The sequence below is a fragment of the Hyperoodon ampullatus genome, assembly GCF_949752795.1.
Source record: "Hyperoodon ampullatus genome assembly, chromosome: 11".
NCBI classification, from domain to species: Eukaryota; Metazoa; Chordata; class Mammalia; order Artiodactyla; family Ziphiidae; genus Hyperoodon; species Hyperoodon ampullatus.
Window position 1 is genome coordinate 84,837,293 of NC_136924.1, and position 140,362 is coordinate 84,977,654.

General features: G+C 36.4%; 1 protein-coding gene across 22 annotated transcripts; it reads left to right on the forward strand.

Moving 5' to 3' along the window:
* Positions 1 to 23,484: 23,484 nt before the first annotated feature.
* On the forward strand, positions 23,485 to 105,111 carry C2CD5 (C2 calcium dependent domain containing 5; the record flags this gene model as incomplete). 22 transcript variants are annotated; one of them, XM_079714260.1, is made up of 28 exons in its annotated part: positions 23,485 to 23,574; positions 33,692 to 33,778; positions 35,190 to 35,361; positions 36,640 to 36,735; positions 39,008 to 39,163; positions 40,007 to 40,205; positions 44,100 to 44,224; positions 50,142 to 50,227; positions 50,842 to 50,874; positions 57,958 to 58,066; positions 60,755 to 60,820; positions 70,070 to 70,184; positions 73,184 to 73,279; positions 76,290 to 76,481; positions 80,010 to 80,196; positions 83,290 to 83,454; positions 85,025 to 85,165; positions 87,076 to 87,139; positions 87,903 to 87,964; positions 88,175 to 88,273; positions 88,743 to 88,832; positions 89,314 to 89,401; positions 90,375 to 90,461; positions 98,896 to 98,946; positions 99,844 to 99,945; positions 101,277 to 101,467; positions 104,137 to 104,283; positions 104,980 to 105,111. In XM_079714260.1, the coding sequence occupies 28 exons, from the start codon at positions 23,485 to 23,487 to the stop codon at positions 105,109 to 105,111; spliced, it is 3,228 nt and encodes a 1,075-aa protein (XP_079570386.1). The 22 variants fall into 22 exon arrangements, with proteins under 22 accessions (XP_079570386.1, XP_079570396.1, XP_079570393.1 ...); XM_079714270.1 differs by lacking the exon at positions 99,844 to 99,945; XM_079714267.1 differs by lacking the exon at positions 60,755 to 60,820.
* Between the last annotated feature and the right edge of the window lie 35,251 nt (positions 105,112 to 140,362).

Genomic DNA, 140,362 nt, shown 5'->3' on the forward strand with positions numbered 1-140,362 from the left:
GCTCGGCCGCCAGGGCGGGCGGGGCTGGGAGCTGAGGCTCGGGTATCGGCTTTCAGTCGGAGCGCAGGGAGAGGACTGGGGCTGGCGGCAGGAAGAGAGCCTGAAGGGGTTAGTGCTAGCCCGGAGGGAGTCCGGGGAAAGGGTCTGGAGCTACCGGAGAGGCAAGAGACTTTTTTCCCTTTTGTTGCCTGGTGCGCGAGGAGAGGGCATTCCCCTCCCTCCCCTCTGCCTGAGTGAGCCAGAGCCCCCGAATCAGCGGCTCCTTTAAACCCGTCCTGTCTGAGCGAAGAACGGACGCCCTCCGGCGACCTACGCGCAGAGGCGGGGCCAGGTCCAAGGCTGAGACCCGGGAGCTGTGAGAGCAGAGACAGGGAAATCTCTCTGTGCAGCCTCCGAGGCAGCGGATTAAAGCTCCACGGTCCATTTGATGTGCCCTGCGTCTGTGGAGTGCATGAATGGACAGCGAATCATCCCAAATTGAGGAAGTGGACCTTGAGGACAAGATTTAAGACTTTCCCCCCCTTTTTTTTCCTCTTTTTACAACGAATTATCTCAAATTAAGGAGGTGGACTTAGCAAGATTTCAGACTTTTCGCCCTTTTCCTCTTTTTACAACGAATTATCCCAAATCGAGGAGGTGGACTTGGAGAGAAAGATTTTTGATTTTTCCCCCTGCTCTCTTTTTGTGAATGTGTATGTGTAATCTTCTGTGTAAGATTCTCTCTGTATAGCTTTGCTTCCACCATATCTCCCAGGGTTCTTTCGGTCCGTGTTTTTTTTCAATAATTACTTTTTAATTTTAATAACGCTACTATATTTCATACTTTATTCTATTTTACTTTACCTGCTCTTTCTTTTTTTCCTCCCTTCCCTTCCTCCCTCCCTCCCTCCGCTCCTCCTTTCCTTCTTTCTTTTTCTTTCCTCCATCCCTCGCTCCCTCCCACCCTTCTTCTTTCCACTTTCTTTTTCTTTCCTTCCTCCCTCCCTCCCTCCTGTCTTTCTTTCTTTCTTTCCTTCCTCCCTCCCTCCCTCTCTTCTTCCATTCACTCTTCCTTTTGCTTTCATTCCTCCCTCCCTCCCTCCTTTCTTTCCTTTCTTTCCATCCTTCCTCCCTCCCTCCTTTCTTTCTTTCTTCCTTCCTTCCTTCCTTACTTCCCTTCTTCCTTTCTTTCAATCTCTCTTTCTTTCTTCTACTAATTATTTCTTTCTACTTTTTCTCACTGTTATTCTGAGCCGGGTGGATGAAAGGCTCTTGGTGCTGCAGCCAGGAGTTAGTGCTGTGCCTCTGAAGTGGGAGAGCCAACTTCAGGACACGGGTCCACAAGAGACCTCCCAGCTCCACATAATATCAAGCAGCGAAAATCTCCCAGGGATCTCCATCTCAACACCAGCACCCAGCTTCAGTCAACGACCAGCAAGCTACAGTGCTGGTCACCCTATGCCAAGCAACTAGCAAGGCAGGAACACAACCCCACCCATTAGCAGAGAGGCTACCTAAAAACATAATAAGGCCACAGGCACCCCAAAACACACCACCAGACGTGGACCTGTCCACCAGAAAGACAAGATCGAGCTTCAACCACCAGAACACAGGCATTAGTCCCCCCCACCAGGAAGCCTACACAACCTACTGAAACAACCTTAGCCACGGGGGACAGACACCAAAAACAACGGGAACTACGAATCTGCAGCCTGCAAAAAGGAGACCCCAAACACAGTAACATAAGCAAAATGAGAAAGCAGAAAAACACACAGCAGGTGAAGGAGCAAGATAAAAACCTACCAGACCTAACAAATGAAGAGGTAATAGGCAGTCTACCTGAAAAAGAATTCAGAATAATGATAGTAAAGCTGATCCAAGATTCTATTTCCCAGATCCAAAATCTTGGAAATAGAATAGACAATATGCAAGAAACAGTTAACAAGGACCTAGAAGAACTAAAGATGAATCAAGCATCGATTAAAAACACAATAAATGAAATGAAAAATACTCTAGATGGGATCAATAGCAGAATAACTGAGGCAGAAGAACGGATAAGTGAGGTGGAAGATAAAATAGTGGAAATAACTGATGCAGAGAAAAATAAAGAAAAAAGAATGAAAAGAACAGAGGACAGTCTCAGAGACCTCTGGGACAACATTAAACGCACCAACATTCGAATTATAGGGGTTCCAGAAGAAGAAGAGAAAAAGAAAGGGACTGAGAAAATATTTGAAGAGATTATAGTTGAAAACTTCCCTAATATGGGAAAGGAAATAGTTAATCAAGTCCAGGAGGCACAGAGAGTCCCATACAGAATAAATCCAAGAAGAAATACGCCAAGACACATATTAATCAAACTGTCAAAAATTAAACACAAAGAAATCATATTAAAAGCAGCAAGGGAAAAACAACAAATAACACACAAGGGAATCCCCATCAGGTTAACAGCTGATCTCTCAGCAGAAACTCTACAAGCCAGAAGGGAGTGGCAGGACATAATTAAAGTGATGAAGGAGAGAAACCTGCAACCAAGATTACTCTACCCAGCAAGGATCTCATTCAGATTTGATGGAGAAATTAAAACGTTTACAGACAAGCAAAAGCTGAGAGAGTTCAGCACCACCAAACCAGCTTTACAACAAATGCTAAAGGATCTTCTCTAGGCAAGAAACACAACAGAAGGACTATACCTACAATAACGAACCCAAAGCCATTAAGGAAATGGGAATAGGAACATACATATCAATAATTACCTTAAATGTAAATGGACTAAATGCTCCCACCAAAAGACACAGAGTGGCTGAATGGATACAAAAACAAGACCCATATATATGCTGTCTACAAGAGACCCACTTCAGACCTAGAGACACATACAGATTGAAAGTAAGGGGATGGAAAAAGATATTCCATGCAAATGGAAATCAAAAGAAAGCTGGAGTAGCAATTCTTATATCAGACAAAATAGACTTTAAAATAAAGACTATTAGAAGAGACAAAGAAGGACACTACATAACGATAAAGGGATCGATCCAAGAAGAAGATATAACAATTGTAAATATTTATGCACCCAACATAGGAGCACCTCAATACATAAGGCAAATACTAACAGCCATAAAAGGGGAAATCGACAGTAACACAATCATAGTAGGGGACTTTAACACCCCACTTTCACCAATGGACAGATCATCCAAAATGAAAATAAATAAGGAAACACAAGCTTTAAATGATACATTAAACAAGATGGACTTAATTGATATTTATAGGACATTCCACCCAAAAACAACAGAATACACATTTTTCTCAAGTGCTCATGGAACATTCTCCAGGATAGATCATATCTTGGGTCACAAATCAAGCCTTGGTAAATTTAAGAAAATTGAAATTGTATCAAGTATCTTTTCCGACCACAATGCTATGAGACTAGACATCAATTACAGGAAAAGATCTGTAAAAAATACAAACACATGGAGGCTAAACAATACACTACTCAATAATGAAGTGATCACTGAAGAAATCAAAGAGGAAATTAAGAAATACTTAGAAACAAATGACAATGGAGACACGACGACCCAAAACCTATGGGACGCAGCAAAAGCAGTTCTAAGGGGGAAGTTTATAACAATACAATCCCACCTTAAGAAACAGGAAACATCTCGAGTAAACAACCTGACCCTGCACCTAAAGCAATTAGAGAAAGAAGAACAAAAAACCCCCAAAGTTAGCAGAAGGAAAGAAATCATAAAGATCAGATCAGAAATAAATGAAAAAGAAATGAAGGAAACGATAGCAAGGATCAACCAAACTAAAAGCTGGTTCTTTGAGAAGATAAACAAAATTGACAAACCATTAGCCAGACTCATCAAGAAAAGAAGGGAGAAGACTCAAATCAGTAGAATTAGAAATGAAAAAGGAGAAGTAACAACTGACACTGCAGAAATACAAAAGATCATGAGAGATTACTATAAGCAACTCTATGCCAATAAAATGGACAACCTGGAAGAAATGGACAAATTCTTAGAAATGCACAACCTACCAAGACTGACTCAGGAAGAAATAGAAAATATGAATAGACCAATCACAAGCACTGAAATTGAAACTGTGATTAAAAATCTTCCATCAAACAAAAGCCCAGGACCAGATGGCTTCACAGGCGAATTCTATCAAACATTTAGAGAAGAGCTAACACCCATCCTTCTCAAACTCTTCCAAACAATATCAGAGGAAGGAACACTCCCAAACTCATTCTACGAGGCCACCATCACCTTGATACCAAAACCAGGCAAGGATGTCACAAAGAAAGAAAACTACAGGCCAATATCACTGATGAACATAGATGCAAAAATCCTCAACAAAATACTAGCAAACAGAATCCAACAGCACATTAAAAGGATCATACACCATGATCAAGTGGGGTTTATTCCAGGAATGCAAGGATTCTTCAATATACGCAAATCAATCAATGTGATACACCATATTAACAAGTTGAAGGAGAAAAACCATATGATCATCTCAATAGATGCAGAGAAAGCTTTCGACAAAATTCAACACCCATTTATGATAAAAACCCTGCAGAAAGTAGGCATAGAGGGAACTTTCCTCAACATAATAAAGGCCATATATGACAAACCCACAGCCAACATTGTCCTCAATGGTGAAAAACTGAAACCATTTCCACTAAGATCAGGAACAAGACAAGGCTGCCCACTCTCACCACTCTTATTCAACCTAGTTTTGGAAGTTTTAGCCACAGCAATCAGAGAAGAAAAGGAAATAAAAGGAATCCAAATTGGAAAAGAAGAAGTAAAGCTGTCACTGTTTGCAGATGACATGATACTATACATAGAGAATCCTAAAGATGCTACCGAAAAACTACTAGAGCTAATCAATGAATTTGGTAAAGTAGCAGGATACAAAATTAATGCACAGAAATCTCTGGCATTCCTGTACACTAATGATGAAAAATCTGAAAATGAAATCAAGAAAACACTCCCATTTACCATTGCAACAAAAAGAATAAAATATCTAGGAATAAACCTACCTAAGGAGACAAAAGACCTGTATGCAGAAAATTATAAGACACTGATGAAAGAAATTAAAGATGATTTAAATAGATGGAGAGATATACCATGCTCCTGGATTGGAAGAATCAATATTGTGAAAATGACTCTACTACCCAAAGCAATCTACAGATTCAATGCAATCCCTATCAAACTACCACTGGCATTTTTCACAGAAGTAGAACAAAAAATTTCAAAATTTGTTTGGAAAAACAAAAGACCCCGAATAGCCAAAGCAATCTTGAGAACGAAAAACGGAGCTGGAGGAATCAGGCTGCCTGACTTCAGACTATACTACAAAGCTACAGTAATTAAGACAGTGTGGTACTGGCATAAAAACAGAAAGATAGATCAGTGGATCAGGATAGAAAGCCCAGAGATAAACCCACGCACATATGGCCAACTTATCTTTGATAAAGGAGGCAGGAATGTACAGTGGAGAAAGGACAGCCTCTTCAATAAGTGGTGCTGGGAAAACTGGACAGGGACATGTAAAAGTATGAGATTAGATCATTCCCTAACACCATACACAAAAATAAGCTCAAAATGGATTAAAGACCTAAATGTAAGGCCAGAAACTATCAAACTCTTAGAGGAAAACATAGGTAGAACACTCTATGACATAAATCACAGCAAGATCCTTTTGGACCCACCTCCTAGAGAAATGGAACTAAAAACAAAGATAAACAAATGGGACCTAATGAAACTTCAAAGCTTTTGCACAGCAAAGGAAACCATAAACAAGACCAAAAGACAACCCTCAGAATGGGAGAAAATATTTGCAAATGAAGCAACTGACAAAGGATTAATCTCCAAAATTTATAAACAGCTCATGCAGCTCAATAGCAAAAAAACAAACAACCCAATCCAAAAATGGGCAGAAGACTTAAATAGGCATTTCTCCAAAGAAGATATACAGACTGCCAACAAACACATGAAAGAATGCTCATCATCATTAATCATTAGAGAAATGCAAATCAAAACTACAATGAGATATCATCTCACACCAGTCAGAATGGCCATCATCAAGAAATCTAGAAACAATAAATGCTGGAGAGGGTGTGGAGAAAAGGGAACACTCTTGCACTGCTGGTGGGAATGTGAATTGGTCCAGCCACTATGGAGAACAGTATGGAGGTTCCTTAAAAAACTAAAAATAGAACTACCATATGACCCAGCAATCCCACTACTAGGCATATACCCTGAGAAAACCATAATTCAAAAAGAGACATGTACCAAAATGTTCATTGCAGCTCTATTCACAATAGCCCGGAGCTGGAAACAACCTAAGTGTCCATCATCGGATGAATGGATAAAGAAGATGTGGCACATATATACAATGGAATATTACTCAGCCATAAAAAGAAACGAAACTGAGCTATTTGTAGTGAGGTGGATAGACCTAGAGTCTGTCATACAGAGTGAAGTAAGTCAGAAAGAGAAAGAAAAATACCGTATGCTAACACATATATATGGAATTTAAAAAAAAAAAAAATGTCATGAAGAACCTAGGGGTAAAACGGGAATAAAGACACAGACCTACTTGAGAATGGACTTGAGGATGTGGGGAAGGGGAAGGGGAAGCTGTGACAAAGGGAAAGAGAGGCATGGACATATATACACTACCAAACGTAAGGTAGATAGATAGTGGGAAGCAGCCGCAGAGCACAGGGAGATCAGCTCGGTGCTTTGTGACCGCCTGGAGGGGTGGGATGGGGAGGGTGGGAGGGAGGGAGATGCATGAGGGAGGGGATGTGGGAACAGATGTATATGTATGACTGATTCACTTTGTTATAAAGCAGAAACTAATAAAAAATAAAAAATAAAAATAAATAAAAATAAATAAAAAAAAAATAAAAAAAAAAAAAAAAAAAAAAAAAAAAAAAAAAAAAACAAAGAGGGCTGAGATTACGTGTCAACTGAAATAAAAATACACACCACTGGATAAACAAGGTCCTACTGTATAGCACAGGGAACTATGTTCAATATCCTGTGATAAAACATAATAGAAAAGAATATGGAATATATGTATGCATATATGTATGTATATGTATATATGTATAACTGAATCACTTTGCTGTACAGCAGAAATTAACACAACATTGTAAATCAATTATACTTCAAGAAAATAAAATAAAATAAAACATAAAAATTGTGAGTTAAGCGCTTCCCTGGTGGCGCAGTGGTTGAGAGTCCGCCTGCCGATGCAGGGGACACGGGTTCGTGCCCCGGTCTGGGAAGATCCCACATGCTGTGGAGCGGCTGGGCCCGTGAGCCATGGCTGCTGAGCCTGCACGTCCGGAGCCTGTGCTCCGCAACGGGAGAGACCACAACAGTGAGAGGACCGTGTACCGCAAAAAGCAAACAAACAAACATTGTGAGTTAAGCTTTATTTGGGCAACTTACTGAAGACAATAGCCTGGGAGACAGGCTCTCAGATAGCTAAAGTGAAGCAAAGTGTTCTTTACCCAAAGTGAGGAACCTGAAAAGAGCTCAATGAGAGATGAGCAAAAGCTCTATCTATATAGGCTCTTCCTCAGCTCAAGTCAGATGTTTCTAGATTTCACAGAGTGGGTAAATTATCTATTCATGCTTTGGAATTTGTGCATTGTTTAGAAGATTAGAAATCCAAAGATTTCCCAAAGTTTCCTTTATATTATGCAGAGAACCAGAATTTTTAAGCAAAACCATTGTGACTTTTGTGACCACATAATAGAGAACAATATAAAAAAAAGTGTAAAGCACCCAAAGAGCAAGGTACCTATTTTCTCCTAGATACTGTTTCAGTGGTTTCAGTTACCATCACCATGTGATGAGCCCATAAATGTATTCTTCTCTGTGGATAGGCTACACTCTAGGCGAGAAGAGAGCTGAAATGAGCCTTTGATTCAGTTAATTATGATTGCTACTGTAAAAAGTATTTAAAAGAACTGTTAAGTTTTAGCTTGTTACTTAATGAAACATCTAAACAAAAGCATCATATTCTGACATTGACATCAATCTCTAACTTATTTATTTAATTTGACCCCAAGCAAAAATTTTCCAGGCAAGTTCCAGATGCTGTTCACCAGCTATTTTCTCCTCACATCTTCATTATTAAATCCTCATGCCTCATTATTCCAAGCCTGTAATAATTGAGGTCATTGACGAAGGTGTCCTCACTGTGCTAATCCCCACTTATTTTTTTCCCAAATTACTAATCTTCAGGGAATATCTCAAACCATCATTTCTCTTTCTGAGTCAGAAAAACAAAAAGTGGAGAAAGATATGCATGACCAGGACTCTTGGAACATTAGACTTTAACATGGGCCATGTGACAATCTCTCCTTTACCTGGAAAGAGATAGATTTGATACACTGTCATTGGAAATTCAAGGTGCCTCAAAGCTAGGATTATTTTATTCTCAATACATAACTTTTAAAAACTAAAACAAGATCTAGGGAAAGAGTATGAAGGATGTTTTTGTCTTTGTATCTTTCTCTTTGTTATGAGAATTTTTGTGTACATGTGTTGAGGAGGGGGAAATTTCCCCCTCTACCCTTTTTGCATTCTTGTGGCTGGACTAATAATAAAATTGACACAAGACTGATTAATAGGAGAAAAGGAAACAAAATTTAAATTCATGCATATGGCGGACCCATAGAAATGGGACCGAAGAAGTGACCAAAGGAGGCAGCTTTTATATTTTTTTAGACAAAGAAACAATAAATTTGTGAGGAATTGACTGGACAAAGAAACTTAGGTTTGGGGTGCCCAATTAGTGTTCTAAACAGAATTTGGGCTGGGGGTAGTAAATTAAAGACGTTGCCAGGTTTGTTTACACAGGCTTCTCAGCCCCAATTCCCTGTCTCTGGTGATAAGGGTGTCCTTTTACCTCCAGATGAAAAGAGGGCACCTTTCACATGAGCCATTTATTACCTGCTTTCAGGGAGACAGAGAGGAGGGTCAGAGTGGCCCTATTGCACTGACTGTTCTTAAATAACTTTAATTCAAAATAATCAATATGCCATTGAGGTACATTTTGGGGCGGCCTACTCTGAAACCCAATACATGTAATGCTTCAGTTAAAAGAAGCCCACCCTTCAAGGCCCTAAATATAAAAAAATAAAATGTTTTAATTTGGTGTCACTTTAGGCATCAAGGTCACTTTACAAGGAAAGAGGCAACTAGGTCATGACAATGGGTCCTGACCATAGATGGACTTTTCAAACTTTGGAGACAATTAAGGCAAGAAATTTCAGCAGCAGGTAGCTTTTGCCCTACTGGAATTCTGCCTGAGACTACCATGTTAGAGCTAATCTAACCCGCCATAGGATGGCAGGCCATCTCAGGAGACCTGAGACCTGTTGCTGACGGCCAGTGCCAAACTGCCCGTCTTGTAAGGCCACATTTCCCCCTGGCCAACCTATATGCAGCTACAAGAGTGGGCCCAGCAAAACTGACAGAGGAGCCATCCAACCAACCCCCAGAACTGGCATAAGGAATCCTTGCTGTTAAGTCACTAAGCTTTGGGGTGGTCGAAACAGATTGGAACAGTTGAGGAAGACATCATGAAACTCAACTAAAAAGAAACAACAGGCCCCAAATGGAGTCATTTATGCTAAGTCCACATCACCAAACCAAGACTTAATACCTAACCTAATTGCTATCTCAGCCCCCTAAGAATGTGACCTTTAACCAGTCAACCTGGAATTGTCTGTCAGCACTAATCGAGGTAATTTGCCCAATAGGTACTTTCCTTCCCCTTAGGAAGGTGACCCTGCCTGAAACTGCATTCTTTGTTAATAATTTTCTGTTTCTGCCCCCCTTTTTGCCTTTAATAACCTTTCCTTTTCTGTAACTCAAGGGAGCGCCTATCTATTTGCTAGGTGGATGCTGCCTGATTACGAACTGTTTAATAAAGCCAATTTGATCCTTAAATTGACTCCATTGAATTTTTATTGCTTAACAACATGTACAAAACTAAACTCAATTTTCTTGACCTTCCGAGTCCACTTTTTCTAGTAATAGTGCCTTCATTTCTATTCCATTGTGTCTTGAAACAGAGGCATGCTTTTTCCTTCATTTTCTTTATTTCCCTCTCTAATATACAGTGTGTAAGTCTCATTAATTCTTCCTTAATAATTTCCTTCTCCATTTTCCCTTCTTTTAACACTGTTACCATGTTTATGTTAATTTAATAACTAAAGCACAGCAATGATTCTTTGTTTTTGATCTTTAGCAGTTCAGTTTATCCTGAATCCTCATGGAGCTGTCATTGTAGTAAAATATTGCTCTAATTATGCTTCTTTCCTCCAAAAAATCTTTAAATGGCTTCCTTTGCTGACACAACACTGTTCTTACTCCTTCGTTTTATTGATTGAATCACCTCCCTCCCAATTCTGGTTGCCATGTGTAGTCCGGGGCATAACCTATCTTTCTTCCAAGCTATCACTTTTCTCCAAAACCCCCAATTCTGGCCCAATAACACTAGTTATTATTTCTACACTAATCCATAAGCATTCTTTCTTCAATACTTTTGCTCTTCCCTGACCATTCTCAGATTCTTTTTTAACTCCTTTAATATTTTGTCCAAACCATACGATTAACAGCCACTATATAGGCATTTATTATAGTTACATTTTTCATATGTAATAAATGTTCTAACCACACACCTAAACTGCAGACTTCTGGAGATCAAGGTGCATACCTCAGACCTTGTATAAGGATGAAGTGTTGTCAGAGTAAAGAGTGATCAGTAAAGAGTAACTGATACTGAAGGAAGCAGTCAGGTTTGGGTAGGTGGGCAGAGAAAGAGCATTTGAGAGGAACAAGAGGAACAAGAGAAAATGCACCGCTTGTTCCAGAGACTGGAAATATGATATCAAATAAAGGGTCAGTTTAATTCCTTAAGAACAACAACAAAAGCAGGGCTCAGCTGTTCTTCTTCCCCTTGCTTACTTTTCTCCAAGGCACAAGGGTGGGTCATTTTTGCCTCAGGACTTTTACACTTTTACACTTGTTGTGGAAAATATAATCACCAAAATAGAATTTTAAAATTACTTTGTTGTTTGCAAGAGCCGTGTTACAGGAAGGAAAGAGGGGGAGGATTCACGAACTGTAGGCAAATTACCACCGTACCCCAGTTCCTTAACATATAAAATGACAGGATCTATTTTATCCAACCCTCCCGCCCCCGCCATCCCCCAGAGTTTCCTTGTGGTTAGCAGGGGGGAAATGCCTCCTACACCCAGCAGGGTGGAGGAAGGGAGGGCCCTGTAGTCAAAAGTTCCTGAGAGCTCTTTAAAACGGGCGCTGTTTGCATACATTTGCAGGTTTTTTTAATTTTTAATTTAAAAAATTTTTTAAATTTTTTGGCCATGCTGCGCAGCATGAGGGATCCTAGTTCCCCAACCAGGGATCGAACCCAGGCCCCCTGCAGTGGAAGGGCAGAGTCCTAACCGCTGGGCCTCCAGGGAAGTCCCTATCTGCATATATTCGAGAGGGTCACACAGCTGGTGCAGTAAAACACTCAGGAACCACCATTTACACAAGCCCTTAACTTCTCTAACAACTGATACGAAGTGCTGTAACCATTCAACAAACTCATTTATTCAACAAATATTCTCTGAATACTAGAGAATATTTGAGATAAACACTGTTCTAGAGGAAACATGCCTCACAATAAACAATATACAAAAATCATATACACAGAAGTTTTATGAAAGAGTAGGGAAATATATATACCATGAGAATACTGATCAAAAAAAAGCTGGTCTAGCAATATTAATATAAATGAAATACACTTTCATACAAAAAATATTACTAGCAGTTCACTTGTAATGTTGAAATGATCATCAGGAAGACATCACAATTTTGTTTCTGTATCCTCTGAATAACAGCCTCAATATATATAAAGCAAAAAAGTTGACCAAACTGTAATGGAAAATAAATAAATCCACATTCTTAGTAGATTATTGTGGAGAAGCTAATTTCTTTACCATCCCTTCTCTCCCTAAATCTTTGCATTGCGTATTCCTCTCCTCTTTTCCTGATATTATCTTCTTAGAGAGCTAGTTTCAAGCTATTCTATTTAAAATAATGCCTCCCTATTATTCTTTTTTTTCATTAAATTATTCTATAATTTAGACAGTAAATATGGTCTATTTTTGCTTCTTTCCAATAGAATACATTTGATCACATTTTTTTTATACGGCAGGTTCTTAATAGTTCTCAATTTTATCCACATCAGTGTATACATGTCAATCCCAATTGCCCAATTCATCACACCACCACCCCCAGCCCCCGCTGCTTTCCCCCTTGGTGTCCATATGTTTGTTCTCTACATGTTTGCCTCAATTTCTGCCCTGCAAACCAGTTCATCTGTACCATTTTTCTAGGTTCCACATATATGCATTAATATTTGTTTGGTGATCAGATATTTGCCCCACCATGAAGGTAAATCTTTCAGATAGAAAAGTTATCTCTGGTAATAGCTCTCTCTCTGGGCCAGGCCCCCTATCTAAATTCTTTTAGACAGTTAAGAGAGAGAGAAAAGTTTTTCTTGAATCTGCTGGGTCTTGATTGCCTTCAGCTCAAAATAATCCACATATGCAGAGGGACATATTTTGGGGTGGTGTATTCTGCTTTCCTTCACTCTAAAATACAAAGAGTTAAAATAGCTATGACACTGTTATTATGCCCAAGAAACTTGATAATATTATCAAATTTCCGGTCAAAGTTAAAATTTTCCTGATTGTTTCAGAAATGTCCTTGCAGTTGATTTGTTAACATAAGGATCCAATTAAGGTTCATACACTACATTTGGTAGAATTGCTTCTTAAATCGTTTAAAGTATGTAACATTTTGTCACCTTTTTTTTTTTTTTAAACAATATGTTTGTTGGAGAAATTGTTCTATAGACTTGCCGTTAATTTCGGATTTTCCTGATTGCAGCCCCATGATGTTATTTAACATGTTCCTTTGTCCCCTGTATTTTCTGTAGAACTGGTAATTAGGTATAGAGATTTGATCAGATTCAGGTTCAGTTTCTTTTGGCAGGAATACTTCATAGGTGTTGTACACATCCTATGGTATCAAATCAGGAGACCTATAAGCCTAATTGTCTCTCCTTTTGTGATGTCAGGAGCCATTGATCACCATTGCATAAATCCAGGATTTCATTAGGGTTTGCAGTCTGGTAATATTTTTGTTGCTGTTTTTTAACTTTTTAAAATTGAAGTATAGTTGATGTAAAATACTGTATGTTACATGTGTACAATATGGTGATTCACAATTTTTAAAGTTATACTCCATTTATAGTTATTATAAAATATTGGCTATATTCCCCATGTTGTGGAATATATCCTTGTAGATTACTTTATACCGAGTAGTGTGTACCTCTTAATCCCCTACCCTTATATTGTTCTTCCTCATTTTCTTCTCCCCACTGGTAACCACCAGTTTGCTCTCTATATCTGTGAGTCTGCTTCTTTTTGGTTATATTCACTAGTTTGTTGTATTTTTTAGATTCCACATGTAAGAGATATCATACAGCATTTGTCTTTCTCTGTCTGACTTATTTCACTTAGCACAATGCCCTCCAAGTCCATCCATGTTGCTTCAAATGGCAAAATTTCATTCTTTTTATGGCTGTGTAGTTTTCCATTGTGTATGTATATATATATATATACACACACACACCACATCTTCTTTATCCATGCATCTTTTGAACACTTAGATTGCTTCCATATCTTGGCAATTGTAAATATTGTTATGAACATTGGGGTGCATGTATCTTTTCAAATTAGAGTTTTTGTTTTTTTCTGGTATATACCCAAGAGTGGAATTGCTGGGTCATATTGACAGTTCAATTTTTAGTTTTTTGAGAAAACTCCATACTGTTTTGCACAGTGGCTATACCAGTTTATTGATACATTCCCACCAACAGTGTACAAGGCTTCCCTTTCTCCACTACCTCATCTACATTTGTTATTTGTGTTCTATTTGTTGATATGCATTCTGACAGGTGTGAGGTGATATCTCATTGTGTTTCTTTTTTTAATTGAATATAGTTGATTTACAATGTTGTATTAGTTTCTGGTGTTCAGTAAAGTGATTCATATATAGTTTATATATATATATATAAACTATAATGGAAAAGAATATATACATATAAAGAATATATATATATATATATTCTTTTCCATTATAGTTTATTACAAGACACTGAATATAGTTCCCTGTGCTACACAGTGCAGACTGGTAATATTTTAATATTACTATTCCTTCTTCAATTATGAACTGGAATACATCTATATAGAGAAACTTTCCCTTATAAACTATTCCCTCAGGTTATCCTGAGGTGCAGTTCTTCTAGGAAAGGCAAGATAAATGCTTCATTCATTCTTTGTTTAGCTTCTGTCTTCAGAATAATGAGTTGGTTTCCTAGCATTCTCCAAAGGGAACAATGAGGTTTTTCATTCTATTGTTGTAAATATCACCATGACTTTTACAAATTTGAAATGTTCCAATAAAAGTATACATACATAGATGTGGTCCAAGAATAAATGTATGTATATTACATACATGTATACAACACCAATATTACTACTAACAATTTGATCACAGAAAACAGATTAAGATTTCTTTGTAGTTATTTTTGTCCTTAGGATACTTCCCAGTGGGGATACATAGATAAATTCCTATGTTGTAAAGACATTTGGAATAATTTTTTTCTATGTAATTAATCTGCCATCTTTCTACATAATTAGGTTTATTTATTTTATTTTGATTTCAATTATTTTTTAAATTTTACTTGGCTTTAAACTCACATATTTCCAAAGTCTATGCTACAAAACAAGGTACCTTTTTGAAAAGATTAACTTTTTTCCTATCTCACACACCCTGTCTTCTCTATCCCCTCATGGCTAACCATTTTTATTAGTTTTCATTTATTCTTCATTTTAAAATAATATACGTGAATACATTTCTCTATATTATTATTCCTCCCCTTCCTTAGGTAAAAGATACCTGGTGTTTTATTTTTCTTCCTAAACATGTTTGTTTTCTAAACATGCTTGTTTTTCACGCTTAGCCAGTATATCCTGGTAATTACTCCACAGTAGTATACAGATACTGTCTTTATTCATTTTATAGTTGTATACTATTTAAATATGCAAAATAACATAGTAGTTTATTCAACCTGTCTTTTCATTATGGGCATATATGTTGTTCTTAATCTTTTGCTGTTACAAAGAGTGCTATCATTTATAGCCTTGTGCATTCAACTTTCTGTGTTTTTGTTAATGTTTCTTTGGGATAGGTTTCTGGAAGTGAGAGTTTTGCGTCAACACAAATCCATTTGTACTTGTCCTGAATATCATCACATTCTCCTCCATGTCGGTTATGTAATTTTGCATTCCCACCAGCAATGTATGATAATATCTGTTTCCCCACAGCCTTGCCAACAGAGTACGTTGTCAAGCTTGTGGGTTTTTCTCCATCTGATATGCAAGAAATGGTAACTCATAATGGTATTAATTTGCATCTTTTTTTTTTATTATGAGCAGCTTTCTATATGGTCAAAGATCATGTGATTTTTTTTTTCTGTGAGCCATCTGTTTATATTTCTTAACCATTTTTCAAAAGCTCTTTTAGATGTTCTTTATACATCAGGGATAGTGCTCTTTTGTGATACAAGTTCCAACTATTATTATGTGAGGAACATGTACGATTTTTCCTTTTCCATACAGCTATTCAGTTATCCCAACATCAGTCATTAAGAAATGGAACATGGCATTGTTTTGCAGCTGAAAGGGGACAAATGTAGTTGGAATAGGTCAGTGGGAGAGTCATGAAAATAAAGCTAATAAAGTTGGTAAGGGGTAGATTATATAAAATTTTACAGTACAGATTAGAAATTTTCATTTTTATCTTGGTAGCAGTAGATAGACAGTGAGGAGAAGTATATGTCAGGGGGTATTTGAGCAAGCTTCCCTTGGCTGGGGGTGGTCGCAGTGGGTCAATTTCTTTACCCAAGTTGGAGGCAAGACAAGCCACAGAGGTTAAGTAGTAGCAAAGGTCCCAAGGTATGTAGCTGAATTTATACTTGGAATATTTATTCAAATCCCAACATATTTAGTATTAAAAGACATGTAGTTGACTTTTCTTATTCCAATATGGTTCCCATAGATATTGCTAAAATTTCAACTGGCCGCATCTGAATTGCAGTAGCTGTCTGCACGGATGGTGCCTGTAATGTGTGAAACTACTCCCTCCTGTGGGAAGCAACTCAACCTACAGCAGGTCTAGAAATCCCTTATGCAACTGTCTGGAACAGAGTGTGTAGGCATCGTATCGCAGTGGGCTGTACAGGGATACTAGCCATAGATTCGGCTCACTTCTGTTCTTCCCATCAATTGCAGTAATTACTAACTGCCCCACTTGTTAGCACGCCTCCTCTAAATAGTCCACAGTGAGTTCAGCTTGGAAGCTGAATCTTGCTCAAGACACATTTAGTAAATATATCTCTCTAGTTTTACTTTTTAAGGTACATTGTATACATTATTGGACAGCCCCTCTAACCAAACGAAAATATTGGAAGTTAACAAAGGGGTTGGGAAATTATGTATCAGTGTAATCCAGTCAATGTTACAGTCAGTGTCTTTGTGAAGATAATGGCCTATAGCAGCGGTCCTCAACCTTTTTGTCATCAGGGACTGGTTTCTTGGAAGACAGTTTTTCCACGGACAGGGGGTGGCGGGGTGGGATGGTTCAGGCTGTAATGTGAGCGATGGGGAGCGATGGGGAGCGACAGATGAAGCTTCGCTCGCTGGCCTGCCGTTCACCTCCCGCTGTGCGGCCGGGTTCCTAACAGGCCTCGGACTGGTACCGGTCTGCAGCCCGGAGGTTGGGGATGCCTGGCCTATAGGATCCTAAACACTCTCTTAGTGCCACCTAACTGACAAAGGAAAAATAATGTAAATACAGTGTTGAGTTAAAACTTTTAAGGGTCAGGTTTATAACTTGTAATGAACTGAGGTGAATTGGGATCTATTTCAGTTTGTATATACTGAAATGAAACAATTCATTCGAAAAACAATCCCCTTGAAATGGAACAATCTAGCACTAGGTGATAGGGTTAACACAGGTGGAGAATCATGGTTTGACTTGAAACAAACCCAACAAGGCAAAAATTAAATAAAAAACCTACTTCTGATTGATGCCCTTCTCTTTAAGTTCTGAACATTTTTACTTTCTTATGAAGAAAAGGGTCTCACAAGAATAAAGGGGCGTCACCTCGTCTTTGGCAAAAAATTCCCCTAAAATAGAGTGGTGCAAATATATTCGCTATTTAAAAACATCACTTTGGCTGCTTCACGGTGAATGGATCAGAGGAAAGCAAGAGTGGAAGTGGGGATACCAGTCATTCAGGTGATAAACAATGGAGGAAAGTAGATGGATTTGAGAGATGTTTAGGAGTTATAAACCATGGGAATTGGTGATTCACTGGATGTCAACGGTAAGGAAGAGGAAGAGTCAAAGGTAATTGTCAACTGTGGCTAGACTTTTCCAGATAGACCTTAAGTACACATAAATGGAAAATCTCTCAGCTTTGCAGTACAGACACTAATAAAGGGAGCTTGTCCTGGTGCTGGCACGATAAGAAAGTCAAGGCCTTTAGCCTGCTTATTACATTTGCGTGACATGGCTCACTGAGCACATTGATGGTTACTGACACAAAGCAATGGGTTCCACTTTAATAATTTAACGATCTGGAGCACATCTTACTCAATGTGGTGAGGATGCCCACCATCCACTGGGCTTGGCTTTATGAGATTCAAGGAAACCAATGGGAAGATGAGCCTACCTAGCTGCCTATTTGGCTCATTTTTATCCTTTATGCAGCTGATTTGCTGCTTTAGAAGTAAATCAATGCAAAAGGAACTGAATCGAGTTCAAGTTGTCATTTGTATTTACCCTCAATCTTAAACCAGTGAGTCTCTGGCTTGAGCACTTGACTAGGCATCTGGTTATGCTACTGTTTGAGATGGGGACCATAGTGGAGGAGAACTGGGCCTTTTATTTTGCTGCTGTTGTTGTAACTGCTGTTGCTGCAGCTGTGTGAGAGGTAAAGAAAATAAATTCCGTTTTGGATATGTTGACTTTAAGGTCGCTTTGATATTCCAAATGGAAATAGGAACTAAGCAGTTGTATATAGGGGTCCAGATCCCAGAAGAAAGTTGTGGGCTAAAGATAAAAATGTGAGAATCCTTAGCCAAACAGATAGAAATGGAAATTATGAACATGAATGAGATCACCTAGGGAGAGAGTATAGTCAGAAGAGGAGCAAGAACGGGACTCTGAGAGAAACACGCTATTTGTCAAGGACAGAGAGCGGGCTGAGAAGACAGATGTATATAGCAGAATAGGGAAGAGAAGCTTGGGAGACTGTTTCAAGGGGAACGTGATCAACTGTCAAATGTTATTGAGAGTCATGTAAAATGCAAACTGTCCACTGGATTTAGCGAGCAAAGTTTATTGATAGCCTTAAGCGAAAGCTGTTTTGGTATAGCGGTGGTAGCTAAAGCCAGATAGAAATAGTTTTAGGAGTGCCTGGGAGGTGAGGAGAGGACACCAAATATAGAAAACCCTTGAGGAGCTTAACTTTGAGGGGATGGAGAGAGATTAACAGATTTTAGGAAGCCAGGAAAGAAGAGAGAGCAAAGTAGTGATAGTATATGTGCTAAATGTTACATAAATTAAATTCCACAAACATTTGTTGATCACATGAGGGGCACAGGGCAGGGAACTGAGAATTGCAAGATGAGAGAGTAGAAAGCAGTCCTTCCCCTCAAGGTGCTCAAAGTTGAATAGGGGAGAAACAGCTAAATAATTATGTATAAGGACAGTGTAGTAACACATGCGCTAGACACAGTGGTAGCATAGTATGTTTGTTACGAAGGAGAACAGGGAAGACATTTAAAGTCACGTTTAAACTGAGTTATGAATTCTTAACTGTTTTCTCGGATGACTATGAGAAAGGTATTCCAGGCAGAGAGAAAAGCATCATTTACCGGAAAACTGCATATACAGCCTTTAAAGAATATGTGTTCTTGGAATGGCATTGTCTAGATATAAATCCTGCCTCCAAAATTACCAGCTCTGTGACTTTGGGTAATGACCATACCTTTGCCAAGCCTCCACTTCCTCATCTATAAAATGAAAGCTGATAATTCCTACCTTAGATTTTTAGGGAGGCATAAAAGCTGAGATGCACTGAATTCAGCAGCTGGTACACAGTAAATATTCAATATACATTAGTTCTTGTTATTACTGTAGGATCTAAAATGCAAAAAGTGTGGCAAGGTATGAAGCTAAAGAAGGTAATCAGGAACCAGATCATGATGGATTTGTCAGGAAATTCAGCATTGTTCCCAGCACTAATGAAAAGAAACTGGTGCAATTATTAGAAGACAAACTAAAGTCAGGCTTAATTCTACCAAAAAAAAATTTTTTTTTCAGGAAGCATCTTAATTATAATCTCCTGTTGATGAAGCCTAAAGCAACAGCTATGTACAAGTACCTCTCAGGCTACTAATTAGGAGGCTGAACTGTTAACCTCTAACTGTGCAATTTGCAATTTTTTTTTTTTTTACATTACAACATCTTGTAACACAATGCATTATTTTTCATTAAGATTGTTGCTAAACTTCAGTTTTCTAATTCTTCTCTTTATATTTTTTGGTATTTAAAAAGAAAAACTGGTAGTATGGCAATGCTTTGATTTCAGTAAAAAAGCTCTTTCACCTCTACCACCAAAACAAAACAAAACACACTAGGGTTAGCTGATCATATACTATAGCTGACCTTAAGAGTATGGTAAGGGCATTTTTAAGTGTAGAGTTAGACTCCATAAAAAAACTGCAGGTAGACCTAAGGAAATTTGCATTGGAACTGTGGTCTCTATCCTTTTGTCATAGTTTGGATGGATAAAGGTTACTCTAGTCCAAAAAGTCAGTGGTTTCTCTCTTAGATTTTTATTTTGAGGTAGTTCAACTTCTCACTTATGTAAGCAATGTTCCTTCTGTAGAAGAAAATTTTGCTTTGAAAAGATAATTCTGGGTCACTGCTGCCTCGAGTACTTAATTTAACCTGTTGAGTAATTTTTTTTTATTGAGGTAAGATTGGTATGTAACATTACATTAATTTCAGGTGTACGACATAATGATTTGATATATGTATACACCACAAAGTGATCAACACAGTAAGTCTAATTACCATCCATACAGTTGACCACTTTCGCCCATTTTGCCCACCCCCAACTGTCTTCTCCTCTGGTAACCACCAATTTTTTCTCTGTATCTTTGAGTTTAGTTTTGTTTTGTCTGTTCATTTGTTTTCTTCTTTAGATTCCACATGTAAGTGAAATCTTATGGTATTTGTCTTTCTCTGACTTATACCACTTATCATGATACCCTCAAGTTCCATCCATGTTGTCACAAATGGCAACATTTCTTTTTTTTATGGCTAAGTAGTATTCCACTGTATATACATACACCACATCTTCTCTATCCATTCACCTATCAAGGGACACTTAGGTTGCTTCCATATCTTGGCTATTTTGTAAATAATGTTGCAATTCAAGTGCATACATCTTTTCAAATTAGTGTTTTTGTGTTCAGCAAATACCAACAAGTGGAAGAGCTGGACCATATAGTAGTTTTATTTTTAATTTTTTGAGGAATCTCCATAATGTTTTCCATAGTGGCTGCACCAGTTTACACTCCCACCAACAATGTACAAGTGTTCTCTTTTCTCCACATCCTTTCCAACATTTGTTAAATTTTGTCTTTTTGATAGTAGTCATCCTAATGGGTGTGAGTTGCTATCTCATTGCAGTTTTGATTTGCATTTCCATGATAATTAGTGATGCTGAACATCTTTTCATGTGCCTGTTGGCCATCTGTATCTCTTCTCTAGAAAAATGTCTATTTAGATCCTCAGCCCATTTTAAAATCAGATTGTTTGATTTCTTGCTATTGAGTTGTTTGAATTCTTATACATTTTGGGTATGAACCCCTTATCAGATATATGATTTGTATTCCCATTCAGTAAGTTGTCTTTTAATTTTGTTGATGGTTTCCTTTGCTATGCAGAAGCTTTTAAGTTTGATGTAGTCTCACTTATTTTTGCTTTGGCTACCTTTGCTTTCGGATTCAGTCCAAAATTTCAGTGCCAAGACCAATGTCAAGGATCTTACTGCCTATGTTTTCTTCTAGGAGTTTTATGGTTTCAGGTCTTACATTCAAGTCTTTAATCCATTTTGAGTTAATTTTTGCCTATGGTATAAGATAGTAGTCTAGTTTCATTCTTTTGATGTAGCTATCCAGTTTCCCACTGTATATTCTTGGCTCCCTTGTTGTTAGTTAATTGACCATATATTTGTGGGTCTATTTCTGGGCTCCCTATTCTGTTCCACTTACCTGTGTGCCTATTTTTATGACAATATCATACTGTTCTGATACTATAGCTTTGCAGTATAGTTTGAAATCATGGACTGTGATACCTCCAGTTTTGTTCTTCTTTCTCAGGATTGCTTTGGCCATTTGTGGTCTTTTGAGGTTTCATACAAATTTTAGTATTGTTTGTTCTAGTCCTTGAAAAATGGCATTGTAATTTTTGATAGGGATTACATTGAATCTGTAGAATGCTTTGGGTAATATGGATATTTCAACAATATTAATTCTTCCAATCCAGGAGCATGGAATATTTTTCAATATTTTGTGTCTTATTTCTTTCACCAATGTCTTATAGTTTTCAGTATACAAGTCTTTCACCTTGTATTAATTTATTCCTAGGTATTTTATTCTTTTTGATACAATTATAAATGGGATTGTTTTCTTAATTTCTCCTTCTGATAGTTGGTTATTAGTTTAAAGAAAGCAACAGGTTTCTATACATTGATTTTGTATCCTGCAACTATAGTGAATTCATTTATTAGTTCTAACTATTGTTCCGTGGAGTCTTTCTTTATACAGTATTATGTCATCTGTAAATAGTGACAGTTTTACTTCTTTCCTTCCAATTTGGATGCCTTTATTTTTGAGTATTTTTAAAGTTGAAAGTATCATCCTGATATCTTCATTTGGGAATTTTCCACTCCTGACGAATCCAGTGGTATAATCTTTTTACTGGAATGGTTAATGCTGATTTTAGTATTTGATATGGCATGTATTATTGCTATTTTTGATGCGTGGTATGGAGTGATTTGTGTTACCTCTTGCGTGTGTGTGTTTCAACTTCCCTAATTTTTTTCTGATGGCCTGAGCTTATAAATTAAGCCTCATTTTAGCATGTATCCATCTATCTATCTATCTATATACACAATTGGGTCGATTCTTCAAGATGTTTAATCAAGCTTATTTCGTCCAATTAGTCGAACACAATTTCCTATGGTAGGAGGTCCTGAACTACTGCCAGCATTGTAGGTCTTATCTTTAGGTTTGCAGATGTTTAATAACCACACTGAGATGATCTAAGAGTGCAGGGCAATTTCTTTCAAGCAGTGGCTTTGGATTTCGAAATTTTTTGTTTTTGTTTTTCCCCCAAGATCTACCTTAACATCTGTCACCCAGTACACGTGTATATGACTGAATAAAGAGTGTTACTGCAGAATACTTACTCGACTATCCGAGAGGTTCCTGAAATTTTTCACTCTGTTTCAGATATAAGAAAAACTGTACCCTTTCCAGGTGGAAACCGGTTAAGCTGATTTCACGAACTACTAGTGGGTCGTTAAAGGCAGACTGAAATCGCTCCTCTAGTAGTCTCCGCTGCTGCTCCTTCTGTCCCAGCCTTTTGGAAATGCATTGCAGAAGTTACCGAGCCGCAGCTGCGGTTCGTTCCTAGAGGGTGGGCCGGTTTTCTTCCTGGGAAGCAGCAGGGTGCCAACCTACCGCCCCAGACTCGGTGGATGATGCGGGGCTCGACCCGTTTCCCTGCCTACCAGCTTCCTCGAAGTCCGTCCCGCCTCCTTCATCTGCTCTCCGCGAATTTAGTGCCTCCCGGGAGAAGTGGGCCGAGCGCCGAGCGATCGATGCCTCCTCCCCGCCCTGGGAGCCGCCATTTTGGGGGGAGGAGAAACACTCGTAGGGGCGGCTGCGGGTCAATGGGATGTTGACTAGCTTCTGCTTCTCTTGCCAGCGCTGTGGAGCCGGGGCAGAAGCCTCCACCGGGGCCGCTCCTCCGGCTGCCTCTCCGGAATGAGGCCTCAGTTCCCGCGCAGGACGGCTTCCTTTTTCTTCCGAGAGTAAGTGGCGGCCGGCGGCGCGGCACGTCCCCGCGCACCCTCCGCTGTCAGTTACCCCGCGCGCCCCAGTCCCTCCCCCGCCCCGCTGGGCTCTCGGCGCAGACTCGCTTGTTTATTTCTGCAGGAGTCCAAGGAGAGGCCGAAGCCGAGACGATGCCTGGGAAGCTGAAGGTGAAAATCGTGGCCGGGCGCCATTTGCCGGTGATGGACCGAGCTAGTGACCTGACTGATGCCTTCGTGGAGGTTGGTGCAAGGTCCTGCCCCTCCAAACACAAGGAGCGCCGAGCCCTGTGAAGGATCTTAGTCACCTCGCCCGCAGCCTCTCAGCCTATTCCCCTGTCGACCGCCCTGCTGGGTGCCGTGCGGCTGACTGCCGAGACTGCAGCCCATGTGATAGGAGCCCTGCTCGCAGGCGTCCGCGGCGCGCTGTGCCGCGCGGGGAGGCTGTTACTGCTCTGCCTGCAGGGTGACCCTGATGTCAGGACTCCTAACAGGCCACCTGCCAGTCAGGACATCCCAAGGAGTGACCACGCGGCCACTGAAACACACACACACACACACACACACCCTTCTTTGCGGGGGGGGAGGGTAGCTAGCTTTTAATGCTAGAGTGATGGAGATGATGTTTAAGAATGTAGATACGGTCCGTTATGGGCACTGGGGGAGCTGCAAGGCGATCTAGTCTTTAACATAGGATTTTCTGAATCATCAGTGTAAGTTCTAAAACACAAGTGTAACACTTTTGTTCTCTCGTATAGACTGGTAGGTCTGAGGAGCTGTTTCAGGGTAATTTAGTGCCTTGTGGTAGGAAGCCAATTAAGTGCCATGGATTTAAATTGCAAAATTGCTTTTTAAATCTAATGATTAGTTTAAAACTCATGCTAATTAGCACAGGCCCCGGAAAGTAATAATCCAGAGAAAGAAGCCAAGTAAGATTGTAATAAAAATTGTCACGATGAGCCAGAGCATTAGAACGATAACCATTTGGGCTATTAATGTTTAGAGTTGATAGATGCATGATAATATACAGCCTGATTCCATATCAATATACAATATTATTGATGTTCGTTAAAGATTCTCTGACCTAATCAGACATTGCCATTGCAATTCTCAAGCTCAACTTCATTTTTATGTGAGGAACAGTTACTGGGTGTGTTCTTGGGCCAGGTGATAGGTCATGGGGATACACAGATTGCCAAAGCCTCGTCTTTGCTTTCCGGTATCTCAGAGACTGACCCACACAGTTTAGGTTAATAATAGCTAATACGTATTGAGTCTCATTATTGCCAGGTCTGTGCTAAGTTTTTTTCAATTCTTAGTCCTTATAACAGTCCTGCTATTGTATTATTTTCCCATATTGTAATTGAAGTACCTGAAAGACACAAGTTTTTTGTTTATTTGTTTTAATATCACATGGACTTTTGTTTCCAAGCAATATATACTTGTAATCAATTAAAACATATCTGAAAGGAACCATGAAACCTGAGAACTGCTATGGGGACTTGCTGGTACATAAGAACCTAGCAAATTCAGGAAACAAGGGAAAATGTTCTGAGATAACATTTGCATCGTCAACCTCTATTGACTGTTTTTACAATTAAAAATATTTTATAACTTAAAAAAAAGCCTAGGAACAGTAAATAATTTGCCTAAGGTGCCTTAACCTTGTAAATCTCCAAAGCCTAGTGGTTTGTTAATCCACGGTGCAAATACTGACTCTCCAGACAAGATGATGTGTGTTTCTGTAGACTGTGGAAACTTAATTCTGTCTCTGAAGGTTTAGGGAGGTTTCCTAAAAAAAGTGACATTTGAACTGGGCCTTGTAGGGTACCCAGGATTTTACCAGGCAGAGGGAACATCAGAGGCACAGAGTGGCATACATGGTGTGTTAGGAAACCATCTTAGTTTGGGATGTGTCTGGAGTCAAAGCGGATGTGTGCGTAGTGGAGGTTGTGAGGGATAAGGCTGGGAAGGTAGGTTGGCGCCAGCGCCCTTTTATGTGTTTTTTGTAAATAGAGGGTAAACGGGGGAAGTTCTTCAAGCAGAAAAGAAGTAAGATCATGTTTAGATTAGGTTGTTTCTTTGTACGATGACTTGAATGGTGATGTTATCGATGGACTGGATAGATGAGAGATGAGGCAAGGAGATAAGTTAAGAAGGTGGTAAAATTACCCAGATAATATGTGCACATTTAGAATGGCAATGGGAACGGATTAAAGGGGAAAGATTTGAGGGACATTTCTTAGGTAAAATTCTCAGGCCTTGGTAACAAATGGCTTTTGCTGGTGAGGGAGGGGTTGGATTAAAGGGTGACTCATTAATTCCTTCTTTCAACAAATAGTTACTGAGTGTCTCCTCTTTGCCAGGCCCCATGCTAGTCACCGATCTAGCTGATGCATATGTGCTGGTGAACAAAATAGACTTGGTTCCTGTTTTTATGGAGTTTATATTTTGGTGGGGGAGCCAGACATTAAAAAGTAAAGAAAGAGTACATTTATTTATTTATATTTATATTTTTTATTTATTGGCTGCATTGGGTCTTCGTTGCTGCGTGTGGGCTTTCTCTAGTTGTGGCGAGCGGGGGCTATTCTTCATCGTGGTGCGCGGGCTTCTCATTGCAGTGGCTTCTTTTGTTGCGGAGCATGGGCTCTAGGGAGCGCGGGCTTCACTATCAGTAGTTGTGGCTCCTGGGCTCTATAGAGCACAGGCTCAGCAGTTATGGTGCACGGGCTTAGTTGCTCCGCAGCACCTGGGATCTTCCTGGACCAGGGATTGAACCCGTTTCCCCTGCATTGGCAGGTGGATTCTTAACCACTGCGCCACCAGGGAAGTCCCAAGAGTACATTTATAATTACAAGTTGTGATGAGTGCCATGAAAGAAAATGATAGAGAATCTCAGGAACTTTAGGTTGAATTATCAGGGGAGGCCTCCGAGGAAGTGCCAGTTAGGCAGAGACCTGTGGATGAGAAGGAGCTAGCTGCTCAGGGTGTGTTTGTATGTGTGTGTGTGTGTCTGTGTGTCTGTGTGTGTGTCTGTGTGTCTGTGTAGGGGAGGGGCCGGGCAAAAGGGGCCGGAGGATAGGAGAGTCTCAGCAGAGGGAAGATCCTGAGGGTTTGCTTTGTTTTAGGAAGTGAAGGAAGATGTGTGTGCTGGCATGTAGTAAGTGAAGGGGAGAGTGCTGTAAGGTAACGTTGGAGAGTTAATCAGGGAGCCAGTTGTGCAGGATCCTAGAGGCCATGACTGAAGGTTGGATTTTATTCTCAGTTCAGAGGGAAGCACTTGTTGAGATGAGCACTCTTGTTGCTGTTTGGAGAATGGACTGCAGAGGGGAAAGAGCTGAAGCAGGCAGCTAGTTAGGAGATTCCATTATAGTTCAAAAAAGAGGCAGTGAGGGTCAAGGTGATGGTTTTGCTAGCAGAAGTGGATGGATTCCAGATATGCTTTGAAGATAGACAGTAGAGGATTTGTTGGTAGACTGGAGTAGGGATCAGGGAAAGGGAGACTGAAAGGTGATTCCTAGCTTTCTGGAGTCACTGGGGCAATTTTCTCACTCTCCATGGGGTTGAGATAAATTGAGTGGGTTGAGAATCAGCTTCCATTTGGGCATGCTAAATTTGAGATGTCTTTGGTTCCTTTAATTGGAGTTGTCAAGGAGAAAGTTGGATTTGTGAGTATGGTGTTTTGAAGAGAGATATGAGTTAAAAATAAGCTCACACAGGCCAGTGCTTCTCAACTCTGTGAGACCCGGTCTGCCTTTATATAGCAGGTATTTTGAAATCTTCCCTTTACTATCTTGGTATGATATCTATAGCTAATATAACCTATCTATGCCCACAGTTTAAAAATATCAGTATAATGCTCTAACTGTAATATGATAGAGAAATAAAAGTATTTTTTAATGTGTTTCAATATGGAAGTGCTTGTTAATGACCGCAGAAGACATGAAGTAATCAGGTTGCGCCCATGATATTTACTGAGCCTTTGTTTATATCAGATACTATACTGGCTGTTGTAAAGCATGCTGGGGATAGAGCAGTGAGCAAAATGAAAGTTTCTGTAGTCACGGAACTTAGGTTCTAGTGGGAGGAAGGAGTTAATCAAAAAAATAGTTAAGTAAGAGATAAAATATGCTAGATGGTGAGAAGCTCCCCATGTGGAGAAAATAAAGCAGAATTCAGGATAGGAAGTACCTCACCTCCATGTAAAATCACGTGAACATGACTGCTCCTCTCACAGAGTGAGACAGGTGTGTAGTTTTGGCATCTCGGATGGGCCTTCACTGCCATTGGTTATCTGATTTCCCAAAATACACTACAGTCAACTCATGGGAAAAAAAGAGTTGTCCATTAATTTTCACAGTGGTTGCATTTCTTGACAGTTAATGTGTATTAAAACCCATCATAATATTCTATCTATAAACCTGAGTTAGGGTCTAGGTGGGTTTTTCGCCCATGTGGCTATCTGGTGTGGATATTTGAAAGTCATGACATGAGACAAGTCTTCATTGTTGGGGACTGTCTCTTGAATTGCAGGACACCTAGCATCTCTGGTCTTCCTTACCAAATACTATTATTATTCATCCCAAAAACGAAATTTTTGAAATTTAGAAATTATTCGTCCCTAAATTTGTAAAGTTTCTTTAGAAGTTGGTTCTGTCCCTTTTGCAAACCATTGACTTAAGGGAGAGAAGAGGGAGCGAGAAGATGGATGGATCCTTGAATGAACATGACATTAAGAATTTATTAGAGGTGGAGGACTAGGGGAAGGACACTGAGATTGTTAGCCAGTGGGTGGGAGAAAAATCCAGAAAGTAATGTCTCAGAAGGCAAGAGAGGAAGTTTCTAGAAAGAGGAAATCCTCAACTGTCAAATGGCACTGAGAGGTCAAGTAAGGGGACAGAAATCACTGGATTGGACAACATAAGGATGTTAAGGGTCCTGGCTTGAGGAGTGACAAGGACGGAAGCCCATACTGTAGTGATTTAGAGGGTTAAAGTACACGCGAGGGCTTCCCTGGTGTCGCAGTGGTTGAGAGTCCGCCTGCCGATGCAGGGGACACGGGTTCGTGCCCCGGTCCGGGAAGATCCCGCATGCCGTGGAGCGGCTGGGCCCGTGAGCCATGACCGCTGAGCTGCGCGTCCGGAGCCTGTGCTCCACAATGGGAAAGGCCACAACAGTGAGAGGCCCGCGTACCGCAAAAAAAAAAAAAAAAAGTACACGGGAGTAAGGAAGTAGGAGAGGCGTTAATAAGCAATTGTTACAGGAAATATGGCTGTGAAGGGAGAGGAGAAATAGTGTGATATTCGGGGGGAGTATGCAGTTTTTAGTACTTAAAAAAAAATAAGGTGGAAGATATTAGAACATATTTGTGTGCTAATAGGAATAACCCAGCAGAAAGGGAAAGATTAACGCAGGAAAAAGGGGATAATGAAGGATTACAATATAATAAAGGGATAAATTTTGTGCTATGGACTCTAAGTACTGTATAAGCTCATAGGAAAGGGACATAATGAAGCCCGAGCTGGTGATGAGAAATCTTTGTGCTGGGCTTGAAAGATGGTGCCATTTCCATAGGCAGAGAGGAAAAGGGGGCATTTTTTGGATGAAGGGGTAAACGTTAAAAGCAGAAGGAGGGAATATAGCACATGTAATTGAAGGGAGGATTCTTGTTGAATAGACGTGGGAAATAAAATTTGGCTGAGTAGAGAGGATGCGGATTACTAAGTGGTCTGAAAACGTTGGGGAGAAGTCTATACAGCAGCTGCTCTCTTAACCAGTTTCTATTAACTGCCTCATCACAGTGCCCAGGGCTCTGCATTTCTGCCATAAACACATTCTTGAATACCCCATACCGTTAGATTATACTCCAGTGTGCCTGCTTCTCCCATCAGTTGGCTGATATGCTTTACCAAGAGGCAGTTGCATTTATTCCCTAACCTATTTATGCCAACACTCTTTGTTATTGTTATTTATTTAAATCTTATACAAATCAGTGAAATAAGTGGGATAATGAAGTTGATAATGCTGTGTAAAGCATTATGGATACAGTTGCTAAAAATTGCTCTTGAATTAGATGAAGATTGTAAAAAATCTAGGATTCTCTATCCATAGTTATTTTACCAGTGATTTTAAGTTTTACCACATTTTAAAGAAACCCAGACTGGCAAACACAGATGATATGTTATGAGAGAGTGGCAAACACAGATGATATGTTTTGGTTTATGCAGAAAAGATGACACAGAACTGTCAACAGTGAACCCTTACTCGAAGAAGAGGCTTCAGTCTTACGATAAAAGATAGAGGAATGAATATTTATTTATATGTTTTATTTGAAAATGTTTACTGTTTGTATCATTTTTAATGATTATCTGATCTAACCAGATTCTTTGATTGACTAGTCAGATATTGGTCCTGATTGCGTTGGGGTTGAGGGAATTTCTACTATATATGATGTGAGGAGTTTAGGAAGCCAGTGAAGACCAGGTAGTACTTAAGGATGATTATTGTGGGAATCTCCAGGATGAACAGGATGGGATTCTGTACAAGGGGAGTATTAATCAAAATATATCCCAATATTAATGTGCATGTTACAAACTGTTCCGCTAAACTACATTATCATTTTGTGTTTATCCAGGAGCCTTTGAGGGAACAGGGAGAGGAAAAGAAATTAATATTTAATGAGCATTTTCTACCAGACATTTTGCTAAGTCTCTACATACATTATCCTGTTTAATGCTCACAGCAACTCCCCTTTTCAGGGGAGGAAGCAGCTTTAAATAACAGGTTAAATAACTTTCTCAAGGTAATTTAGCTAATGAGTGGGGAAAGAGAATGCGTTTACCTTACTAGGGAATCTTGTTAAAATCCCTGATGTTCTTTAACTAAATTGTAAGGCATTCATTTAATTGCTGAGTAATAAAATCTCCTTCGAATTAAATAAGGCCAAATGAACTCTGATTCTTCTTTTGTAGAAGGGGAATCACCACAATGTTGGCAAAATATACACTCTAGCCTTTTTCTTCTTCTAAAATCTTGTCTTTTGCTTGTTTGTTTAGTATAGTGTGGGGACTATCAGATTTTTACTATATCTAGAATGGACAGGTGACCAAAAAAAAGAAAAAAAAATCACAGTGTAGCACTACATTATAATGGGACAAAACTGAAGAGGGCTCTGAAATCATAGCTTAAGAAATGATATGCTGTTTTTGGCAGTTGAGCCAAACTCCTTAAGTACATTTGGCTTTTGAATGGTTTTGAATGCTTTTATGACTCCTAATGACATTTTACTTCAAATAAAGCAGTTTTTAGGTAAATTAAACAATAAGTATTTCTTTGATATTTTGAATATTAAAATGTAATGAAAACTAGATAAGTAAATGAGCAGATTTCTTCCCAGGTTTCTTTTTCCTTGTTTCATTTCTTTAACATTTGTGATTTAAAAGTAAAAAAAAAAAAATTATGCAAGTAATACAGTTGGCCCTTCGTATCCCTGGGTTCCACTTCCTCGGATTCAACCAACTGCAGGTAGGAAATATTTGGAGAAAAATTCCAGAAAGTTCCAGAAAGCAAAACTGGACTTTGTTGTGTGTGTTCGCTATTTACATAGTATTCACATGGTATTTACAACTATTTACATAGCATTTACATTGTGTTAGGTACTAAAGAGATGATTTAAAGTGTATGGGAGGTTGTGCATAGGTTATGTGCAGGTACTGTGCCATTTTATATGAGAAGCTTGAGCGTCCACAGATTTGGATATCTGTGGGGAGGGGGGATGGGTGGGAGGAGTCCTGGAACCAATACCCGTGGGTACTGAGGGATGACCGTACATGAATAGCTCCTGTTAGAAAAGATTCAAATACTCAGGTAAAACTTGAAAGCCCCTTACTTCTTACTTACAACACTGTACTGTGTTGTCTACACCCTTATCAGTCCCTTCTTCAGAGATAATTGCTGTCACTTCTTTGGCATGTATTCATGTACTCCTTCTCCCCTGCTTTAAAAACAAAGACAAAAACAAAAACTTTTACATATTTTTAAAAACAAATGTAATCGTACTTTTTATATTCTACTACTTGGTTTTTTCAGTTATTATGCCACTGACATCGTCCCCTGACAGTACATGTGATCAACTCCATTCTTTAGTAGGGAGCATGTGATTTATTTAGTCATTTTCTTGTTGTCACTAGGTTTTTGTATATCTTTTGGGAAGGGGCCATATGTGAAAGTATTTCAGGATAAATTCTCGGCAGTGAATCCAGAATTTTATAACTGAATCAAAACAGTTTTTGCCATTTGAATTTTATTTTAATTTTTGATGTTTTTGAATTTTAAATAATCCATTTAAAAAATAGGTAATATATGTGCATGGCTCAAAATTCAAAAGGTACAGAATGAGTCAGCCTCTCATCGCCTCTCCTTTAACCGATCTGTCTTGTTTCGTTTAGTGGCCGCTGTTAACATTTGTTGTATATCCTTCCAGAAATAATCTGTGCATATATAGGCATATATCATATGCCTTATAACATTTTGTCATTTTTTTTCCTCTACAAAGAATGCCGTACATACAGCTCTGCAGTAGAGGGATGTATGTATCTTGGACATTGTTCCATACTAGTGCACGGAGAACTGCTTCGATCTTCTGTATAGCACTGCATTGTGTGGCTTTCCCATACTTAATTTAACCAGTTCCTGACTGATGGATTTCTAGGTTATTTCCAATCTTTTGCTACTATAATGCTGCTTATATATGTCATTGTGCACCTGTGTATGAATTTAAAGGGTATAGGCATTTAAAATTTTGATAAGTGTTGTCAGACTGCACTTTGTGAAGATTGTTGTAATTTGCATTCACAGCAACAGAGTATGAGAGTGCCTCATTCACAGTGTGTTTTCAAACTTTTTGATCTTTGCCAACCTGAGGAGTAAAAATGTCGGTTTAGTTTGATTTCTCTTAGTCTGAATGAGGTTTTCCGCTCTTGATATACTTAAAAGACATCTATATTTCTATTTCTTTGAATTTCCTTTTTTTGGTTGGTTTGTTGATCTTTTTCTTATTGCTTTGTAGGAACTTGTTAGAAATTGAAGAAATTAGCTGTTTGTGACATATTTGGCAAATCCTTTTTCTCACTTTCTTATTTATCTTTGACTTTATCATATTCCTTACCATTCAGGAACTCATTATTTTTATGTAATTTCTTAAACCTTTTCAACCCTCTGACCAAACTGCCTAGGTACCAAATGGTTGGTATCATTCCTTGATAATTCAAATTGCATGATAAAATAACTAGAAAAATGTACAGAAGATAATAACTATAGGTTTGGGTATTTTGCTTTTAGAACATTTTCTGGACTGATTAAACATTAATATCTACAAGTATTATAGTACCAATAGTAGGGTTGTAGGTCAAGAAGGAAAGGAGATTTCATAGATTATCTGATTGAACCAGCATTTCCTAAGTATCTACAACATGCAAAACTCTTTACTGGGTATCGGGATAAACCTTTAATGAATTTTGAGGTTAGAAAAGATACTTAATGGTGATAACTGATAGAATTAGGGAAGAGCTTAGAGAGATCAAATTTAGGAAAGGTGAGACAATCTAGGAAGTAGTTTCTTAACTGTTTTGCTCTTAAGCTTCCTGACCGCTTCTCAAGTCCAGCCTGAGGTTTCACAATCTCCATCCTTTCTTAGAAGCAAGTCCCAGGGATTTAGCCTCCTTTCTGCCTTCTTCCTTTTCTTCTTATTTACTTTTGCATTTTGATTTAGTGTCTGCCAAGACTGGCTATGAAACAGGGTAGTCTCCCCATTCCAACCCCTTTTATTGTCCCTGAAGATAGAAACATAAAACCCTTAATGACCATAGTTTATTGCTGATCACTGTGTATGCACAGGTAAGGATTTAAAAAGTAACAAATACTGAGGAAATGAGAAAATATGAGGATATGTTACTAAGTTCTTATAAAAATGGGCTGTAGTTCTGGATTCCCTCGATGAGATGGTAAGAGTCAGCTGTCCTTTCTACCTTCTGATTATATTTTGCTGGTCCTCCACCCTTAAGACTTTCCCCTTTTGTCTGAACTCCTGTTTAGTGAAGGCCATGTGATTACTTTCTCCACATAATGGTCTGATTTTAATTTCCCTGTAGAGCCAGTGAAGCAGAACAGTGGGTGATCCCTTGTTCCAGGTGTAGTTTATAAACTTGCCTGGACCCGTCCATACTTTCTTGCCTTTTGTCTCAGGGGATAGTTGTCTTTTATCCCCTTCATGGTTAATCCTCCTATTGTTTAGCTGATGTTAAATTTTAATTTTATTCACATTTTTTATATTTTTATTTGAACTGTTCTTACTTGTTTTTAGGTAAAATTTGGTAATACCACCTTTAAAACAGATGTGTATCTCAAGTCACTCAACCCTCAGTGGAACTCAGAATGGTTTAAATTTGAGGTAAGTTTTTAAATGTCAGCATTTTTGTGTGTGTATTTTTGAGGTGACCCTTTTTTCCCAGGAATGATTGGACTACATTTTATTTCAGGTATAGTAGTTTTCCTACACCATAAAAATATTTCCTAAGAATATTGAGTTTTCAAAAAATTATGTTATAGTTCAGAAAATATCGTATATGAATAGGAGAACCCAGATTAAAAAGGTATTATATTATTATATAGTAATTTTCTCTGGATTTTAGCATATACCAAAAATCACTTAAGAATAATGTACAGATTAAACATCTTTTTGAATTTTATGTGATAAAAATACATATCATAAATATTGCCATTTTAGCCATTTTTAAGTGTACAATACAGTAACATTAATTGCATTCACATACATACAATGTTGTGCAACCATCACCACTATTTCCAAAATTTTTTCATCACTCCAAAGAGAAAATACTCATTCAGCAACGACTCCCCATACCCTCCTCTCTCCAGCCCCTCGTAACCTCTAATCTACTTTCTGACTCTGAATTTGCCTATATAAGCATTTCATATAAGTAGAATCATAAGTATTTGTCCTCTTGTGTATGGTGTCTTTCACTTAGCATAATGTTTTCAAGGTTCATCCATGTTGTGTAGCATGTATCAGAATTTCATTCCTTTTTATGGCCGAATAATAGTCCATTGTATGAATATACCCTATTTTGTTTATCCTCTATCTGTTGATGCACACTTGGGTTTGTTTCTGCCTTTTGGCTATGGTGAATAATGCTGCAGTGAACATTGGTGTACCAGTATCTGTTTGACTCCCTGTTTTCAGGTCTTTTGGGTCTATACCTAGAAGTGGAATGGCTGAGTCACATGGTAATTTCTGTGTTAAGCTTTTTAAGGACCTGCCAAACTTTTCCACAGTGGTTGCACCATCTTACATTCCTACCAGCATGTGTGAGAGTTTTGGTTTTTCCATATCCTTGTCAATACTTGTTATTTTATTTTATTTATTTTTTAAATGTAAGCCATCCTAGTAGGTCTGAAGTGGTATTCACAGTATAATTTTAATGTGCATTTTTATTATGAATGAAGTGAGTTTGATTTCCTATGGCTAAGGACCACCATCTGCATTCTTTTACTTTGAACTGTCTCATATTTAAACCACCTGAAGAAGGTATTTAGGTTTCGGAGGTTGACTTCACCAGACTTGATGACCAGTTTAATACAAAGAATGTAGATGTGAGGTGTTATCTGATTGGTTTTGATTTGTATTTCCCTAATTACTAATCTCTCTACCTTTGCTTAGAGATAAATCTATAAGATTTCTTTTCCTGGAAATAAGTAATCTTTTACATTTGGTATATGTATACATTTATGGTAATGAAGATTTTTAAATTATAAGATTTAATTTTTAAGATATACTTTTTTAGGTGGATGACGAAGATTTACAAGATGAACCTCTCCAGATCACAGTTCTTGACCATGATACATATAGCGCAAATGATGCCATTGGTAAAGTGTACATTGACATTGATCCTTTACTCTACAGTGAGGCTGCAACAGTCATCTCAGGATGGTTTCCAATTTATGATACCATTCATGGTAAGCAGTTCATTTTAAGAAAATAAGTCACAGTCTTTTAATTTATCCTTAAAGACTTTTGTGCTGTGCCTGGTATTTTTAAGATACGTATCTTCAAAAGATGTCTTCTCTTTTTAGTAGACATGTGGTAGTCTGTATTGTTGGTAGAATTGTAACTTTTCTGACCATAATTTGAAATAATGCCTGCTAAATTTGTACAATATAGTAAGCAAATGCATCATTTGAAAATCATCTAATATTGCTACTCTGTTTCTAAAACACATTTTAAAATGAATAATCTTGAAACTTTTCTGCTTAAAAATTCTTGAAAGGAAAAAAAATTCTTCAAAGGCTTTTTGTTGCCTAAAGCAAAGTTCTCAAAGTGTGGTCTGGGGACATCTGTGGGTCCATGAGATACTTTCACAGGCTCTGTGAAGTGAGATGAGAACTGTTTTCAGGATAATACTTACATGACATTTGCCATTTTTAGTCTCACTTTCTTACAAGTTGACTGGAGTTTTCAGAGGTTTTATGATGTATGATGTTACCACACATTGAATGTAGAGCAGAAATTAGAATCTAACTATTTCATTAAGCTACACACTATAGAGATTGGCAAAAATGTAATGTAATGCCACTCTTATCACTAAAATTTATTTTGTTTTTCAAAATAGTTATTTTTATAAAAAGTGTTTATTTTGACATAAATTGATTTACTGCTACTTTAAATGAAGTAATAAGTAAATATTTGTCTAAATTCTCAATTTAAATTTATAGTATGGTAAATATTGAAGGTTTTGACCCACATAGACAAAGATTCTTTGAGATCTTCAATAATTTTTGAGATTGTAGAGGGGTCCTGCAATCAAAAAGACTGAGAACCACTGGCCTAAAAATATGTCATCTCTTTAAAATGGCAGATGGACCATTATGGGCATAAGGAACTGGCAGATGCTTCTGCCTACAGTCTTGCATTTTTCTGTCTATTTTACATTTTTGACCTGGCAATTCCATTGATAGTAGTTTATTATAAGAAGATAAGATGTTTGATGAGATTTGTGTGTATTGTGACATTATTCATATTCTATATTATTTATTGATGTTTAAAATGGTAAAATAAATTGGAGAACAGGATTTACTTAAATAAATTAGAGCATCTATAGAATGAAAATAGGAAACAAAGTTAGCATTGCTGTTATGATTGATACGTTATTTTAAAATCATTAATTATTTGCCTGATTATTTAATTATACTTTATTTTCTTAAGGTAGAAACTTGTTTTTCCTTTTGAAATTTTAGGTATCCGTGGGGAAATCAATGTAGTTGTCAAAGTAGACCTCTTCAATGATTTAAATCGATTTAGGCAGTCGTCATGTGGAGTCAAATTCTTTTGCAGTAAGTAAATATATTTTATTACTCATTTGATAGGAAATTTAATAATTGTTAAATATGAGAAATCAAATTAATGTTTCAGAAGTCTAATGGAAAACCTATTATACTTTGGTCTTAATGCCAAAGAGAAAATTGTGAATTTTTCAGAAGTAATTACTGTAGCTCTGGGAACTGTTTATCTGATTTTAAAGTAAATGATATCTAATTTTTCACAAGTTCATAGAAAGTTGTTTTAGAAAAATCCAGTGGGGCATGTGTGTGCATGCGGTCATCATGACAGTGACACTGTGGCCCACAGGGAGGCTGCCTCTGGCTGTTCCCCACATCCCCGCTTCTCTAGTCTCTGTGCTAGCCTCTGCCCACAAGAGTGTGATTAGAAGGAATCACATTAATCATTGCTGGTTACAGTCACTTAACTCCAGTAGAAAGAGTAACAGGTGAAGATTTTTGGATCTTTTTCAGAATTTTTAAAGAAGAATCCATATATTAATGAGACAATATTTACATAAACCTTATGTTTAGTGATATTGGGTCTGAGGTGGAGAATTGATTGTTAAAGCACTACATAAGATTACAGTTCTGAAATAAGAATGACTGGAAACAAGATTGAAAATAAAGGTGGAATGTTTTTTCCTGCAATGCAACAAATTAATTCATCCTTAGAGAAATTAGATATGGGAATGCGAAGTGTGCATTTGTAGGTGAACTGTGCATTTGCTACAGTCCTAACTCAAAACCCAACAATTAAGGGAATAAACCCAAACGGACCTATACAGAAAGAGTCCACAATTCATTTAGGCCACATGTTGAAAGAAAATCACTGCACTGTTAAACTAGGTATGTGTCTGCATAATATAAAACATTGTGATATGACTCAGGTGATACACTGTATCTGAACAGTAGCCTATGCTACTTTGATGTCAGCGGGTTGTCAGAGGTTAGCGACAACATAGAGGGAGAGGACTTGTCACACTTTCTCAGCCAATGAAAACAAATCCCATTAATGTCTACATTTGGGAAACAAATTTGATGAGGCTACATGTGTGGCGTATTCAGACTTAATTCAAATGGGCTCTTCAAAACCAGGCCATACAGACGTGGAGCCATTTGTGGTGGATGGACGTGTATATCTTGCAGAAGTCTCAAATGGCTTTAAAAAGCAGAATTATTTAAAAAGCATAATTACTGGACACTAATTTATAGAGAAGATTGCAAGCTACTCATCTAATGTATGTTTTACTCTTGTACCAGTAGGTCAACAAAAGGTTAAAATAATTTTCACGTATTTGTCTTACTTTATAAAGGTTAATATTTTGTTGCCTATTACATTTCTTTCAAAAGTTAAAACAAATTACTTTTGTCAAATGTGTAAAAGATCTGACTATAATTAAGCTTTGAATAACTGTCCAAAAAAAGAAAAAGCCAGTGGCATTTTATGCTGGTATAGGATGCTAAAGATAGGAATGGAGCACTAGAGGCGGCACTGTGGTACTATCCACAATGACATAAGCATCTACAGGTATGGAGCCCTGCGGGTGCCATGAAATATGGGTCACAATTAAACAGATCTGGGCAGTTCATAGCCAGCCTGGCCTAATAGGGTTGAAAACTCCTATGTGGTTGAGTTAGTTTCAAGGCATGAATATAGTTTGGTATAGATGTTCTCACATTCTCCCCTTTTTAATAAATCCAGTGACGTTGTTCTATGTATTGAATGAGTCTGTTAAGTAGTATAGTGACTACTGAACCAGTTGGCCTTATAACCATGGATTATTAGAAACTACAGGCCTGTATGACTTCTCAGATTATGTCAGAAAGGTAATGGCTTGGTTTTTAAGGCTGCAGTATGTAGTGTGCAGAACTTTTTCAAAGGGCTTCCAATAACTAGAGTGTTCTGGTATTCATTATCTGCTTTCTGATTTTTTATATAGTATCAGCTAGCTCACTTTAATTTTGACTTTTTTACACTTCGTATTGAACGCTATTTAAGATGGTCTGTAGCTGTTTTCTAAATTATAAAAATACAGTTTATACCTACTATGCTTACTTGAGAAAGGCGAGAGGCCTCATGAAGGAAAATGATTATTTCTAAGAATAAAACGGAACTTAGAAGACTGTTTGATTGAAAGTATTTTTATGATTGCATTGAGGTTATCACAGTAAAAGATGTTCTTGTACTATGTATCCAAAAGGTAAGAACTTAGTTGTACATTTTTAAAAAGTTAAATTTAGCCTTGTGATAAATAGAAGCATAATAGATAATTTTTTTTAACAGCGACATCTATTCCAAAGTGCTATAGAGCTGTAATAATTCATGGATTTGTAGAAGAACTTGTGGTCAACGAAGACCCAGAATATCAATGGATTGATCGAATTCGCACACCAAGGGCATCAAATGAGGCCAGACAGAGACTCATTTCTTTAATGTCAGGTATTTAAAAAATAATAATAATAACTTCATGGCTGATTGACTTAATCCTCCAAAATTCTTCACTTCCTTTTGACATGCTACTAAAACTTTACAATGAAGACTATGAATTGTTAACTGACTGATTCCCTATCCCTGGCCCCGTCCTCCTGAACACATGTGCATTGCCATCTTATAACAAGACGAAACCTGAATCAGAAGCTTATAGTTACATCTTAACTAGGTAGTAAAAGGAAATTGTGCTCATGAAGTGGCATGGTAGAAAATGTCCTGAACAAGGAGGTAGGAAGCTGAGTCCTAGTTTTCCTCCTTGGAGTGTTTATTTGTAGTCAGAGCTTAGGTAATCTCTCTAAGGTGTTTTGTTTAAATGTTGCCTTTTCATAGTCCTTCTCTGACGACTTGTACCTCCTTTTACCCCTACTCCCCTGCCACTCTTACCCCATTACTTTTCTTTATTTTCCTTTGAAAAACTTATTTCCATCTAAAGTTTGTATTTATTATGTACGTATGTGTGAGTGTATATATACGCTCGTGCATACATACACACACACTCTCACACAGATATATCAGATAATATGTTATATTTATATTTAATAAGTACAAATGTTATATTTATAATAAATTTATGTATTTAAATAGAAATATATTTATACTTATATTAACATATTAATTATATTTAATATTTATAAATACATACAAATGTTATATTTATATTTAACATAATGTTACACTTAATATGTTAAATAATCTGATTTTCTGGACTCTTTCCTATTACCACCATGTCCAGCTTTGTATTATGCAACATGCAGATAAGAGGCTGACTGTGTTTTCTTCCTTTTTTCGTAGGTGAACTGCAGAGGAAGATTGGCTTGAAAGTACTTGAAATGAGAGGAAATGCAGTTGTCGGGTACTTACAGTGCTTTGATCTGGAAGGCGAATCTGGGTTAGTGGTACGAGCCATAGGAACAGCGTGTACACTGGATAAATTAAGTAGCCCAGCAGCATTCCTTCCTGCATGTAATTCCCCATCCAAAGAAATGAAGGAGTAAGTATGAATCAATAAATTGTTCTTATGGAGCTTTTTATCTTTTGTCTACATATTTTCATTTGATTTGAAACATTTTAGTAGAGTTGTTCAACATACATTTTTTCCTGCAGCAATTTTCTTATCAGAGATGATTATCAATATTTGGAGCTTAAAACTATTTGGATATTCCTAACATTTTATTTATACTGTCATGAAATTCAAATTAAGTAATGTAAAATTAAACTTGTTCCACATCTTCAGACACTGTATAGCTAAAGCACAAAATGAATGTTTATGCATTCTGAAGAATTTTACTTGTTGTCTGGGGAATGCTTAATACCCTATATCTGATAATCCAATTATGCCTATTATTAGCAACATAGTATAGAAAGCAGGAAAGATTGACCTGTGCAGGGGTCTCAAACTCCAGTGTCTACAGAGGCCAAGCAGTTTATATAAATAAAATAATTGGGTATAATGGAGAATACTGGGGACTGCATAAAGCAGATGTTGGCAGACTTTTTCTGTAAAAGGCCAGATAGTTAATATTTCAAGCACTGGCCATATAGTTTTTATGTTTGTTTACCAAAAAAAAAAAAGGAGTTTGCCAATCTTGATCTAAAGGAATTTAAACTCTTATATTTTTTAAAAAAAGTATTTGTGATCCAACAGAACACTTCTGTTGGCTCCATTTGGCTAATGTGTCATCATTTGTGCCTAAGGCAGAGATTCTCAACATGGTGTTGGTGGTGCTATCAACAAAGAATGCTTGAAATGAATATTTTCTGTTGTAATGCTTGGGGTGAGGGGGATGATTCTATTGGGGACCAGAAATGCTGACTGTCCCGCACAGCTAGGGACAACTCTGTACAACAAAGACTTGTTCCATACTAAATGCCAATACTACTTCCATTGAGAACCATTGCTCTAGAGATTCTTCTAGATCAAGGGTCAACAAACTTTTTTGGTAGATGACCGGAATGGAAATAGCAAGGACTCAACTCTGCAGATGTTGCATGAAAGCAGCCGTCAATAGTGTACAAATAAATGAGTGTGTCTTTGTTCCAATAAAACTTAATTATTTTCGAAACAGATGGCAGGATGGATTTGGCCTGTACTGTATATAGTGTGCTGACCTCTGTCTTTTGTCATCAGGAGGTCAGAGTTCTGTAGTCAGAAAACCCAAAATGTTTCCCAGTTCAGCAGTAGTCAAGAGAGGTTGCCTAGAAAGCAATCACAATTTTTTTTTCAAACAGTCTATGTAAAAGTGAGATTCTTTATCTCAACTTTTTCTTTTTGTTTAATTGTTCCTTTCTTCTGGCCTTTAGTTATTTGGGTTAAATTTTAGTCACAAGAGGGAGCACAGTATTACATATATTGCCTAATTTTATTTGGAAATACATTGATAAGTGAAATAATTGTTTTAAATGATTTATTGAGTGAATTTGCTTTATCTTCCATTTAAAATCTGTCTTAAAAAAGATATGAACTGCCTTCTGCTACAGGTAAAGTCAGATTGCAGGTATAACTTTTTGAGGGATTTAGGTTTTTGTTCTCTTTCCGTAGCAAATGTAAGTAAAGAGCTGGGTCCCTCTTCCTTCTGCCACCCTCCAGCTTTATCTGTACTGCCTGAAGGGGCCTGGCCTTTGCAACTGTGATGTCTGAAGTTTTCCTCTTTTCACTGAATTACTTAGTGGAAAGAAGGCTGCAGTACCTGTTGGTGCCTTCAAGTGATATATGGATGGTAGGGGAATACATTTCGCCTTCATTCAGGAAGAGCTCCATTAATGTAAATCTGAGCTTGTCTAAGTTTTCTTTTTCTAATTTTGTTGTAGCCATTTGCCTTAAATTGTCAGCTATTCACACCATGAAGAATTTAAGTGGCTTCATTAAGATTTTCTAATGGCATATTACTGCATAAGTCATGTTATTTAAAAAAAACAAACAAACCTCAGGCTGCTTTATTTCAACCAGCTTCTTTGTATTTTTGTTAATGAATCAATTTGGGCGCTAGTTTAAAATTGTTTTATGAGTCACCTGATTATAATTATTTTGGTATTTAATTTTAACATTGTTGATTCTAGACAGAGATTTGATAAGGTAGTTTGGATTATGTTCCTGCCTGAATAGATTTAATGTTAGAAATACCACTAGGGTATTCTTGTAAGGCAACCTTTCATGCAAGGAGATTGATAAGAATTAGGACTCAAAGAATACATCATGGTGATGCTCTGTCCATTGTACTTGGATTTTAATTTGATGTCATAATTTGAACATTTAGTGATGTTCATTTTATTTTACTTTTATTAATGGTGTGTTCTGCTCCATCAGTTTGTGTTTTCCTTTTAGATATTTAGTGTATTACGGAGTATAAAGCTCTTTGGTGTTTCCTAGCTGAACTATCTAGATGGTAGAAAGTGCATTTAAATATGGTTTATTGATTCTCTACTTTAAAAAAAAAGTACTTTCTAGGAGACATTAGTCATAGTTTCTCCTCTGTCCGGCACCGATTCTTAGACTGTTTAACTCCATTAGCCACTTACTTCAACAGAGAAAGAAAAAACAAAAATAAAACCTCACCCAGTTGCTTGTGTAGAAATTGCTCACCAATGAGATATTTGATTTTTACCAGTTAAACACTTAAAAAATTTAAATTAGCAACAAAAGCAGAAACATTTGTCCTATAGTAAAAACAGTGATATTTTCAGAAAGTAGATGGTGTTTAAAAGACCATTATTGTCAGTTAACGAAAACTCATGTTTGGATCTTGATAAATTGTGATTATTGGGAATGTTCACTGGGCAGCGGAAAAGGAAAAAAGGCCAGGAAAAGTTGGGCTCTCGATTACTTTTAATTTGAATTCTAAAAAAATGGGAGTATGATAGTTTTTCAGAGTGTAGTGACTTAATTCATTTCCCCTCATTGTGCATAAGGGAAGGCATTGCACAATGAAATAGTTGCTAATATGAAGTCTAGGATTCTTAATTATATAATATACCTTTTTTTCCCGTCCAGTATAACTGCTCTTTCAGCTAAATTTCTTTGTGAAAATTTTAAGTGCCGTAGATGTATGTATCTGTGTATCTGGTCTTAAGTATCCTTTACATGTGCATAGATGTGATCTATTGAAGAATATTAGTTGATATCTTACACAATTTCAATTTAGAATGTAGTTTAAATTCTGTTTAAGTTTAATAATCTATTCTGTTTGAAAGCTACACAAAAGTCATTATATTGCTTAACTAATGTTTTTTTTTTTTAAAGCGGTGTCCCTTTGCTTTGTTTTGTTCCCAGTGTAACCTGGTTTTAAGCTATATACTTGGGGTGCTGAAATATGGAATAATTGGATCTACTTATATTAATTCAATTCACTCATTTCTCTTTATGCTGTCACTTTTCATATTCTTATATAACTCTGTCTTGATATGCTAGACAGAAACAGTTCTGTTAGTTAAACTTCCTTTGTAGAAAAATATAATTATATCAGCAGTTATTCATATCTCAGTTTCAAAGTAGTATAAGAACATCATATTTGGCTTTTCATTTTTATGTGTGTTTTCTTCCTGAAATATTGTTTAGTAAGCTCTGTGGTGGTCAAAATAATAACAAACATTTTAAAGTAACTGAAAATCCAAATTTTAATCTTTTTCTTATTTATTTCCACTGGCAGTTCTGCTTGCTATTTTTCTTATTCACATTCCTAATTTATTAATCTGATTCTTTGTAACTATTTCTTAACAAATTAATATTTAGCTCTTCTTTTTTATCTCAACTTGTTTTGTGCATGCTAGGGATTAAAAAATAATTCCTCTCCCCTAACTAAAAACTCCTTTGAAATTATTTTAACATAACTTTGCTATCTCTTGTATGTATTGTTTTCTTTTCTTCCACTTTGACCACAAATTCCCTCAGGTCTCCGCTGGTTCATCCTCCAAGCCATGGATGCCGCTCGACTCACAACAGTCCAATTCACACTGCTACTGGCTCACGACTTACTCAGAACTTCTCTGTGTCTGTTCCCACTCTCATCTATACTGGTACGAGACTGCTCAGACTCCAGAGATGGGGAAGCAGGCCACGGGCAGAGTGGCTGCAGAGGGCAGGCAGGCAGGTAGCGTAGGCAGGTACCACAAGTCTTTGCTTCCTCCTTTTCTCACTCGTAGTCCAGCGGCACTGAAGAAATCCTGTTTTTAGCCGCCACAGAGGCTCTAACTACATGGAAGTGAAAGTGTTCTTCCAGCTTCCAAAGTCTCTTCCATAGATCCTCTAAGAACCCTATCTTGTATATGTATACTGTGCGTTTTTAGGAGAATCCTCCAGTATGTATTTTTGCCATTATTTCTGCATTTGGTTAGAAATAAAATTGATGATTGGACTCTAAGTGAAATAGCTACCAAAGCTTCTGATTTGCTTATTTTCTTTATATACAAAACTTGTTACAGTAGGGTCTGTTTCGTTCTGTGGAAGAGAGCTGTTGGAAAACAGGTAAGCGACTCTTCTGCATAAAATGCAATGTTTCTGTGTAGCCTATATTCATTTTCCACTCTGCTGTGTTTTTAGCTGTGGCACTCTTGATGCTATAGGATAAGGAAACATGTTTTTCTTTTCAAGATATCTGTGTGTGCAAATATAAAAAATATTGTGAATATTTACACACACCATTTGCAGTCATCATTTTTTCTTTCGTAACTTAAAAAAGCATTGTCTGTTTGAAAATATTTTTATTTATGTATTTATTCTTTTTGTTTATTTCTTCTTTTAATGTTTTTTTACCCCCTTAGTCTGCCATTTCATGCTTTTTTGCTTTTTTACTTGGCTTATTAACTGTTTCAAGGCAGATAATTACTTATCTGGAGAATGATGAATGGTTAAACAGCAATTGGATGTCTTTGGCCTCACACCCAGCTCCACACTTAAGAAATGACTGCTGGCCCTGCCCCAATACTTTCCTGGTGTTTAGATCATGCTGCCTCCGTCAAGTCCTTTGGCACATGATTACTTAATATTTCTCCACCTTCTTCTGGCAGGATTCCCTTCAATGAAGATCCCAATCCCAATACTCACTCATCAGGACCCTCAACCCCTCTGAAAAACCAAACTTATTCCTTTTCACCTTCCAAGTCCTACAGTCGACAGTCCTCTTCTTCTGATACAGATTTGAGTTTGACACCCAAAACTGGTAAGGCACTTCCACTCACTTTTTCTCTTTTTTCTTTTTTTTCCAAATTTGTTTATGTTCCTTATTAGCTTTCCATCCAAGCCTTTCTTCCTGTTTTTGGCATTTAAGTTAAAAGATAATATGAATACTGATCATTTTCAGTTACTACAATTAAAATGTGAAAATTTTGTGTAGTTCAGAAGTTATCTTGTTCAGAGAGTGACATTTTGTTGATTTAATCATAGCGTAGATAAGAAGGCCAGGATTTATTTTTGCATGTAGTCATTTTCCATTTCATGCTCAAATTAAGAGGAATAACATTGTAAAGCATTTGAATAGAAAGTAACACTAGTAGCTTGCAATCCAATTCCTCATGCAGTATAAGCATTTTTGAATTCATTGTTTCTATTTTGGAATTTATTCTAAGATTTTATTAAGAAAAAAATCTTATCGCTGATATGGTTATTTTGGAGTACATATATCTATTTATTAGCTTATTATTTAAAATATTTGGTTTTGCTAATCTTACTCTCTAGGTAAGAAAATAGCATTTTTGCTTTACTTATTCTTGCATATTTGCCAGGGTATGAAATTCATAAATTTTCCCTCTCCTATTTGTATTTTGTTAATCTCTGAGTTTTTGTGAATATGTTTTATGATAAAAACTGTTTAAAAAATCAAATTAGTTTCTTACTCCTTAAAATAGAATTAGCTTATTTAAATCATTGAATTATTATTCTTAAGAAAAATAAAAAATAAATAAAACATTTAAAAGTTAATAGTTTGCAATTTTTGCAAATAGTATTTTTGTCTGGGAGTTTCCTTGCCAGATTGATGAAAGCATTTTGCCTAGTTAATTTGCATTATTTTTAATTTATCATCTTTAATAACTTTATTTTTATGTTAGACAAGAGATTTAGAAAATGACCCCAGATTTTATGAAAACAATGAAAAGAACCAGCACTACTTCCAAAGTAAATAAAGGGCATTTAAAAAAATCCTATAGACATAATATCTATTTTTATAAATGTAGTCACAAAATGTAAAGAAGATAATTATTAACACCTAATTCTTTGAAAATAATTGCTTTATTTTTACATGTATAATTATAAATAACAACCTAATGTGATATTTGATAGTAATGGATGCTTTGGAATATGGCATCTTCACCATATTTGTGTCATAAAAACTGAACCATTGAAATTGTAGTGAAGTGGGTTTTTTTGTTTTGTTTTGTTTTTAAATAAAGACTGAGGTTCTGGCCTTGAAATTCATAACAAGGAAAACAATAAAGACCTAGGATAGCATTTGAAGAGTAAGTTTTCTTAAAAGTATTTTTGAGGCTTTGTCCACTGGTTGTTTATTTGTGTATTCCAGGTCACTTTTCAGTATTTCTTATCTTCCCTTTTTTTGCCATACTACAGACACATTTTTGAAAGTATATCCTTGGTCTTTCTGTTTCTTTTTTTTCATTCACCAGAAAAGCCAAGTCTAAAGAAGATTGTCAAGTAATAAATTAACTGAGCGAGACTTCTCTTCCCTTAGCTTTCTAGTAGGCAATCAATTGTACTATCAACGAAAACTTTTTTGCATTTTATTTTCTAGCTCCAAATGTTTAGTTTTTAAAAATTAACTTACAAAAGGGGTATTATTCTCATTTTTTTCTATATTTATAAGCTGTCGCTAAATTAATCATTTTGTTTTCCTATAACCTCAATCGCATATTTATAGGATATTAACAATTTTTATTTGTTTGGCCTTATCATGGGTCCCAAAAAAATCTTCAAATACTCCTGAGGAGCATTCCTATTTCTCATGGAGATTTAAAGTGGCAAAATTATGAATGTTCTAAAATTCCTAGAGCTATAGTTCAGCATGTATTTCATGATAGATTAGTTGTTTATGATTGATTTATTATAGGTAAATTGGAGAGCCAAAAAGAGAATAGAATAAAGTTAATAAAACTTAGACTGAGAAAGTTGTTTTTCTGTTTGTAGTTAAAGCTATCATCCACCTTCTGATGGGTCTTCAGATGGGTTTTTTAAAAATTTCATATTGATTTAAATATTTTTGTAGAGTCTAATTTTTGACATTTTACAAGGTTTTATTTTCATTTTTTTTTTTCAAGTATTCAACTAGTAGGAGTGGAATTTTAGAATTCTAGTGTTAGGATATTAATGTGACACCTGACTCAAGCCAGTTTTTACTTTTTTTGGTCAGGTTTTTGCCATGTATGTTTTTTGTGATCCAGAGGGTATTTCTTTGGCTCTTAGGTACTCAAATCTTTGTAAATATAAACAGTATTGTGATAGGATTTGCATATTTAAAATTTTAGAGGAAAAAGAAAATCATTAATGTACATCTCAAAGATGGACAGAAAGAAGTTAATATGTTATTTATTTAAACTTAATAATGGTGACTATCTGCTTAATGTGGTAGCAAGTATTTATATTTTTTGAATGGGTATTCAATTAAAATACTCATAAGTGGTATGTTTTAGTTAATAACATTTGAAGAACTCTACTTTTACCACCTTGAATAAGTTTTTATATTTGAGACAACAAATTTCTGGCTTTAAAAAATGTGGTACATTTTAGCTTAACACAATCTTAAGCAAAAAATGGCCGGAAAGTCAGCTAAAAGTAATTAGAATGGCATGAAATCCTATGTTAGTGATTTAAAAAATTTTAATGAGTGCAGAGTTTGTAAAGGTTTTGTTGAGTTTTAGACTCTGCCTTTTATTTATATTATGTTGAATAGATGATCTTGCTGATGACTTCATATGCTTACTTGATTTGTGTATGCATTTTACAGTTCATTTCTACTGTTATGTTTTGCTTCATCATTGCTTTCCTTATCCTGTATTTTCTGGTCATCTTCTGAATCTGCAACTTTTCTCTGCTACTTTCCTCCACAGCACCTTACCCACAGGGGGCTAGGATTTACCTGTGTCCCAGCTCCCCCTCTCTCTCTTGTGGTTCCCTTCATCTTAAAAAGTCCTGTCTTCTCCTCTCGGAATCTAGCCTTCCCCCTCATCCTTCTAGCCTTGTCAGCCCAGTTCTGAGGAAAAGTGTTTCTTTCAGTGAAGAGCTGTTCCTGGCTGCTTCTGGTAGGATCATATTATGTCAGCTTTTTAATCCCTTTATTTTAAATCATCTTTGAAAAAAATTAATTATTTCATACCATATAGAAGTACTGGGTATTTTACACAGGATGTACTCTTATTTTTCTTATTGGCAGACAGAGTTTAATGGTTAGAATTATTATGAAGACATGATTGAGGATTACTTGATGGATAATTATGAATATTCTGCTAAAAGAATTTTATGTATTAAAAAAATATATGTCTAAGGACACGTAGATCTGCATATTTCCAATAATTATTAGATTCTCATTATCAGAGTTTCTGTTTTAGATGCTTTACTTTCTTTCCCTTCACACCAACTCCATTCATTTTGGACCTATACCATCATGTTGTTAAACCGTATGGTTACATTAGTAAATTATTCTGTTTGAATCAGTTTAAGTCTCATTTTGGTGATATTGTTTCATTGTCCATTTTTTTCTGTCCGTTGCATTAATTTTCAAGTTATTCTGCTCTATTTTCTGATATTTCATTTATCTCTACAAAATTATGTTTTATTTTATGGCTTTCAATATGCTTCATATAAAGATCTTAGTTTCATTTCTGTGTTTAGTATTGTATAGTCTCTAAAAATTACGTTTAGGTTACTACAAGAAAAATACATTCTTTTTTATTTTTAAAGAACAGAATGGGACTATACACATGCTAACTTTTGTTTCCTTATCCAAGAACAGCTAAAAATATAAAAGTAAATTAGTTCCTTTTTTAACTCATCGTAGTAAATCTGCCTGCATGTATCTTCAGTTTTAAAAGGTGGGACTAAACTATTAACTGTAGTTTGTAGAGTACTGGCTTCTCACCTGTCCCCTGCTTTCTATAATTCTTTGACTATAATTGGTCTATTAGTATTATCAAAATAATAAACTAAGATAGGGAAAGAAATTTAAAATTAAGCCTTTAAAAAAATACATCTAAGAGCTTGGGAAATGTAATTCTTTCATCCATGACTGTGTACATTTGTGAGGTGTCTATTATATGCCTCTGGTTTTTTAAAAAAACTTTATGTTAATTTTTGCAAACGAGTGTTGAAAAGTGTGATATGAATATTAATACTGTTTTGTCATGAATGTTATGTTTAGGAATGGGAAATTATCAGAAAACAGATGTGACTATATTTCAAAATTGCCTGAAATTATTCATGCTCTTTAGAGAATTTTGGAATATTTTATATAAGCCCAATTAGTGCTTTTTCTCTCTATATATTTACTTTTAAACAAACATTTAATTTTCTCTTATTTCTTCTAGTACTCTTAAATTGTTAGCATGGTATAAATAATTGGTATTATATTGATTATTTTTTATTAGAAGATTCAACTTTAAAAATTGAATATTATATAAAAATTTATATATAAATTATATAATTTATATAATAAAATTATTTAATAAAATTAATATAATTTTATAAATGATTTTTAGAACAAATTAAGTCCAAAGCTTGCTGTGATCAGTAGGACTTTGGCATCTTGCTTCTAAAGAAAACTTTGTCAATAAAAAAAGTAAAATATGTGCTTAGTTGCCATCACAAATACTTTAAATGTTTGGATTGTTTTTAACAGATTTTGACTCATGATATTTATGAAGATGAATGCAATTAAACTGTCTGTTTCTCTAGTTGTTTTTTGGTTGTTATTTATGTACTGATGTTCTATAGGAATGGGAAGTGGTAGTGCTGGAAAAGAAGGGGGGCCCTTTAAAGCTCTTTTAAGACAACAGACTCAGTCAGCATTGGAACAGAGGGTAAGAGTCACTCAACATTCTTTATTCTTACACTGTTAATATGATTTTATTATCATGCTTCCATGTACTTATAACTTATTTTTATAAACTAGTTTTGGTCATGTATCTATAATACTGTAATTTCAATCCAAAATATATTTAAGGTATCAGAGTAATTCATTTATGAATAATTACTTTTAATTTGGAATAATTCTATAAATATTTTTGTTTTATGTTCCAATATTATATTAGAAATAATCTATTTAGAAATATCTACTGAATGATGAAATCATTTCTGATTTTACATTAAAGTTATAATATATAAAAGAAAATAGATAATTTTCTGGAAAAAATTTTATTGATGTTATATTAAAAATAATTCTTTAGTATATTAATATATTTATTTTCTGAGATGATTTTTATCACTGGCCAATGTCCTTGGGGTTAAGAAATTCAGATTCCATATTTCTACAGATTAACATAGATAATGTGGTTGTTCAGTATGTGCATACATCACTTTTAATTGCTATAAATTTGTTTTATTAAATATGTTGTATGGAACAATGAATAGTTAAAGTTTTGGGATGATTTTCTCTTTTTATATTTTATTTTTTTGTATAAACTTCATTGCTAAGGGAGGATCACCTCATAGGTTCTGTAGGAGGCGGGTATGTTTCTGAACCTGTGTGAGAACTTATTTCATGTATCAGTAGCTTTTGTAGTTTTAATCTTGATCATTTAAATTTTATTTAAGCTGTTAACAAATGTTGCCAGCTTTTTTTCTTTTCATAATGCAAAGTTTTTTTTCTTTTAATTTAATAGCACTATGAGGCTCATTTTTTTTTCTACTTAACTAATACAGTGCATGATTTTATATGTCATGTCAGTTATTTTAAGGCACAGTTCCATAGCTTTCATTATGTCTGATTTGGAAGTTATAAGCGTTCACAGAATTTTCTTTTACATGTTCCATTTTTTACTAGCATTAAATTAAAAAAAGATGAAACATAGTGAATGCCTGTAAAAGGATGTATTTTATAAACAAAAGGTATTTCTTTTCTAGAGGTTGACTTTTGAGAAGAGTGTTTTTCAGATCCTATTATTATAAGCAGTACAATAAGTACTTTTTTTAGACTGTCTTTCCTGGTGCTGAAAGTATCTGTGTACGCACTGTTTGTCTGTTAGACGAGGCTGGAGAGAACAGAGCTGAACAAACAGAGCGATGGGACTTTAGCAATACCTAGTTCTTTGCCTTATGCTCTGTCAGGCAGCAGTTGCCTTTCAGCTACTCTCACATCTGGCAGGCATACCAACTACTGCCATCAAGTAGCCCACCTAAACATTCAGACTGTGCACTGAAACCAAACATAGACTAACAACATGGGGATGAGGGTCAGATAAAGGTGTTTGTGTCAACAGTTTTTAGGCCAAAGAGCTCTTACCGCCTCCCTACTCCTAGTTTTACACTCTCTCGAGTCCCGTACACTAGGAATATTTCCTGTAATCTAATTACCATTCTAGAATTCACAGGAACAGAAAAACTTGAGTTGCCTTGACATTTGCTATAATGAGATTTTGCTTGTGTGTTAAGCCCGTGACTTCACTCTCTGTACTAAGAAGTTTGAAGAGCACCTAGCTTTAAAAGAAAAAAAAAATACTAATCAATGAAAATTGTTTTGGATTTAGTTTGGATAATATTTATGTTTTCAAATATGCTTTTAAAAATTCTTAAAATTTTGGACACATTAACACATTGGGCATACATTACTAGATAATCCTCGTGGCATTAACAGCAAAGGTGTGGAGAACTACAGTTTTCATTTACAACTTTATAAAACCTTAGTTGGCAATATATTTACATTACCGAACCTTGCAGTGGCAGTTACTTGAATTTGTGAGCCTCCCTCTCTACCCTGTGTATGTAATAAATAGAAAACGCATTATCTTGTTTGGCTTTCCCATTTACCTGTGGTTGCCATTAGTGTGGGAAAAATATGTCCAGAAGTATGAAGAATTCTCCCTGTATGTGTACAGATATGCCTTAACTCTGCCAAGTTGAACACTCGATCAAGTCGAACACATGATCTACTTATCATTTTGTATATTCATTTTAAAATACTCATTTCTACCCCTTGCTACCTTTAATAAATTATATGGCTTTTTTTTCTTATGGAAAAGAAGCTTTATTTGTCCATCATCTTTTATTTTATGAGTTATTCAAGTAGCAGTTCTCAAAAATAAAAGCGTTATTATTTTTTTTCTCTCACAAAAGCATTAAAAAATAAGTTGGCAAGATCTTGGTAATAGGTATCAGATTATTGGGAGATGAGAAATAGAGATAAAACTTTTATTTAGATTTAGGTTCTGCCTATGAACTATTTGCTGTAAAGCAAATAGATTTATTTTTTCAATATGATTTTTTTTTCACTTGTAAGAAAAATGAAGTTACTTTTTAGATTCCGGGATGTATATTTTTCTTCAATAAAGAAACCTAATTGACTTAATTTAACCTAGTATTTCCCAAATATATTTTACCATGGAGTCTTCCATTTAAAGAAAGAAACTTTCTTTAACTTTGGGAAACTTAGATATAAAGCAGAGTTTTTTGACAAATTATCTTTTTAGAAGTGGGGATAAAATTATATAATAAATCATAGTAGGAACCTGGCATGGAGTTTTATTTTTTTTTTATTTTTTTTTGTGGTACGGGCCTCTCACTGTTGTGGCCTCTCCCGTTGCGGAGCACAGGCTCCAGACGCGCAGGCTCAGCGGCCATGGCTCACGGGCCCAGCCGCTCTGCGGTATGTGGGATCTTCCCGGACCGGGGCACGAACCCCCGTCCCCTGCATCGGCAGGCGGACTCTCAACCACTGCGCCACCAGGGAAGCCCTGGCATGGAGTTTTATATCTAGAAAGTTTTCTCTGGTGTCTTGAGATAATAAAAAGAATCTCTGATTTCAAAACAAATTGCTTAAATATCTTCTAAGAAAAATCCTATTTAACTCTTAAAAAAATCCATTTTGTTCTCAGAATTTTCAACTAGCCTGCCTTTGAGCACATGCTATTAAATGATTTATGCTGCATGTACTTGGCTTATGTCAAAGTATCAACATATGAAGTCTTATCTAGGCTCCACAGGGCAAGATTTTTTTTTAATTAATTAATTTATTTATTTATTTTTTGGCTGTGTTGGGTCTTCGTTGCTGCACACGGGCTTTCTCTAGTTGCAGTGAGCAGGGGCTACTCTTTTTTTATTTAAAAATTTTTTTATTGGGGTATAATTGATTTACAATGATGTATTAGTTTCTGCTATACAGCAAAGTGAATCAGTTATCCATATACATATATCCACTCTTAGATACTTTTCCCATATAAGCCATTACAGAGTATTGAGTAGAGTTCCCTGTGCTATACAGTAGGTCCTTATTAGTTATCTAATTTATATATAGTAGTGTGTATGTGTCAATCCCAATCTCCCAATTTAAACCTCCCCCCCCTTACCGCCTGGTAAACCATAAGTTTATTTTATACATCTGTAACTCTATTTCGGTTTTGTAGATAAGTTCATTTGTAGCCTTATTCCATGTATAAGTGATATCATATGATATTTGCCTTTCTCTGTCTGACTTCACCCAATATAACAATCTCTAGGTCCATCCATGTTGCTGCAAATGGCATTATTTTGTTCTTTTCTATGGTAGAGTAATATTTCATTGTATATATACCACATCTTCTTTATCCATTCCTCTATCAATGGACATTTAGGTCGCTTCCATGTCTTGGCTATTGTAAATACCACTGCAGTTACCACTGGGTTGCGTGTAGCTTTTCGAATTATGGTTTTCTCTGGATATATGCGCAGGAGTGGGATTGCTGGATCATATGGTAATTCTATATTTAGTTTTTTAAGGAACCTCCATACTATTCTCCATAGTGGCCGTATCAGTTTACATTCCCACCAACAGTGCAAGAGGGTTCCCTTTTCCCCACACCCTCTCCAGCATTTATTGTTTGTAGATTTTTTGATGATGGTCATTCTGACCAGTGTAAGGTGACACCTCATTATAGTTTTGATTTGCATTTCTCTAATAACTAGTGATGTTGAGCATCTTTTCATGTGCTTTTTAACCATCTGTATGTCTTCTTTGGAGAAATGTCTATTTAGATCTTCCACCCATTTTTTTATTGGGTTTTTTTGTTTTTGTTTTTGTTTTTTTAATATTGAGCTGCATGAGCTGTTTGTATATTTTGGAGATTAATCCCTTGTCGGTTGCTTCATTTGCAAATATTTTCTCCCATTCTGAGGGTTGTCTTTTCGTTTTGTTTATGGTTTCCTTTGCTCTGCAAAAGCTTTTAAATTTCACTAGGTCCCATTTGTTTATTTTTGTTTTTATTTCCATTTCTCAAGGAGGTGGATCGAAAAAGATCTTGCTGTGATTTATGTCATAGCGTATTCTGCCTATGTTTTCCTCTAAGAGTTGTATAGTATCCAGCCTTACATTTAGGCCTTTAATCCATTTTGAGTTTATTTTTGTGTATGGTGTTAGAGAATGTTCTAATTTCCTTCTTTTGCATGTAGGTATACAGTTTTCCCAGCACCACTTATTGAAGAGACTGAGGGGCTACTCTTGGTTGTGGTGTGTGGGCTTCTCATTGCGGTGGCTTCTCTTGTTGCGGAGCACAGGCTCCAGGCGTGTGGGCTTCAGTAGTTGTGGCACGCAGGCTCAGTAGTTGTGGCTCGCGGGCTCTAGAGCACAGGCTCAGTAGTTGTGGCACTGGGGCTTAGTTGCTCCGTGGCATGTGGGATCTTCCTGGACCAGGGCTTGAACCTGTGTCCCTTGCATTGGCAGGCGGATTCTTAACCACTGTGCTACCAGGGAAGTCCAGGATATTTTTAATATAAGGGCTTTCCAGAGAAAATGTCTTCTGTAGTCCCTGGCATTCCCACCTGGACATTGAAAGCAGGGTGTGCTTGGGCTGATCTTAAGGAGGCTGTCCATTTCAGTGAAAGAGAACCTATAGATTCATCAGGTATAGTAACAGACTAGAGATTAAAATCAATTCTTTAACTCAGTGTTTTAACCAGAAATGGCAAGAAGCCAGGTGATAAAGTCTGTGGTTCAGAGAGAACCTAAGCTCTCTTCATCTCAGTTTTTAACCTGAAACATGGAGATGATAGTACCTCTGTCTCAGGGTGTGGGAAAGATTGTGAAGCATAGTTTTAAGCTACTGTGCATAGGACTGGCATGCTGTAAGTGCTCCATAGTAGTCACTGGTGATGGTAGTGGGAGGATAGGTATTTAACAGTCAGCTGAGATACTGGCAGTAGCTCTTCTGAGAGAATTTTCTGAAGATGCTAGTTTGGGTTGATTAACGATGTCATTTTAATTGTAGGTTAAATTTGTGTGTTAAACTGAGGGAGTGTGCTGGATGAACTGGGGACAGTTAGGACAGAGTTTAAGTTGGTAGGGTGGGTCTCCGCCTCTTTGGGCAGCCATTCCCCTACATTTTCTGCTGTGACCGGCTCTAGAGTGATGCTTTCCCTCCTGTCCCTTTATCCCATCTTCTGAAATCTGGGGAGAAGAGTCAAAGAATCCTGAATAGAGAAATCATTTAGGTTCCTTTTTTTCATACTTATCTGAAATCTTATATGCAGATGGTTTCCAGCATGGAATTTACCTAATTTATTTCTCAATTTTTGGTGCAAGTAGTTTTCCATTTAGCTTACAGAATTTTTATTTTCAGTGTCTCTTACCCAGAATATTTAAAAGGTTAACTATCAAGATTAAGTGTAAAGTGCTTTTTTATACTTGGCCACAGTAGTTTGAGGAAATTAAAAAACTTCTGTATTCTTAAAATTGAAAAATCTTAAAGATTTAACTTATTAGGTAAAATACTAAAGTTTCCAGTAACATAAGCTTACCTGTACATTTCTCATTTAAAACTTATATTTTAAAAAATTTAGATGAAAATAAGGAGCTATCTTGACTAACCATTTTATAATACTTTTAAGTAAAATTCTCCTCCCGTCGTCTCCCTTCTCTTCCTTTTCCTCTTCCTATCATCTGGGCCAAACCTGTCCACTTCCACTGACTGTTTTTTTACTCCTTTTTATATAGCCTAGGTTTTTCTTGCCCTTGTTAAAGATTACTTTTAAATTCGAATGAATTTATTTCTAAATATGTATGTGTGTATATGTATACACATATATGCACACATTTTTAAATACTGTATCTCATGGGTTATTGAGGTGTGCAGGACTGTTTGCCTCTATGGTAAATGGCTCCAAGTTGCTATGCTGTGTGAATTATGCTTTGGTCAGTTCGTATTCTCCATGATTTAAGCAGACAATCAGTAATCTTGCTGTGTTTAATGTGCCTGCTTCTAGTAGTATTCTGTATCTCTTTATCTCCCAGCTTTTATTTGCTGCATTTAATCTGCTGTGGGTCCAGAAAAAAAGATACCAATAGATTTTAGAATATGTTCCTAACATTATACATTTATAATTACCATATATCATCATATGAATATGGTCTGTGGGGATCTCTTATGAATGAAGTACCTGAAGTTTAGTACTTGGAACCGTAACAGTTCTTTTGACTGTTGAGAGCCCTGTTTTGCTTATTTTCCAGTTCTCAGTTATGTTCTGAATAGCTGAGGCTACAGGTAAGTGACTTTTGGTTAAGTGAGCTACATTAATCTTGCAGCTAGACAGGTTGAATATTAAGTTTCCCTTACTTGCATCCAATTTGTACAACGTGAGAGGCTTCTGTATTTGGGCAACCACAGGAACTCCCCTTTCTTTCTGGGTGTTGTTTCAATGAATTTCCTTTCTCTGCTTTACCATTTCTCTCTTGCATGCTTCTCTTTGTCTCTAAATTGACAAGTTTGATATCCTTGAGAGAGAAGGGGAGAATAAAGCCTAAAAGAACTTGTAGAATTTTATCGCCCCCCTTACTGTCATCTGCATACCTCTCCCCTTTCTCAGTACGCATTTATGTATTTACATTTTTTTCCTGCCGCCCCCATGTTGATAGAGTAAATAATCTCGCACAGTGATTCTCTGCCCACCTGAACTTGACATTGGCTCTTCTCTTCACCTTTCTATGTAGCTCTCAACCTGCTCTGCTCATCTGTGTCTCCTACTCCCTGAGTCCCACATTCTTTTCCATCTCCGGCCCCAGACCTTCAGAGTCTTTACCGGTAGCCTGGGATAGGGTATGTGTGTTGAGGGAGAGTGTACGCCCACTGAGAAGTAGATGTGGGGTAGCGGGGCAGGCAGATTCCCCCCCGCCCTCCCGTCTCATTGCCACCTTGCATCAGAATAGGACATTGCGAGGAAGGAAGAGTGTGTTCAAATATCTTTTTTTTTGGGGGGGGGGGCACGCCGTGTGGCTTGTGGGATCTTAGTTCCCCGACGAGGGATTGAACCCGGGCCCTCAGTAGTGAGAGCGAGGAGTCCCACCCACTGGGCTGCCACGGAAGCCCCCTGTTCAAATATCTTAATTTGGAACTCTGAGAACGTTTTTTTTTTCTCATTTAGAATTGATAAAAAGAGTGTTCACACATGGGAAAATGGATTTAGAACTCTAACATCCAAGAAACCTTTTAATTACAAAGCATCTGTAATGCATAATTGGTAGCCTTTTGTAAGGGGTAGAATTCATTTCCTTATGACAAGCTTTTTAACAAGCACACTTTTTGTACTTCACACATGGTCAGTTGTTTCCTTCCCCCGTTCTTTCTACTAGGAATTTCCATTTTTTACCTTGACCGCGTTTCCTCCTGGATTCCTCGTGCATGTCGGAGGAGTTGTTAGTGCACGCTCTGTGAAGCTTTTGGATCGTATCCACAATCCTGGTATGTTCTTTAGAAGTTTGTTTTCGATGTTTCATTTACTTACATTGTGATTATTAATATTGATTTTTATAATTTTTTAAGCCAAATCTATCCAGAAAGAAAAATGACAAAGTATGAACTGACGCACATTGCTCTAAAATATTTGCAGTAATCTTAATTAAAAATAATTAAACTAAGTAGAAGTATATATTTTAGTTACTTTTGTATACAGAACAAATCTTGATTCATCTTTGGCCAAGGTATATCACTTTGAGGGAATCCTTAAGTCACTCTTGAGTCAGCTATTATTTTCTTTGACCCATGCAGATAACAAATTTTACAATTTGATCATTGTGGCCATTAGCTTAAGATGTTAATTCTTTTCACTAGCAATAACTCTTTATGGATTTTGAGTAATTTCCTTATTCATAAAAGAAGTATTCTTTTAAAATGTAATTGTAAACATTGTGTAGAGTGCCTAAGAGTTTAAAAAAGGCAACTATTCTCTTTGGGTCCTTGGTTTCTTTTATGTAGCTATTTGTTCCATATAAGTGAACAAGAAAAAATAACATCTCACTTCTTTAAAACACGGGGTCTTGATTATAAAAGAGAAGAGGCATGGAAGTCCTAGTAATTTCAAGCCCTTGGATTAAAAATGCTTTGATGATTTTTCTAAACCTAAAATAAGCATGATAAGTATGGTAGGAACTTTCCTGTGGAATCTGTTCTCACATCTCTCATTGACTAGATGCCCAATAACTTGCTCAAATCATTTATTATTTTGATCACATACCTTAAACCTGAAGTTATATTAATGTTCTTACTTGGCACATAATACAGATATGTTTTTGAAAATTTTAAATTGTCACTTTCAGTAACCTCTCCCTGGGGCTTGTACCGACAGCTATATAAAAGAGAAAAATGCTTTGAAATCATTGTATGCTAAATACAAATAGTAATTTTGAGGATACAGAGCATTACCATTCTTTTAGATTTTTAGGAAATTTAATCTGTGTCCCATGGTTTGATGTCATTTGAGTTAAGCAGAATGGAATATTTCTAGACCCTGAACAGGATTTCAGAAAAGCAAGACTAGCTAGGATTATTTAACTCTAAAGCTGAGCAAATACATCTTTTAAGCACCAGTCTTCTCTTGTTCTTCTCTGGTTTATTTTTTTTTCCCTGTTCCTTACTTTTTGGGTCAATCTAAGATCTTACCTTAATGTAGTATTTGCGTATTCTGCAATAATTAAAAGGCACGTTTAGACTGAGGCCAGTTTACTGGATTGAGACCTTGAGGACTATGCCAAGTTTCATACCTATGTGTTTAGGAACTTGAATTATTTGGAAAGTGCAAGGAAATACTGAGTTAATACTTGACATTAACTGGGTAACCCAAGGCCAGTTACCTGTGTTTCTGTGGACCCTTGACTCAAATATTTTGATAGCTGGCACCCACCTGTGGATCTAATAGCTCCAAAAATTCAGGAATATATTCAGTTGTTGGTGATGTCTTCTGTTTATTGAAAACATTTTGGTGTCATCATTACTTCCATGTACTCTGAGTAAGCTGTAGAGTCTGGGAGAACAAATGAAGGTTACTTAACTAAGTTTAAGTAGAGAGCCATATTTTACATGGCATTACTTAAAAGCAACAACAACTGCTTTTGGGGATTTTCCATGCTTGCCAGTTTATTCTAGCTGTGTAAGAAATGTAAGAATCCAGAGCCAGGGAAGAAAACACAAATCCATCCTTATTACAGAGTATGTTTTGTGTATTGTAACTACAGCTCATCCATTCTCTTCCTTTCCTTCTCTATCAGAATATTTTTTCAATTCACATAGAGAAATTCTCAGTTACTAATGTTTTATTTCCCAGAAGACTGTGGGCATATACATATAAATACTTTAATGTTATATAAGTTGTATTTCAGTTTTGTTTTATTTTCAGTTAAACACAAATCAATTACATAGTCTAATGGTCGAGTTATTATATTATTTTGATATAGTCATCACATTCTTTGTATTGTTTTTTTTGTATGTGTATTATGCATTAAAAAGGAACATTTGCTTAACATTTTCTTAATCTCCAGGCCCCTTAAATAATTATTCATGAAAAAATTTTAATTTTGAAAAGAGCTGAATGTTAAAACAAAACAAAACTCAGTTAGCATCTACCATAATGATGATGTATTAATTTTATGACACTGAGTTACTCTGCCGAGAGAAAATTATGATGGATGAGGTGCATGTGCTGTTAAAAGTGCTGTATTGGACTCTCAGATGAGTCTTGCAGCTATTTTTTGTCTAGTGAATATGGGAAATTTTCTTTTCACACTGAGTGTAAAAGGAAAAGTCTTATTTTAAAATCACAACCACCTACTAACTCTATGGGTTGTTATTTTGGAGTTATTTCTTTTAGAACTTCCTCTTTTTAAACATTAAGCAAACAGGGTCATACAATAAGGGAAAGAATGGGGTGGTTTTGAAAAGATAATTATCTTTAATTAGACTTTAGTTAATGTTAGATTATGATAGCATGTTCCTTCTTCTCTGTCTATTTCTACTTCTTATTAACTCTGCTGTCTGTGTCTTTCTAGTTCCTGTCAAGTGGTGTTGTCAATTGTGTTCTTATTTGTAGTGTTTTTTGTTTTTTTCTTACTATTCTGCACCTAAAACTGATCTACTAATTTGCTGTTTTGAACTCAGCCTTTGTCGGAATTATGGGTAACACAAGATCTTACAAACTGCTAGACTGGAATAGTTTCAATTCAGGTATTTTAATGGTCATTCAGTACTACATATGCTGACAAAAATTATGGCAGCTCAGTGAAGTTTTTAGAAATGTTCTAGATTAAATAGGCTTAATGTCAATTCAGTTATACAGATACATTTTGTAATATGTATGTGATAACTTTTGTAATCTCCATGGAAATGGCAAACATAAAAATGTATTAACTAAAATGAATTAATCAAAACCATAGAAATACCATAAATTATGAATGACTTCTGTTAGGTGATTAACTTTCAGAATGATAATTTTAAATTATATTTATTACATTTTGGACAGTTTTTTCATATCAGGTAAATGACACTGGCATTAGCTTTGTGATTAAGGAAATAATAATTGTTAAATATATATTATAAGTATTAAATGACTAGTTTAATAATTGTAAAGTATATTTAAACTTCAGTTGAGATTTGATTATAATATACTTAGTGCTCTATAAGTATTATAAAAGTATAACAGCATTTTTATTTATAATTCTAGAGTGTTCCAAAATTTGGTAAGTAAGAGCAGATTTTGGGGGGATTAACAGCTTTCATAAGCTTTCCTACTTCCCCTTCGAAATGAGAATATATTTTTTCTTTTTAAGTAATTTTACATATGAATATAGTTTGTAGCTTTTAAAGAAACTAAACTAAGATAGCTTTACAGCTGATGATGTGGTTTAGAGTCAAAGGCAATTTTTCTTTTTGATAAAAGCATGTTCTCTTAATATAAATATCTACATTTTTATGTTATTTCTATTTTAGATTTAAATTAAATAATAGAGCCATTTTCATTTAGTATAAGAAACTGGTATTTTCCTATAGAACTTTTTCAGTTAATTGCATCAGAAAGTACATCTATTTACAGAAAAATAAAAACAGAAACACCAGGAGGCTTAGCATTTGAGATAATATCCCATAATCTTTCCAATATTGTAAACTTTTTTTGTTCTTAGGAGTCCAGGATGTAAGTAGTGCATGTTTGACTATGAAGTAACTCATGTTCATCATGTAGATTTACCTAAAGTCAGTCTAGTCCACAATCTGATCAAGTCCAACCTTTGCAGGTTTAGACGGACATCAATTGGTAAATCTTTGGGGAAATTACCTCTATTTCCTATCCAAGTTTTTGCCAGCATGTTATCACATTGATTAGAATTAATCATTTGTAATGTCATGCTTTATACTTAATTTTTAGTGAGAAATTAAAAATACCCTGCTGGATTCATTTAATAAAAATAAGAATATATTTTTAAAACATAGGCAGATTAGGGTAGTGGGCAGAGAAAAAGGCTAATTACATAAGAACAGGACATTCAGGGCATCAATCATTAATAATTTAAGGAGGCTGAAACCTTGTGAGGGCAAAGATGTTTAGAATGAGAGATGTATTAAATGACAGAACAGTTTTGGAAAAGTGGAAAAGGCAAAAGTTAAATCTTGTAGACATAATAAAGACTTTGTCTCATGAAAGCAGAATTACAGAATTTGGCGAAGAAAAACATGGTTGAGGAAGCAGTATATCTTGCCATCATTTAAAATAAAGTCCAGTAGTAAGTATAAGAAAGAAAAGGTGGATATGTTATAGCATATTAAAAGATGACGCTTTTAGTTTAATGTGCTCATAGTTGTATGCTTTTGATTGAGGTGTTAGAATCTTTTGATTCTAATTGAGGTGTTAGAATATTTTGATAATAGTTGGCACATATTCAGAACCAGGTTTTTTCGGATACTAGTTTCAGAAAAATAACTTGATAATTCAGAAAAAAAGTGATTTATTTGGTAAATATATTCAAATCATTTATATATTTTTCTCCATCATTAGGGAATATTTAGCCACTCCTGTCCTGTATTACCATAGAAAATTAAGAATTGACCACATCAGTAAGAAAAGTAGTTATTGATACAGTTTTTATTAATGCTAGAAACTGTTCATCAATATTGTATTTTCTGGACTCTCTGAATACCAGGTGTTAGATGCCTTCCAAGAGAAAAGAGAAGGGAACACATGGTAGTCAAACATACTTACTAATTATTAGACATTCCTATTTCAGAAACATTAAAATGTGGAAAGATATAGGAAAACATTTTATATCACACAATAGTATTTCATGAAATATATATCATGCACACATTTATTAGAATTTATTTTGTGCCATACAGTTCACTAGATAATAGGTGTGCAAAGGTGCCAGTCCTCCTATTTTCAGAAAGCTCTTATTCTGGGAGGATAGAAGAATATGTAAATGGCTTACTGTGTGTTATGGAGTGATACAAGATACAGAGTTAAAGAGGAAGGCAGGATTAACTCTGTGTGGCAGGGAAGCTTATAGAGGTGGTAATTCTTGAGCTCAGTGTTGGATGGTATATGGGAGATTCACACAGATTTATTTTCAGACAGTGTATTTGGAGCCATGTTAATACATTCTTTGAATGTAGTTCTGAAACTTCAAGCATTTGCAAAACAATATCCTAGCCATTACTCATTCGATGATGTTTATTACATAGCTACTTCATACTTTTTTTAAGTTTTTTGCCTTTAATACAGAATGTCTTGGTTAGTTTACCTTTTTTTTCCTACCCCCTTTTCTCCTGCTTTGTTGCCTTAGTTTGTGTTAACTACAAGTGATAGAAAATATTTTTATAGAGCAGGAAGAAGGGAACTCAGTATCTGAGAATTTATTTAAAAATTATTACCTTTTCTTACCTTGTTTCTTATTTTTTTTGGCCTGGTAACAGACTTTGAGAAAGACAAGATGAATCTTGCTGCTAGGAAGGAGGATGTAACATTTGCAGATCTGTATGTGACATGCCAGGAACAGGAGGTGCATAGGAATAAGACAGGGTAGCCCATGGCCACATTTGCATTAAATCATTGACTAGAGGTTGGAGAATGGATTTAAAAGCAGCAAGACTAGAGACAGGGAGCCCAGTTAGTAGACTGCAGTGGTACTGGCCAGATAAGTGACCTAGGATTTGGTGGTAATAGGAGAGTGAAAGGTTTATAGTGCACTTACTATGTACTACATACTCTTCTAAGTGCTTTATGGTAGTAGGTCATTTAATCCTCAAAACACAACCCTGACATAGGTATTATTCCTATTTTGTAGATGAGCAATATGAAACGTAGCAGTTTCCCCAAAGTAAAATAGAAAGTGACTGAGCCACACTATCAACCTTACTACTTTGGCTTCAGGACTTACACTGGTAACCATAAATTTACAAACTATTTATAATGTAAAATCCACAGGACTTGGTGATTAGTAGGATGTGGTGAGTGAAACAGGCTCTTGGCAACTTTCAGCTGAGAGAAAAAGATAGATTATGGTTATTCCACATGTCTACAAGTCTTGACATCCCAGGGGGCATGTGGAAACTCAAGTCTATTTGAAAGTTCAGTTGTAAACTTTTAAGAGTAAATTTTCATAGCCCGAGCTTATTGTGTCTCAGATGGCTATGATCTTTTTTTTCTTCTGAGTTTACCACTAAAGGTATTTCTGAATAGCTCACACATACATGTTTCTTAATTAGTAATAGTCTCAGTGAGTTGAGGAAAATTTGTTATTCTTTCTTGTGTAGGATGCATGTCAGCTTAGGTAATTTTTTCAGGAAGTGACAAGAGGAAATATAAAGTAGTTATATAATGTGGTTTGAAAAGTACTAATTTGAAATAGCTTATAAACTTAGACGATATTTTTAAGAGTGTTTTTAAGTCCTGAGTTAGTAAAACAAGGTGTTTGAAACTAGGTAACTTTTCTTTTGTTTCTGAGAATATTCTAAAAAGTTTTTTTTTTTTAAGTTTTAGACAGATTGTAGATTTTAAGACATATTAGACTGAAGATTTTCTCAATCTTATAGTAAATGAACTTTGGCTAGTGATAATGCAAGCTCTAGATTAGTGGTTTGAATTTAGAATATATTACTCTTTTGTTAGTTTTTAGAACTGTAGTTTAGAAATTTCACTTTATTTTGGGGGCAAAAATTAATAGTTAAAACCTAAGAAATGTATAGTTACTGCTTTAAAAATATTTAATTTTAACAAAATACGAGTCAGCTGACATATAAGGAAATATTTATAGAATATACATATCAGTCTGATCATGCAAATTTTTCTTCAGTGGTTGTTTGTGGAGTGCCCACCATGTCTTGAGCACAGTGCTGGGGATTGGGAACACCAGTGTTCATGCAGTGTAAATCCTCATCCTTTTTACATACCTGGTCTAGGCTTTTTCTTATACTGTTTTACTGTGTTTGTGTGTGTGTGTTCGTTAAATGGAGATGGGCTTTCTTGGAACTTGAATTCTGCTGATGATCTCAGCAATTATTATTTTTCTGCGTCTGAGAGACACTCATGAGCAGCTGTGCAAACTAAGCCTAAAGTAGTTAAGCAGATTTTGGTTTTCAGTATTTTAATAAGGTTTTCAGGAAATAGATTATATAGAGTTCAAGAAGGCATAAATATAGCATGCGCGATATGTGAGCTTTTCTTTATAATGTGACATATAACTGTAATAGATAATTTTCTCTGTATACATAATGTAATGATATTCATTACTTTTCATTCTTTACTATCTGTTAAAAAAAAAGTCAGATGGGTAATCTCCTTAAGTGTGAAATTTCACTCTTTTCATATATATGTATATGTAAAGTGTAACTGGATATTCCGTTACATTATTTTAATGTAACATGTAAATGTAATATATCATTCTCTCTCTGTGTAAAATAATGTAACTGGTCGCCAGTTACATTATATATAAAGAGTGAAATTTCACAATCAAGGAGTAGATTACATATTTGACTTTTTTTTTTACAAATAGTAAAGACTCCAGTTTGATCCAACATGGATTGTATCCCAGCCACCATCCTAACATTATAAATTACTATGTCTTGAAGTTTGCTATGACTTTGCACATCACTTCTTCTATAGTGAGACTCTTCTTTTTAGTCTGTATTGAATCACCACCCAGTTTAAGGTTGTATACTCCCTTGAACCTGAACTCTCTAATTTCTGTTTCATTAGGGGAAATATATCTTCTTCAAAAGGTTGTTTTGGGTTGGAATATTAATTTCAGGTATTTGAGAATGTAACTTTTTGTGCTGTCCATTAACAAGATACACTATCATGGGCTTCCCTGGTGGCACAGTGGTTGAGAGTCCGCCTGCCGATGCAGGGGACACGGGTTTGTGCCCCGGTCTGGGAGGATCCCACATGCCGCGGAGCGGCTGGACCCGTGAGCCATGGCCACTGAGCCTGCACGTCCGGAGCCTGTGCTCCGCAACGGGAGAGGCCACAGCAGTGAGAGGCCCGCATACCGCAAAAAAAAAAAAAAAAAGATACACTATCATTGTACTGAAAATCCTACCTAACACTTCATCTTCTCTTGCTTATTTAAAAATTAGATTGAATAACTATCCATTTTCTGTTTTTCTTTCAACTAGATTAAAGGATTCCCAAGGACAGAGTTATTCTCTTTGAGAGCTATATAAAAATAGAACTAAATTGAACACTTTAGGTAGTCAGCATTTCTTAGTTGCAAGTGTGTAATTGCCTAAAATCTCAAAGGGATTCAGTTTTATAAAAGCATGTTATGTTGAGTTGTTCACTTCTTTACTTTTTGAGGTGTAAACTATTACTGTCATTTTAGGAATCTTTACCAGTGTCACCTTACTTCAAAAACAAGATAAAATGCTAAAACGATGGCAAGATATCAAGCTATGGCCATGCTCTAGACAAGTAACAGTAGTAAAATGAATTGACTGTGGTGTCAATCCAGGCGTGAAGACATTATCCCTAAAAAAGGCATCAGTGAGGTATTGATCTAGATAGAGCTCAGTTCATGCCTACAATTAAAAGGATATAGTAAAAGATTTGTGATATTAACAATGAAGAGTTTTGACCCTTAGAAGAAAAACATAGAATAGTATGAAATATAGTTTGTATAAATAAATAACTTTTAATATGTCCTAAAGTGATAATCTTTTTATAATTATAAATAATTCTATAGATTATTGGGAGGAGCATGGTATTTAAAGTGAAAATATTTTTTTCTTGACATCTCTGAAATGTTTATTTGCAACCCTCGCATCTCAGCTGTATATCCTTCAAGTGACCAGATTGTATCCAGTTTCATATATGGCATGTATAGTTGCCAGTAAATTTTTAAGCCAGACTCTTTGTTTTGCCTTTTATATAAGTATGGTAAATCCTTAGTTTTTACTTTTGTAGGGTGAATAAAACACTTCAAATTCACTAGTGTGTTTCCTGTAAGAAATGTAATTAGCTGTTTCTAAGCTTTAAAAATTCCATTAATAGAGATTAAATACTATGATATTTCTCAATTTTCAGTGGTAATAAGTTAGGCTGAGTTATGATTACTACTTGACTTTTCTCTGGCTCATCTCTGGCATTAAGTATAAACTAGGCTTTGAAGATAAATTTAATTTTTCTGTAATATTAAATAAATTGATTTATCCTAATTTTATCTTAATTAAGCCCTAAATTCAATAGCCAAAAAGTTCCTTTGACTTCTTGCTTACAGTTGTAGGTAATTATTGTTATTGTTAATCCATTTACTAGTTTGTGATTAAGTGCTCCCTACTGTATGCTTGCCTTGCTTTCACCTAGAATCTAGGGCCATTACTTTCTGTAACCATTTCAGTGAGCTGCCATAGTTTTCAGTCTGTACTGTCACCTGATCCAAGCATGTGCCAAAACATCCACTGTTTCTGGCTCTTGTCTGCTGAATCTGCTTTGCAAAACCCTTCGTTCTTTGAGCTTTTGCTTTAGCCAAAAACCAAATTTAAGAAATTCTTTGGAGTGTGGACATATGCCATTTGCTTCCTTAGCCCCCCTGTTATGTAACTCTTTAGCTTTTATTAAGCTTGTAAATACTTTATTAAGTACAACAGTGGCATCCCCATGTGTAATTGTGTGGCTCATGTGTCAAAATAAAGGCTGCTTGTGAACTTGTCAGAAGAGAATGAATGCTGTACTTGCACTGCATTCAGCATTTTTTCTTGTTTGTTTGTTTGTTTTTTAAATCAGCCACTTATTCTTTCATAGTGTTTGGTTTAATTATCTGATTATTTTATGTATTATACCAAGGTAAGTTTGATGTAAAAAACCTTTGTATTCTGTGTGCTTACATGTATCTCATAGTAATTATTATTACATATTTTTCCATTTAGGCTTGCTGGCCTTTCTAAATAAATAGATCTTGAACTTAAAATAAGTAACTTCCTCCATTTTTCATTAATTTAAACAACAATATTGTGGATTACTTCCTGTAAAATTCATTTTTAAAACAGAAAAGCTACCATGTATTACTTGCAGCAAGATGTAGGCAAACCTAATGTGAGAAATCTAAAAACGTAGTATATGATTATTTGGTTTAGCAAGTAATATTGTAAACTACCGGAATGATTTAAAAAGTAAATAGCATGTTCTACTATTAAATTTTAGAAAAGTTAGACTTTTTATTTTACATAGTTTTTCAGGAAAATAATTATTTTCTAAACTGAAATATATTTCTCTTATTTGTGGTATCTATTTTCAAAGAATCATAAGTACTTTGATAGATTGATCAGCTACTTGAATATATATCATCTTATGATATAAAATTTCCCTATTAGGAAAGGATGATGTTAAATAGATATCCGAATTGGTCTGAAAACATGTATGTCCTAAAAAGAATAGATTTGAAAGTGTATTTGTGCTGTTGACGTCTACATGTCAGTTAGGAATATGAAGAAGTTCTTTAACATAGTAGTGTATGTGCAAAATAGGGCTACCTAATTGTCTCACACATTCCTTAATTCATAATATTGATTGCTAACACCATATTGTAGTATTTTCTGTTTCTTTTCCTTCTTTATCTTGTACTCTGATCTTTTCCTGAGTTTCCTGGAGTTTGCCTTTCTTTCTTTTCTTCTGAAAGAAAGTTTTAGGGTAGCTCTGTATTGGATCCAAAACTTTAAATCAAGAACTGGCTGGCATCATTTGTAGTTCTGGCTTTTATCTCCTCATTTCTTCCCTTTGCTGATCTCCTCCCTGCGGAGGAGATCATAGGAATGTGAGCTATACCAAGGCTTTTAACCTTTCTTTACTTTGCTGTCTTCAGTATTTCACTAGTGAGTATGATTCTACTTATTCTACTTATTTTGAAAAACGTATTTGAAAACTGCATAAGTACTGAAATTCAAAAAAGAAGGCTTTTGGATTGTTTGATTTTCAGTCTTATTAGTGCCTTTTATGTGGAAAATTTACAGTAAGAACTTAGCATATTATTTAGAGTTGTTTTTTCTATTCCAAATTGTTCCCAAACGGAATTGCCACAAAAAGAAACAAATTAGGATATGCTGATGATAGACCGTTTCTGTTTTTAACATCTTTGCACTTAAAAAGTTGCTATATATGCAGCTGCTGTTGACCAGTAGTTTGCAGCTAAATGCAAGTGATTAGGAAGTATGTGTGACAGATGCTCCGTCTATAATGCTCCATTACAAGCAATATTGGACTCCTCTATGGTAATAAAATGCAATTCTGTGATTCTAAAGCATTTTCTTAATGACAGAGCCATTTATGGAGTTACAGTGTTCTATCTGAAATTTGTCCTTATATACATTAACCAGATTCTTTGTATTAATCTTTTAAATGTATTTGCTTTCCTTATTTTGCATCGTCCAGTCCCTTTATTTCTTGCCACTTTGCTTCAGGACCCACATCTCTTTAGAAGAATGGCTACAGATGGCTTTCTGCTTTTTAACATTGACAAATCTTTGTCTTGGAAAGAACCCAGAATATAGCGCATTATAAAAAATAGGTACCAGGAAATGAAATCAGAATTTAAGTTAAAGTTATGGATATGACTCATAAGGTATCCACTCAGTGAGGTGAGACATAGGATGTCCTTTTAGGTTAAGATTGGAATCTGGAAACTCTGGGTCTACCTTTCAAGTTGTATCTAATAAAATACATCCCTATAGATGTCCCTTAAAGTAATAAAGCAAATAGAGCTAGGTGGTTTATCTTCTAGCAATCGAGTTTAAAATGTTAAACTTTTTGAGAAGTAGCATTAAATTGAAATGTTAATAAGCTTTTTGAGAAGTAGCGTTTTAAAGATGTGAAGTTTTAAAAACTGTTGTAGAATAGTACTTCTTTGCCTTCCAGAGTATGCTTATTTTAAACATTTCTTGTTCAAATAGACAATGTGCTATATTGAGTATTGAACTGATTTAAAATTTATTTTTCAGATGAACCAGAAACTCGAGATGCGTGGTGGGCAGAAATCAGACAAGAAATAAAATCACATGCCAAAGCATTAGGCTGTCATGCTGTAGTGGGCTACAGTGAATCAACTAGCATCTGGTAAATGAAAACAACTTGATTTTCTAGATGCTGTAAGTTACAGATTGTCATCTGAAAGGGGGAGAGCTTTATGCAGATACAGGGAAAAGAAGAATAGTGGAGTGGTCCAGGAGGATGGGCTTTTTTAGAGTATATCACACCGAGGTTCATACGCCATTTTTGCTACTTAATTAATGTGAAACTTTGGGAAAGTTACTCTACTCCTGTGAGCCCCAGTTTGTACACTGAAGTGGAGATAATAACTGCCTATCAGTTAAGGTTATTGAGGGATTAAATGAGAATATAATACTGGCACATAGCAAGTATTAACTCTAGGCCTACTTTACTCCAGTATGTGACTCCGCTAACTCCTTCCTCTGGGATTTTGGAACCCTTGATCTATTGTAAATGAACTTGCCATGTGTCTTTAAAGTTCATTGTAAACTCTTTCTGCCTTCTTTTACTAACTGTAACTTAACTTTCTCCTGCCAACAAGTCATCCTTTCTCTTTTTTTTTTTTTTGCGGTACACGGGCCTCTCACTGTTGTGGCCTCTCCCGTTGCGTAGCACAGGCTCCGGACGCGCAGGCTCAGCGGCCATGGCTCACGGGCCCAGCCGCTCCGCAGCATGTGGGATCCTCCCAGACCAGGGCATGAACCCGTGTCCCCTGCATCGGCAGGTGGACTCTCAACCTCTGCGCCACCAGGGAAGCCCACAAATCATCCTTTCTAACTCTACCCAGTTAGGAAGGGACTTCCGTACTCTTAGTTCTCAATCCACTTTTCTCCTCCCTTTCATTTGGACAGCCTCTCCTCCTTAACGTCCATGCCATTCCACAGTTCAGAATTTTCTACCTCCAAAACTTTCTTGTGCCTTGTTCATTACTGCTTGGCCCATCTCCTCCAGTTAAACAAGGTTATCTCCCTTCTAACAGCCTGGCATTGTACTTTCTCATTCTCAAATCCTCTGTCCCCACGTGACTTTCAGCCTTATTTTGGACCTCACTGTCACTTGAAACTGCTTCTCTTTAAAAATTTGAAACCATAAAGTTTCCCTCTTGGATCACAACTTAATATTTTTCCACCCATCCCATTTGCTCATTTACACCTAGTTTGTCTTGACCCTTATCCTAACCAAGAGTTTTCCCAGCTCCTTACATAGGTTCTGACTTGACTTGCTATCTGCCATCCTTGAACCCTACTTCCCACTCGTTCAGAAGTTTGTATTGGATGTCATCTAGAAACTGTGTGACCTTCTGCTGTCTTCTTTTTCCACCTTGTGCTGGATAATTCTTACTGCCAGCTATTACATGGATAACTCTCTTGTGGTGGTGGCGATCATTTTTGTTGGAGAAAAAATGATTAGACTGTAGTAAATGAGGATGTTACAGAGCCATGCTGTTTCGTCTTCTGAGGACCCTTTCTTTTCCTTTGCAGACCCTTGAACTGCTGTATTCCCATAGTAGCTGTTCTACTTTTGTTAAACTACTAACTTTGTTGTGCTTATCCTGCCTTACTCCCCAGTAGGTTATTGCTTATTGCTTGCTTATTCATGGATTTCGTGTCATGCGCTCTCCGGTCTTAGGGATATGGTTTTAGAAGACCTAGTTCTTGCCATCAGATTCACATTCTCCTGGAGAATTATGACAAGTATAATATATTTTATGATAGAGACATCCTAGGATGCTTTAGGATCTCAGAAGGCTGGAGGTTAGAATTAGGATTGGAAGAAAGTGTGAAGGAAGTAACTGAAGCTTGAACTGAATCTTGGGAGATGAGCATGAGTTATATCAATGAAGAAAAAGGCATAGGGAGGGTTTTCAAGGTGAAAAGACTAGCATGTGGAGAAGGCCAGAGGTGTAGCTCAGTGGCTGGAGATAAAGCACAGTTGCAGGAGTCTATAGAAATGAGTTCAATTAATTTACTTAGAAGTTTGCATTCACCTGATACAAACTTCTCTTTTCCCTCTAGACCTCAAAATATCATTGTCTTTAAATCCTGTCTTTACTAGTTTTTTCTCTTCTAACCCATCCTACTTACTATTACTGAATTCAGTTCCCTGAAACGCATACCTTGAAATGCACACCTGCTCTTGTAGCTCCTTGATTTGGCGCCTTCTGTGGCTCCCTGTTACTTTTTCTGACGTTCTCAGTGCCCACTTAAACATTGTAAGCCTGGCCTCTTACAGACCATTTCTTTTATATCCTTTCTTCTGGTCCATTTACTCTTTGTTTCCAGCATTTTGTCCCTAGGCTGCTACTTTTCTCATTAGCTTTGAGTGATCTCATTCAATAATTATGTTGATTGTTTAATTTTTTGGTTTTCAAGCTGGGTGGTATGTAATCAAGAGTTTCAAAGAATTCTTTTGAAAATCAGTTTTTATCATACATATAATGATGTAGCATAAGCTCTGTTTAGTTTATTTTGTATTTTATTTGTTTCAGATATCTTTTTATTATTAAGTTTGAATTAAGCTATAACAATATTGATATTTACATAGTTGTGCTTTTAGAATAATTTTAATAAAATTCAATATACATTTAAAGAGTATTTTAATACAGTTTGATGGGTTATTGCTGGATTCAGCAATATAGTTTATTACTACCTTTATTTTGAAACATTCCACTCTTTATCAGCTTTACCATATTTTAAAGGAATCACACTGCTGTATTTAAAATAAAATGCCTTTCCATGGAAAAATAAAAAAATAAAAAACAAAGAAAATAAAGGAATCAGTTGTCATTAATATGTTTTTATATCTTTTTAAAATATCTTTAATATCTTTTTAATATCTTTATCTTGTACAATTTTTAAATAAGAAAGAATTCTTATCCTTTCCATTTTAACAACATTACTTCTGTTTTCTATTCTAGGTTTAGGAGGTAATCCTGTGATATTAATATTTAGTAGAGTCTAACTTTAAATTTAAATTGTCACCCTTGTAATCACTTTGATATTTAACATTTTCCAAAGTTAGATTCCTTGAAAATGTTAACTTGTTTATGTTTTTTTCTTTTGTAGTGAAGAGGCCTGTATTTTATCTGCATCCGGCACAGCAGCTGTACTGAACCCTAGATTTCTGCAGGATGGCACCGTGGAGGGCTGTTTGGAACAGAGGTTGTCATGACATCCTGGCTTACTTTCCTTAAGGGCAGAGAAGGGAGAGGTTGACTTTCTTCCTCTCAGAGCTGGGCTAGTCCTTCTCTATGAGGGTGGGTTATAGGCGTGCAATTTTGAAATCAGGACCAGGCACTTTACTGATTTTTACTTAATCCGTAGCAACAAAGAAGTGTTGGGTTCTGCACTGTATGACACATCATTATTTCTAATATCTTGATAAATGACACATATGATTACCAATCGAAGGATTTCAAGTATACATTTTTTTGTTTGCTACAGTGTAGAAATAATTTATTTTATTTGAGTTTTCTCTTCCTTTCCTTTTCCTTTCTCTTACCTCCAAAACAGGAAAAGGTCATGAAACAATTTTCATAAAATTCTTAATTTACAAAACAATCAAAACACTATGTTATCCGAAAATTATGTATAAAGGCTTCAATTATGTTATAAAACTTCATGAAATATAACTTTAATATATGTGAAAGAGAAAGTAAAAATGAAAGCATTAGGTAAAATGAGATTACTTTTTGGTTTATTTGATTATTGGTCCCTTTAATCTGTTAGCTTCCATAAATGTCATAAGTATTTTCCATAAAACGAAGTTATCAAATATATATACAAAAAACTATTAGTTTGGTACCAGAGTTTTCCCAAATAATATAAATTTTAAATACGCCTTGCCCTACACTATGCATATTTATTTTCCCCCAGTATTAATGTATTAGTGTATATTAAGGAAGAAAGCAAAAAAAATTCTGTATGTGATCAAATTTAGTATAAATTTGCAAGTCTCTGTATAGCAAAGAAAGATATGCTAGCTCTGGTAGGCACACAGAAGACCTTGGTCAGTTTCTTCTTTTGTCAGTATTAAAAATGGGTTTTGACCATAATATATTTCTGAGCATTAAAAGTCATGGTAAATAGGAAAGTGGAGGTGGGACATTTTGAAGTATATTGAACAATTGGAATATTCCTTTGAGAAAACTGACTTTGCCAGTGAGTTGTCCCAGTCCTGTCATATAGTTCTCACCTGTGTCAATAGATTCCATTCTTCACTAGATAGAAGCCTAATTAAACAAACAGCCTTTCCCATCCAGATTGGTTGTTTCGGTATTGTGGCTTGGATGGACACAGCTCTCTTGAATGGCAGTCTGATGGAACAGATACCATCCCTACTTGTAAAAGAGGAAAATGTCTTTTTCTTTCTGCTATGAAATTATTAGTGCTTAGTAGAGAAAATTTGAAAAATGTAGGAGAGTAGAAGGAAGAAAAAAATTCCCTAGGATATGAGTATTCAAAGATAATGCCTTTTGTACAATTTTAGCACTTTTATATTTTATGCCTTATGATGTTACACCACTTATGTTCAAATTTCTGTGAGGTGTTTAGTTAAAAATTGCCCCAGTTTTCATCTTTCTGTGTCCCCTTGTAGCACATGGGCTTTGGATTCAAACAAACTGGCATAAAAATCTGAGGTCTGCTACTTAGTACTTAGTGCGACTGAGCAAGTTACTTAATATCTCAGCTTGGTTTCAGGCCAAGTGGAACTAGTTTTTGTTGCCCTCTGTTGGGTGTTATATTACAGGGAGTGAGTATTTAGCTATAGTTTTCTTACTTAATCTTCAAAAAAACCAAAAAAGACCCTTTCTAGGTGGATATTGTTGTTGCACTTTTATAGAGGAGGCTCTGAGAGGTTAAATGACTTGCTCAGAGTCACACGGCTCTGCCCAGGTCTGTCTCATTCCCCTGTTACTTCTAATAGGCGAGAATGCCATCTCAACAATAAAAGAATAATATCTGGGAGAAACTTAATTTGATTTAGAGGGTTATTGTGAAAATTCAGTGAAATAATATATACAAAGAATCTACAGAAAGCCTGACTCCTGGTAGGCGTTGTATGAGTTTTCTGTTCCCTTTTTAACGTGTCTACTTGCCAAATTTCAACTTTTATTTTTTTAAATTTAAAAAATTTTTTTTATTTTTTGTGGTACGCGGGCCTCTCACTGTTGTGGCCTCTCCCGTTGCGGAGCACAGGCTCCGGACGCACAGGCCCAGTGGCCATGGCTCACAAGCCCAGCCGCTCCGCGGCATGTGGGATCTTCCCAGACCGGGGCATGAACCCGTGTCCCCTGCATTGGCAGGCGGACTCTCAACCACTGCGCCACCAGGGGAGCCCCCAAATTTCAACTTTTAAAGGGTTACTTTAGATGAAAGGGATTTGAGAACCCACATCTTACCAGAGCCATAGAAGATGTGGCTGTGTGAAAGCTGGGATTTCTCCATGGAGCTTCCCTCTGTTTCCCTTCCTGTTCTCCTCATTTCCTCATATTTAATGACTGAATGATTAAATACTTAATCATTCTAAAATGATTTCATAAGCAGCACAGCACAACAGACATTTTGCAATGAATGGGGAGGTTGTGGGTTGTTCATTTTTGCTTTATGTACGATGGATATTCATTTCTGAAACACAGGTGTTTTGGTTTCGCAGAAATGCTAAAACAGACATCATAAATTAGAAACTTCAGAGTATGCCTGGCTTTAACTTACATTTTTTCCTCTTAAATAGATTTGTTTTTAACCATAGATTTTTTTCAAATTGTTAGGTTGGTTAAAAAGTTTTTTTTCTTAGGAATTATTTTGTGATTTTTTTTGTTTGTGTTAATCTTTGTCACACAGTAGAAGAATGTCACACTTATTGTCTAGCCATTTGTTTTTATGTTGTATCCCAAAGGAAAAACCATTGGAATGATTGTGGTTTTTGTCAGGTGATAAGTAATCAAACATAAGAATTGATGCAAAATGACTCTACTTGTATAAGCCTCTTCTTTCATAGCACAGTACATGGTTCTGATTTCCTGGTCATTTCTTATCAGTCATAGTGATACCTACTATGGTCGAAGTTGTGGTGTAGTATGTATACAAGTACTGGATTTGTAATATATGTTTTTGAAAAAATGCATAGAATTTTCAAGAATACCTTTTTTTCTTAATGTATTCTTAATAGGCTAGAAGAAAATTTGCCTGCAGGCTGTGGATTTTGCCATATACCATATGATGAACTGAATATGCCATTTCCAGCTCATCTCACATATTGCTATAACTGCAGGAAACAAAAAGTTCCCGATGTTCTCTTTACAACTGTAGACCTCCCAGTGGATGCAGCAGTTATTGGAAAAGGTTGTCTCATCCAAGCAAGGTATGTTTGTGAAGATGGTATTTGGGGTCCTTGAAGGAGCATAGGGTATGGAGTCAAATAGACGTATTTTCAAATATCTGCTGCTTCCTACCTGTGTGATCCTGGGAAGGCTTGGCAATTCTATCTGAACCTCTTATTTTACTGTATGGGAAATATGGAGGAAAAATATCCTCTTTATGAAACTCAGATAAGTTTATATGCAAAAGCAGTTTTAAACATTGAAATTCTGTACAAATGTGTATTATTATGAGGATTATTAATTAACCTGTTGCAGGCTGGGGGTGTGACTCGGTATGCTTTAATGACATTAAATATCTAATACATTGTGGAAATTGACTTTTTCGTCTTTTTAAGAACAGTGCTATGTGGTGTTTCCTTTACAACTTCAGTTAGCTGTTAAGAGTTCCTTTTAAAGTGTACTGGAATAGGAAATGCTAAATTATGGTTGGCACACAGGAAACAGCTGCAGCTATCTAGGTCACCAACAACTGCCAGGCTACCAAATCCATTGAGCATTTCTGTCCTCATTTTACTTAACATCTCAGCAATAATCACACACTTGATCATTTTCTCCTTCTTGAAACTTTTGATTTCACAATGCCACACCTCCTCCTTTTTACTACCTTTATGTATGGTCTTCAGTCTCCTTGTTGATTCCTCCTCATTTCTTGTTCCTTGAGAGCTGTGAGTTTGGACCCCCTTTCAAAGCTTTCTCCCTAGTTGAACTCATCAACTCCTATAAGTCTGTATGCTGTCTGTAAGTCTAGGACTCCCAAATTTATAGCTCTAGTCCAGAACTTTCTTGTGAGTTTCAGACCCATATACTTTCCTGTCTGCTTTACACATCATTTTCTTAGGCATCTCATACTTGTTCCAAATTGAACTGCTGATTTTCTCCATTTCTTTCTTTGGTCTTTACTGTTTTAATAAGTGATACTTGCTCTATCCAGTTCTTTCTTCCAGATATGGTATTCTACCTCCCCATATCAAAGTTATTACAAAGGCATGTTACATCTTCTTCTAAAGTATGTTTCTAATCCTTTTGCTTTCATTCCCTGTTGCATCTTAGACCTTCCATTTAGGATTGTTTTTCTTTTGCTTGAGTTATCTTGAGTATTTTTTTTGGTGGATCTGCTGGTGGTGAGCTGTCTATTTTTACTTGTCTGAAAATGAGTCTATTTTATCTTTAAAAGATATTTTGGGCTGGCAGTTATTTTCTTTAAGCACACTGAAGATACCCTTCCACTGCCTTCTGGCTTTCATTGCGACTGTTGAGAAATAACCTATTAGACTAAATGTTGTTCCTTTGAACTTTGTCTATTTTTTCCCCTCAGGCTGTGTGTGAGCTATTTTATTTGTCTTTGGTTTCTGCAGTTTCCCTATAAAGTGTTAGGTATGGAGTTCTCTTTATCCTAATTGTTATACCTTGGGCTTCTTGAATCTGTAGATTGGTGTCTTTCATGAATTAAAAAATTTTTTTAGGTTCTGTGTTTCATTTGTTCTCTCTTCTTGATACTCCAGTTAAAAGTATGTTAGACTTTCTCACTGCCTCCTCTATGTCTGTTATTTTCTTGTCTTATGTTTTTTAATCTTTTTGTTTCTTTATGTTATATTTTGGATATTTTCTTGTTTATCTTTCAATTCTTTAATTTTCTCTTCAGCTGTCTTTAATATGCTATTACACCTAATAATTGGGTTTTTAAATTTTTGATAATCTATTTTTATTCCAAGAAGTTTTATTTTGTTCTTTTTCAAATATATCATATACTATAGTCTATGACTGATTCTGTAACTGATGATTTTAATATCTAAAATCTTCTTTTTCTGTTATTTCTGCTGGTTACTGTTCATTATGTTTTACCTGCTTTGACTCACAGAAAGTTACAAAAATTGTATAGAGTCCTGTGTACCCTTCAATGAGCTTCCCCCATTGGTGACATCTCATACAGCTGTAGTATAGTATCAACTAGGAAATTGACATTGTTATAATACTGTTAACTATGCTACAGACCTCATTCAGTTTTACACTTTTTTAAACTTGCATTCATTTATGTATTTGTGTATATATGTATAGGTCTATGCAGTTTTATCCCACAAATAGATTTGTGTAAACCACCACCGCAGTCAAGATACAGAACTGTCCCACCACCACAAAAGAATTTCCTTATGCTACCTCCTTATGTTTGTACCCTGCATTGCTCCTTGCCCTGGTCCTGTGATGCTTTTAGGAAGATTTTTAAAGATATAGTTTATTCAGTTTTTTTTTTTTTTTTTCTGTTTTAGGTAAGAGGGAATTAGTCTTCATCAGCAGTTCTCAGAGTGTGGTACCTAGACCAATAGCATCACCATCTTTGGGGGACCGTATAGAAATGCAAATTCTCAGGTCATGTGCCAGACCTGTTGAATCGGAAACTCTGGGGATGGTAATTGTTTTTTAACAAGCCCTCCAGGTGATTCTGATGCAAGGCAGAGTTTGAGAACTATTGTCCTAAATAGCCTGGCTTGCCAATTTGGGGATCTTTCCTTCATCTTCACAGCTACCTTTTTTAGTCCAAGCTCTCATTGTCTCTTACCTAAATTTAAGCCTCTTGTCTGCCATCCCCACATCATTTCTCTTATCTTTACTCCATTCTCTGTGTAGCAGTATAAACGATGTCCTAAAATATACTTTGGATCGTGTTACTACCTAAAACCTATGTGGGGGTTCCCATTACTGGCAGAATAAAATCAAACTCCTCACCATGACCCGAAGCCCCTAACATGCTCATGCCCATGCTTAACTGCACCCTCATCTGTGCTGCCCTCACCCTTGCTCACTTCACTTGACCCACAGTGGTCTCCTTTTGGTTCTTCTAATATGCCAGCTCCATTCCGTCATTGTCTTTTTCCAGCGCTCTCAATTCCATCGTGCTTTTAAGATCCCAGTTCAGGTGTCATCTCTGCTGTGAGGCCTTATGTTGAGTTATTCTCACTTTTCTTCACCTGGTTTATTTTCTGCACAGACTGGATTCTTAAGCTTTATCTGTGGTTGCCTTGTTTCTTTGTTTATTCCTACTCCCCTCCCCTCTGCCCCCACTGGAATATAAGCCTGAACAGGGACTTTGTGTTTTATTCATTGATCAGTGCTCACCACCTAGAACAGTGCCTGGCACATGGTGTATACTCAAGTAGGCTTTGTATTCTTTTAATGAGTAAATTAAGATTTTTCCTTTGCTATCCACCCATTATATGATCACAGGGAGTTATGAAACCTAAGGTGCAAAATTATATTCTCTAGTGATTTGGATCAGTATTTATTTCATTTCTAGAGATTTTGAGATTTTTTTCCTTTTTATTCAAATAGGACTTTTAGCAAAAGTATGTACAGTGAAAAAAATGACAGAAAAGATTATTGATAAAACTTAAGAAGTCCGTTTGAAACAAGTAAATGTTTTATCAAGCACACTTTTAGAAACTTTAAGAAAATTGGACATTTCTTAAGATTGTACCAAGAACACTCTCCACTGACTAAATTATTTTCCTTAACAGGTTGTGTCGCTTAAAAAAGAAGGCACAAGCAGAAGCAAATGCCACAGCTATCAGTAATCTGTTGCCATTTATGGAATATGAAGTGCATACTCAGCTAATGAATAAACTAAAACTCAAAGGAATGAATGCTTTATTTGGACTGAGAATTCAGATCTCAGTGGGTGAAAATATGTTGATGGGCTTAGCGGTGAGTTTCGATGTTTTGGTTTTGTTCTGTGATTCCTGTAGTTGTAGATTCTGTTTTATGTGATTCAAAGAGTCTTCTAAAAAGACTTATCTAAAGATCTGGCATTAAGGCTTCTAAGGCTTAAGGGACATTACAAGAAGTAAAAAAAAAAGTCTAGTGATAGGCTTTCAAATGTTTTTATATTTATAAATTATTATTTGAAATTAAATTAATAAACTATTATATAAATTTATTTATATTTATACTATTATTATATTTTTGTATTCTGATCATAATTCCTATGGTCAGATTTCTAAGAATTGCCATGTATAGCTTGTTTTGTAAATTGGCCACCACTGTTCTGAACTTTATTATTGTTTGCACATTGCTAAAACAGGGTTTCTCCTTCTTGGCACTATTGACATTTGGGGCTGGATAACTCCGTTATATGGAGCTGTCTTGTACACTGTAGGCTGTTTAGCCGCATCCCTGGCCTCTGTCCAGTAGATGCTAACAGCTTCCCCACAGTGTGACAACCAAAACTGTCCCCAAACGTTACCAGATATCCTTTGGGGGACAAAATCACTCCTGAGCAGGGAGGACCACTGTGCTAAAAGAATCTTTAGTTTTAATGGAGAAAATCAATACATGAGAGACATGTGCACCAGTGCTCAGCAGTGGATTGTGCAATAAAATACATGTGTTTCTGAAGTGCTAATAAATTTTGAGGCAGTGAAAAGCTTTTTATCTCAGCTTCACATTCACCTTGGCTTATTAGAAAATAAGTTCCGACTAGAAAGTTATCAGTGGGGAAAGTGAGAACTGCCTTTTTAAGTAGCCTGAGACCCAGAGAACTAGATACCTGCAAAATATTTAAGGAAATTCTTTCATATTCTCCACTCTTTGCCAGCCAGAATTTTTGTCTATGTCACCAATGCTTTTCAAATTGGAATTCTCTGTCATCTTTCTGAGACATGCATAGAATTTAATTTTAAGAAATTTATGGGGGACTTCCGTGGTGCTTCAGTGGGTAAGACTCCACACTCCCAATGCACAGGGCCCAGGTTTGATCCCTGGTTGGGGAACTAGATCCCACATGCCACAACTAAGAAGTCAGCATGGCGCAACAAAGACCCAGTGCAGCCTAAATAAATAAATAAATAGATAGATAGATAGATAGAAATTTATGGAATTTGGTTTCTTTTTCTCAGTATGTATTTGTAGATAAAATGCTAAATTGTTTCCTGCTTCATCTATTCTTTCTATAAAAGCAAATATGCAAATTTATGTATGTAGGGGATAAGTGTGTGTTGATGATTAATTAGGAAATCTCACTTTTTTAACAAGAGGAATTTGCAGTGATTAATAAAGGTAATCTGATTCATATTAAAATACTTGATATTTAGGTTAATTTGGGGAAAAGAGTGTTAGTTATAATTCACCCATCTAAAAACTCACAAGCTTAGCGAGGGCATAACATAAATGTGTAGTCAGGCTGAATATAGAACTGTAGTTATTGGTGGGTGTCTTGGGAACTAAGAGCTTGGTTTAGATTCAGAAGTTTAAAGAACATTGTGCCAATTGTAGCGAACACTTTCGATGGTTGAGCCCCAGGAAACTAGTTTGTGACCCTGGTATAATTCTTCAGTGCCTGCCTCAAATACTGCCTTTTCTGCTTCTTACTAATCTTTTCTTCTTGATCACTAGTGACACTCATTATAACTGTTTGAGCTTTTGATCTTTGTGCTGTTTTAGCCTGTGCAGTTAAATCTCAAGGTCCCGAGAGTAGCCTCCATGATAACTAATCTCTGACGAGTGCCTCCTGGGTGTCTGGCACTGGGCTGCTCCAGAAAGAATGTAATATTATCTTCACTTTATAAGACAAGGAAACGGATGCTCTGATAGGTTGAGACTTGTCCAAAGTGATATGGTTATATGTACCGGAACTCAGTTTCAAACCCAGGCCTGTCTAGTTCTGGTGTTTGTGTTCTCAGCCATTCTGGGCTGTTGCCTCATTAGTGAATGCAGTTAAGAAAGTGTTAGAGATAGGGCACTATGGCGCAGAAGGCGTCTGAGCTTGAGCATCAGAGACTGGGTGGTGAGTGCAGTCATGGACACATGAACAACCCAGGAGAAAGAGCTTCTGGGGATCAATTTCATCTGCTGCACAGACTTCCTCATAGAGTACTATACCCTTTCTAGGAAAGACTTTTACAGAATTGGCAATTGTGTAATAACAATAACAACAACAACAACTCTAACAATTCAAAATATGCAAATATCCAGAGTTAAAAGAATTGTCTTCTCTTTTCTCCATTCCACTCCTTTGATGTTAACAATTTGATGTTTGTACTTTTATACATTTTTTTTTTGCTTTGCTTTACTTACAGAAGCATATTTAAACATAAATGTACATAGGTGTGTGTGTGTGTGTGTGTGTGTTTTATCTTGTTTTGATTTCCCCTAATAGTTTTTCAGTACTAATGGCATGTAGTACTGTTATAAAGTCACAATTCAGTAGTTATTTAATTAAATATTTAAAATAAGTCTGTATCAAGTTTTCTCTCTTGGTGATTATGGAGGCAGGATGGTATAGTGGAAAGTTCTTGGTATTTGGAGTCGGAAACAGATGCAAGTCTCTTCCCCACATTTATTGACAGTGTGATCTTGAGTAAGTTTCCTATCCTTTCTGAACTCAGTTTCTTTACTTGCTTTGCATGTTTCCCTTTTACTTTTGCCACTTTAAATGTAAACTACTCATTCATGAAAAATTTACTTTTCAACAACTTTCAGTCATATTTTTGTAAGCTGTTTTTTTCAGTGAAGTTTTTTTACAATCATAACAAAAAAAACTTTAAAGTCCAGTTGGGTATGCAGTGAAAAGTAAATCATCCTTTCACTGCTGTCCCCAACCTACCCAGAATTCTTGCTGAAGTAACCAACCCTTGTTACCAGTTCTGATTTTCTGTGCCCTTCCACATATGTCCTATGCAAGCACTGGTGCTAATTATCTTTTTCCTCCAGGGCAAGGACCACATTCCTGAATATGAAAACTTAAAGACTATTATTCTTTAGATATTTTTTTTCTGATTATTTCCCCATTATTTTTACCAGTCGGCCACAGGTGTGTATTTAGCAGCTTTACCAACACCTGGTGGTATTCAGATTGCTGGGAAGACTCCTAATGATGGCTCGTACGAGCAGCATATATCTCATATGCAGAAGAAGATAAATGACACGATTGCTAAGAATAAAGAATTATATGAAATCAATCCTCCGGTAAGTGAAATAATTATCTCCACTGTGAATATATAAGTTGCTATTTCGGTTTTAGTATATCTTTAGGTTCTCTTAAAAATTTTTCCGCCACTGTCTAGATTTGCTCTCCTCATTGCTCATTCTTTCACCTCCCTTTACATCCATGCTCAAATGTCTTATTTTTTAGGGAGGCTGACTTTGACCACCCTATTTAAAAAATTAACTCTCCTGTCAATTTTTGGTACTTCCTATCCTCCTTCTGTGTTTTATTGTTTTCTGTTTCTCTTACCTCTGTGTGTCTTTGTGTGTGAAATATGTTTTTGATTTTTGTCTACTGCTTGATACTCCCAATAGAATGAAGCTCCATCAGGGCTGTATTCCTAATGGCTAGACCAGTTCCTCCTGGTAGTAGCCACCTGATAAATACTTGTTGAATGCCTAAAGGAATGGCTTAAAATGTTCTTTTTTAGTAAAAAGAAAGATTGCTTATCTGTGGTAAAAATGTTCAAGAATACAGAGTCTTTTCTTTCTCATTTTTGTAGTCACTGTAATAGGTACCCTGTCAGGTTTATCTAGGGCAGGTTAATGTGGAGTGTAAGTAAGACAAATGGATGCAAAGGTGCTGCAGAGGTAACTGTGTTATGAAACTGTGTGGTTGCAGTCTTATGCAAGGTATGCCCTAGCAATGAACATTGAAAACATTTTTGAAAAACCTTTTTTAAAATAATTCCTTTTTTTTTTTTTAAAGATAGTTCTGTTACACCAACAACAGGCTGTGTCTTTTACATTTGTGCTTACATACCCACATTCTCTTGATATTCCTTGTGACCAGCAGATATTTAGAACCTCTGATTAGCTGTGATCTTTGGCTAAAAAATGGGTGAAAGCTTACTAACCCATATAAGATTGTAGCCTACACTGACCTCAAAAAGATCATTACTGTAACTGTCAAAGTTTATTTAGCTAAATAAGCTGCATAGCAAATACATGTATAATATGTGTATTATATAAATATACATAGATACATATATCATATTCCACATTTTACTATGTGAGGCTTTGAAAAATTACCACTGCATAAGATATAAAAGATTAGAATCTTATTTGGGTACATAAATCTTTAATTCTTTACAGGTTATTAAGACTTTTAAATGCTGAGTAGAAAATACCTTCTGATCTGGAAGGACCGCGAATTCCCTACTAATTGTAGTGTCCTCTTTTTACACTAGATGTCAGTGTTGTCTTGCTGTGTCTGTGATGGTTTCTGGATTAGTGTATGAAGGTTGTTATTACCAATTAAAGGAAATAACTATGTACTCTGTAAAAGGTTAATTAGTCATAAAGGTTATACTTAAATATGGACTATGAATACATTTTACATACTCCCCTCCCCCCCGGTAGTTTTCTGTTAATATAAAAATGTAAAACCAGACTGAAGCATACAAATATCAAATCACTATGTTGAACACCTGAAACTAATATGTTACATGTCAGTTGTACCTCAATAAAAAAAAAAAGACTGCAGTTTACAAAAACACCCCAAAATAGAAAAAGACAGTCATATGATATAAATCAATTATATTTCTTTTAGGAGATATGTGAAGAGATTATAGGATCACCCATTCCAGAACCTAGACAACGCTCAAGACTTTTGAGATCTCAATCAGAAAGCTCTGATGAAGTTACAGAATTGGACCTTTCACATGGGAAAAAAGATGCATTTGTTTTGGAGGTATTATTGCATTGGACTAATTTCTTAAAGTTTTTGGAAGATAAGATATATATTTTTACAGTCAGGTCCTAAATTGGTGTGATATTTTTGTATCATTACAATTGTTAAAAATATCAAAAGAATATTTTATTACAGAAATTACAACAAACTTGTTAACATATCTTTTGTTTAACAAAAGTTAAAAAAGTTTTGGAAAACTTTGTTTTGGAAAAATTAGTGTTTGGGTTGAAATATAATTAAAATGTTAAACTTTTAGAGCTTTTTTTGTAAACTTGGATTAATTTCAATAAGATGGTTCTCTTCTTTCACTTACTATAATTATTACCTGCTTTATATGTCATAACATGTTACTATAATTATAACATTTTTACATTTAGCACAATAATATAAGCACTGTGAATTCTGAGTGTAGTGTTTTTTTACTGAATTCAGAGGGTGTAATTGAACTTTCATTGTAAAAATGCATCCAGAATGAACTAACTTTCTCAGAGAATAAATGTGACATGAAAGGTTTATGGAGCCTGTGCCCTCACAGACCTTCTTCCCATGCACTCCCCTGTAGAATGGTTAGCTCTGAAAGGATAGACGATCTTCCGTTGATATTGAAGGAAAGGAAAATAAATGAGGATACTTAGAAATGTTTTCTGGTAAGGTGCCAGTTGAGAGAAAAAATCAGATGCCTGGATCTCAATAAAGCAGGAAGGTGCCAGTAGAATTGTATTGGGATGGGATTGGAGGTTTGAAGAGTCTAGAATAGTGCCCTTGAATGTGATCAGGATGTCAGCTGTGGGAGATGCTCAAGGCTTAACTGAGGTGAGAGTGTTACCTTGTAGAAAACTCAAACTATATGAATTTGTGCCTCTTTCTCATAATCTCTACAGTCTGAGAATGGAGAAGAAAAATGGAGGTTGGTAAAAGGTTAAGGAATAAAAAGTTCCAGGGTACAGTTTAGAGCAGTTGTACTCAAAGTGCCCTGTGATGGTGGCATCAGCAACAGTTGGGAGCTTGTAAGAAATGCAAACTCTGTGGCCCCTACTTCAGACCTAGTAAATGAAAATTTCAAGGTGGGGCCCAGGAATCTGTTTAGCAAACCCTCCAGATGAGGGTTACTTTCACTTTGATCCAGAGCATTTTTCATATTTTCTGATCCAAGGATCCTGGCTAAGTAGAGAACAGAAGTGATTGGAGTATGGGCAGAAGAGGGCAAGGTGTAGATACAGTGAGAGAGATGGGGGTTATAGTTGGAGAATGCTGGAGATCTGAGTGTAGCATGTTTTGGGGAATACCACAATCGAGTTATGGCCATGACTGTGAGTGGCTAAAGCAAAGTGGAAGTGAAAGTGGTTCTTGACATCTCGGATGTAAGTCAGGACTTAGATCCCCAGTGTACAGATGAATGTCAATATATGTCCAGTTGGATATGTTCATTACTTATAATTCACAACAGAATATTGTGATGTAGGAAAAATGGAATTTGTACTTACTCTTTTAAGACATGCCTTTAAATTTACCCCTATGTAATTTTATTTTAAAGCAGTTCTGTATTTAGTCAAAAGATTTTTTAAATTGCACTTTATTAATTTAAACAAATAGAGATAATGATTGCTTGTTATCTTTGTAAATCTTTTGGAACATGCCCTCATAAAGACTTGAGAAAAGGCTCAATTTTTTTAAAACTCAATATACTTTATAATGTAAAATATTTCATTTAGAAGTATTTATAATTATTGTGGAAAAATTTATAGATACTACAAAAATTTCAAGTTTTGTATTTTAACTTAGGGAAAAATGGCCCTACTTTTCCTTGACTCTTACATTTTCTATTTAATAAATAATAAAAACAATTTTTAAAAATTTGAAACAATTATATATTTACTACTTATGTGATAGGTTCATTCTTTCATTTTCAGATCGATGACACAGATGCTATGGAAGACGTACATTCTCTACTCACTGATGTTCCGCCTCCTTCAGGTGAACAGAGAAAAATTACCTGGAGATTTGACTAGTTTTGCATATCAGTATTTCAGTTCATAATTATTATAGCACTAACTTTATTTTAACGGCTTTATCAGTGTTACCTTCTGTCACATTCTTTGCTGTTCCAAGATTGAAACCACATCGTTTAAAAATATTTACATTAGAACTTAGGTGAACTGATTTTTAATCCTTTTATGTTTATGCATTACAAAAAAACCATGATAATTTATTAACATGGTCTAAAGTTTCCCAGAGATACAGAGTTTTGGAAAAAAAGAATGAATGGATCTTAGTTAGAACTTCATGTAATAATTGAAAAATGTTATTCTTTTTTTTTTATTAGTTTATTTATTATTCATTTTTGGCTGCATTGGGTCTTCGTTGCTGCACACGGCTTTCTCTAGTTGCAGCGAGTGGGGGCTACTCATCGTTGCAGTGCGTGGGGTTCTCATTGCGGTGGCTTCTCTTGTTGTGGAGCTCGGGCTCTAGGCACGTGGGCTTCAGTAGTTGTGGCATGTGGGCTCAGTAGTTGTGGCTCGTGGGCTCTAGAGTGCAGGCTCAGTAGTTGTGGTGCCCGGGCTTAGTTGCTCCACAGCATGTAGGATCTTCCCAGAGCAGGGCTCGAACCTGTGTCCCCTGCATTGGCAGGCAGACTCTTAACCACTGTGTCATCAGGGAAGCCCCCAAAAATGTTATTCTTTAACACAAAAATAAATGAAATGTTATCATATGTTTTCCCTATAATTTATTTTGACAGGCTTTTATAGTTGTAATACAGAAATTATGCCTGGTATAAATAATTGGACATCTGAAATACAGGTAAACCTTTTATTCTTTATTTTAAGCAAATATAGCATATGTGATTTTAACAAGTTTTTTCTTAATATATGTTTTCTTTTCGGCCTCTTTACTGCAGTTAAAATCTTATCTTAAAAAAAAATACCACAGTAGTTATGATTGTTTATTTTCTGTTACAGTATTTAGTTCAAAATAATGAAATGACATGCCATTATATCTCCCCATATTTAGATGTTCACATCAGTAAGAGTAATCCGATTAAGCAGCCTTAATCTAACTAATCAAGCCCTCAATAAGAATTTTAATGATCTCTGTGAAAACTTGCTCAAGGTAGGAACCTTTTGACTAACTATACTTTAGCTAAAACTCCTCAGGACCATGAAATTAAAGAAGAAAAGTATATTGTCTGGAATACCTTACACAGTTGCAGGCCGAATTATTTTTATTTACTTATCAGTCTTAACCTGTCATCAAGTAAAATGCTAAAGATGTCCTCTCCATCTTAATATGCCACACTATAAAAGGAATATATTTTAAGTTATTTCATAGCGTTAAACTTCATAAAAATCTATATTTGTAAATTTAAAAAACCCCTTATTTTTTTATGACTTAGAAATATGATTAAATCTTATTGTCTGCTTAGATATTAAAAATGTATTCTTAATGAAAGAATAGACGAAACAGAAGTGTTTTAATCTTCTCAACTTTATTTGCCATAGTATAATGTACATTAAAAGATCAGTTTTTATAAATTTTTAAATTAAAAGAAATGATATTACTAATATTTTCTTTTGTGTAGAGCCTGTATTTTAAACTACGGTCTATGATCCCCTGCTGCCTTTGCCATGTAAATTTTACAGTATCTCTCCCTGAAGATGAATTAATTCAGGTAACTAAGGTTCAGTCTGTTATTAAAGAAGATTTCTAACTTTGGTCTGTTTTAATATTATACATTTGCCATAATTAAAGAAGTATAGGCTGCTTTACTTCAAAATATTTTTAAACGTACTAGTATGAGTCAGACCTTGTCTGTCTGTTTCACTTTTGTGAACTCTAGTTATCTGAAGGTGTACTCATATGTGTGTTCCAGCGTATGTACACTAGAAGGTGTGCTTCTGTGCGACTTCTCTAGACCCCATCTTTTAGAGAAGGTTTTTGATCTCTTTCTGGAATACCTACGTTTAGGTATACATGTTGGGCTTAGTTGTAGTCTGAATGTCTGAGTTTATGTGCAGTTCTGGTTGAGAATCTTAACCGGAAAGGCAAATTAGCCAGTTTGTATAAGTTGTTCCATGGTACTGAAAAAGAATTATAAGAAGCTTTTTTGGGGAATGATTGTTTTGCTAATCATATTGTTTCTGTGATTCTAGGTTACAGTCACAGCAGTTGCAATAACTTTTGACAAAAATCAGGCTTTACAGACCACAAAAACACATGCTGAGAAGTCATTGCAAAGAGGTAAACCTATGGTAGATGGGAGCATAGTTCATGTTTGTCTGTGTTATAGTTCAGTGATAAAATATAGAGGATAGGTAGAATAAATAAATGATGTGTTTCTTGACAGGATACTGTCACTTTTTCTGTTTTCTTTATCAAGATAACTGTGGATAAGCATATGGCTGACGATATTTTTCACACATGAATAGGTGTTTGGCTGCTATTTACATAGAAAATGCTGCTGTTTTTTAGAGTTAGCTTATAACATTAGTTCTGCAGTAATTTAGAGGCTCCTATCCTAGGAATTCTGGGGAGGTCCTCAAGGCATCTGAGAACCAACTGATGTAGCAAGCACCATGGATTTTTCTCAGGAAAGGTCCCATAGTGTTCAGCAGATTCTCAGAGTTGTTCTTTATCCAGTAAAATTTAGGAAGTACCATGCTTAATATATTCCAAAGAAATGCAAAATCTTAGAAACCATTTGTGTGTTCTGAAAAAAAAGAAGAGGGAAATAGTGTACTTTCTAAAGTTTAATGACTTACTGGCTAAATAAATACTCATGATTAATCTAAAATTTTTTAAGTTGAATATATCCTACATCTATAGCATTGAATTAATATCAGATAGATGTATTAAATGATTGTGTTCAGATATTTATCAAAAAATATAGATAATAACTGGTTTAAGTGTCATAGAACTAGTATAGTACAAAAAGTAGGATAATAATAATCATTAGTGAGTGCTTATTCTTTGCCAGGCACTGTGCTAAGAGATCTATATACATTACCCTTTCTAAATCTCACAATAGCCCCACCAGAGAAGATAGCAACCACTCTCAGTGTCTGCAGGTAAAGGAGCCCCATGGAAGAGAGCAAGGACAAAACAACCAGAATTAACTGAGTTGGGGGGAAATTTATATGTTATCCCAGAGTAATTTTTAAAAAACTAGTAAGAGATCATTACTAATTAACTTGTGTTTTTCCTGCCTCTCAAGCCTCTACAGATAATGAAGAACTTCTGCAGTTTCCCCTCGAACTCTGTTCAGATTCACTTCCTTCTCATCCTTTTCCACCGGCTAAAGGTTGGTTAAATAAGGGAAATGCAAGCACAAATATTAGTTTCTAGATCCTTTCACTTGCTTCTTCACTGTAGGTAATCTTAACTTAATTTTGAGATGGAGATTTATTCTTCATTTCCTTATTGTATGTTTCTTCGCGTTCATAAAGGGGAGAGAGTAATGTTCCTTTTATTTTAATTTCTCAAGTAATCTCATCATAACTTATTAAGGTAATTTTTTGTGTGATATTCCATTCTTGTAACTCAAATGTATTAAAGTTTTATTTTCAGAGATTTGGATTTCCCAAAGTAACTATTCACATATGGTATATTTTGATATTTATATTATATCTGGTAAATTTTTTTCTAGCAACACTAACCTTCGGCAAAAATTTTTAGATTTTCATAGACAAACAGAATACTTATTTTCTTCAGAAGCTATGTGGAGAGGTTTTGGGTGGAGGTTAGTACAAGTGAGAAAGCGATGAGCTTTCTGTCTTTTGGGTGTCTTGGTTATATTTGAGGAACATTTTTTCAAATGCAAAATGATTGTCCCTTAATTCAATAGCAGTAGATCTACTTAGATCTGTACAATCTTTGGAGAAAAGTGGGAGGTGTTTTTTTCCATTTCTCTTCTGATTTCAGTGTAATTTTTATTATAAAAATTTCAGAATTACTGTACCTTATCTTGTAGCATTACATACACAATAAATGTAGTTTGTGTTTTTTCCTAAATTTTTTATTCTTAGAAATGGTGCTTTTGTTATTTAAAACCAAATTGGCATTTCTAATTTTTCCGTTTTATAATACAAGTGACATTATTTTATGGTTTCTACTTGTCAGTAACTTTATCTGATACCATATTAGTTATAATACAGCATAGTTTTATATTCACATTGCCTATATGTCAATAGAGTCTTTACTAAATCAGTGCAAGGCCTGTGTAGATAAATAGATCTTGTCTCATATTTTGAAGCTGAAAAGAAGCTACTTTCAGATTCTGAACTTTCTAACATGGTAACTGTGGTTCTTTTTCCTTTTTGTCTAAATTAAAATTCTAATTTAGAACTCCATAGAGAATTTCTTGAAAGAATAGAGAGGAAAAATCAAATCCAAAGACAATCTGAGTTCAGATTTATAACTTAAACATAGCTTTCAGAACAAAAAGCAGAACAGTCTAGAATCTTCCTTGAACTGACTAGATAGGATTTTATTTTAAACACCTATTTTCTACAGAAACTTATATTTAACACAGGGTTAGTTCCAAACCACTTTTAGGTATCACTTCTTTTATCCTTACCCAGCAGTGGTGGCGAGGGGGAAACCAAAACCAAAAACCCAATCAGCAACGACGAAAAGGTTTGATCAATTGCTAACCTATACAAATATTTATTTGTGGATTTGGGGTCCCTGTTAGCTCAACTTTACCATGTTGTTAATAGCTACTGAACTCTGCAGAAGATTAGATTTAAACTCTGTAAATTGGCCATATCTGTATTGATAACTTACAGTTTCTGCAGTAGCTTTCAAAATATTTTCAAAGTGCTTTTTGAAGTCATTAGTATATTTTGCACAAATGATACTCTGAACTTAAAAACAAGGAAAGAAGAATTTGAGTAGAATGAGTCATATCTGAACAATCCCTAAAATATTTGCAATTTATTTTAAGGAGCATGGAGAGGGGCTATAGGTGGAGTAATAAACCAAGAGACCTGGCTTTTCTTCTCAGTTCTGCTACTGATAAAGTGTGAGAACTTGGGCCAGGTAACCTCTAATTAAGCCACTTAAGTCTTAGTTCCTCATTTGTAAAATGTGAAAGGATTAAGATTCTCTCTAGCCTTTAAAATTCTCTGATTTCTTGAGTTTCTGTAGTTTATGGTTCTTCAATTATTAACATGTCCCTATTATTAAAAACATAAAAGCTAAATTATGCCTGAGGTCACACTGAGCTTCTGTTAATTAATTTTCCAAATAACTTCAAATCAGTTAAACCAATTATTTTTAAACTCTGTTCCTCCAGACCATAGAGTTTCTTCAGAGGTGCCTCATGGCCTTCCAGGAGGCAAGGTGCCGGGGGGGTGAGAAGATAGGTCTCTAGACCCCCTACTTCTGAACTAGAGCAGCTTCAATGCACTACGCTTTATGTATCAGCTTTCTATATATGGTTTTGTTGGAAGAAAGTGTTTCAAAGAGTTTGAAAATCACTGAATCAGATCATGCCACCCTTATCATCATCATCGTCACCATTGTCAGCTTCATAATGATCAATATCATCACATCTAATACTAATATATATAAAACTTTAATACTAAGTGCTTAACTATAAAACCTATGTGCCTTTCTTTGAATGTTACATTTTAAACTCATCAACGAACACTAAAAAGTTTATCTGTTTATTTTTTTTAAAGTCGTGTAAATTGTGGTTTACGTTGCATGCTTATGTATTGTCTTTGCTTCCTCGTGTTTTGCCAGGAGAACATGGGCTATGATGTATATATTAGAAAAAGTTATCTCAAAGTATTTTGGAAAATTTGAGGATAGAATTGGTTTTGAAAAGGTCTGAAAAGTGTAATAATAGAGTGTTATATCATGAATGTAGTAATTGAACATTGTAACATGAAGGAAGGCTTTGAATAGAGAATAGAAATATCTGGGAAAAGATAAGCTTAGCAGTTTAGAGGAAATAGGTGGGAGAGAGAAAGGTGAGGGTGAGGAATAAACGCTCCGAGAACTTCTCTACTTTCTTATCTGCAACCACAAGAGGTTTAAAAGTTAACTAATACTGATAAGTAAATAAATATATAGTTTTTATAGTTCTGTTAGGTCAGTTAGCTAAGCTGATCGAGATTTATCTTTTTTAATTCTGAAAACTTTGAATACTAATTTATTTTTCATGTTCTTATCACAAATGGGATAATTTATTAAAATTTTTTATTTCCTTTTATGTTGACAGAGTACTCTCAAGAGCTATGCACAGTATGTTTATTAATACTTCCATCTTTTCACTTGTAGATAAACCTTTCCTTATCTTTTTGTGTTATTGAAAATGAGTGAGTATTATGTGAAGAAAAGATGCTTCAATAACATGTTTCCTAACTGACAGTGTAGAGTAAGCTTGGGCCTGAATTGTCCATCCATGCTTAATTTTTTTTCCTTCCATCTTTTGTTATATTTGTTACATATTTTGTTCCTCAAGGTAACAGAATAGTTTGATGTATGTCTCAAATTTGTGGTTGATTTGGTGTTACCTTGATAGTTACCATGGTTTTTCCGATTTGAAATATTAAAACCTGCTGAGCCTAAGTAATTTCTTAAAGGACATTATCATGTGAAGGTCATCAAAATTCTTTGATGAATACTATGAGGAACAGAGATGATGTGGCATCACCATAAATTACTTTTTTTAAAATATGAAACTGTATTAAGAAAAAAGATGACTATAGCAAATTTTTTATACCACTTTCATAATGTTTTTTCCTCCTCATTAATATCTACATGTCAGCTTTCTGAATATCTGTCACTTCACTCTGAAATGGTTTTCTAAGAGGCTTTAAAAATGATATATATTTTTATGAAATGAAAATGAAAAAAGATGGAGCAAATATAGTAAAAATAAGGAATCTGAGTGAATGTAATCTGGGTAAAAATTTTTAAAAAATCAATAAGATATTTCTCATGAAGTGTAATTAATCTTAAAAATTTTACGCATGTAATTTCTGTAAAAGGTTGGCATGTTACTTTAGATACATGTCTAAAGACCTGAATCTCGAGATATTTGATACCATATTTTGGGACTTAAGAACTTATATTAGACAAATGTGTCTGAATTATATACCACTTTAAATAGATCTCAAATACTTTATAAATCTAATCTATAGTAGCATAATTGCTTTCATTAAAATTCTGAGAGTTTAAGGCTATAAAAGGGTTTAATTAAGTCAGTTTTAGTATTTATATACTGTTGGATGAAACTGTATAGAGGAAAAGTTTTTTATACCACCCTTGTTTCTGTGTTCATTTTGCTTTATGCTGGGGTGGTATCCTCACATTCAGTGGCATTAGCTATAGCCTGGGAGAAGTTCTTTTTTCACTGAGCAGTTGCTGACGAATAAGACAAATATAGGTCAAATTCTGGGTTACAGTAAAAAAGAAAACAAGTTTGCTTACACCCTCAATATATTATACTCCATAATTAGATATCCACATTTGAAGCTTTTTTCTTTATTTTTATGGTAGGCTATCAGAATTACTTTTTGTTAAACCAAATTTGATTTTAAAGGACAGTTTAATTTTTTAAACTTAAATGACTTGCCTCACATTATTTTAAACTTGTAATTAGAAATATAAATCTATAGGAACTACAAAAGTTAGCTTTTCCTTTTTCCTGCCAAACTAATGGTTCTGAATTCTTACAAGTATATATAATTCTTTATGCTAACTAAAAATGTTTTTATGTATTAAGAGTTCATTGCATGTCTGTTTTCTCTCTTTCTTTTTTAAGATATATTTTGTCACTGTGACCAAATGGTAGCAACTATAAAAAATGCTAAAGTTCTTTATGTTATCCGTGGCCACAGCAGTGAGTGAGGGGTCCTGAAAGGAGAAAAATGCTGAGGGGAAGGAGAATGAGAGGAAAATAGAAACTAAAGAGTGGAAAATGTGAAAACCTCACCCAAGAAGTGGGAAGGAAAGAAAGAGTTGATGGAGAAGTAGAGATAAGGAACCTTAGCTTCTTCAAGAGCTCAAGGGCAGTGAAATCCAGAGTCAGAGGAAGTGAAAAGCAAAGAAAATTGAATTGGGTTACTGACCCAAAACAAGGATTATTTGGAAAAAAGCATACAAAGGATGGGAGTGAGAGGAAGAGTGAATGATGGGGATTGAAGAAGAAAAGTGAGTTAGAATGTTGCACACCCGGGGTTGGAAGCTTTAATGACTCAAATAGGGCAGCTAATTGTCTTTTGTCATCTACTGTATGTATTACCTGTGTAGCTATGTAGTTGAATTTTTTTTTTTTTTACCAGTGGAATATCCAGATCGAAGCAATTTGTGTCTTTCTGTATGCCTTAGTAATTTTTAACTATAATATGGCAATTTCATTATCAATCCACCAATATTTAAAGACCATTATGGACCAGATTTATACTGAATGTTTATGTACATCATTTGTTTAACTCAGTCATTAAGCCAGATTTTATCGTTATAAGACATAGCTGATCAATGCATTATAGATTGATGGAAGTGCTTAAAGGGACATAAAACCAAATTTTGATCATAATAATTTAAAACTAAGAGTGGTTAAACAGGAAAATAAAGCATACAGTTTAAGGACTCCAGATTGCATATATTTTAATCTGCCAGAGAATCTTTTCAGAATTTGCAGGAGGTTTTTCAAATTCTGTAATTTTCTTAGGGTGACTGGAAAAGATTATCTCAAATACTTTTTAGCTATTCAAAGCAAAGGTGATCTGTAAATTTTAATGGTAGAAAGTAAGTTGTTAGAAGAGTAGTCAGTGTAAAACTTTATCATAGCTAACCCATACCTTTGTCATTGGTTATTTAGGAGAATGGAAGCATCTCAACTTCGGAAGCACTGGCAGGTGTCTAATTGAGGGAGGAGGAATTCTTGCCACATTTTTTTTCTGTTTTTCATCTATATGCTCATTTCCACTAAACTGCTTTAATCTAGGTTAATCCCCCTCCCCACTCCGCTAAGGCCTGTTAAAAATTGCTCAAGTGTAGTAAGAAAATAGTCAATCTGCATGTTCTGTTTGCCTCAGTAACTTTCTAGGGTTGTTTTTTGAGGGATAGCGGGATTATCAGTAACTGGTGACTTTTCAAAAAAGCAAAATTGTATTCAGTGGGAAAGGAAATGCTAAGAGAAGTGGGCTGCTGGGTGGCTTGATGTAGACTGTCTTTGCAGCTACAGTGGGGACCTCGCATACGAAGTATTTGTGTCAAACTCTTCCACAGAGGTGTGCAAATAGCCAGCCAGAACTGGGTGCCAGCTCCTCAACAAAGCCCAAAGGACTTCTAATAAGATTTCTACCCCTGAGTATGAAATATGTTGTCTTTTTTTTAAGTATTGGCTTAGAGATTGCATACGGATTTATTTATTCTTAAGCAGAATTACTGCTTCGTCAGTGAGCCGGGCAGCTAATATCTGTAGTTCCTTCTCTTGTGAAAAGCCTGTTACTACCTGGGAAGCCAAACTGTAATCGGAAGGAGCAGAGCGACCGCGAGTCTGAGGTCATTAGATACTTGAGGTGTTCAGAGCAGTCCGAGGTGCTGACGTCCAGCTGCTGCCAGGACCGGCTCCTCTTGAGCCTTTTCTCTGAGAGAAAACATGAGCATCCTGGCAAGCATGTTAGGAGATGAACCTGCTCTCCTTCAGTGAGGTCAAAAATCTCGTCGCTCAGCCTTTCCCTCCACGTCTCTAATTGAAAAGTTTTGTTCTTTTCAAATTTTAATTCAAACACATTCATATTTGAGGGCAGGGAATAAATATTTTCCCTCTCTTGTTTCTTCTCTACCTTTCGTAAAATTTATTTTGGAAAAGTAGTAAGTGTACTAAGTGTACATGGTGAAAAATTCAAATACTACAAAAAAAATCACATTGTCCAAAATAAAGCTTCCTTCTCCCTTCATTTTCCTTCCCAAGAGGCAGATACTCTTTAACAGCTTATTGTCTGTCTTTGCAAAGATACTCTATCCTTTTTTAAAAACACAAATATTCTACAGATCATTGTATACCTTTGTTTTTTTCCACCTGACATATTTAGAGATGGGAACAGATACCTTCTACATGTTTAAGCTCTTTTCATGGGTACTTGCCATTAAATTATATACAGTTGCTACTAGAGAATTCCGTATTACCAAGATAATATCAAGGTATAGAGGACAATTTTAGTAATTTTCACTTTTTCTTTTAGTTTCCTCCCCCTCCTTCCCATCCGCACATTTTAAAAACTTTCACAGAATACCTAAAGCCGACTATATTTTCTGTGTCTATACTTACTGAGGCTATACTGCACAGGACATACGAGAGCTCTGGGACCCTCCTGGGATGTATGAGCCTGGGGTGGGCTATTTACTGTCCCAGCTTCTGCACTGGGTCTGTTTCCAGGCTGAGCTGTCCCTAGAGATCTGGTAAGCCTCTGAATGTCAGTTCTGTTCTGGTCTTCCCCCTGTAGGTCCCATCGCTTCCTGGGCTTCCATTGCCCCTCAGGATCCTGAATCAGGAGGATACTCCCTCTAGAACTATAGTCTGAGGGCATGATGGTCAGGGCGCGTCCAGCGTGATCTCCTCATAGCCATTGTATGGACCTCACCTAGTGATCCCTTTTATTGAACAGTTCTGTACTGTAAGAGGATTGTCAGCCACTGTACACTCTCCAGTATTAGCTTGTGGTCATTGCCTTAAAAATTGGGGGGTGGGGTGGGTGCGGGAGATACTTCCATTACGCCCAATTAACAGAAACATTCTATAAATCCGATTTTTGAAAAGTTTAACTTTTGCTAATTTAAGAATATTACCAGAAGGTCAACACATTAAGCAGAGACAAAAATACATATATTTACTTAGTTTATAATTTTAAAAAAGACTGGCTGACCCAAATTATTCTTAGTGTTTTCATGTGTTATTTCTGTCTTGGCCACACTATATTCTCAGTTCTGAAATTCTTTGAAACAAAAATGCAAATAATGCTAGTGTGGATAGAGCCTGAACATTAGAAATAGATTATGAAGTTTTCTATTTTTATAGTACTGTTTAAATTTGTACAATGACTTAAATATCTATAGTAAAAATATAAAACTATCAGGGAGAATGCAGGATGCTGCTTTTATGAGCTTACTGTAAAAAGGATTCTAGTTTGGGATTCCTAGTTATTTCCGTGGAGAGCGGTCACCTTTTAGTTCCACAAAGTCTTGATAGCTCCAGAAGGAGCTGTTGAAAGCGAAGGCCTTGAATGAAGGGGTTGGTGAGGGGGCGGGTCAGGCTGAGGTTTGTGTTTATCTGTGAGACATAGGACATTGCCTTGTCTGTAATTTTTAATCTTACTGGCTCTTCCGCCACAAACATTTCCCTTCTGTTTTTCATTTCAGATTTTCTTCCCAGTAGGTTGACCCTTTTCTCTGTTCAGTCTTCTCACGTCCTGCTTCCATCCCACTAACATTTGTTACTGTGTTGATATTTTGTGTGTAGAGTTTCTGAAACTTTTTTTGTGTTATAGTAACAAGTAATCTTTCTTGGCATGGTATTTATTAATGGAGCTAGTTTTCATATATCAATAGAAACTGTGTTTTAAACCTAAATACTTCTTTTTGGTTTACTTTTATAATGAAGCCATAAAGATTTCCTCCTATTCGTCTGGCTTTTAGAGAGTATTAACCAAGAGCAAAGAAGAGATACTGGCTTATGCTTAGCACCCAAGCTAATGTTGTTCATATTGTCTTATTAGAACACCTGGAGAGTGCAAGTTCTAACTCAGGTATACCAGCTGCACAGAGAGGTGAGTTTGTCTAATTAAGCAAATAGTCTCCAAAGGTGTGAAATTCTAGTGTGGTGATTCATGAGCGTACAGACATCAGAGAAATGCACTGGACGATGGAATAGACACCAAAATGTGGCTTTATTGTAGTTAGAATGTGTCTTACAAAATAGTAATTAAACGAATATTTACATTTTTAGCCTTTTAATAGTGTCCCACTTTCTAAAAATAAGGCTTTAGCTTTTTAACATTGTTTTTTTAGCTTGGCAGTAGTAAAAGTTATTCTTTTTAAAATAAGAACTTGTTCGGCTCACACTTGCCCCTCCCCCCATGTTATCAGAAGCTTTGTCGCCAAAATCAGACATGGAAATAGAATATTGACAAAAATGACCCTTTGGCTTTCCTACTATTGGTAGAAAGAAGATATTTTAATAAAAGATAAGTTAACTAGTGATTTTTTTTCATGTATTCTTTACCATTTGATTCTCATTATTTTTAGTTTTGATTTCAGGGTAAAATTAGGGCAAGGAATTATTCACAAAGTTCAGATTGTAAATTAAAGCCCTGAATATAAACAGCTAAAACAGTGTGAAGTAAAAAGAATGGGAAATGAAGTTAGTTAAAACACAGCGTATGGTCCTTTCCCTGATCTCTCTGTTAGACCTGCTTCCATTCCCCCTAAGAGACCACACAGCTGTGACATCACCAAAGATTCTCAGCCAGCTGAGAACTTGGTTTTGGACAAATCAGTGTCTAAAGCTTGACTCTTTACTATCTCTCTTACCTGACTTGAAAAGGACCACTTTTTCCCCTAAGTTACAGTTAAATTACATCATCGGAAGGAGTGTTACGACGAGTAAGAGACGTCATCCATATTTTTTCTTTGTTTTTTCTTTTGTTTTCTGTCTGTGTTTTCAGCAACGTCAGTTGATTACAGTTCCTTTGCAGACAGATGCAGCAGCTGGATAGAGCTCATTAAACTGAAAGCTCAGACCATAAGGCGTGGATCAATTAAGACAAGTAGGCGGATGTTTCTACCATGTTACAATCTGAGAAGCATATCCTTGATTTCCCAGTGGTGAAGGCTAGACCTGACTACTCAGTAATAACATTGCCAATCAGTCATGTATTGGAGTGTGAAAGCTGCAGACTCTAAAGGTCATTTAGCAAAAGCTATTGAAGGGCCTTTAGATCTTTTTAACTTTAACTGTAGGGTTGTGTTTTTAGTATTTTATTTTTGTGAAGGTATTCTTGAAAGTATATAAATAGATATTATATCATCTAGTGTAAGGAAATGATGAACTCTCTTATTGAAGAGACACTCTTCCAGGACCCAAGGTACTAGGTAGTGTACGGTATTTGTCAGTTTACTAAGAGTGATATCCAGAGTGATAAAAGAATGAGGTATTTCCAGAGAGTAAGTGGTCAACTCTTATCTCACTGCTAGACTCAGGATCAGTACTTACATGTTCTTTATCTATACTCCATGTGTTTTGGTAGACTTTGAGGTATTTGAGTGAAAGATTTTACATTAAAGGGAAGGAACTGTGTTTTAGGGGGAAGATTACAAGATATGGAACCAGCCAGATCTGGTTTTGAATCCTAGTAGTGCCATTTTAATAGCTGTGTAACCTTGGGCAAGTTATTTAAGTTTTGTGAGCCTCAGTTTCCTCATGTGTAAAATGGAGATAACACCTACGTTGCTGGGTTATTGTAAGGATTATATATATACATATATGTGTGTGTGTGTATATATATGTATATATGTCTGCTTTATAGTAGTTATTTGGTAAGTGGTAGCTATTATTTGTTATTTTATGAACAAACAACTTTTAGACAGCCAAGGTCATTTGTTGAATTTTTTAAATTATGAGTTTTATTGAGAAGGTTTGGAAAAGAAACCTACTACAACTAGTTAAGATATGGTTTATCTACAAGTTGACAATGATGAAGTCGTCTGAAAAAAAGATGGAAAAAGCTGCACTGGGAAATGTAACAACTTTCACACTCTCCTTATAATAATTTGTTCCTACAGCAGATAATTTTTAATGCTCTACCGCTTTTTCTTCACTTTATAACGATCATTGTGTGTGTAGCTCCACCTCATCAACATTTTCTTTTGCAGGAATGCCATTTTTCTTCCAAAAGATTCCATTCCAGCATTTCCTCTTATGTTTTTCTTTCTGTCTCTATTTTTAATTGCATGCAGTGCATGATAATTTCTTTTCTTTCATGACATGGCTTAGCCTCACAGACAGCTGAATGTTGTCACCACTTATTTGGAAACCTTAGGGAATAATTGAGTCACCAGCATATGATCTTGATGCTTTCTCTTCTTTCTCCAATTTTAGCTGTGACAGTCGAAAAAGCAAGTCCAGTGGGTGAAGGAAATTTCCGGAATCGTTCTTCTCCACCTTGTGCAAATTCTACAGTTGGCGTGGTTAAGATGACACCTCTTTCCTTCATTCCTGGAGCAAAAATAACGAAATATCTTGGGATAATTAACATGTTTTTTATTCGGGAAACCACTTCTCTTCGTGAGGTAATTTTATAATTGTTATTTAATTGTTTTTGTGCATTTTCTGTGGTTGAAGATATTAGTATCAAAACCAAACAAGTTTCAAATTGGTTGTTTATTTGCCAGAAGTAACATACACACACACACACACACACACACACACACCCTTTTTTTCATAACCTGTCTGGATTGTCTCTAGCAGCTAGTATTATCCCAAGAGTTGTGTTGGGTTTAATCCCATTTGTTATTAGAAACTCCAGGTCCTTATCATGTGGTAACTAAAACAAATAAATGTATCCGTGTTTGATTAGAGGTTTAAAATAGCCCTGAAAGAACAGCTTAGTCTTCTCAGTAGGTACTTGCCTGAGATATATTTAAATAGCAATTTTTAAGGGTTTACATTTAGAAATAGTAAGGGACTGTATCATGGAGGATGTCTTGGGGATTGTTTATGTCATTTAGCTCTATCGTTTTCTTCCTCTGAAAAAGACTGAGGCCGCTTGTTTTCTTCGCCTCTTGCCATCAGTGTGTAAAAATGTTTGTTCAAGTTCTTACCTCACACTGGCTGGGTATCATTAAACTTTAATTTGTTTTTTAAGTAACAGCAGTTCTAATCTTCTACTTGATGTAGTCAAAGTTAAGAATCAGAGTCAGCCTATTATATTTTGCATTACAGAGGAATTTAAACTCAAGAAAAGATTATATTTCTATTTGTCTTATGTTTTGGAGCAGGACTGCTAAGCAAATTATTGTGAATGGGGAAAATTTTTAATTATTTAGGTGTGAAACCCAATAAACTCTTCAAAATTTACTTCAGCACTAGTTTGTATTTTTAAAAAGTGTGTTCATTATAAACATGACTTAACTATGCTTTTTCCCCATTGCTTCACTAGTAGTGTTTCTATACTTTCTTGGAAATAACAGCTTGCTTATTAATATTTGATATCATGCTCACCCTCCTGCACCTAGCACAGTGCCTGGTGCAGAGTAAACATAAGTTGTTTTTGTGTAAATGAGAGAGTGACTTCTGACAGATTAACTAATTAGATAGATGTTTCCTTTAAGATAAATTACTTTTTAAAATCATATTCTAATTGTGTTGAGATGGGAAAGAAACTATCTTAAGATACTCTCAAAAACCTTTTAGTGTAGAATTAAAATAGGAGACACTTTTATTAAGTTTGACACAGAAATTTGGGTGTGAGAAGCTGGCATAGATTGGTGAATTGACCTTTTCCGGTTGCTCTTACTAACACATGGATATTGTACTCTTGAATCCATAAAATTTTATTTCCTAAGTGCCTTCTCTACTGCTTAAGCAACCATACCCCAAAATGTTACTTCACAGTAGAGTTCCTTTCAACAGAGATTTGTAATATTAAGTGTATGGTATAATATCCCAAATTTATTCATTGCTTGATGAATTATTTGCTTACAATTATATAATCTTTTAAAAAGTACCCCTCTGTAGTCTCTGTTACTCTGCTATCAGAATTTCTTGATTTGAGATGGAGGAGGAAAACTGATAAAAGTAAAAGAAAAAACTGTCCCGGGTGATGATTGAGTCAGAGGCAGGCTGACACAACTCACTTAATTCCTTAATTACCAACGGAGATACCTGTACAAAACTTTATGTAGCATCCTGTGACTTTTCAGAAAGATGTGACCTGGACGAATGGTTCTTCTAACAGTGTATTAAATTTTGCCCTTAATCTCCAGTTTAAAGTTGGAAATTTCTTCCTAGACTCTAAATAACATCCAGTAAAATTTGTGGAAAACTTAGGTTGAAAAGCATCTTAAGCTCTCATTTAGCCTTTGGTTTCTGTTTTGTTTGTTTTTGAACATGGAAAAAGTTCCCCAAACGATTGGATTTCATTCCCTAACTAATATGTACAGACCACTTAGTACGTGCATCTGTTGAAGTAGGTGTTAGCGTATGTAGTTGTGAGCACAGCAGAGTCAGTTCCTGACCTGATGGGATTTAGTCTAGTGGAACTCGGGCATGGTGGACAGTAAATAAATAATCATGTGATTAATAGGTAACTCCTAGTAATAGTAAGTCATATAAAGAAATAAAACAGGGCCTGTCAGAGAATATAATGGGAGAACTTAATTTAGATCTGATAAGGAAGGTTTCTCTGAGGAAGTCACATGTAAACCAGGACCTGAAGAATTGGGTAAAAGTTACCCTGGTGGAAAATTGGGTGTGGAACCTTCATGTGCAATGACCCCGAGGCAGGAAAAGATGTCACACCTTTGAGAAACTGAAAAAGACGAGTGCGACTGGAACCTGGTTCATTTTCAGAATAGGAGATATGGATAGCAGGGAAGTCTCATTGTTTATATTTACCATCAATTTATTTGAATGATGATGGGAACGACTTGATAGAGGGAGGTGCATCTGTCCGCTAGCTCTGTGGTCCTGGCTCGTCATGGACACGTCACAGATTCTCTGAGCTTCAGTTTCATCATCTGTAAAATGAAGATAGTAATCCCTGTCGTAGACATGTGCTCAGTAAAGGTTTGTTTGTTTGTTTGTTCATTCATGCAACAAATCCCCATTATGGAGGGAATTAAAATGATCGTCCGTTATATTAAGATCACTTAAGATGTTTTAATATGTATTCTTTGATGTTTTATGTACATTAGTTTACACATGTATCCAGTTTGGTTTTTTGCGCGTCATCATTTAGGAAGGAGGTGTCAGTGGTTTTCTCCATGCTTTTATTGCTGAAGTGTTTGCGATGGTGAGAGCTCACGTGGCTGCACTGGGAGGGAATGCTGTTGTCTCCTACATAATGAAGCAGTGTGTCTTCATGGAGAATCCAAATAAAAACCAGGTGAGATGGGGTTAAAAACCTCTGGTGGCGGGAACCTGTGAATGTATCCCATGGCCTTTTCACCTCCCACCCTCCCCCGAAAAAGAGAATTGCTCTTCAAAGCTCTTTGATTCTAGAGGCTTAAAACATGTTTTAATGAATATGTTGGTAACCATGGTCCTGCATAGGTCAGATGCTGTTTTCACATCCCCAGTGACTAGTTATTATTCTTAAATACCTCTGGAAGTTTTGCTCCTAAATTACTGTTTCCTCCACCTTCTTGGTGGGTCTTTGGGATCCAGTGATGGCTAACGGAGGACAGTTACAGACGCCCTCTGGTTTGGAATGTGATGCTGTCCAGTTCTAACTGCCCTGCTGGTGAAGAGTACATCATGATGGGGCCACACTGTTTGTTTATTTCTAATAAGTAATATAATTCTGTTAATGGGGACAAGGGAATGTTGCTTAGGTTAAATCTTAGAATAAATTTCTTTTATCAGTTTGTTCATAACTCACAATTGTTAAAGATCCCTTTAAAAAATTAAATACCTATATTAATGAGTTTCTTTGTTTCCTGTGAATTGCCTTCTTATCCTTTGCTCATTTTTCTCTTGGGTTGTACGCTTTTTCAGCTCTACGGCACTGCCCCCAGTGTAGCCAGAAGAGTATGAGCGTGTTGTTGAGTTTGTGACTGAACATGTCCTGTTGTTCTTATAGGCACAGTGTCTTATAAACGTAAGTGGTGATGCAGTGGTTTTTGTTCGTGAATCTGAATTAGAAGTGGTGTCAACTCAGCAACCAGCTGCCACCTGCCAGCCCTCATGTACTGGAGGAGAAGTTACAACCTGAAGTCAGTTAGAAAGAATGAGCTTCACTAAATGACATTCATGGGTCTCCTTTGTTTTGTCATTCATTTATCTTACTAGATGTAAAAAATGAACTTGAGAGAACTGAGGAAGAATTGATACATTATGAGTATATTCGATTTGTCTGGGATCACTTGGAGGCCTGAGAATGTTCAAATCTTGACATTTTAGTTTGGCCAGCCTAGACGGACAGGCCCCGTGGAGCGTTGACCGCACCTCCCCCCACAGGAAGTTCAGATAAACTTCTCTGAGAACTGTAGTAAAGATGGAAGCTATGTATAATTTATGTTGATTTTAATAAAATCATAATTTAGAAAACGAAATGATATGATTATCAGGAAATTAGGATAGCTCTCCTAGTGTAATTTAGAGAAACTAAGCAAGAAATGAACAAATTGTTAATGAGTAAGTCATCTGATTCGAGGAATGTATGGGGAAAATGGAGAAAAATTTTCAGAAAACTATGTGGGTTTCTTAATATGTTATTTTGATGAAGAATTTGGTAACAACTGAAAGGGAAAATTGCTTCAGCCATCTTTGAAAAAGAAGTTAAAATTCTGCAACTTGTATCCATAATATGTCCTAACTACTGGAAAAGAAAAGTAATTTATCAGAGCCAGTGTCCTTCCATTGGAAGTTTAAATAAGGAAGGAGGAAAAACATTACTATATAACTTCGTTTCTAGCCAAGTTTCAATTTGTGTTTAATTTGTCTGGAAGAGGCTTGGCTTCAACTGGGAAGAAAAGGCCAGTGAATTTTGTTGAAGTAGTTAAAATATAATTGATCTAGAAGGAACATGAAATTATTTTCTGATATTGCACTCCTACCAAATAAACAGAATTTTAGTAATATCTTAGGGATTTTTGATGGTGAGTTAGACTATTTGGCATAGAGTTTGGAAATGTAACTTGAATGTAAATATGCTGCAGAATGTTGAATATATAGATAGAAATACTTTTTTTTGTCATTGCCAAATACCTATTACAAGTGAACCTTTAAAAATACATTCCTCCTTTGCACAACAAAATTTCTTTATAAAACTCATGATTTTGCTCTTCCAGGGTAACAACTGCCCTAAAGATTAGGAGTCGTTTCCTTGTTATCACAGGTGTCAATATTTTTCTGTACTTTGTTTATAATTTTATTTTTTAAATAAAAAGTTTATAAACTGGAATATTCCTAAATCTCTTTTTTTGCCTCTTTGATGTAGTACTGTCAGTGGTCAGAAATCACTTTCCATCTGATCATCTCCATTCATTTCTTTAGTCAACAGTCATCTGTTGTGTGTATACTGTATGCAAGGCCCTGTTCTTAATTTGGGGGAAAAAATACATATGTAATTGTGCTACTCTCATTGCCTTTGGTAGGAAACCTACCCTATTAATTGAGAAAATGTGTGTAGCTTGGGATGAAGGTAGCTTCCCCAAGGAAATGATACTTAAGCTCAGTCTGGAAAAATAGGTCCCTGGAATTGACTGACTTGTTCATAGTTTTATTTATCCATCCATCCATCCATCCATCCATCCAGCAGCTATTTTGGGATTCCTGAGTATGTTTCTGAGTCCTTTCTTGGCAGGGGATTCATAATGTAATTATCACTAATTGAGTACCTGTTTTGTGCCACATCCTGTGTATATGCATTATTACTAATTCTTAAAACATAAAACTAGCTGGGTGATGTTATCTCCATTTTGGTCTGAATATTTGGATACTCAACAGAGGCACAGGCTGATTTCTAGAAAAGCCAGAGTTACAGAACTCAGGCTTGCTGTCTGCAGACCCAGGCCGTTTGCTCAGGGTGGGTTACCTGTGAAGTATAGTCAGCCCATGCCAAGATTGGCTCCTTCCAGAAAAGCTGCTGTTCCCTGATGCCCCAAGAGTTGCTGCTGTTCCCTGTGTGTGGATTCCCTCAGAAACATCATTTTAGACGTGCTGGGACTTAATCTTTTGGAAATATTGAGGCCAGTTAGGGGATTTAACAGCACACCTCATAGTATCTCTTTCATTCTTTATTGCTGCTCCAAAGCTTAACTACACAATTTAACCAATACTTTGCTAGTTTGCTAGACTCACTGTCCCACTTCCTCCACCTCCTACTCTGCTGTAATCCATCACCATCTGGCTTCCATCACCTGATCTACCCCTAAATTTGAACATGCCAAGGATGCAAGTGTTGGATTTCAATATTGCAGCATCAGATAGCTGACAGGTTTCTTCATGCATACACATATAATTTTTCATAAATGCATAAATTGGATCATGTACATAATTTTTAAATAGAGTGGTTTTATTTTTTACCTTTTCACCTAGCTTTCTCTTCCCCCATCTCATCCCTCCCAATCCATGTTAATAACCTAGTATATATCCTTCTTACATATTAAAGTATGCTAATGAGGTATAATTTACATTCAATAAAATTTTAAGTGTACAAGTTTTGACAAATAGGTTCAGTTGTGTAACCAAGATAAAGAACATTTCATCCCCCGAAGAGCACACCCTGTTCCCTTTTGCAGTCAGTTCACTTCCCCTTCCATGTAAATAGGATCTTGTGCTTGGTAAATTTCACTTAGTATAATACTTTCTAGGTGCATCCCCATTTGGACAACATTTTTGGCTATTATGAATAAAACCATTTTATTTAAGTTCACACTTTCCTGTGAAAATAAGATTTCTGTTCTTTGGGGTTGACTTCTCATTGATAGATAATCTGCCATATGTGTGACAAAACTTCCCCTGATTTTGCTGTCCATCCATGTAGCTTATGGCAACTTTGATCATATCCAAACTTGTAATTTTATTATAGATAGTACAACTTTCCTTCCTTAGATTCCAAGTTAAGATGACCTCCCCTTGAGTTTTTGGCTGTCTTGCAGGTTCATCCAACTTGTCCTGAATTGCTTTCATCTTGGTGGCTCCCCGTCAGACTTGCTACCTTCATTATTTGTTATTAGATAAGTGCCATCACCACTTGACCAGTTTTAGCTTGAGTCAGACACCTGAGAGATTCAAAGCCCACAATCTTCCCACGATATCCCCCAGCCTCACTGAATGAGATGGAGAAAAATGTGGAAGCATGAAAATGTACGTTATGCGAAAGCAACATATTTATTGTCAAACACTTTTGTAGCTTTTTCTTTTTTCAGGGGGAGGGTCTTTCAACGAGTACTTTGAGAATCTGATCTAAGCTCTGTACCTTGTCTCCAGAAGAATAAGCATACATGTAAAATTTTGCACACTACTTCAGGAGGTTTATCAAAAACCCTCCGTTGACCTCAAGTTAAATCTAGTGTAGGCTGAATGGAGGGGAATAAGGAACCAGGCTGAAGGAAATATTAGGAAGGTTGGGTAAATCCTATCCTAAAACGTTTGACTTTTCTCCAGTAGAAATGTCAAGACATTTTTAAGATTAGACTTTTAAACATTAAAAAATACATATTTATAGTAGGCAGAATAATGGCCCTCCTGCCACCCCTTGCAAAGCTGAATCTCCGGGGCCTGTGAATTTATCACCTTACGTGACAAAAGGGACTTTGAAGTTAGGGTCATAGCTAAAGACCCTGAGATGGGGAAATTATCCAAGGTTATCTTCGAGGATCCTCGAATCTAATCAGCTGAATCCTTAGAAGTGGAAAGGAGCGGTAGAAGAGTAGGCCAGAGAGATTGGACGAGAGGTGAACTCCACCTGCTGGCTTTCAAGGAGGAAGAAGGGAGCTACAAACCAAGGAATGTGGATGGCATCTGCATGCTGACAGCCAGCAAGGAAACGGGGTTCTCAGTTCTACAACTGCAAGGAACTGAATTTTGCCAACAACTTAAATGGGTGAGGAAACGGATTCTCCCCCTCGAGCCTCTAGAAAGGAACAGGGCTGAAGCCAACAGCTTGGTTTTAGCCTGGTGAGACCCACATCAGACTTATGACCTGTGGAACTGTAAGATAAACTGAAGTCACTCGGTTTGTGATCATTTGTTATGGTAGCAATGGAAAACGAATACAAGTTCTCATAAGTTTAAATTATAGAGATATAGTGCAAGTATCAAGTTACCATATAGTTATGCCATTTATGGTAACATCTAATATGAAATGCTTCGCAGACTCAAGGTACAATTGTAACTTTTATTTTCCAATTAATTTTTTAATTGGAATACACATCTGAATAATTAGCAGAAATCCATAATCTCCAGTCTTTGAAGTCATCGTCAATTCTAGGGGCTTGACACAGCCCTCCAGATATTCAATCAGCTTCCAGAACCTCTTTGGTTTGCATTTGCTTCTCACTGCCACATGGTGTCGCTGTTGGAATGGGTTCCACACAGTAGAAGATGTTGGTCTTGTGCAGCAAGGGTGCCAAACTGGCCAAGACTCCCATACAGGTTTCCAGGATTCTTTAGCAGGTAATTTCCTCCATGCCTACTCCATTCGAAGAAGGCTGCCAAGTTTCAGTTCGTAGTGCTCAGCAGCTGTCAATTGAGTTGTGAGAGCTATAAATTCTAGATGTCAGGTTTTTTTAAAAAAATATGTATTTTGCAAATATTTCCCCTCAGTCTGTGGCTTATTTTGTGTTCTTTAAACATTATCTTTTGAGGAAAAGAAGTGTTTAATTTTGATGAAGTCTAATTCTTTTTTTTTTTTCTTTTTTGGTTTGTGCTGTGTTCTATCTAAGAAATTTTTGCCTGATGAACCTCACAAACATTTTCTAGAAATTTCACAGTTTTTGGCTTTATATTTAGGTACATGATCATTTCAAGTTGTGTTTTTATATGGTGTGAGGTAGGGGTCAAGGATTTATTCATTCATTCATTCATTTGCTTGCATATGGATGTCCAATTGCTCCAGCAATGGACAATGTTGACTAGCTTTTCTACATTGGATTGACATGGCATCTTTGTTGAAAATTGATTTTTAGTATATACAAGTATAATTGATTTTTTACATTGATCTTGCATCCTGCAGCCATGTATTGATTCTAGTAGATTTTTCCGTGTTTCTTTGGAGTTTTCATGTAGACAATCATTTTATGATTGTACATGGGGACAGTTTTATTTATTCCTTTGAATCTAAATAGCTTATATTTATTTTTCTTGTTCCTTACTAAATTGGCCTTATTATTACCTTATTAAATTATTAAGGAAATATAACATAGAGTGATAAGGGTGGATATTCTAGCCTGTTCCAGACCTCAGGGGGAAGGCATTCACTATTAAGTATGATGTTATCTGTGGGTTTTTCCAACATGCTCTGAATATTATCAAGTGCTTACTCTCCAGCTTATATTTATTTTTCTTGTTCCTTACTAAATTGGCCTTATTATTACCTTATTAAATTATTAAGGAAATATAACATAGAGTGATAAGGGTGGATATTCTAGCCTGTTCCAGACCTCAGGGGGAAGGCATTCACTATTAAGTATGATGTTATCTGTGGGTTTTTCCAACATGCTCTGAATATTATCAAGTGCTTACTCTCCAGCTTATATTTATTTTTCTTGTTCCTTACTAAATTGGCCTTATTATTACCTTATTAAATTATTAAGGAAATATAACATAGAGTGATAAGGGTGGATATTCTAGCCTGTTCCAGACCTCAGGGGGAAGGCATTCACTATTAAGTATGATGTTATCTGTGGGTTTTTCCAACATACTCTGAATATTATCAAGTGCTTACTCTCCATCTACTGAGATGATCAGATGAATTTTCTTCTTCAGTTCGCTGATATGGTGAATTACACTTATTGATTTTCAACTGTTAAAACCAAATTTTCAAATGTTAAACAAAATGTTCCCTCCTTTTTTTTTTTTTTTTTTTGCGGTACGCGGGCCTCTCACTGTTGTGGCCTCTCCCGTTGCAGAGCACAGGCTCCGGACGCACAGGCTCAGCGGCCATGGCTCACGGGCCCAGCCGCTCTGCGGCATGCAGGATCCTCCTGGACCGGGGCATGAACTCGCGTCCCCTGCATCGGCAGGTGGACTCTCAACCACTGCGCCACCAGGGAAGCCCCCTCCTTTTTTATTTTCCAGAAGTTTTTCTAAAATTGATGCTATTATTTTCCATAAATGTGTGATAGAATTTGCCTATGAAGCCATCTAAGTCTTGGGTTTTCTTTGTTCAAATATCTTTAACTATAAATTGATTTTATTGAATTTATTAATAGGTATGGGGCTGTTCAGGTTATCTTTTTCTTCTTGTGTAAGCATTGGTAGTTTGTGTCTAAGTAATTTGTTTTTTCTGATTTGTGGTTTATTGCTATAAAGTTATTAATACTAGCTCCTTATTTATCTTTGTAATATCTGTGGGAACTGTAGTGATGTATCCTCTTTAATTCCTGATATCGGTAATTTGCGGCTCCTCACTTCTTTTCTTGATAAGCTTGGCTGGAAGTTTATCTCATTAATTGACTTTTTCAAAGAACCCGCTTTTGGTTTTACTGATTTTTCTCTATTGTTTTTTTCCTCTGTTGTCAATGCTATTTGAGTCTGCTTTTATCTTTATATTTCCTTCCTGACACTTGTTTTGGCTTAATTTGCTCTTATTTTTCTAGTTTCTTCTAAGGTGGAAGCTTAGATCATTGATTTGAGGCCTTTCTTCTTTTCTAATATATAAAAGTGAATGTGACACATTTCTCTATATACACTACTTTGAGGCTCCCCAAATTTTGATATGTTGTTTTCATTAAATTCAAAGTATTTTATAATTTTCCGTTTTATTTCCTCTTGGACTAATGGGTTATTTAAAAGAGTGTTGTTTAGGGATTCTTCCAGTTATATTTTTGTGGTGATAACAAGATCTAGTCTCTTAGCAACTTTGAAGCTTGTAATACAGTGTTGTTGACCATAGTCACCATGCTGTGCGTTAGAGCTCCAGGACTTACTTATCTACTATTTGAAAGTTTGTACCCTTAAACAACATCCCGCCAATGCCCACCCCATCTTCATTCCAGGCCCTGGTAACCACCATTCTGCTCCCTGTTTTTTATGAGTTTGGCTTTTTTTATTTTTAAATATTTATTTATTTATTTAATTTATTGATATAATTGACATGTAACCTTGTGTAACTTTAAGGTGTACAACATGTTGATTTGATACATTTATATATTGCAATGGGAAATAGCACCATACTGTTAACTAACACCTCTATTTCATCATGTAATTACCATTTCTTTTTTGTGGTGAGAATAATTAAGATCTAGTCTCTTAGCAAGTGTTACATTTGCAGTACTACAGTATTGTTGTCTATAATCACTATACTATACAAGTTTGATTTTTTTAAGATTCCACATACTTTACAGTATTTGTATTTGTCTTTTCTGTCTGACTTATCTCACTTAGCATAATGTCCTCAAGGTCTGATTTTTTTTATTTCATTTTGTCTTCAATATTGACGTATAAACCATGCCTCTTCTTAAAAAAGTTTTGGTGGTTGTTTAGCCTTTTCAATATATACTTTTAATTTATCACAGTCGACCATCAAATAATAGTATAGTATTTCTTCCTTCAAATAAACTAGCGTAATTACTTTGCGGTTTGAGAATATTCTCTGAATGGTTGCAATCAATTTTACTTTTTTTTTTTTCATTTTTCTTCCTTTAGGCTTTATCAGCTTCCTGGGGTGAATACTTACCTTGTTTATTGTCATTCTTAGTTTCTCATAAGTGTATCTAAAGTTATAAATTCCCCTGCAATTGCTCTTTTATCATCCCACAAGTTTAATGCAGTATTCTTATTTTTAAATCTGAATATTTATAATTACCGTTATGATGTCTTCATCAGTCTATAAATTATTTAGAAGTGTATTTCTAGTTTCCAAATACATGATTTTTGGATTTTTTTTTTTACTTTGTTGTTTTCTAATTAAGTTGCACTATGATAAAATACTGTGATCTCAAGGACAAGTTCTTTGAAAACTGTTGAAAATTCCCTGGTTGTTTTTCTGTTCAGTTTGTGTAACTGTTTCATATGTGCTTGAAAAGAAAATTTATTTGTTACGTGCAAGTTATGTATCTCTGTATCATCTATCTAACATCTATCATGGATCTATAAAATCAAGCTTGTTAATTATGTTATTAAATCTTCTACATCCTTAAACTATTTTTATCCACTTGACATATCAATTTCTGAGAGAGGTAAATGTGACATATTGATTACATTGATGACTGTAAATAATGGCCTCTGGATAACCATGCATTTAGTATATGACTTTGTGACTCCTACCATCAAGAGGTGGAATCTGTTTCCCCATGTCTTGAGTTTGGGCTCGCCTCCTGCCTTGCATTGGCCAGTAGGATAAAAGCAGAAGTAATGATTTACCTACACTGAGCCTAGATCACAGATGTATTATGTGCTTCTGCTTTCTCTCTGGAACCTCTGCCTTGCCATGCAAACAGGCCCTGGCTAGTCTAAGAAACTCTGTGAAGCAAAGATAAGTCGTTCTAACTAGGTCCATCCTGCACTTGAATTAATTAACTGAAGTGTAGATTCATGAATAATAACAAAGGACAATTATTTTAAGCCAGAGAGTTTTGGGGTAATTTTTATGAAGGAATAGCTAACTGATACATAGCATTAAAAATTTCCACTGTAATTATGCAGTTGCCAATTTGTCTTTATAACTTTGGCACTTTTACCTTTTATATTTTGAGGCTACGACTTTAGGTGCATGATATTTTACAATTTTCATATCATTTTTGTTGTTTATATCATTTACCAATATAAATATCTGTTACTAATGTGAAATGTATTCCCACTAATGCATTTTTTAAAAATCACATTTATATTTTGAACAATATGAACACTGACATACCAATTTTCTTTGGGTAATTTTACCTGATATACTTTTTCCCCAACCCATTATATTTTTAATTCCCTGTGAATTTTTGTTCTGATTGTGTCTCTTCTGTGTGGTCCACCATTCCTTTGCTTGTTTTTTCTTTTCTCTTTCTCTGTTTTCTATTGAATCGATCAAGTCCTCTCACTTTTTTTTTGTCCTTATCAGCTAGACAATTGAGATTTCAAAAGCGAATGTTTAATATCCTGCTTTCCTCTATGTGTATTCAGAAGCAATTGAGAGATGGACAGGAGGAAGGCAGATGTCGATCAAATGCCACCTTTATTATTAATGATGGTTTTGGAGAATGTGGCTTTAAGTCTACCATCTCTGCATTAGGCAGACTTACCTGGTCCCTAACAGTGTTGAATGACCACAGGACCCCTTCCTTATGGAGGAGCAAAGCAGAGCAGAGCAGAATGCATGGTCTCTGCTGATAAGCTGATCCCAAGACAGGTAGGAGATTAGAAAGGACTGAGATGAGTGTTCAGTGGTTGGAAGAGATCATCAAGAGGATGTGACCGCCGGTTGACCCCCGAGCTGGACCAGGGCAATCAGAAGCTCCTCTCCCCCTCCCCTCCCCTTGGAATGTATGTTCTGCCTACCTTTCCCACAGCCAAAGCCACTTTCAAGGATGCAGCCTTGAGAGAGTGAGGTGTTGTTGAGACCGTCTGGAGTCTACCTGTGACAGAACCCAATTAAGGTCTCTGCATAGACTTTTAAGATTCTGTTGGGCGGGTGCAGAGATCTACTCAACTTGTGGTCCCAAGATGAGCCTCCTAAGTAAGTAAGTTCCATGCTGATTACAGCTGCCACCTACCAGTCTGGAGTGGTCTGCCTCTTTCTTCGGTCTCTCCTTGCCCTCTGTGTGCAGGGTCAGTTTGAGAACCAACAAGTTGCCTCTCCCAACCATCATTCAGAGAGGTAATTTTGTTTCTACTGGACAAGAGTCAGAAGGCATGGCCTAAGTGCTCGGGAGTATTATTTTAATAAAAATCACCCCTAGAAGCAGAAGAAGGAGAGGAATAAGTATTCCCCCCGAATAAGTCATATATTCCATGTCCATTCTTTTAGTGATTACCCTCACATTCTTCATATATCCCTTTCCTACAGCTGCTGTAACAATTAGCACAGATTAGGTGGTTTAAAACAACACACATTTATTTATTCTTTTACAGTTCTGGAGGCAAGAAGTCTGAGAGGATCACTGGGCTGGGGTCGAGGTGACGGCAGGGCTGAGCTCCTTCCAGGCCCTCTAGGGCATAAATCTGCTTCCTTTTATTTTCAGCATCTAGAGCTGCATTCATTACATTTCTTGGCTGTGGCCCCTTCCTCCATCTTCAAAGCCAGAAATTTAGCAACTTGCTTCAGTCATCACATTATCCTCTGGCTGTGCTACCATCAAATCTTCTATGTGGACACCTGTGGTTACATTTAGGACCTACCTGGATAACCCAGAATAATCTTCCAATCTCAAAATCCTTAATCCCATCTGCAAAGTCCCTTTGCCATATAAAATAATATTCACAGGCCTGGAGATTAGGATGTGGCTATCTCTGGGGGCCATTATTCAGCCTACCACATATAAGTTCTTAATATGTGATTTCTCTAACAAGTCTAAGCTTAAAGTGTCCCTATCCTTCTCCCAAATAAGCAAAGAGTTAATGTTGTTGACTATGATTTTTAATTCTCACATTTTAAAATATATACAACTTGTGATGGTTTTTTTTAACATCTTTATTGCAGTATGATTGCTTTACAATGGTGTATTAGTTTCCGCTTTATAACAAAATGAATCAGCTATACATATACATATGTCCGCATATCTCCTTCCTGTTACGTCTCCCTCCCACCCTCCCCATCCCACCCCTCTAGGTGGCCACAAAGCACTAAGCTGATCTCCCTGTGCTATGTGGCTGCTTCCCACTAGCTATCTATTTTACATTTGGTAGTGTATATATGTCCATGCCACTCTCTCACTTTGTCCCAGCTTACCCTTTCCTCTCCCCATTTCCTCAAGTCCATTCTCTACGTTTGCGTCTTTATTCCTGTCCTGTCCCTATGTTCTTCAGAACCACTTTTTTTTTTTTTTAGGTTCCATATATACGTGTTAGAATATGGTATTTGTTTTTCTCTTTCTGACTTACTTCACTCTGTATGACAGACTCTAGGTCCATCCACCTCACTACAAATAACTCAATTTCCTTTCTTTGTATGGCTGAGTAATATTCCATTGTATACAAGTGTCACATCTTCTTTATCCATTCATCTGTTGATGGACACTTAGGTTGCTTCCATGTCCTGGCTATTGTAAATAGAGCTGCAATGAACATTGTGGTACATGACTTTTTGAATTATGGTTTTCTCAGAGTATATGCCCAGTAGTGGAATTGCTGGGGTGCATGATATTTCTATTTTTAGTTTTTTAAGGAACAACCATACTGTTCTCCATAGTAGCTGTATCAATTTACATTCTCACTAACAGTGCAAGAGGGTTCCCTTTTCTTCACAATCTCTCCAGCATTTATTGTTTGTCGATTTTTTGATGATGGCCATTCTTACTGGTGTGAGGTGATACCTCATTGTAGTTTTGATTTGCATTTCTCTAATGATTCGTGATGTTGAGCACCCTTTCATGTGTTTGTTGGCAATCTGAATATGTTCTTTGGAAAAATATCTATTTAGGTCTTCTGCCCATTTTTAAATTGGGTTGTTTGTTTTCTTGATATTGAGCTGCATGAGCTGCTTGTAAATTTTGGACATTAATCCTTTGTCAGTTGCTTCATTTGCAAATATTTTCTCCCATTCTGAGAGTTGTCTTTTTGTCTTGTTTATGGTTTCCTCTGCTGTGCAAAAGCTTTTAAGTTTCATTAGGTCCCATTTGTTTATTTTTGTTTTTATTTCCATTTCTCTAGGAGGTAGGTCAAAAAGGATCTTGCTGTGATTTATGTCATAGAGTGTTCTGCCTAGGTTTTCCTCTAATAGTTTTATAGTGTCTGGCCTAACATTTAGGTCTTCAATCAATTTCGAGTTTATTTTTGTGTATGGTGTTAAGGAGTGTTCTAATTTCATTCTTTTACATGTAGCTGTCCATTTTTTCCAGCACCACTTATTGAAGAGGCTGTCTTTTCTCCATTGTATATTCTTGCCTCCTTTATCAAAAACAAGGTGACCAACTGTGTGTGGGTTTATCTCTGGGCTTTCTATCCTTTTCCATTGATCTATATTTCTGTTTTTGTGCCAGTACCATACTGTCTCGATTACTGTAGCTTTGTGTATAGTCTGAAGTCAGGGAGCCTGATTCCTCCAGCTCTGTTTTTCTTTCTCAAGATTGCTTTGGCTATTCGGGGTCTTTTTTGTTTCCATACAAATTTTGAACTTTTTGGTTCTAGTTCTGTGAAAAATGCCATTGGTAGTTTGATAGGGATTGCATTGAATCTGTAGATTGCTTTGGGTAGTAGAGTCATTTTCACAATGTTGATTCTTCCAATCCAAGAACATGGTATATCTCTCCATCTGTTTGTAGCATCTTTAATTTCTTACATCAGTGTCTTATAGTTTTCTGCATACAGGTCTTTTGTCTCCTTAGGTAGGTTTATTCCTAAGTATTTTATTCTTTTTGTTTCAATGGTAAATGGGAGTGTTTCCTTAATTTCTCTTTCAGATTTTTCATCATTAGTGTATAGGAAGGCAAGAGATTTTTGTGCATTAAGTTTTTATCCTGCTACTTTACCAAATTCATTGATTAACTCTAGGAGTTTTCTGGTAGTATCTTTAGGATTCTCTATGTATAGTATCATGTCATCAGCAAACAGTGACAGTTTTACTTCTTCTTTTCTGATTTGGATACCATTTATTTCTTTTTCTTCTCTGATTGCCATGGCTAAAACTTCCAAAACTATGTTGAATAATAGTGGTGAGAGTGGACAACCTTGTCTTGTTCCTGATCTTAGAGGAAATGGTTTCAGTTCTTCACCATTGAGAATGATGTTGGCTGTGGGTTTGTCATATATGGCCTTTATTATGTTGAGGTAGTTCCCCTTTATGCCTACTTTCTGGAGGGTTTTTTATCACAAATGGGTGTTGAATTTTGTCAGAAGCATTTTCTGCATCTATTGAGGTGATCATATTGTTTTTCTCCTTCAATTTTTTAATATGGTTTATCACATTGATTGAGTTACGTATATTGAAGAATCCTTGCATTCCTGGGATAAACCCCACTTGATCATGGTGTATGACCCTTTTAATGTGCTGTTGGACTCTGCTAGTATTTTGTTGAGGATTTTTGCCTCTATGTTCATCAGAGATATTGGCCTGTAGTTTTCTTTCTTTGTGACATCTTTGTCTGGTTTTGGTATCAGGGTGATGGTGGCCTCGTAGAATGAGTTTGGGAGTGTTCCTCCCTCTGCTATATTTTGGAAGAGTTTGAGAAGGACAGGTGTTAACTTTTCTCTAAATGTTTGATAAAATTTGCCTGAGAAGCCATCTGGTCCTGGGCTTTTGTTCGTTGGAAGAATTTTAAACATAATCTCAATTTCAGTGCTTGTGATTTGTCTGTTTATATTTTCTATTTCTTCCTGGTTCAGTATGGGAAGGATGTGCTTTTCTAACAATTTGTCCATTTCTTCCAGGTTGTCCATTTTATTGGCATATAGTTGCTTGTAGTAATCTCTCATGATCCTTTGTATTTCTGCAGTATCATTTGTTACTTCTCCTTTTTCATTTCTAATTCTCTTGATTTGAGTCTTCTCCCTTTTTTTCTTGATGAGTCTGGCTAATGGTTTATCAGTTTTGTTCATCTTCTCAAAGAACCAGCTTTTAGTTTTATTGATCTTTGCTATTGTTTTCTTCATTTCTTTTTCATTTATTTCTGATCTGATCTTTATGATTTCTTTCTTTCTGCTAGCTTTGGAGTTTTTTGTTCTTCTTTCTGTAATTGCTTTAGGTGTAAGGTTAGGTTGTTTATTTAAGATGCTTCTTGTTTCCTGAGGTAGGATTATATTGCTGTAAACTTCCCTCTTAGAACTGCTTTTGCTGCATCCCATAGGTTTTGGGTTGTCGTGATTTCCTTGTCATTTGTTTCTAGGTATTTTTTGATTTCCTCTTTGATTTCTTCAGTGATCTCTTGGTTATTTTGTAGTGTATTGTTTAGTCTCCATGTGTTTGTAATTTTTACAGATTTTTTCCTTTAATCAATATCTAGTCTCATAGTGCTGTGGTCGGAAAAGATACCTGATACAATTTCAATTTTCTTAAATTTATCAAGGTTTGATTTGTGACCCATGATATGATCTATCCTGAATGTTCCATGAACACTTGAGAAGAAAGTGAATTCTGTTTTTTATGGATGGAATGTCCTGTAAATATCAATTAAGTCCATCTTGTTTAATATCATTTAAAGCTTGTGTTTCCTTATTTATTTTCATTTTGGATGATCTGTACATTGGTGAAAGCAGGGTGTTAAAGTCCCCTACTATGATTGTGTTACTGTCGATTTCCCCTTTTATGGCTCTTAGTATTTGCCTTATGTATTGAGGTGCTCTAATGTTGGATGCATAAATATTTACAATTGCTATATCTTCTTCTTGGATTGATCCCTTGATCATTATGTAGTGTCCTTCTTTGTCTATTGTAATAGTCTTTGTTTTAAAGTCTATTTTGTCTGATATGAGAATTGCTACTCCAGCTTTCTTTTGATTTCCATTTGCATGGAATATCTTTTTCCATCCCCTCAGTTTCATTCTGTATGTGTCCCTAGGTCTGAAGTGGGTCTCTTGTAGATAGCATATATATGGGTCTTGTTTTTGTATCCATTCAGCCAGTCTATGTGTTTTGGTTGGAACATTTAATCCATTTACATTTAAGGTAGTTATTGATATGTATGTTCCTATGACCATTTTGTTAACTGTTTTGGGTTTGTTATTGTAGGTCTTTTCCTTCTTTTGTGTTTCCTGCTTAGAGAAATTCCTTTAGCATTTGTTGTAAAGCTGGTTTTGTGGTGCTGAATTCTCTTAGCTTTTGCTTGTCTGTAAAGTTTTTAATTTCTTCATTGAATATGAATGAGACTCTTGCTGGGTAGAGTAATCTTGGTTGTAGTTTCTTCCCTTTCATCATTTTAAATATGTCCTGCCACTCCCTTCTGGCTTGCAGAGTTTCTGCTGAAAGATCAGCTGTTAGCCTTATGGGGACTCCCTTGTATGTTATTTGTTTTTTTTCCTTTGCTGCTTTTAATAATTTTTCCTTAAATTTAATTTTTGATAGTTTGATTACTATGTGTCTTGGCATGTTTCTTCTTGGATTTATCCTGGAATGGACTCTCTGTGTTTCCTGGAATTGATTGACTCCTTCCTTTCACATATTAGGGAAGTTTTCCACTATAATCTCTTCATATATTTTCTCAGTCCCTTTCTTTTTCTCTTCTTCTTCTGGGACCCCTATAATTTGAATGTTGGTGTGTTTAATGTTGTCCCAGAGGTCTCTGAGACTGTCTTTTCATTCTTTTTCTTTATTCTGCTCTGTGGTAGTTATTTCCACTATTTTATCTTCCAGGTCACTTATCCATTCTTCTGCCTCAGTTATTCTGCTATTGATTCCTTCTAGAGAATTTTTAATTTCATTTACTGTGTTGTTCAGCATTATTTGTTTGCTCTTTAGTTCTTCTAGGTCCTTTTTAAACCTTTCTTGTATTTTCTCCATTCTATTTCCAAGATTTTGGATCATCTTTACTATCATTACTCTGAATTCTTTTTCAGGAAGACTGCCTATTTCCTCTTCATTTGTTTGATCTGTTGGGCTTTTGCCTTGCTTCTTCAACTGCTGTGTGTTTCTCTGTCTTCTCATTTTGCTTAACTTACTGTTAAGCAAGTTAACAGTCTTAACTTGGGGTCTCCTTTTCGCAGGCTGCAAGTTCCTTGTTCCGTTGTTTTTGGAGTCTGCCCCCACTGGCTAAGGTTGGTTCAGAGGGTTGTGTATGCTTCCTGGTGGAGGGGAGTGGTGCCTGTGTTATGGTGGATGAGGCTGGATCTTGTCTTTATAGTGGGCAGGACCACACCTGATGGTGTTTTTTGGGGTGTCTGTGACATTATTATGATTTTAGGCAGCCTCTCTGCTAATGGGTGGGGCTGTGTTCCTGTCCTGCAAGCTGTTCGGCATAGTGTGTCCAGCACTGTAGCTTGCTCATCATTGAGTGGAGCTTGGTCTTAGCGTTGAGATGGAGATCTCTGGGAGAGCTTTCATCATTTGGTTTTATGTGGAGCTGGGAGGTCTCTGGTGGACCAATGTCCTGCACTCAGCTCTCCCACCTCAGAGGCACAGGCCTGACACCGGCCAGTACACCAAGACCCTGTCAGCCACACGGCAGTCTTTTTCCAGAAATAGAGGTCTCAAAGTATTAATATCTCTTTGGAGCAGTCTCTCACAGGAGATGCTGTGTCCCGGGCTTAAGTCCTCAGTTTTGTCTCCAAACTCCGGAGGCCCTCCTTTGGATGTGCTGCCGCTCCCTCTCCATGTGTTGTGGTTATTTTTGTGTTGTAGGTACTTATTTAGATTACCAATGTACTTTTCTGATATCTGCTTAGCATTACTTTTTGTGTACCATCCTTTTCTTTTGGGTTCATTTTCCTTCTTGCATCGCAAGTATATTTAGAATTTAGTTTACTCAGGTTCTGAGTATACCTAAAAATTTGTATCCAAAATTGTTTTTACTCCAACTTCACTATGTAGTTTGGTTGACTATATAATTCTAGGTTCACAATATTTTTTCCTCAGAAGAGTGCCATAGTTCCTAGCGGAGCACCAGACACCTAGGGATGAATGAATGAATGAACTTTACAGATATTAGGAGAACAGAATATTGAAAATCATCCTGGACTAGTGGTCAGAAGTAATGCCAGATCTTCTACTTATCACAGTTTGGCTTTGGCAAAACCACTTAACATAACAATCTCACTTGAAAATGGGAATAGTAATCTATGCCCTAAATCACAATAGTCTTGTGAGTTTCAAAATAAAAAGAAAATAATGGATTTGAAAAATTCTTTGTTAATTGCAAAATTTTTACAGTTTCTGAGCAATCAATTATTACAAAAGAATTAATATCAATTGAGAAACATTTCCAAAATGCTGATTTCAATCTATATCCACTTATTGAGCTTGATAATGTCTCTTGCAAATGATTCAGAATTTTTGATAAGGTTGGTTTATTTTTCATTGCTAAATAAGAGAATCATTTTATTATGTCTCTCAGATATAACTTTTACCTGTGAGATTTAATTACCTCAATTAGCAAAAAGTATACTGCCACAGCAAAAAATATTATATAGTTGAAGATTCTCCTTCAGTATATCAATGTAGCGCTTTCACTGTGATGGTTTTTGAAGTAACTTTACATATACAAGGTTAATTGGAAAGCTTGATACTACTAGCAGTAATGTTTTCTTGACAGGAAATTATTTATCTGAGATTAAGGGAATTGATTAGATCTGTAGAGAAGTTGACAGATGAAGCTTAGAATGAATGATGACCCAGACAGTGGTTAGAACACTTCTTCTCCATTTACTTTGCAGTCAGTCACACATAGCATTTTATTCTCGCAGATAAGATTTTCAAGGAAACTGCTAGGCTTCAGATTGAGGGAACAAGAAGGATTCTTTTTGGCATAAGGATGAAGGTAACTATTTCATACCTTATAAGACAAAGGCACATATATATGTATGTTTTAACAACAGAGTCATCTAGTTGAATTATTCTTGTCTGCCTTGGGTGGTATTTGGAGAAACGGATCTATTTACAGACACTCCCATCTCTTTCTTACTCTCTGAAATCGAGGAAATTGAGGAAAAATCCTTTCTATGTTTGCTTGGACACACTCAGTTATGTTTGATGGGCCTTCATCAGAATATAAATTGATCAGTCTCCTAATCCTCCACTTTGAAATAAAGTACTCAGCCATTATTGGCTCCCAGGAATATTTATTGGCCCGTAAGGTTGTCCTCCACACATTGGCACAAACATCTCATTCACCAAAGTGGTTATAATGATGGAAATAAAAGCTGACGCATCAATTTGTAATGAGTGGAAGGAGGTGGGGAGCAGCTGTGTTCAGTGGATTGATTGCTATTTGTACTCTTGGGCATTTTCCAGAAAGCCCTTTCATATTTATTCTTATCATGTTTCAGAGGCATGAACCTAAGGGACTGCCACTTAATGTCTGTAGTTGGGAAACTCGAGACCAATTTTCTTGGATGCTCAATGGGATGGACATAGGTACCACTTTATCCCTCAGATTTTAGGTCTTAAATTATTAATAACCTGTTTGCAATTGCTTTCATTTTGTGTCAGCTGAACTTGGCATATTACAAAGAGCTCTACAACCAACCAAGAGTTCTTGGCATATTACAAAGAGTTCTTAGTACATAATAAGGGCAGAGTAAATATTTATTACAGGTAAAATGAATGAAAGCTTTTGTTTTTTCTTTAAAAAAATCGAAATGCCATTGTTTAGGGTTCAAGATAAACTTTTTTTGTTTGTTTTTTTGTTTTTTTTTACGGTACACGGGCCTTTCACTGTTGTGGCCTCTCCCATTGCGGAGCACAGGCTCCGGACGTGCAGCCTCAGCAGCCATGGCTTACGGGCCCAGCTGCTCCGCGGCATGTGGGATCTTCCGGGACTGGGGCACGAACCCATGTCCCCTGCATCAGCAGGCGGACTCTCAACCACTGTGCCACCAGGGAAGCCCCCCAAGATAAACTTTTAAGCATAAAGCTGTTTAAGATAAAAACCAGTTAATTCTCTTAGTACTTATGTATCTCTAATAGCTTTTACCATTTTAGTGTCATGCTTTCTGAGTTTTAATCTATCCTAGGAGTTCTTGTTTGTCTTTTTTATTAACATTTTATTATTTTTTAATCCCAATGTTTCAGGAGATTTATTTTATCACTTTTTTTGTAGGCTTATTTTGGGGATTTCAGTTTTCGGAATCTCTGATATTTTAAAACTAAATTACTGGCCAAGAACTTTTCAGTCATTCTTTTATAAACATTCTGGTTTTAAATACCTATCATCTAAACAACAATCAATCAAGAAAAGAATAAAAAGCCAATGAGGTCAATTATTCTCCTGTCCAAAGTCCAGATTGATAGTCTTCAATTCTGATATCAGTTTTGTCTCATTATTTAAAGCTTTGGCAAACGTTTTGACAGGACATTTGATGTTAAGTGTGTTATTGTCCCTTCCTCCCTCCCTCCCTCTTTTTCTTTCCTTCTCTTTCTCTCTCCATCTCCCACCATTCTTCCTTCCTTCTTTCCTTCCCTCCTTTCTTCCTGCATTTCACAGGGATTTTCAAGATTCATTTGCCTAAGGTCACTTATTACATAAAAAGTTCAATGTGTTTTTTTTTACTATTATAATTTTAAAAATATTTATTTATTTATTTGGCTGTGCCAGGTCTTAGTTGCGGCATGCAGCTCCTTTAGTTGTGGCACGCATGTGGGATCTAGTTCCCCGACCAGGGATCAAACCCGGGCCCCCTGCATTGGGAGTATGGAGTCTTAACCACTGGACCACCAGGGAAGTTCCCAATGTATTTTAATGCATAAAACACCAGCCATCTAGGACAGTTCCATTTAAAATGACGAGAAGAAGGAGGAGGTTTCTCTAAAGTCCACATTCACTTTGAAATAAGAATTGTGTCTCCAGAGTGAAAAAGAACTGTGAATAGGCTTTGTCACCATAATTATACTGTCAGCCTGCAGAGGTATGTTGGCAAAGGTGCTGGTGTTCAGGAGACTCTTCTAGTCCTGGATCTTCCACCCACCTAGTATCATTACTTCTTCTGCTTAAAGTCACCTGCATGGGGTGAGAAACTTGATCACTTAAAGAAGCCACCCAATCTCTCTCTTGAACATCACCTAATGCTAATTCTCCACATAGCCCTTACTACTCACTACTTGATTTTTTCCTTGTTTGTTTCTTTTGATTATCCTCCTGGAATTTAAGCTTCAGAAGCTTTATGTCTTTTTTTCTTTGCTGAATATTCGGCATCTAGAAGAGAGCCAGGACTATACCATATCTCATTGACTAGCATGACATCAACTGTAAGATACACCATCATTTTACATACGTATGAAAAAAATGTCACCATTTATGCTATGGGACAATGCCTTCTTGTCACTTTAGGCTTTTAATTTTAATATATTGAAGAGCTCTTTTAGATTTGTTTAGAAAGAACATAAATTTATCATACATAGCAAAAATAAATTGGTTAAGCTATTCCTGAAACAACTTCTCACTCAGAATCCAAAGCTCCAGTATAAATTTTCAGTGAAAGTTGCCAGTACACACATTTTCCCACACAATATCATGGTCTGTGTCATCAAGTGCATCAGTGAAGCAGTATTTCTTTTTTTTTTTTATTAGTTTCTGCTTTATAACAAAGTGAATCAGTCATACATATACATCTGTTCCCCCATCCCTTCCCTCTTCTGTCTCCCTCCCTCCCACCCTCCCTATCCCACCCCTCCAGGTGGTCACAAAGCACCGAGCTGATCTCCCTGTGCTATGCGGCTGCTTCCCACTAGCTATCTACCTTACGTTTGGTAGTGTATATATGTCCATGCCTCTCTTTCGCTTTGTCACAGCTTACCCTTCCCCCTCCCCATATCCTCAAGTCCATTCTCAAGTAGGTCTGTGTCTTTATTCCCGTTTTACCCCTAGGTTCTTCATGACATTTTTTTCCCTTAAATTCCATATATATGTGTTAGCATACGGTATTTGTCTTTCTCTTTCTGACTTAATTCACTCTGTATGATGGATTCTACGTCTATCCACCTCATTACAAATAGCTCAGTTTCGTTTCTTTTTATGGCTGAGTAATATTCCATTGTATATATGTGCCACATCTTCTTTATCCATTCATCCGATGATGGACACTTAGGTTGTTTCCAGCTCCGGGCTATTGTGAATAGAGCTGCAATGAACATTTTGGTACATGTCTCTTTTTCAATTATGGTTTTCTCAGGGTATATGCCTAGTAGTGGGATTGCTGGGTCATATGGTAGTTCTATTTTTAGTTTTTTAAGGAACCTCCATACTGTTCTCCATAGTGGCTGTATCAATTCACATTCCCACCAGCAGTGCAAGAGTGTTCCCTTTTCTCCACACCCTCTCCAGCATTTATTGTTTCTAGATTTCTTGATGATGGCCATTCTGACTGGTGTGAGATGATATCTCATTGTAGTTTTGATTTGCATTTCTCTAATGATTAATGATGTTGAGCATTCTTTCATGTGTTTGTTGGCAGTCTGTATATCTTCTTTGGAGAAATGCCTATTTAAGTCTTCTGCCCATTTTTGGATTGGGCTGTTTGTTTTTTTGCTATTGAGCTGCATGAGCTGCTTATAAATTTTGGAGATTAATCCTTTGTCAGTTGCTTCATTTGCAAATATTTTCTCCCATTCTGAGGGTTGTCTTTTGGTCTTGTTTATGGTTTCCTTTGCTGTGCAAAAGCTTTGAAGTTTCATTAAGTCCCATTTGTTTATTATTTTTTTAATTTCCATTTCTCTAGGAGGTGGGTCCAAAAGGATCTTGCTGTGATTTATGTCATAGAGTGTTCTGACTATGTTTTCCTCTAAGAGTTTGATAGTTTCTGGCCTTACATCTAAGTCTTTAATCCATTTTGAGCTTATTTTTGTGTATGGTGTTAGGGAATGATCTAATCTCATTCTTTTACATGTCCCTGTCCAGTTTTCCCAGCACCACTTATTGAAGAGGCTGTCCTTTCTCCACTGTACATTCCTGCCTCCTTTATCAAAGATACGTTGACCCTATGTGCGTGGGTTTATCTCTGGGCTTTCTATCCTGTTCCATTGATCTATCTTTCTGTTTTTGTGCCAGTACCACACTGTCTTGATTACTGTAGCTTTGTAGTATAGTCTGAAGTCAGGGAGCCTGATTCCTCCAGCTCCGTTTTTCGTTCTCAAGATTGCTTTGGCTATTCGGGGTCTTTTGTTTTTCCAAACAAATTTTGAAATTTTTTGTTCTAGTTCTCTGAAAAATGCCAGTGGTTGTTTGATAGGGATTGCATTGAATCTGTAGATTGCTTTGGGTAGTAGAGTCATTTTCACAATATTGATTCTTCCAATCCAGGAGCATGGTTTATCTCTCCATCTATTTGTATCATCTTTAATTTCTTTCATCAGTGTCTTATAATTTTCTGCATACAGGTCTTTTGTCTCCTTAGGTAGGTTTATTCCTAGATATTTTATTTTTGTTGCAATGGTAAATGGGAGTGTTTACTTGATTTCACTTTCAGATTTTTCATCATTAGTGTACAGGAATGCCAGAGATTTCTGTGCATTAATTTTGTATCCTGCTACTTTGCCAAATTCATTGATCAGCTCTAGTAATTTTCTGGTAGCATCTTTAGGATTCTCTATGTATAGTATCATGTCATCTGCAAACAGTGACAGCTTTACTTCTTCTTTTCCAATTTGGATTCTTTTTATTTCCTTTTCTTCTCTGATTGCTGTGGCTAAAACTTCCAAAACTAAGTTGAATAAGAGTGGTGAGAGTGGGCAGCCTTGTCTTTTTCCTGATCTTAGGGGAAATGATTTCAGTTTTTCACCATTGAGGACGATGTTGGCTGTGGGTTTGTCATATATGGCCTTTATTATGTTGAGGAAAGTTCCCTCTATGCCTACTTTCTGCAGGGTTTTTATCATAAATGGGTGTTGAATTTTGTCAAAAGCTTTCTCTGCATCTATTGGGATGATCATATGGTTTTTCTCCTTCAATTTGTTAATATGGTGTATCACATTGATTGATTTGCATATATTGAAGAATCCTTGCATTCCTGGAATAAACCCCACTTGATCATGGTGTATGATCCTTTTAATGTGCTGTTGGATTCTGTTGGCTAGTATTTTGTTGAGGATTTTTGCACCTATGTTCATCAGTGATATTGGCCTGTAGTTTTCTTTCTTTGTGATATCCTTGCCTGGTTTTGGTATCAAGGTGATGGTGACCTCGTAGAATGAGTTTGGGAGTGCTCCTCCCTCTGCTATATTTTGGAAGAGTTTGAGAAGGATAGGTGTTAGCTCTTCTCTAAATGTTTGATAGAATTCGCCTGTGAAGCCATCTGGTCCTGGGCTTTTGTTTGTTGGAAGATTTTTTATCACAGTTTCAATTTCAGTGCTTGTGATTGGTCTATTCATATTTTCTATTTCTTCCTGATTCAGTCTTGGCACGTTGTGCATTTCTAAGAATTTGTCCATTTCTTCCAGGTTGTCCATTTTATTGGCATAGAGTTTCTTGTAGTAATCTCTTATGATCTTTTGTATTTCTGCAGTGTCAGTTATTACTTCTCCTTTTTCATTTCTAATTCTATTGATTTGAGTCTTGAAGCAGTATTTCTTAAAAGATTGCTCCATTATTGTCTTTGTGATTTTTTTCCCAGATGGTGACACTCGCTCTGCAAGTTTTTTTTTTTTTTTTTTTTTTCGGTACGCGGGCCTCTCACTGTTGTGGCCTCTCCCATTGCGGAGCACAGGCTCCGGACGCGCAGGCTCAGCAGCCATGGCTCATGGGCCCAGCCGCTCCGTGGCATGTGGGATCCTCCCGGACCGGGGCACAGACCCGTGTCCCCTGCATCGGCAGGCGGACTCTCAACCACTGCGCCACCAGGGAAGCCCCACTCTGCAAGTTTTGATGCTTGTAGAAAGTCAATGTCTGGCAGACAGCAACTCTAAGACTCACCCAGATTTCAGAGAGGTCAAAATGTGAGAAACTGTACATCCATGAATTGCAAGAATAGGGTTGTAGATATTCAATAAATAAATGATTTTTGAATACTTAAAGAAATGACTGTTGTCAACTCTCTCTGTCATTGGCAAGCCAGTTTAATCCTTGAGCCTTATTTTTCTCATTTAGAAAATTAAGGTGTTAGACTAGAAGACCTCTAAGATCATTTTTGCTAAAAGAAAAATTGTTAAGTGCTTTGTAAGTGGCTGTAGCTGTATAAGACAGTATAGTGTTGGTGAACCATTAAAAAATACTCTGTCCAACATGGTCTGCAAAGGTTCAAGTTTCCAGTTCAAACAGTAAGAATCCCACCCATCTGTCCTTTCAGATAATTGATGGGAGATGCAAGAGCTCATCTCAAAAGGTATAAGGTATGTGGAGTGTGGGCATTCTCACCACACTTAGCTGGCCCCTTTCTTTATGTGCCTGGTTGTGGCTGGTGAGTGAGTATACAACACACAGAGTACTGCCATTAGAGAGAAAAACTAATCATTGAGAGGATTTACAGACAGGAAGAAATGTATGCTTAACCTCTATATGGCTCAAGATATAAGGAAGGGATGACCTCTGGATGCTTTGCCAAGGTTAGAAAGTACTTGAAGGGGCCAAGCAGAGATCAGGACTCAGGTTGCAGCTGTGGTAAGAGGACTATCTGGCCCGACTGCAGGTGACCCAATTGGGCAGAATTTTAAAAATCTTGGTTGTCAAGTTTTGTCTTGGTTCTCTCTATACACAGCCCTCAGAGTCTTGTATCTCCAGATGTGGCTGAATGGACACTTTGTGAATACAGAATTGTTCCTTTATAAGCCTGAAGTCAATGCCTACAAATTTGGGGAGCAACTTCATGAACCACCAGATAACCCATGTATGTATGCACAACATCCAGCTAAAAATGTTTATAGGCGCTGCCCGACATGATTACCTACACCAATTAATCTCTATGGCCTTGAACTTGCTGTATACCTCGCTATGTTTCAGGAGGCTCTATCTTAGACAGAGTGACCTCCTGCACATTAGTGAGAGGATTGAAACTAGAATAAGGAAAACTGGGTTTGGTTTCTCCTTTGTTTCTTCTACTACTGAAAGTATCCGACTATTGTAATTAATTGCTTCCTGCCTGTTTCTTTCCCTAGGTTATGAGATACTCCCCAGAGAACTGAGGAAAACAAAGGAGTACATTATTAACCAAAATCAGCACATTCCTTTTTTTCTTTTTTACCATCCTGGAATAGATAATTTATCATAGTTTGATGCCTCAGGAAACATTCCATTTTGGTTACAAGACACAGAAAGAGGCTGTCTTAAACTTGCCTCACAGATCCCTTCATATACTTGGCAGGGTGCTAACACCTCCTACTGCCGTGGGATTGGTTCCTTCTCAGCGTAATTTGAAATTCTCCTTCCAGGTCAGAATCAAAGAAAGATTAGAAAGAAGTCCATTTCAACATTTAAAGGCCACTTCAAGAATACTTATAATATCTTGCCAGTTATGAATATATTACATTTACTAAAATTTGCTAAGTACCCTGCCAAATTTTTTCTTAATATTATAATCAAAAGTATTTAGTTATTGGTATTTCTGTAGCCACTGAAAATGCCAAGTAATTATATACAGAACATATTTTCTCCTCTGAAACTGCAAAGCCCCAGAGGTTCAGACTATAACGGCTATACTCTTCCAGATACATTATTCATTATAGACTAGCTCTTAAGAATCCTATATTATAGAAAACTAATTACCTGCTACATTTTAAACCACACGTATGCTAATTTACATTATGAGCATTTTGAACAATCTTTCACTCCAGGTCAACTTTTTTTTTTTTTTTTTTTAAATAATAAAGGCACTGAACATTTTTTGGTAAAGCTTAAAAAAAAAACAAATTAAGGGAATTTGACTAGCAAAGAATTTGACAGAATTCATTATTAGATGCATGATAAACAAGTATAATGGAAGATGGGTAAGAGATTTATGTTCTGGGCCAACTGTTTAAATATAAGTCTTTATCGCTTTATGATTCTGTACAGATGCTAAGGCCTGAAATGGAGTGATAAGAGATGTGTCTACCTACTGAGGATGTGAAAGACACCACTTGTCCGTTTGCAGGCAACACCTCGGAGAGGATGAGGTAGGATGCTTTTTCTAGGTGCTCTGCTGCCCGTACATGGGAGCTTCCCAAAGGATAGTATATGGAATTATATGCATGGTAAATTTGGGTTTACAGTAAGTCCGCTACATACGAACCTTCAAGTTTCGAACTTTCAAAGATGCGAACATGCGTTCAACATGTCCAATGACGTTAAGTTAGCTCACGTGTCTGGCGTGCGTTGTCACGTGCGTGCATCCTCTACAAATGGTTGTGCTTTTGTGTACTTTACTGTACAGTACTGTATAGAGCACTGTAGTACAATATCTTTATTTCAAGGCCAGGATGTCTGGAAGCAAGCATAAAAGCAGCCGTGATGTAGCTGGTACGGCTAAGAAGCGCCAAATGATAACAATGGAAACAAAAGTGGAAATAATCGAGAGAGTGGGGCGAAGCTAAAAGAGGTAGGCGTTGCTTATAGCAAGATTGTTCAACCATCAGTACGATTCTAAAGACAAAATCATGGAACATGTGAAGTCTCCTGTGCCAATGATGTCTACAGTAATGAAGAAGCGTGGAAAAGTGATGGAGGAGATGGAGAAACTTCTCAGTGTGTGGATGCAGGATCAGCATCAGCAACGAATCCTGCTCAGCTTAATGCTGATTCAAGAGAGAGCTAAAAGCCTTTATGAAGACTTGAAGAAGAAACATGGCAAAGAATCACAGGGCTCATCTTTTAATGCCAGCCATGTCTGGTTTCATTGGTTCAAGGCTAGAGACAACCTTCGCAATGTAAAAGTGAGTGGTGAGGCAGAGAGTGCAGATATGGTAGCTGCCTGGGAATTTCCTGAAATGCTTTGAGAAATTATTGATGAAGGCACGTATCTACCTGAGCAGGTTTTTAATGTGGTTGAGACAGGACTATACTGGAAGAGGATGCCAAACCGAAGTTACATCAGTAAGGAGGAAAAGTTGATGCCAGGCTATAAAGCAGCAAAGGATAGGCTAACTCTTGCTTGGTGACAATGCTTCCGGCGATATGAAGCTGAAGCCTCTCTTAGTTTTTCAGAGAACACAAGAACCCTTAAAATCATAGCCAAGGGCTCTCTTCCTGTTGAGTGGAAGAGTAACCCCAAAACCTGAGTTACACAGACCAGTTTCCAGTACTGGTTTTTCCACCACTTTATCCCAGAGGTAGAGAAATATTGCTTGGAGAAGGACATCCCATTCAACATTCTTTTGCTGCTCGACAGTGCTCTGGACCACTCCCCACTCAAGGACGACTTTCATCCCAATATCAAAGTAGTGCATCTACCATCGAATACTATATCCCTCATCCAACCTATGGACCAGGGAGTTATAGCGACTTTCAAGAAATATTTATGTCACACTTCTCATCAGGCAGTAAAGGCGAGTGACAAATCAGGAACAATGTTTTGACAGTTTTGGAAGGACTATAACACCTACAATGCCATAAAAAACATTGACTTTCCTTGGCATGAGGTTACGGCCATCACCGTGAATGGGGTTTGGAAGAACCTTTGCTTGCTGTTTGTTCACTATTTTCGTGGATTTGAGAAGGTGAATGAGGAGTCTAAAGAGGTCTTCAGCAGCTTAGTGACCCTCAGCGAGAAGCTGGAGCTAGATCTGCAAGAGGACGACTTCACTGAACTCCTTGTGTGCAACACAAGGAACTTACTAATGAAGACCTGATGGAATTGGAGGCCCAGAGAAAGGACGAGGAGAGACAAGAAGAAGAAGTAACTGAAGAACAGAAGAGGTTCACAGTGCAGGAAATGGCAAGGGGATTTTCTTTATTTGAGGAGGCACTGTTAGGTTTTGAGGCACAGGACCCGAACGTAGAACAGTACACGAAGGTTGCAGCAGCTGTTCAGAATGCAATCCAGTGCTACTGTGTCATCTATGATGAGAAAAAAAAAGAGCTACTACCCAGACATCACTGGATCATTTTTTCACGAGGGTAGATAGAATTGAATCCAGCGAGGAACCAGACACCGTGCCATCAACATCAGGCATGAGTGAAAGTGCAGCTTGCCCTCTGTCTCCTGTTGCTGATGATCCTTCAGCTCTACCATCTCCCACCTCCTCTCCCTCTTCCAGTCAGTAACTCTTCCTGCCTCTTCACTCAATGCCAGCCCCTGTATGCCAGGTGTTGGACTGTACTGCTGTACTTTTCAAGGTACTGTACTGTAAGATTAAAAATGTTTTATTTTTTGTGTTTGTTTGTTTTTTATGTATTATTTGTGTGAAAAGTATTATAAAGCTACTACGGTACAGTACTATATAGCTGATTGTGTTAGTTGGGTACCTAGGCTAACTTTGTTGGACTTAACAAACAAATTGGACTTATGAACCTGCTTTCAGAATGGGACTTGTTCCTATGTAGGGGACTTACTCTACCCAGACCAGTCTGCTGTCCATTAAGTTTATTCTTTGCTACAGCTTTTAGGGAAGGATATTCAAAACTCGTCTCATGTGTAAGTGTTCAAAAACCCTGGGAAGGCCTGACATATTATCACATACAGAACGACCATAGAGAAAACTTCAACAATAACAACAAACCAGGCACGACTGTATTAGTGACACCTAGAACACAGAGCTTTTCAAGTCAAGCTCTCTCCATTAACCCTATCACTCTGCATTGAAGTCTCATTCATTTAGAATGCAATTAAATTCCTGCAAGATTCTTTATGAATTGTCCCCTTCCACCCTCTCCGATGGCAGTTCTTACCGCTGTCTCCCAGACATCCCAGCTCCCTCTGCTTTAAGGTGGCTACAATGTCTCTTGTTCAGTGTTTCATAAGTATTTATACAGGTCTACAAAATATATATATATAGGTGTACATATATATATATATGTAATTATTTAAATAGCAGTTCTTTATAGTTTTCAAAGTACCATTAGCTTTTTGCTTTGATTTCTATCTTTTTTCCAGAAACTTTCTATCCGTTTCTACCAGTTTTCTGAAAACTCTCCTATACTTGATATTAGATTATTAAGATATTGATATATAAAGTATATCAATTACTTTCAGTAAAAGTAATTGATAACGTAAACGAGTGAATCAGTGTGGCATGTTGGTGCCACTGAAAAAGTACAGCAAAAGATGGGAAAAACATGTTTATGTGCTGTCAGGAAATACATGAAAAAGTCAGTGACACTTCAGACCCAGGGACACATACAGAATGAAAGTGAGGGGATGGAAAATGATATTCCATGCAAATGGAAATCAAAAGAAAGCTGGAGTAGTAGCAATACTCATATCAGACAAAATAGACTTTAAAATAAAGACTGTCATAAGTGACAAGGAAGGACACTACATAGTGATCAAGGGATCAATCCAAGAAGAAGATATAACAATTATAAATATATATGCACCCAACATAGGAACACCTCTGTACATAAGGCAAATGCTAACAGTCATAAAAGGGGAAATTGACAGTAACACAGTAATAGTGGGGGACCTTAGCACTCCACTTACACCAATGGACAGGTCATCTGGGCAGAAAATTAATTAGGAAACACAAGCCTTATATGATACATTAGAGCAGATAGATTTAAATGATATTTATAGGACATTCAATTTGAAAGCAGAAGAATAAATTTTCTTCTCAAGTGCACATGGAACATTCTCCAGGATAGATCACATCTTGGGTCACAAATCAAGCCTCAGTAAATTTAAGAAAATTGAAATAGTATCAAACATCTTTTCCAACCACAATGCTGTGAGATTAGAAATCAATTACAGGAAAAAAACTGTAAAAAACACAAACACATGGAGGCTAAACAATATACTACTAAATAACCAAGAGATCACTGAAGAAATCAAGGAGGCAAAAAGGCACATGAACCCCAGTGCTCATTGCAGTACTGTTTACAATAACCAGGACATGGAAGCAACCTAAATGTCCATCAAGAGGAATGGATAAAGAAGATGTGGTACATATATACAATGGAATATTACTCAGCCATAAAAAGAAATGAAATTTGGTCATTTGTAGAGATATGGATGGACCTAGAGACTGTCATACAGAGTGAAGTAAGTCAGAAAGGGAAAAACAAATATTGTATATTAATGCATATATGTGGAATTTGAAAAAAATTGGTATAAGCAATCTTATTTACAAAGCAGAAATAGAGACAGAAGTAGAGAACAAACGTATGGATACCAAGGGGGAAAGAGGTGGGTGAGATGAATTGGGAGATTGAGATTGACATATATACACTATTGCTACTATGTATAAAATAGATAACTGGGACTTCCCTGGTGGTTTAGTGGTTAAGAATCCATCTTCCAATGCAAGGGACGTGCGTTCGATCCCTGGTGCGGGAATTAAGATCCCACATGCCGCGGGGCAACTAAGCCCGAGCACTGCAACTACTGAGCCTGCACACCACAGAGAGCTCATATGCCACAACTATTGAGCCCACATGCTCTGGAGCCCATGTGCCACAACCAGAGAGAAGCCCATGTGCTGCAACAAAGAGCCCATGTGCTGCAACGAAAGATCCCACGTGCTGCAACTAAGACCCGATGCAACCAAATAAATAAATAAATAAATATTAAAAAATTAAATTAAATTTTAAAATAAAATAAAATAAAATAGATAACTAATGAGAACCTACTGTATAGCACAGGGAACTCTACTCAGTGCTCTGTGGTGACCTAAATGAGAAGGTGATATATGTATATGTATAACTGATTCACTTTGCTGTACAGTATAAAGTAACACAATACTGTAAAGCAACTATACTCCAATGAAAATTTTTTAAAAAGTCAGTGGCTCCAGTTAGAGAAGGCAGACTGGAAGAAAGAATTTTAGCCCAATCCTCTGGAAACAAGGTAGCATAGGTGTACAGATACAGAACAGAATGACTCAGTGAGCTAGGATTCAATTAGTGGAAGGTAAAGAAGCTGCATTTAGGGGAAAACTTGTGAATCATAGACAACGGCCTCAAACCAGAGTGAAAAGTCACCCATCCTTAGATTGGAAAATCTGTCCTGTTTTTATGCCTCTCTTGTATGAAGGTGATAATAGCTCTTTCCATCATGGTGTCACTTAATGAGAGTAGAAAACCTGGGCTCACGTGCTCTCAACAGCAAGAATAATTAATATGTGTGTTCAGATTCTGTTTATGCTTCTGCCGTGAATGGAAGTCATCTTCTAGGTTGAATGAAAACAATATTTTTTAAAAATTGGAGTATAGTTGCTCTGCAATATTATCCAAGTTACAGGTGTACAATATAGTGATTCACTATTTTCAAAGGTTATACTCCATTTATAGTTATTATAAAATATTGGCTACATTCCCTGTGTTGTACAATATATTCTTGTAACTTATTTTTTACCTAATAGTTTGTACCTCTTCCTCCCCTAACCCTATATTGCCCTTCCCTCCCTTCCCTCTCCCCACTGGTAACCACTAGTTTGTTCTCTATATCTGTGAGTCTGCTTCTTTTTCCTTATAGTCATTAGTTTCTTGTATTTTTTAGGTTCCATGTGCGGGTGATATCATATGGTATTTGTCTTTCTCTGTCTGACTTACTTTACATAGCATAATGCCCTTCAAGTCCATCCATGTTGCTGCAAATAGCAAAAATTCATTCTTTTTTATGGCTGAGTACTATTCCATTGCATATATGTACCACATCTTTATCCATTCATCTGTTGATGGACACTTAGGTTGGTTCCATATCTTGGCAACTGTAAATGATGCTGCTAAGAACATTGGGTTGCATGTATCTTTTTGAATTAGTGTTTTTGTTTTTTCCGTTTGAATGAAAACACTCTTACCTGCCTCATCCTAGCTCCAATTCCAGCCACTGAGAACTGGGTATTGACGGAATGGGCTGTGCTCACTTGCTCAGCTCTGAGCTTTCTGCTCCTTTATTCAGGATATGACAAAACATCGACAGAACGTACTCATGTGTATTTGACAAACTCCAAGGTTTTGAGGTGTGAAGCTAAATGGTTTGGTTTAAAAGCCAGACCACTGAAGAATGTTGAATAAAGGTGCTGTAAGCAAAAAGGAGGGTGATACACCCTTCTCCCTCCCCCAGTAAGCTTTTCAAAGAGACACTGGCCTGGCTCACAATGGGAGCCTCCTGCCATGAGCTATTGTATGGCAGACTGTAACTCCAGTTCCACATGCTCTTCAGAACTTTGCCTTTCCCCACCAAGAAATGGGGTAATTCTTTTCTGCTTGAAACTGGAAATAGAATCCAAGGAATAAAGAAAGTAGAAGAGATGTTGGCCAACTTCTGAGGCTACATTATAAAAAGGTGATACAGTCAGTCCCCCCTGCCCCTGCCCCATCTCTCTCTCAATACTAGGCCTTGGAATCTAGCCACCATGTTTTTTTTTTAATTGAAGTATAGTTGATTTACAACGTTGTGTTAATTTCTGCTGTACAGAAAAGTGACTCAGTTATAAATACATACACACATGGTTTATCTCAGGATATTGAATATAGTTCCCTGTGCTATACAGTAGGACCTTATTGTTTATTCATTCTGCATATATTAGTTTGCATCTACTAACCCTAAACTCACATCTATGCCTCCCCCCCGCCAACCCTTGGCAACCACAAGTCTGTTCTCTATGTCTGTGAGTCTGTTTCTATTTTGTAGATAGGTTCATTTTCGTCATATTTTAGATTCCACATATAAGTGATATCATGGTATTTGTCTTTCTCTTTCTGACTTACTTCACTTAGTATGGTAATCTCTAGTTGCATCCATGTTGCTGCAAATGGCATTATTTTGTTCTTTTTTATGGCTGAGTAGTATTCCATTGTATACATATACCACATCTTCTTTATCCATTCATCTGTCAACCTAGCCACCATAGTTTGAAGATTAAATGTGAGGAGACCACATAAAGAAGCCATCAACCTCAACAGCCAGCATTACTGCCAGACATATGAGTGAGTTTTAAGCTGATTCCAGCCCTCACTTTGTTATGCAGCAATTGATAAGGAGTAACAGATTTCAAGTTCTTTGCTCACTGACTTTCATTTTGGAGGCTCACCATGTTCAAATTCTACGTGGTTTTCTTTGGCCTCTGCCCGTGTCATACACTGCACTTGGAGGGCTCTTCTTCTGAGGAAATACACATTCTTCATTTTTGTTCCCTAACATAACTCAAAATCTCTTTTGAGACTATAGGGACTATTGCTATACTCTTTATTCTGCATATCTCTACACACAATGATCTCCTTTAGACTGTATTTTCATTCATGTTTGTTTTGTTTTTCTTTCTCTTTGCTTTCTCCCACAGAGTCAAGTCCTGAATATTGTGAATATTCAATTAGACTGTTAATGACTGGAATTAACCGGAGGGGCTGTATGGTGTCGTAGGTTAAGAGCATTGGTTCCAGACCCAAACCACCCAGGTCAGGATAGTGGCTCTACCACTTACCAGCAGTGTGCCTAGAATAAGCTGCTTACTGTCTGTATCAGTCAGGGTTCTACTAGAGAAACAGAACCACTAGGAGATACAACCCCCCACCCCCATCCCCCGCATAGATTTCTTTCAGGGAATTACACGACTGTGTGGTTTTGGCTGGGCAAGCCCAAAGTCTGTTTTCTTGCCACACCAGCTGACCAGATCCCAATCCTAGGCCACTCTAGCCATTTACCCTTTTCTTGCAAATTGGTGCTAGAACAATCTCTGTTTGACAGTAAACCATGTGTAGGAGGCCTCATCCAGTCTCGGATCTGCTCTCTCTCCCCTTCCTCCCAGTAGCTATTTCCAACCTTGTCTCCTCCTCTCTACTTTGTCAGAGGAAAGGAAATCCCGTCTCCTTTTTTCAGGCTAGTTTCTGTAACTCAGTTTTAAGTCACATCTGTGCAGTTTCCCCCTAAAACTTCTCCAAATTCTAGTCCATCTCTTATTTTCAAGCTTTTCACTCTGCTTGTTCTTGATCTTAAAATATAAACGTGTTCCTACTCTTCCCTACATCGGGCTTTAGCTACTGGGCCTTCCTTTATCAAACAAAGTTCTTTTTTCTCCCAGCTTTATTGAGCTAGTACTGACATATAACATTAACATTAGGTAAGTTTAAGGTATACACATATTGATTTGATACATTGCAAAATGATTACCACCAGGGGTTAGCCTACACTTTCATCATGTTACCCAATTACTATTCTTTCTTCCAGTGAGAATATTTAAGATTTCCTCTCTTAGCAGCTTTCAAGGATTTAATACAGTATTGACTATAATCACTATGCTGTACTTCGATCCCCAGAAATTATTCATCTTATAATTCAAAGTTCTTGAGAAAGGCATATGATTTGCTCTTTTTACATCCTCACTTGTCATTCACTGTTCCATGCACTTTAATCTGACTTCTACCTCAACCTTTCCACTGAAACTGCACTCACAAGGTTGATGACCTAAAGCGTGGATCCAAGAGGTGACTAGAAATCATCTTCAGCAATCTTGTTCAAATCTCTGTAGCTCTAGACAGTGCTCACCACTCTACTCTGCTTGAGCCCCTCTCTTCTCTTGGCGTCCATGGCACTCTTCTTATAACACATATCCCGTTAATATTTATAATTTCTCAGTCATCCATTTGCTCCTATCAATAAGACTTTAGGTATTTTTCTCATATTCTCCAATCAAATGTGGAAGAACCTGCACTTAGTCTAAAGAGGCCAGTCCCATGAAGTGTCAGGTGAAAAAGGAGCTAAAGACTCTGATCAACCCATTGGGAAACCAGTTTTTCAGCTGCTATTATGTCTGTCACTGCCTCTCAGTGTTAGTGTGGAAAACCCATGAGACGTGGAGCCTTCAGTTCTCTTCTGTGAACAAAGAAAGTGCTGACCTAGTTGAAAAAGTGGGTTTACCTAGACATAAAAGAGGTTGGGAACTTATATATGGCCAATTAAAAAAAAATCTTGCCTAACTGGGCATCATCACATTTCATGTAGAAGTTATTTTTCAGTTACATGAAAATATAAATATTTCTCAGAATTTAGTCACTTCATGTAGGTTGGACATATAAAATCTATGTTATTTTGTATATTTTGGGGGGCAAACTAATTCTATTAGCATTAACTCCTTTGTTTATTATTTATTGACTGTGATTTCAACAGTTCCTGGCTTATACAGTGTTATTGGTGTTAAATTTGTGGGCTGTAAGCTTAGGGGATACATTTTGTAATCCACCATCTGCTATGAAAATATATGATAGTTTAGGGATGTCAAACTATCAAGTATAGAGAAAGCTAAGGGGCTACATAACCACTGCCTCAACTGGCTAATGGGTAGCTGTAAAGAAAATGCAATCAACAAAAGGGGGTGTGAATGCCTCGAGGTAAATAGGATGAGCCAGTAGTTTTCCTGAAGACCAAACAGAAAGAAATACACTGAAATCATAAGAGAAGGTAGGACACCAGCTCCATCTGTGTTGTTCTTCATTTCCACTTGAACAAACCACAATAAAAACAGCTGATACTTATATAATGCTTCTTATATGCAGATACTACTTCAAAAGCTTTAC